We start from the raw sequence: 142,440 nt of genomic DNA, 5'->3' as shown, positions 1-142,440 counted from the left end.
TATGAAAGGAGACTCAAGGAGCTTGGCTTGTTTAGCCTAACCAAAAGAAGGCTGCGGGGAGATAGGATTGCTCTCTGTAAATATATCAGAGGGATACATACCAGGGAGGTAGAGGAATTATTGAAGCTTAGTACCAATGGACACAAGAACAAATGGATATAAACTGGCCATCAGGAAGTTTAGACTTGAAATTAGTCGAAGGTTTCTAACCATCAGAGGAGTGAAGATCTGGAACAGCCTTCCAAGGGAAGCAGGGGGGGCAAAAGACCTATCTGGCTTCAAGATTAAACCCGTTAAGTTTATGGAGGAGATGGTATGATGGGATCACATGATTTTGGCAATTAATTGATCTTTAACCATTCATGGTAAATAGGCCCAATGGCCTGTGATGGGATGTTAGATGGGGTGGGATCTGAGTTACTACAGAGAATTCTTTCCTGGGTATCTGGCTGGTGAACCTTGCCCACATGCTTAGGGTTCAGCTGATCACCATATTTGGGGTCGGGAAAGAATTTTCTTCCAGGTCAGATTGGAAGAGGCCCTGGGGGTTTTCCGCCTTCCTCTGCAGAATGGGGCATAGGTCACTTGCTGGAGGAGTCTCTGCCCTAGAAGTCTTTATACTATGATTTGAGGACTTCAATAGCTCAGACATTGGTGAGAGGTTTATTGTAGGAGTGGGTGAGTGAGATTCTGTGGCCGGCATTGTGCAGGAAGTCAGACTAGATGATCATAATTGTCCCTTCTGACCTTAATATCTATGAGTCTATGAGTCTAGTGAAAGCAGTTGCACAGACTTTACACTAGCTGAAGATTTGGCCCCATGAGGAATTCGCTCCATCCGTTGGGTGTGATACAAACCCCAAGGAGGGCAAGAGGATGAATCCCGTTGTCTCTGATTGGCACTGGATCAATCCCTCAATGTGCTTGTCTCCTTTACACTGACAGGAGGGGTCCTGTGAGTCTGACACAGAGACGGGCCCCAGGAGAGCCAAGGCACCAGGTCTCCAAGGGGAGAGTGATTCAGAACAGGACTCACTCCGGATTGGGGTTCACAGATGAAACGAGGGATCTCTGCACCCAGCAGGGCTCTGGGAAGGAAGGGGAGAGACATTGCCCGGGAACGAAAGGGTTAAAACTGACGGGAGGTTTGTGTTACATTCATCCGGTTGCTGGGATGTGATAACAGTTTGCAAGTACGTAAAAGGAGGAGAAGAAGGAGGAGGGAGACAAATTATTCTCTTTAACCTCTGAGGATAGGACAAGAAGCATTGAGCTTAAATTGCATCAAGGGAGGTTTGACATTAGGAAAAACTTCCTAACTGGCAGGGTGCTTAAGCACTGGAATACATTTCCAGGGAGGTTGTGGAATCTCCATCAGGGAAGATTTTTAAGAGCCGGTTGGACAAACACATGCCAGGGACGGTCTAGATAATACTGAATCCTGCCATGAGTGCAGGGGGCGGGAGGAGATGACCTCTCGAGGTCCCCTCCAGTCCCAGGAGTCTATGGCTCTATAGATGGATATTGAGCTCTGAAACCTGAGCACGGATTTGTTTTTCACTCTGGCTGTAGGTCCCGTTCCTGTGCCCAGGGCTGGGCTGTTTGTGGCAGTGCTGCCCCCGCGCGGCGCAGGGGAGAAGGGCGGTTCTGCCGCTCGGGTTTTTGTGTGAGCCCGGTCGGGATTCCCCTCCCTGTGTCTCTCGCTCAGTGAGACCGGGCGGTGTCCTCGGGCTTCAGGCCGGTCATCTGCAGGAACAACAAGCTATTGGGGTCATCTCTGGAGACGGGGAATCGCCCTTTTACCGAGTCACTGTTGTCTATGCTGGTGCTGTAAATGCTGGCGGTCCCTTCCCGGGAACCTGGCGGACCCAGCTCATCCCGTAGCGGCTGAAGGGGAACCCGGAGGCTTTGCAGGAGAGGCAGAGAGAGTCTCCAGGCTTCTTCACGTCCCCTCCGGACTCCACCAGCTGCAGCTGGGACCGGGAACCTGGGAATAGCAATTAATTATGGGGAACATGAGGACCTCGGGAAATAGCACAATAATCCCCCACCTCCCCAGTAAATGGATAGAGAGAATGGACCTTCCGGAGATGCTACAATGAGAACCAGGTACAACCAAAGCTTCATTTCCCCTGGTGCTGAAGGGGAAAGTTCTCCGGGTGCAGCCTGGGCAGAGAGAGGGACAGATTTAAACAGGAAACTCTCACCCTCATTTGCATATCCCAGTCCTTATAAGAGACACCCGCCATTTCCTAGCCCGAACTCAGTTCCTTTGTGTGGGGCTGAGAGAAGATGCGGCGCTTCGTCTCTGTGGCACCTAACCCTTGTCTCAGTCGGAGCTTCCTACTCGACCATAAAGAGAGAAACTGGCATCTTCTTTATCCGTCCTCTAGCTCCCCCACCTAACCGTGACCCTGAGGATAAACTCCACCTTCATATATGTCTGAACCGGAAAACTACATGAATACCTGACTTAGAGCCCCAAATCCGGACTTTACCCAGGGTGCAGTGCTAACCCTGAATGTAAATTCTAACCTGAGTTTTAATATTAGCCCTCAACCTTCATCCCTACCTCGAAACTAACACTAGGCGAGACTTTGGGGAGTCCTGTGCTGTATCTCACTCAGTGGGAGCTGCGCTCTGTGACCGTAGTGCCCCCCTGGCCCCCACCCACGGGCCTCTGCTTCTCCCTCGGCAGCCGCCTCCCCCTGAGCGACCCCATGAAATCCCACCGTGTTCCTGTCCCCAGCCCTTCGCCACGTGACTGTCCCCAATGCCCTGCGGGCCAGCGCTGGGCTGTGATGTCATCGGGGGCTGAGGGGCGGGGCCTTTTATCTCCATGGTGACTCTGTGACATGGGGGCACTTTATTGTGGGCAGGATCCTGAGCTGCACCGTTTACACCAGGGCTGTGATTTCCAGCTGTCAAATGGATGAAAAGAAAATGCTCGAGTCTGTTTGGAAAGTCCCAGCGGTGCCACATTCCCAGGCTCAGCGGTGTGGGGTTTCTTCCGGCACTGGGTGATCTTTGCCCCCAGGACCAGCTCTAGGCACCAGCAAAGCAAGCTTACGTGCTTGGGGTGGCAAAAAACCTAGAGCCGGCCCTGCCAGCGAGCCACCGCCGCAGAGGCAGAGGGAGGGGCCGGGCCGGAGCCACCCCCGAGAGGAGGAGATGCCACCCGTGGCACGGGCTGAACGGCCTCCTCCGGCCCTGCTGAGCCAGACTTCACTGCAAACAGCTGGCCTGGCGCCCAGAGCTGCCCCCGGACTTGGGACTGACCCGTCCAGAGCCACTTCCCACCCCCCTCCAGGCCGACTCGCCTGGGACTGGTCCAGCATCGGGACCCGGGCGTCTCGACACCAGCCCGCCCCCAGGCTCTGGGCACCATCCCTGCTCCCCGGCTGTTCTGGCACTGCGGGACTCAGCTCCGCCCTCCGAGCCCTGGGGGCTCCACGGGGCTCCATGCTGGTGGAGTTTGGCTGAAGGTGCATGGCCAGGTACCCTTTTGTGGGTCTTAAATGAGCAACTGCAGGGGCCTGGCTTTGGATGCCCCTGGACCAGTTGCTCCGTCCCTCCAGTTAGGTGCCAGAGGACTGGAGAAAGGTTTGACATTTGCCATCTTCAGGAAGAGGTCCAATGAAGCACCAGTCAGCCCAACTTCAATCCTGGAAAGGGACTGGAACAAATGACTAAACAATGCATTTGTAAGCTGCTGGTGGATGATGAGGACTAGCCAGCATGGATTTGCCAAACCAGCTGAATTTCCTTCTTTGGCAGGGTCACTGGCCCAGTGGATGGGGGAAGCAGCAGCTGGGCCATCTCTCCATTTTCGCCAGGCTTTGGTGGCTCCAAGGGGAGGAGTGGAAGCTCCTTTGCTGGGGCGCTGGTGTTAATGAGTACACTAGTAGGAAATTGTTTTCTTTCACTAACTACACATTCTGTTTTCATTTTTTAAAATTTTAAATCTTCAAAAGAAAAAAAAAATTGCAAAGTGCAAACGTGTAAAAGCCAAAAAAAGGGGGAGCAGCTAAAAATTTTTTTCTTGGGGCAGCACAAAACCAAGAGCCGGCCCTGTCTGCCCCACCGCCCCGCCCGGACTCTGAATGGTCCACTGCCATATCCCAGCCTCCATCTCTCTCTGCCTCAGTACCACTTTTTGAACCAGGGGCTGTGATAGTTCCCGGGCCTCACGGTGGCGTTGTGGGGATAAAGGCAATAAACGTTTGTGAAGGGCAGAGATGCCACGGGGAGGGGCCCCACATCGGTTATAATTAACTAATCACCTTCAGCTGCATTAATGCCATAAACATCCCTGGTGTAAATCAGGAGTAACTCGAGTGTAGTGAAAGCAGTTGTGGTGACTTTACACTAGCGGAGGATTTGGCCCCAGGGGCAATTTGCTCCATCACTTGGGTCTGATGCAAACCCCAACACACTTGTCCCCTTTACACTGACAGACGCTGGCCTGTGAGTCTGACACCGAGGTGGGCCCGGGAGAGTCAAGGTGCCAGGTCTGCGAGGGGAGAGTGATTCAGAACAGGACTCACTCCAGATTGGGGTTCACAGACGAAGCGAGGGATCTCTGCACTCAGCGGGGCTCTGGGCAGGAAGGGGAGACACATTGCCCGGGAACGGAAGGGTTAAAACTGGCGGGAGGTTTGTGTTCCGTTCCCCCGGGTGCCGGGTCTCCTGCCCGAGCCCGAAGCGGGGGGTGTCGCTGCTGCCCCCGTGCGGCCGCCGGGAGAAGGGCGATTCCGCCGCCTGGGTTTTTGTACGATCACAAACCGGTTTGGTGTCACTGTGTCTCTCGCACAGTAATAGCGGGCGGTGTCCTCGGGCTTCAGGCCGGTCATTTGCAGATACAGCTCACTCTTGGAGTTCTCCCTGGAGATGGTGAATCGCCCTTTCACTGCATCGAGGTAGTATATAGTACTCCCATCGTATCTTATATAAGCGACCCATTCTAATCCCTTCCCAGGAGCCTGGCGGACCCAGCTCATGTAGTAGCTGCTGAAGGTGAAGCCGGAGGCTTTGCAGGAGAGGCGGAGAGAGTCTCCGGGCTTTTTCACACCCCCTCCGGACTCCACCAGCGTCTGCGACCGGACACCTGGGAATAAAGACAGGCCATGAATATCGGTATAAAAACAGCGAGAACACAATATTCTTCTAACTGTGCCAGGTCTTCAGAGGAGGAAAATACCTTCCAAAGCTGCTACAGCGACAATGACAAGGAGCAAAAATTCCATTTTCCCGGGTGCTGGAGGGGAAAGTTCTCAGGGGACTGGCTGGTGACTGCACAGACCCAGGGGGCTGCGGATTGTGTCTCCGGGTGCAGCCTGGGCAGAGAGAGGCAGAGTTTTAAAGAGGAAACTGTCTCCCTCATTTGCATGCCCCGCTTTATAAGAGACACACACTCCTGCTGTCAGTGATCGGATTGACTCGCCCTCGGGCTCCGGCTGCAGGAGTCAGAGTGTCCCGTCCCGAGTGTCTGTGCAGCGCCAGGCACAGGGCGCTGGGTTCCTCCTGACACTTTCGTACCCTGGGAGGAATGAACAGCTCCCTGCAGGGACTGTATTTCCTCGCATGGGAACTGAGGGTCTGGCTTTTTTCACCTGATATTGGGGATTGGGGGAACTCAGCTCTGGAGCCCGGTTCTACAAGCATAAGGGCCATGCAACGTCCGGTCAGAGGGGCCAGTGTCCGGTGGGGGGAGGCGCGAAGTCTTGTCTCAGGGATCCATTGGGCTGGGCCACCTGCTGGAGATGGAAGATTTCCCATGGCGCTGGGAGGGATTTGGGCGGGAAGCCGCTTTCCCTTCCTGGCAGAGACCTGTTTACATTGAAATGATCCATGACACTAGGAACGTGATCTGAGCAAGCCTGGTTTGTGCTTTGGACCAAGTCTGCGGGCCCGCCTGTGGGTGCAGGTGGGAGAAGCTGGCGGGGGGTGGGGGGGAGTCTGAGGACAGCGTTAAGTTTTGCAGTGAAGCCTCCCTGACATTCGTGTGCCAAGAGCAGCGTCTCTTGGTGTTTTTCTTTAGGGGAGAGTCGAGGAGGATTCAGGCAACAGTGAAGGAAGATTATTAAGCACGGTTGATATTTATATTCCTGTTTATATTTCCATTCCCACTCCACTTCCCATTTACACTCAGATTGTAAACTGGGCAAGGGGGGTCCTGTCCTCTGTGTGAGCTGGAATTGCCTGTGTCCGTCAGAGTGGTGCCGAGCTAAGGGGGTAAAGGTAGTGGGAGGAAGGACTGAAATCCTTTCACTAGCCCATTTCACCGGGGTAGTGTAGAAGCCAGGAAAGTTCCCCACAGTAGCTGGACCATTCCCCCGCTTACATAATTGGCATCACAAACAGGATCCTATCCACAGGGTCCATCCCACTGGTTTATTTGGTTGAGTTCTGACAGCACTGTCCAGGCCTGGTCAAGAACCTGACTATGGCTGGAATTGAAGAACTATGGACCCACTTTGCTGAACTTGTGCGCAGATGATCAGACCAAGCTGAGGCATGAGAACAAGCTAGAACAGAACAGAGAGAAGCCTTATCACTGGCTAAGGCAGTAATGGACCATCAGGCAGCAAAAGCTCAGAAACCCCCTACTATTTATGTCCTACGGGAGCAGAAAGTCACAGAGTTTGGTGGCTTCCCAACAAGACCAGGAGACATTACAGTAGAGGAGTGAGTCAAGTCTGTGAAGGCAACTCTGTGTGTTCAAAGAGTACCTGAAGAAGATCATATGGACTTCACAGAGAAACACCTGAAGGGCCAGGCTCAAGGCCACAGTGAAACTCCTGGCAATGGCAGACAAGAAAGATGTGGAAAAGGTATTTGAACTCCTGCTAGAAGTGAACGGAGACAAGGTGTCACAGTCACAATAAAATAGCCTCATGGGAATGTCCCAGGCACGATAAAATTGCCTCCCATGAGGTCTCCTGGGTAAGCACCAGCATTGTATATCATTGCCGCCTATATAGGCATGTGCATGGGAAAGGATTTTGGGAGGGGTTGAAGGTGTGAGTGTGGAGTGAAAGATTCCTTTGCAAGTTGCGAGAGGCCAAAAGGGGAGGAAGGGAGAAAGGAACTGGTTAACTCGACGATCCAGCTAGGTCCGAAGAAAAGAAGCTGGCTCCAGCCGCTCAAGGCCAATGCACCCAAGCAGACTCTCTGATGCCAAGAAAGACGGGGGGCCTGGATTCCAACCCCAACCAGCTGTGAGAACAGAGCAGTAAACTGAACAGGACTGCAGGGGATTGCAAAAACTAGAGAGAATGCAAAGGTCAGAGAATGGGAACATAACAACCCTGAAGCCAAAGTGTTTTGGTGAAGCCAAGGAAGTCTCGGAAGGCTGGTTTGGACTGATACAAAGAGCAAAGGGGACAATGGTCCCTGGATGAAATGCCCGAAGAAGAACCCAAGACTTAAAACCCTCCCGAGAGCTGAAGCAAGTTGGAGATCAACAGCGGACCCTGGACGACCTGTGCACAGCACAGAATTCCCGTCCACCTCTCCACCCGCTTCTTCGTATGTTACACCCGGGCTTGGACAGCCTCAGGTAGTGGATGTATGAGTATGAAAGTGGATTAGGGCTGGGGCACTAATGCTTTCTTCCTTCCTCTGAGTGATGTGGGAATCCCTCAGCACTCTCCGCTGTTATTTTACTTTATTTTATTAATAAAGCTTTAAACTCAGTTACTTGGTGTCCTCCGTCGTCTCCTTCCCTAATGATCCTGTGGCCTCAGCTTGATCACCTGACACCTCAGGCAGATTGGTAACTTAATCTGTCACAAAGGTACCTATTGGAACCAGACTAAAAGAGTTATTTGAGAGCAAGCAGGAGCCTGGTGAAACTGTCTGGGCATATGCATATGAGCTCCAGGAGAGAATGAGCAAAGTGGAGGGGAGAGACCCTCGATGAGTTCCAGACCCAGTAATGTAAGGTGTAATGATTTCCAGACCAATGAAGAAGTTGGAAGGAGTAAAGGATGTGAAGTCAGGGTGCAGGATTCGCTGCAATCAAAAAGACTAAAATGATGGTAACACTGTAGACAACAAACAGAGGATAGGATCCCGATAGGGCAAATATTGTCAGGGTCAGTCAGACCTAAAGGCAGACATGGATGGTGACACTGTACTGCTACCTTTAAAGATGTTTAGGGCTGAAGAGAAGAAGAAGAAGAAGCTGAAGAAGAAGCCCTATAATCTTACCCTGTAAGTCACTGAATTACCTTAGACCTTAGTCCATCCCGTGCTTTGCTGCACATTGGGCTACCCACATTTGCCACTCTTGCCTAATGGAAGCATGCTGAGAAGGAAAAAGAGAGGAAGCATACCCTGGAGATGGAGAAGGCAAAGGCTCAGCAGAATAGCAATCCTTCTCCAGGTACCACTTCACATCCCAGGAAGTTCCCCACCTACAAGGCAGGCGATGATACCGAGGCCTTCTTAGAAAACTTCGAAAGGGCCTGCCTTGGTACAGCATCTCTACAGACCAATACAAAGCTGAGGTCACAGCTCAGTGGACCCTTAGCTGAGGTGGTGGCTGAAATGCCTAAGGACCACATGAACTAGTATGAACTGTTTAAAACCAAGGCGAGAGTCAGAATGGGGCTAACCCCCAAGCATTCCCGTCGGCGGTTCAGAGCCCTAAGGTGGAAACCAGACGTGTCATTTACCTGACATGCCTACCACACTGTGAAACATTAGGATGCCTGGATATCAGGAGCAAGTGTTAAATCTCCAGAAGATTTGCCCTTCCTAATGCAAATGGAGCAGTTCTTAGAGGATGTTCCTGAGGAAATAGAAAGATACATCCAAGATGGGAAGCCCAAAATTATAATCGAGGTGGGGGAGATTGGAGCCAAATGGCTGGAGGTGGCAGAAAAGAAAAAAACTGGTCTCTGTTGGAGCGGATACTAGAAGGGACAACCTCAGACCACACCCTACTACCGGGGGCAGCCCAAGGCCCCAGTTACCCCCGAGGAACCCTCCAGCCACCTTATCGTCCCGCCACACCATTCTCCAGCAACCCACCTCGCCCCAGTGACCCGTCAGCTGAATGATGTTTTAAATGTAATGAGCCGGGGCATGTGAAGGCCAACTGCCCCAAGAACCCCAACAGATTACAGTTCATTGCACCGAAATCACACCAGAGGTCCTCAGGCCCAGATACAGCGTATGCAGCGACAACAGATCAAGGAGCTGTGCACTAGCTACACACCGACATTCTCAGTCCCCCCAGGACTGACTGAATGGGCATACCACTCCATTGATGCAGGTAATGCTTACCCAATTAAAGTCCAACCTTACCGGGTGTCTCCTCAAGCTAAAACTGCTATAGAACGGCAGATCCAGGATATGCTACAGATGGGGGTAATCCGCCCCTCTGAAAGTGCATGGGCATCTCCAGTGATTCTAGTTCCCAAATCAGATGGGGAGATGTGTTTTTGCATGGACTACCATCAGCTAAATGCTGTAACTCACCCAGACAACTATCCAATGCCACGCACAGATGAACTATTAGAGAAACTGGGATGGGCCCAGTTCATCTCTACCTTGGACTTAACCAAGGGGTACTGGCAGGTACTGCTAGATGAATCCACCAAGGAAAAGTCAGCCTTCACCACACATGTCGGGCTGTATGAATTTAATGTACTCCCTTTCGGGCTGCGGAATGCACCCGCCACCTTCCAAAGACTTGTAGATGGTCTCCTAGCGGGATTAGGAGAATATGCAGTCGCCTACCTTGACGATGTGGCCATATTTTTGGATTCCTGGGCAGAACACCTGGAACATCTACAAAAAGTCTTCGAGCGCATAAGGGAGGCAGGACTAACTGTTAAGACTAAGAAGTGTCAAATAGGCCTAAACAGAGTGACTTACCTTGGACACCAGGTGGGTCAAGGAACTATCAACCCCCTAGAGGCTAAAGTGGATGCTATCCAAAAGTGGCCTGTCCCAAAGTCAAAGAAACAGGTTCAATCCTTCTTAGGCTTGGCCGGATATTACAGGCGATTTGTACCGCAATACAGCCAAATTGCCGCCCCACTGACAGCCCTAACCAAAAAGAAAGAGCCAAATGCCATTCAGCGGACCAAAGAGTGTCAGAAGGCCTTTAACCAGCTTAAAGCGACACTCATGTCTGACCCTGTACTAAGGGCCCCAGACTTTGACAAACGGTTCCTAGTAACCACAGATGCGTCCGAGCGTGGTGTGGGAGCAGTTTTAATGCAGGAAGGACCGGATCAAGAATTCCACCCTGTAGTGTTTCTCAGCAAGAAGCTGTCTGAGAGGGAAAGCAACTGGTCAGTCAGTGAAAAAGAATGTTACGCCATTGTCTACACTCTGGAAAAGCTACGCCCATATGTTTGGGGATGGCGTTTCCACCTGCAAACCGACCATGCTGCACTACAGTGGCTTCATACTGCCACGGGGAATAACCCAAAACTTATTCGGTGGAGTTTAGCTCTCCAAGTTTTTGATTTCGACTTCCAACACATCTCAGGAGCTTCTAACAAAGTGGCTGATGCACTCTCCTGTGAAAGTTTCTCAGAATCAACTGGTTAAAATCGTCCTTGAGATGTGGAAAATATTGTTAGTCTTTATGTACTTGGTAGTATATTTAGAGGTGCATGTGTCTTATTAACTCTGTTTTTTCCTAGAGCTCCAGGAAGAAATCCCAGCCAGCATTTCACCCTAGCTGTGATTTGGGGGGCGTGTCATAAATATAAAGGGAAGGGTAAACCCTTTTAAAATCCCTCCTGGCCAGAGGAAAAATCCTTTCATCTGTAAAGGGTTAAGAAGCTAGGATAACCTCTCTGGCACCTGACCAAAATGGCCAATGAGGAGACAAGATACTTTCAAAGCTGGACGAGGGGAGAAACAAAGGGTCTGTGTCTGTCTGTGTGATGCTTTTGCTGGGAACAGAAAAGGAATGGAGTCTTAGAACTTAGTAAGTAATCTAGCTAGATATGTGTTAGATTCTGCTTTCTTTAAATGGCTGAGAAAATAAGCTGTGCTGAATGGAATGGATATTCCTGTTTTTGTGTCTTTTTGTAACTTAAGGTTTTGCCTAGAGGGATTCTCTATGTTTTGAATCTAATTATCCTGTAAGGTATTTACCATCCTGATTTTACAGAGGTGATTCTTTTTACTGTTTCTTCTATTAAAATGTTTCTTTTCAAGAACTGAATGTTTTTTTTTCATTGTTCTAAGATCCAAGGGTTTGGGTCTGTGGTCACCTATGCAAATTGGTGAGGATTTTTATTAAGCCTTCCCCAGGAAAGGGGGTGTAGGTTTTGGGAGGATTTTGGGGGGAAAGACATTTCCAAGCAGGTTGTTTCCCGGTTATATATTTGTTAGACACTTGGTGGTGGCAGCAATAAAGTTCAAGGGCAAAAGGTAAAATAGTTTGTACCTTGGGGAAGTTTTAACCTAAGCTGGTAAAAATAAGCTTAGGGGGTTTTCATGCAGGTCCCCACATCTGTACCCTAGAGTTCAGAGTGGGGAAGGAACTTTGACACCTGTCAGCTGCCCTTCTCTCCAAATCTTCCCTCTTCATGCTGAGGTGTCATTCAGAGCTGTTCCTTCCCGTGTTACTCGCGTTAGGACATCTTTGAATTGTGATGCACTTCTGACCCCTGCTGTCCATTGGGAAGATTGCACCCGCCTCCAAATCAGTTTTTGTCCGGTTTGCAGGAGCTTTGTGCTCACTGCGGGATTCTCCAACAATAATACAGGGCGGTGTCCTCAGGCTGCTCAGCTGCAAAATCACCAGGTTTTGGGGATTGTCTCTGGAGATGGTGAAGCGGCCCTTGAAGGGCTGTGCATAGTTGCTGGTAGTTGCAGTTGGGTGTATTTCCCCGATCCCCTCCAGTCCCTTCCCAGGGGCCTGTCTGACCCAGCTCATTCTGTAATCGCTGAAGGTGAAGCCGGAGGCTTTGCAGGAGAGGCGGAGAGAGTCTCTGGGCTCTTTCACATCCCCTCCGGACTCCACCGGCTGAGCCTGTGAAAAAGCCCCTGAAAATAGACACAATGAGATTCGTAGAGACCCTGGCTCCCAAGTGAGATTGTAACAAACCCTGGGGGAAATTGATGTACCTGTGAAGGCTGTTTTAATGAGAAGGAAAAATAACCACAGTGCCATGTTCCCGACTGTGGGGAGAGTTCTCGTGGGGTTTTTCAGGTCTCTGGGCAGACACGGGCTGTGGACTCTGAACCCCAGAGCTGCAGGGTCAGGGGAATCGCTGGCTTTAAACAGGAAATGTAAGGGGATAATTTGCATGCACCGCTCTATATAACAGAGACATGAACACCAATCCCAAATAACTGATATTTCCCTGAGTTTTACTCAATAGGTTTCATAGATTCTAAGCCCAAAAGGGACCATTGTGATCATCTTGTCAGACTTTCTGTGTAACACACACCTCAGAACTTCCACCAACAATTCCTAGAGCAGATCTTTTAGAAAAAATCTACCAATGTTGATCTGAAAATTATCAGTGACAGAGAATCCACCACTACCCTGATAAATTGTTCCAATGGTTCATTACTTTCACAATTAAAAACTTATTAACCACTATGATTTTGTGGGTTAAATTTCCTACTGTTCTGAGGGCCCATCGGCAGATCTCTGGACCACTTCAATTCAATATTGAGGAATTAAGTGGTCTATAAGCTTTGTATTGACATATCTGCCTAGGGTTGAATTTAACCTATAGGGAACAAGGATAGATAGGCCTACCTGAGTAAGAAAAGTATGGGATATTCCTTTGATGCCCCACTGCATTTCCCTCTCTCTCCTTCCCTTTACTGTCCCCTCTCCCTCACTTTAAACTCTCTCTCTCTCTCTCTCTCTCTCTCTCTCTCTCATAGATCGACATACAGAAGTATTGACAGATCCTGAAATCCTTCATTTTGCAAGGCAAACAGTTCTGTCCCTGTGCTATGAGTCTGACATATCTTTCCATCACTGGGGGGAATCCCAGTCCCATTGAGCCAATGGGAGTTTTGCCTTTGACTTGAATGGACCAGGGTTGATCACTTCACAGCTGAGTCACTGTGGTGAAGTGTGTAGTGAGGGCAGCTGTGCTGGGAGGGAGCAGTCAGCCTGTATTAGCTCTCTCCACATTTTCTTTTGTGATATTCCAGGCCTGGCCCTTTCAAAGCTTATATGTGAAATGATTCCCTGCACTTTGCCCCTCTTAGTTAATGGTCTGTCTTTCTCAGACGTGGGCCGAAGGAAGGAAGACGATGCAATGCTACATGGTGACACGGCTTGTGGGACAGGTTGTGTTCTGTCCTGTTGTAATCTTGAATTTGATTTCAGTTGGAACAAATGTATCGAAACACAGAGGCGCAGAATGACTGTCTGACACAGGAATTCACCAGACACCAGTGGTGTTAACTTTCAGTGCGCTCAGAAAACCACGAGTACTTTTTTTTAAAGGGAATTCTTAAACTGAGACGCTCTCTGTACACGGGGTGTTTTATTATGAATGGGCAAGTGCAAGAAACTTGGAGTTTGGCTAAAGATGAATCCACTAGAGTCTGTAAAGAGGATTCCCACGCTCTGCCTGTGAATTTAGGACGAGTGACCCCCATTTCCCGCTTCCTGCAGAATGTGGCATTGGTATTCAGGAACCCCAGTCACTTTGGAAATGAAGCAGTGTGTTCAAGAAGTACGATTTGGCCTTTCTTTAGGTGAGTGCAAAGTGTGGTAAGATTCCGGTGTGAAAAATTCTAGTTCACGTCCACCTTTGGCTGCATGGCTCCTGCTTCCTGCCTGTCTTCTCCAGCTCAGTTTTCTGGGAAAGGAGGGTGAAGGACGGAGAGCTAAGTGTGAATCACACTTTGGAGAAGGAATCTATTTCTGCATCACTAGGGAATGTTTAAGGACGGTCTCGGTTCTGACGGAACCGTGGGACTTTCATCATCAAAGTGAATTTTCCGAGGAGTGAAGCCCGGATAAAGGACTGGAGGCTTCACACTCTGGGTTCCTCTCTGTGTGAACGGCTCTGTTCTGGCGGTGACTGTGGGCACGGAGAGGGAGGGGGATTCACGCTGGAGGTTTCTGAGCTCACCGCAGGAGGTTTCTGATCGCTGTGTCTCTCACACAGTGATACCGGGCGGTGTCTTCGGCTCTCAGGCTGCTCATTTGCAGATACACCCTGCTGCTGGACTCGTCTCTGGAGATGGGGAATCGCCCTTTCACCGCATCACTGGAATATGCTGCTGAACTATAACTAGGATTGAGTATCTGTGCGACCCACTCCAGTCCTTTGCCGGGAGCCTGTCGGACCCAGTCCATGAAGTAGCTGCTGAAGGTGAATCCGGAGGCTTTGCAGGAGAGGCGGAGAGATCCCCCAGGGGTTTGAATCCCCCCTCCGGACTCCACCAGCTGGACCTGTGACCGGACACCTGGAAAGAATGAGAATCACATTCACACACGGCCTGGCTCAGAGTCCATTGGAAGCAGCAGGAAGGTTCCCGTTGACTTCACTGCCCTTTGGGTCAGGTTCGGGATGTGCAGCATCCCCCGGTGTCTCCGTCCATGTAGAGAGGAAGGGGATAAAATTACCTGGAAGGGCTGATAGTAAGAAAGCGAGGGTCAGCCACAGTCTCATTTTGCTGACTCTGGAGGGTTTTCTGGTGGGAACTTCACCGACACCCGGACTTGTCCTTCCTCCCTTCTCACCCTGCAGGGTCCCAGAGATCACAGGGTTTCTATAGTGCCCCGAGGCACTGAATTTGCATCTCCTCCTCTGTATAAGACACATCTTGGACCTCAGCCCTCAGCAAATTCAGCCCTCCGGAGGTGGGTGTGGTTATGTGAGTAAAGGAGAAGATTTAGAATTGTAGAGAACACTGCAGAAATTATTCTGTGAGTGGAATTCTTAGAGACAAAATTCCTTAAGAACATAAGAACGGCCAGACTGGGTCAGACCAAAGGTCCATCTAGCCCAGTGTCCTGTCTTCAGACAGTGGCCAATGCCAGGTGCCCCAGAGGGAATGAACAGAACAGGGAATCGTCAAGTGATCCATCCCATCACCCATTCCCAGCTTCTGGCAAACAGAGGTTAGGGACACCATCCCTACCCAACCTGCCATCCTGGCTAATAGAGTTGATCTAGTTCTTTTTTGAACCCTGTTATAATCTTGACCTTCACAACATCCTCTGGCAAGGAGTTCCACCGGTTGACTGTGCATTGTGTGAAAAAAAACCTTCCTTTTGTTTGTTTTAAACCTGCTGCCTATTAATTTCATTTGGTGACCCCTTGTTCTTGTGTTATGAGAAGGAGTAAATAACACTTCCTTATTTACTTTCTCCACATCAGTCATAATTTTATAGACCTCAATCATATCCCCCCTTAGCTGACTCTATTCCAAGATGAAAATTCCCTGTTTTATTCATCTCTCCTTATATGGCAGCTGTTCCATTCCCCTAATCATTTTTGTTGCCCTTTTCTGAACCTTTTCCAATTTTGATATATCTTTTTTGAGATGGGGCAACCACATCCGCACACAGTATTCAAGATGTAGGCATACCATGGATTTATATAGAGGAAATATGATATTTTCTGTCTTATTATCTATCCCTTATGATTCCCCACATTCTGTTCACTTTTTTGCCTGCCGCTGCACATTGCGTGGAGGTTTTCAGAGAACTATCCACAGTGACTCCAGGATCTCTTTCTTGAGTGGGAACAGCTAATTTAGCCCCATCATTTGCTATGCATAGTTGGGATTATGCTTTCCAATGTGCATTACTTCGCATTTATCAACACTGAATTTCATCTGCCATTTTATTGCCCAGTCACCTAGATTTGAGAGATCCTTTTGAACAGGGGTCTCCAGCCTTTTACACCCAGGATCACTTTTTGAATTTAAGGGCAACCCAGGATCTACCTGACCCCTTCCCCAAAGTCCCACCCCACTCACTCCATCCTCCACCCCTTCACTCGCTCTCCCCCACCCTCACTCCCTTTCACAAGGCTGGGGTAGAGGGCTGGGGTTCGACAGCGGGTGCGGGCTCCTGGCTGGGGCTGAAGGGTTCACAGTGTGGGAGAGGGCTCTGGGCTGAGCCTTGGGCATGGTGTTGGGGTACAGGAGGGGGTGAGGGGTGCAAGCTGTGGGAGGGAGTTTGGGTGAAGGAGGGGGTACATGGTGCTGGCTCTGGGAGGGGGTCAGGGCTGGGATTTGGGGTGCAGGAGGGGGTTCAGGGTGTATGAGGGGGTCTGGCAGGGCTGGGCAAAGTTTTTGGCCTGAGGGCCACATCTGGGTATGGAAATTGTATGACGGGCCATGAATGCTCACAAAATAGGGCGTTGGGGTGCAAGAGGGGGTGAGGGGTCTGGCTGGAGGTGCTGGGTTCTGGGGTGGGGCCAGAAATGAGGAGTTCAGAGTGCGGGAGCAGGCTCCGGGCTGGGGCAGGGTGTTGGGGTGCAGGTGGAGGGGTGAGGGCTCCGGCTGCGGGGTGCAGGGTCTGGGGTGCATGAGGGTGTGACTGAGGGGTTCAGAAGGCAGTAGGGGGATCAGGGGTGCAGGCTCCGGGTGGCGCTTACCTCAAGCAGCTCCCGGAAGCAGTGGCATGTCTCCACTCCGGCTTCTACACACTCCCCTGGTTGACGGCCAATAGGAGCTCCAGAGGTGACAGTTGGGGCAGGGGCAGCCTGTGGAACCCCCTGGCTGCCCCAATGCATAGGAGCCGGAGCAGGAACATGCTGCTGCTTCCAGGAGCCACCTGAAGCCATGGCACATGTGGAGAGGGCAAGCCCCAGACCCCGCTCCCCAGCAGGAGCTCGAGGGCTGGCTTAAAATGTCTGAAGGGCCAGATGTGGCCCCCGGGCCATAGTTTGCCCACACCTGGGGCATGGAGTTCTGGCTCTAGGAGGGGGCTCAGGGCTGGGGGTTGGGGTGCGGCCTCCCACCAGGCAGCATTTACCTCCAGAGGCTCACGGTCGGTGGCACAGTGTGGCTGCCACGAAGGCAGGCTCCCTGCTTACCTGTGCACGGTGCCACTTCTGGAAAGGGACAACGCACCCCTCCGGCCCCTGGGGAGGGTCAGGCAGCACATGGCTCTGTGCACTGCCCCTCTCTGCAAGCACCACCCCCGCAGCTCCCATTGGCCACAGCTCCCTATTCCCGGCCAATGCTGCTGGAGATCGTGATCGACCGGGTGGTGACCATTGCTCTTGTAGTTCTTCGCAGTCTGCCTGCGACTTAACTATCTTGAGTAGTTTTGTATCGTCTGCAAATTTTGCCATCTCCCTGTTTACCCCAGCAGGTTCTGGGTGTTGTCTCTGGAGATGGTGAATGGTCCTTTAACCAGGTCTGTGTAGTATGTGGTGCCACCAGCCCCGTTTGTAATTGAAAATCCCCTTTCCAGTCCTTTTCCTGGAGACCTCCGTGCCCAGTGCATACTATGGCTAGTGTATGTGTCTAGACACTTTACAGAAGAGTTTTGCAGAGTCTCCTGGCTTTTTAACTTCTGCTCCTGACTGGCTTAACTGGATTTGTGACCAGACACCTGCAAATAGACAAATATTAAAGATCTAGGACATGATTCAGCAAAGCATCTAAGCAGGTTCTTCAGTGCTCTGGAGAATCAGCGATTCCTTTTGGCTGCATTTGTTTCCTTCTTTTATCCCAGGTGCCTCTGAGTTTCTTACCTGAGAAAGCTGCCAGCAGGGAAATAAAAATGAAACAGATATTTAGTTTTGAATCAGAAATCTACCAGAACAGACGAAGGAATACAGCACAAAGTAAGTTACTTGGGGTGTGTCAGAGAAGGAGAAATTCTCTGGCTCTTAAACAAAGAAGTTGCCCTACTTAATTTGCATGAGGCCTGAGGTAGTTCAAAAAGCCTTTAAAGCCAGGCAGCAAACAAAGGGGCAGGAGAGAGGGAAGAGGAGGTAACAATAGGGGTAGTTTTCCAGATGACTTGGGTTAAGATTTCCCAAACTGCCTTTCTTCCTCATATAAACCGGGCATCTAAATGCCTTTAGGCGGCTTTGAAAATCTCAGCCAGAATTAAACTAAAAAGGGGTGAGGGGGAAGCAAACTGGTTTCAAGACTGATCTTGACAAATTTATGTGGAGGGGGATGGTATGATGAGGTGGTGACATGCCATTGTAGGCACATCAACAATTGCTGGTAGCAAATATCCCCAATGGCCAGTGATGGGAGACTAGGTGGGGAGGGCTCTGAGTAACTACAGAGAACTCTTTCCCAGGTGTCTGGCTGGTGGGTCTTGCCCACATGATCAAGGTCCAACTGACTGATATTTGAGGTTGGGAAGGAATTTAATGCTACTTGCACCTGTCAGAGCCTTTCCTTGCCGGGTTTAGCTACACAGGAAGAGTGTGTGGATGCAGCCTATGTATTTCAGACCATGTCTCCAATTTGTCAAGCTCATTCTGAATTCTAATCCTGGTCTCTAAAGTGCTTGCAACCCCTCCCAGATTGGTATAATCTGAAAACTTTATAAGTGTACCCTCTCTGCCATTATCCAAATAATTTATGGAGCTATTGAATAGAAGTGGACCCAGGACAGATCCTTGAGGGAACCTTCTCCGTATTCCCTTCCAGCTTGACTGTGAATCGTTGATAACTACTATCTGAGTACATTTTCTAACTCACTGTGCACCTACCTTATAATAGGTTCATTAGTTTATATTTCCCTGGTTTGCTGATGAGAAGGCGATCTGAGACTGTATGAAATGTCTTACTAAAGTTGAGATACACCACATCTACTGTTCTTGTCCCTGCCCCCATCCCCTCATCTTGTTACCCTGTCAAAGGAGGGTATTAGGTAGGTTTTGTAGGGGAGACTTTGGCAAACCAGTAAAGTGCCTGAAACCACTATGGCTTATTGCTAAAAGCAGCCAAGTCAGCAGGCTGTAAATTGGCCATTCAGCACTCTCAGTTTGGCCAAGGCAGGAGCCGGGGGGCGGGGAGGGGAGTTTTGGGTGCCACAGAGAGGGTAGCTTGACCCCGTGTCCTTCCTCTCGCCTTTCCATTGAAACTACTTACTTAACAAGTTTGCTTTAAGGGACATGTCATTCTATTACTAATGTATAAATAAGGGAGAAAAGTTTTTATTTACTGACACCACTTCACACAGAGTAAAAGTTACCAAGAGTTTTGGGTTGAAAGAACCCCGGGTAGCAGGCTTGACGTGATTTGTTCTTTACAAATCCATGTTGACTGTTAGTTGTCACCTCCTCTTCCAGGTGCTTGCAAATTGATCATTTGCTCCATTCTTTCCTGGTACAGAAGTTAAGTTTAGTGGTTTATAATTCCTGGGTTGCCCTTATTCTGCTTTTTATTGATAGGTACCACTTGCCCTCTTCCAGTCCTCTGGGATCTCTCCTGTCCTGAGAGAGTTCTCAAAAATAATTGTTAATGGCTAAGATCTCTTTGGCCAGTTTCTTAAATATTCTCTGGTGTATTTCATCTGACCCTGCTGACTTGAGGACGTCTAACTTGTCTACGTAATTCTTAACTTGTTGTTTCCCTATTTTAGCCTCAGATCCTACCCCATTTGCACTGATGTTCACTGTTAGTCCTCTGATAACTGCTAACCTCTTTGGAGAAAACCTAAACAAAAATGGCATTTAATATTTCGGCAATTGCTGCATTTTCTTGTGACTGTGTTTCCCTCCTCATTGAGCAGTGGTCCTTCCCTGTCCTTCATCTTCCTCTTGCTTCTAATGTACATTGAAATGATCCATGACACTCGGAACGTGATCTGAGCAAGCCTGGCTCGTGCTTTGGAGAAGGTCTGGGGGCCCGCCTGTGGGAGCAGGTGGGAGAAGCTGGCGGGGAGTGGGGGGGGGAGTCTGAGGACAGAGTTAAGTTTTGCAGTGAAGCTTCCCTGACATTCGTGTGTCAAGAGCAGCGTGTCTGGGTGTTTTTCTTTAGGGGACAGTCGAGGAGGATTCAGGCCTCAGTGAAGGAAGATTATTATGCACTGTTGATATTTATCTTCCTGTTTATATTTCCATTCCCACTCCACTTCCCATTTACACTCAGATTGTAAACTGGGCAAGGGGATCCCATCCTCTGTGTGAGCTGGAACTGCCTGGGTCAGTCACAGCGGGGCCAAGCTAAGGGGGTAAAGGTAGTGGGAGCGAGGACTCAAATCCTTTCGCTAGCCCATTTCACCGGGGTAGTGTATAAGCCAGGAAAGTTCCCCACAGTAGCTGGATCATTCCACCGCTTACAGAATTGGCATCACGAAGAGGATCCTATCCACAGGGTCCACCCCACTGGTTTCCTGGTTGAGTTCTGACAGCACTGTCCAGGCCTGGTCAAGAACCCTGGTCAAGAATGGCTGGAACTGAAGAACTATGGGCCCACTTTGCTGAACTTGTGCGCAGATGATCAGACCAAGCTGAGGCATGACAACAAGCTAGAACAGAACAGAGAGAAGCCTTATCACTGGCTAAGGCAGTAATAGACCATCAGGCAGCAGAAGCTCAGAAACCCCCTACTATTTATGTCCTACGGGAGCAGAAAGTCACAGAGTTTGGTGGCTTCCCAACAAGACCAGGAGACATTACAGTAGAGGAGTGAGTCAAGTCTGTGAAGGCAACTCTGTGTGTGCTCAGAGTACCTGAAGAGGGTCATATGGACTTCATAGAGGAACACCTGAAGGGCCAGGCCCAAGGCCACAGTTAAGCTCATGGCAATGACAGACAAGAAAGATGCGGAAAAGGTATTTGAACTCCTCCTAGAAGTGTACGGAGACAAGGTGTCACAGTCACAAAAAATAGCCTCATGGGAATGTCCCAGGCACGATAAAATTGCCCCCCATGAGGTCTGCTGGGTAAGCACCAGCATTGTATATTGCAGCATTTAGCTCCGGCGGCTAAGGCAGGCTCCCTGCCTACCTGGGCCCCACACTACTCCTGGAAATGGCCAACGCACTCCTGTGGCCCCTGGGATGGAGGTGAGGAGGGCAGCACATGGCTCCGCATGTTGCCCCTCTCTGCAAGCACTGCCCCTGCAGCTCCCATTGGCCACAGCTCCCCATTCCCAACAAATGGGAGCTGTGGGGGTGGTGCTTGCAGGTAGGAGCAGTGTGGGGAGGGAGATTCCCCCTGCCCCTCTACTGACCTGGGCATATTCCAAATAATTTAATGGACATAGGAGCTCAGTGGATAATTTTCAAGTATTTTTCATCTAGACCCTAGAACAATTTCTTAGGCCTTGCTTCAGGAAAGCACTGAGGCATTTGCTTAACCCCATCTCTGTGCAGGACACCTTTTACATTGAAGCACAATTTTTAGTCCCATTGATTTAACTTTACATTTTATTCTCCGTAGTGTCATTGGCTGTACAAGACCTGAAAGAATATTTTCTCATATTATTAATAAACATAAAAATCCCTAAATATTTACCTGCTGCTTTGTGCACAAACATGCCCTTTAATACTTGTCCTTGAAATAGTTTACTATAAGAGTATTTAATTGTAATTCACTGCTGCCCTCTGCAGTGTGTTGGCAAAGTTTGTGCCATTTCACCTCTTTTTTTCTTCTGAGCTTAATAGCTTTCTGCTCACTGTATTTCAGGCCAGTCATTTGCAGATACAGCAGGTTGTTGGGATTGTCCCTAGAGATGGTGAAGCGTCCCTGTGTGTCATTGATGGTAGTTGAAGTTGGGTGTATTTCCCCTCTGCACTCCACTCCAGTCCCTTCCCAGGAGCCTGTCTGACCCAGGTCATTGAGTAGCTGCTGAGGGTGAACCCAGTGGGTTTGCAGGAAATGCAGACAGAGTCTCTGGGCTTTTGCACATAAACTTGTGACTCTGGGATCAGAGGCTGAGACTGGGCACCCGGAGATAAGAAAGATATTATCAATCAGATTAATCGTAATAGCGATAATAGACTGCTCCTTTTCCCCGCCAATGCTTTCCAGGGGAGAGGATACCTCCCAGAGCTGCTACAATGAACACTAAATGGAGCCAAAGTTTCATTTTCCCTGGAGTTGGTGGGAAAAGCTGTCAGGGGATTGGCTGGGAAGTGCACAGACACGGGGGCTGTGGATTGTCTCTCTGGGTGCAGCCTGGACAGAGAGAGGGACAGATTTAAACAGGAAAGTATCACTCCTATTTGCATATCCTGCTCCTTATAAGAGACACAAACTCCTTCCCTGAGCAATCAAATGTCTTGCCCTCTGATTCTGAGGAATGGGTGAAGAAAGTGTGTAACGTTCAGACCCAAACCTCCCTGAACTGAGAAGGGATGTGGCCTTGACTGCCATTGACCTCGGATCAGCTCCTCCATGGGAAGCAAAGATTTAATCCTGGGCTCTTTGATCTGATAGAGAAAAGGTATAACAGGAACAAAGGGCTGGAAGCTGAAGCTAGACCCATTCAGACTGGAAATATGGTGCAAAAATCTAATGAGAATAACTGGCCATTGGACCAACTCACCAATGGCTGTGGTGTGTTCTCCAGCACTGACCATTTTTAAACCAAGGCTTCACGTTTTTTCCCTAAAAGATCTGCCCACAGGATTGTTTTTGGGGAAGTTCTCTGGCCTGTGGAGGTCTGATTAGATGTTCAGCATGGTCCATTCTGGCCTTGCAATCCATGACTCTATGAGCGACCTGCACCCTGTGGATAATGGGGCTGACCTCCCTGTAAAGCGCTCTGAGGTCTAAGGGGAAGTGGTGATGATGATGACTGTTCCCAGTCACTTGTCTCTGACCGCAATCATTGTCATCTGCTTCAGAAAATGAGGCAATGCATCCCCTGTGGGCAGTTGAGACTTTGCACTCCATATGCTTTACAAAAATATGTTTTAAGGATGAATATGATGTAACTGGAATTTTCTTTATGCCAAAGGTCTCTTGTAAGGTACCATTACAAAGCTTATGATCTACTGAGTGTGGTCATCCCATTTGTATGACTGTATCATTCTTGTCTCTGAAGCTAGAAATATGAAGTCTTACTCTAAAGACCTAGTGTCATTATGCAAGGTGTGGGCCATTAATGGTGGTTTAGAATCTTGATGGCTCCCGTTGACCAGGACAATTGGTTGTAAATGGCTCTGTTTCCTTTTAAACCTTCCTGTGTTCCTGTGAGTCAGGCCGGCCAGCCTTGGAAGAATGGAGAGTAGGGGTCTCACAGAACATGGGACCATGTCATCTGGTCCTGGAATCCATCTTAAACCTGGTGCTTTTCCATTTAGAAGGTGGGGACGGGGACCCAGAGAGAAACAAAAGATTCCCACCTTGCGCCAAAGCTATAAAAGGGGGTGGAGCAGGACAAGGAGGGTCCCAGCCTGGTGTTCGAGGGGGATTAGCTGGTAAGTGCACAGAGTCAGGGGTCTGGGCAGAGAGAGGGACAGATTTAACCAGGAAACTCTCACCCTTATTTGCATATCTCGCTGCTTACAAACTCTTTCCCCAAATGCTCGGAGTTATTTGGCTGTTGGCTCTAAGGGAGGGAGTCGGACTGGTGCTAACTCTGTGTCTGGGCCGGGCCCAGCGAGTGCGGGGCCATCTGACCAGACTGGTGCACAAAGAGCTCCCTTGAATTCTCTCACACCCCTCCAGGTGCAAGGGCTGAGCTACAATCTGTTGAAGGGAATGGAAAGACCCACTCTTGGCTTTAGCGGACTGTGGGTCAGGCCCTTCGAGAGAAGAGTATCCGGCTAGTGACCAGGGCAGCAGCATGTGAAAATCTGTGGTTGTACTGAGGGCAGAGGTGGTTGGAACCTGATGTATCCTTTCAAGAGAACGTTAGAACTATTGTTGCGTTTTGTTATTTTTCAAAGGAAGCTGAGAGCATTTGTACCTATTTCCCAACAAACTGCGATAGGATTTTGACACCTGGCACTTTAAGGGAACTTTGAAGTCCAAGTCCCAGTTATTACACCTTGAACAATCGAGACCCCAAATATTCCTGCTCTGCGCTGTGCATTTTTACTCTATTGTCAGATAAGTTCCACATTCAGACATGTGACTATACAAGACACCCCCGTTTTGAGGGACACATGATCATAGCTGGATATACAGGTCGGGCACCTGCTGACAGATATTTCTTCACTCTCTCTGTCGATCCAGTTCATGTGCCTCGTGCCGGATTGTTTGTGGACGTGCTGCCCCCACGCGGCGCACAAGAGAAGCACAATTCTGCAGCTGGAGTTTTTGTGTTAGCAGTATCGGGATTCCCCTGGCTGTGTCTCTCGCACCGTGATACCGGGCGGTGTCCTCGGGCTTCAGGCCGGTCATTTGCAGGTACAACAGGCTGTTGGGGTCATCTCTGGAGACGGTGAATCGCCCTTCTACCAAGTCACTGTAGTCTGTGCTGGTGCTGTAAATCCCGGCGATCCACTCCAGCCCCTTCCCGGGAGCCTGGCGGACCCAGCTCATCCAGTAGCTGCTGTAGGTGAAGGCGGAGGCTTTGCAGGAGAGGCGGAGAGAGTCTCCGGGCTTCTTCACACCCCCTCCGGACTCCACCAGCTGAACCTGCGACCGGACACCTGAGAAGAAAGATGAATTATGGGAAAAATTAGTATCTAGGGCAACAGAATAACAGTCTCCTGACTCTACAAGATATGGAAAGGGAGAAAATACCTTCACACGCTGCTGCAGTGAGAACGAGAGACAACCAAAGCCTCATTGTCTCTGTGTTTGGAGAGTTTTCAGGGGGGTTGTCTGGCCACTGCCCAGAGACAGGGGGCTGCAGATTGTCAGTCTTACAGCCGTGGAAGTGAGAGAGACACATTTAAACAGGAAACTCTCACCCTATTTGCATATCTCCCTTCTTAAAAGACAGGTTTCAGAGTAACAGCCCTGTTAGTCTGTATTCACAAAAAGAAAAGGAGGACTTGTGGCACCTTAGAGACTAACCAATTTATCTGAGCATAAGCTTTCCTGAGCATCCGATGAAGTGAGCTGTAGCTCACGAAAGCTTATGCTCCAATAAATTGGTTAGTCTCTAAGGTGCCACAAGTACTCCTTTTCTTCTTAAAAGAGACTCCAATTATTTCCTAGCGCGAACTCTGTTTCTTTGTGTGTGGCTGAGAGATGGGCCGGCAGTTTATCTCTTGGGTACCCCCCTCTCCCAGTCGGGGTGCGAGCACCACTGGATTAGAGCTTCCTATGTGTCTATAAGGAGTCCAGTTCGCATCTTCTTTCTCCTCTCCCTAACTCCCACATTTAACCCTAAGCCTTAGGATAAACCCTCACCTTAGCCTTTATATTGATCTCAACCTGAAAGCTCAAGGAATACCTTAGTTCTATCCCTAAATCCTGACTTCTTCCCTGAAGGGAATTCTAACCCTCAGTGTAAATTCTAACCCTGACTTTTAATAGCCGCCCTCCTTCTCCATCACAGCCTTGAAACTAACACTAAAGCCCGACCTAAAACCTAACGATAAAGATAAAACCATACCTGAAATTCAACACTTACCTGAACACAAACCTAAATTTGTACTCTATCCCTATTTCTAAGGGTAACAAATAACCTTAATCTTTACCATTTACCCTAACCTTAACCTTAAATGTATAAACTGACCGTAATACTAAAACTGGCCCTAATATTAATCATGACGTGTTACATTAACCTTTAACTGTAACCTGAACCTCGAATTTATACTCTGTCTCTAAATTCTAACCCTATTTGTAACCATAAACCTGAACTCTAACCCAAAACCAAGAGCTAATCTTAATCCTAAATTTTAATCCTACCCGGAGGCCTGAAGTCTTGCCGTAACCCTAAAGTTTATACCATAAACTGTAGCCTTAATGCATAGGTGGATAGGACTTACATGTTAATGTTAATGGAGATGGGGCAGAATAAATAGAATCACATAATGTTTAGAAGCCTTGGAGGCAGAAGTGTCAATAGTCCATTGTGGTTTATTGAAAACTGCTGTAACATTTGAAGCCATCATTTTGAGTTTGAAAGGAGTTTCCTTCTCCTGCATGCAGGCTGTTGGGCTCCATAGGGAAGCTTGTGATCTGGATTTTTAACAGTCACTTTGCGAAGAGCCATGGTAGATCAAGATGGGGATGGGTTGTGCCACTCTCCCTTCAGGAGCAGCCTGCTTTGTCTCTCTCTGCCTTTGGTTCTGGTGTGTTAGGGGGTCTGGATTGTGAACAATAATAAAGTACTATAAAGTTGCTGCCTTTCAGGAAGAATATTGTATGTGTGTGTGTGTGTGAGAGAGAGAGAGAGAGAGCGAGAGAGAGAGAGAGCTAACTGTTCTGTGTGCATGTCCTTTAGACTGCTGATGTGTAAATAGAGATGGAGCTGTCTTTGGAGCTTGTGAGCCCCTCCCCGCTCCCTCCCCCGGGGTTGTAGGCCAGTAGCTGTTGGTATAGGAAGTATGAGAGTAAAGTGTCCACTCCCACCTCTTCGTGGAAGCCTTTTGGATCCAAGGCATGATGTAGAGGTTCATCTTACATCCATAAACAGCGCATGTCCAACTTTTTCACTGCTGGGTTAGATTGAGTCAGGACAATCGAAGAAAAGACGCCATGGACAGGAAAGCAATTGGTGAAAAGTGATATGAATAGTGAATAATTAAATTAAAAAGGTCTGGGGCCCGACTCTGCCTTGATGTGAACCTCATGAGGCCATTCCCAGCTGTCCAAAGAGGAGGGAGGAATGATTTGCACCCACATTGCTCTTACATTCCTTAGGTGTTAGAGGGGTTGTAGGTGGGTTTCATTTGTGTCAAATCAACTTCCGGGGCCAGTCCCTTGAGTTAGAGCAGGGATGACTCTGTCCTCTAAACTGTAGTTCAACTGTATGTTCAAAAACTCAACGTGAGAGTCCAGTCAGTCAAATGAAGTGTCATAATGCAAAGAGCATGGTGGTGGGGCGGGAAGGGAGTCCCCAGTGAGTCAGGTCTTTTGTCTGAGGTGCTACTGTCAGTATTTAATCAAGAAGTGGGAGCTGTCAGCTTTGTATACACTGGATTGACCTGAAGGGGTTTAAGCCAGGAAGCAGGGAGTGTGTGGGGCCTGGGTAGGTGTATGGAGCCCTGGGTTCGGGTGGGTGGCCAGAAAAATCGAGCAAAGGCTGGGAGGGTCTCTCTTTAGTTTAATACATTGTCTGATACTTGATCAGAGATCACACCCACTATGGAGCGATGGGCAATAAGATGGAATATTGTCTGGGAATTATATAGATAAAACCTGACTTTACTCAGGGCCTGGTGACCCTTCCTACTCCTGTGCCCAGTGGGGTATTGTTTATGATCTGCAGCCCTTTGCAGCCCATGGGATAAGGGGGAATCCACAGCAGGTGTTTCTGTAGTATCATTTGTCGGTTTCGGTTCACTGTGGGCTTTGCACAGCAATACCGGGCGGTGTCCTTGGTATTCAAGTTGCTCATTTGCAAATAAACCATGTTGTTGGGATTGTCTCTGGAGATGGTGAATCGCCCTTTGACGGAATCAGCGTCCTACGTAGAGGTGACTTGAATGTGGGCAACCCACTCCAGGCCCTTTCCAGGAGCCTGACGGACCCAATTCATGTCGTAATCACTGAAGGTGAACCCGGAGGCTTCGCAGGAGAGGCAGAGAGGGTCTTCAGGCTTTTTCACATCCCCTCTGGACTCCAGCAGCTGGACGTGGGACCGGGCACCTGGGAATAAGGACATGTTTAGAAATGGTGCTGAGAACAAGAATACAATATCTCCCCTTTCTCTGCAATGCATTTAAGAGTGGAGACTACCTTCCAAAGCTGCTAGAATGAAAACCGAATGGAGCCAAAGTCTCATTTTCCCCGCTGCTGCTGGGGAAATTTCTCAGGGGATTGGCCGGTCACTGCACAGACCCAGGGGGCTGTGGACTGTGTCTCCAGGTGCTGGATGGGCAGAGAGAGGGACAGATTTAAACAGGAAATTTCTCGACCTATCTGTATATCCCCTTCCTTATAAGACACAAGCTCCTGCTCTTTGCTTTACCCTCAGTCTTGAAGAAGAGGCCTCAGCGGGCCCCTTATCCTGTGTTGTGAGGCGGCTGGGCTGGGGGATCACGTCTGCGCTTTTACCTAAGGGAGAAGTAAAATGATCTCAAATCCCAAGACATCCTTCCCTGGCCAGACACAGTGTGTTCTTGGGTCAGGGAAAAGCTTCCCTTATTCCTCATTGCCTTTGGGTTAGACTGTGGGGGACAAGAGTATTTGGCAGCAGGACCAGAATCTGAGAAACTCTCTGAGGACAAGGGGAAGCAGGTTCAGGGTTTTGTAGCCATGGGAGACCTGACAGTGACAATTGGCTGACAGCTAATGCGGGATGGGAATGTCACACAAGACTTTGGGGAGTCCTCATTCAGTGGGAGCTGCGTTCTGTGACCCTAATGCCCCCCTGATCCCCCACCCACGGGCCTCTGCTTCTCCCTCAGCAGCCGCCTCCCCCTGAATGACCCCATGAAATCCCACCGTGTCCCTGTCCACAACCCATAGCCACGTGACTGTCCCCAATGCCCGGCGGGCCAGCGCTGGGCTGAGTGATGCCATCGGGGGCTGAGGGGCGGGGCCTTTTGTCTCCATGGTGACTCTGTGACATGGTGGCACTTTATTGGGGGTTGGGATGTCTCCGCTCCACCCACTGACACCAGCGGAGGGTCCGGGCTGGGATTTCCACAGGGCAGTTGGTGAAAACAACCCAGGAGCCACTTTGGAAAGTCCCGGTGGCGCCACATCCCCCGGCGCAGCGGAGCGGGGTTTATTCCGGCACCGGGTGATCTCTGCCCCACAGCCCCGCCCGGACCCTGAATGGCCCATTTCCACACCCCGGCCTCCATCTCTCTCTGCCTCAGTCCCCCGCCCCGAACCAGGGGCTGTGATAGTTCCTCGGCCTCGGGGGGGATAAAGGCAATAACCACGTGTGAAGGGCAGAGACACCACGGTGAGGGGCTTCAGGGCCGGTGTAACCACTAGGTGAACTAGGTGGCCACCTAGGGTGCCAAGATTTGGGGGCGCCAAAAAGGGGTGCCCAATTTTTTTTTTACACTATTGCTTAGGGACAGGTACCTGTCAGTCTCCAGCTGTCGGGCCACACCAGGGCCAGCAGCCTCTTCACCTCAGAGTCTCCCCCACTTGCCCAGGGGCCACCCCTCCTGTCAGGCTCCCCAGCCGCTGCCACCGTGGCCGCCTGGAGGACGTGGGCGGGGGACGCCCCCGCGGAGGAGACACAAGGGGCCAGACTCAGCTGGGGCCCCGCATCTGCCGGCCGAGAGCAGTAGGAACCAGGCCCTGCTCAGGGGGAGCCGGGCGGCCCAAGCCCAGGGCAGCAGCAGCCTCCGCAGCAGCAGGGGCAGGCGGGGAGCGTAGGTGCCCTGGGCTCGGGCCACCTGGCTCCCCCCGAGCGGTGCCTGGTTCCTGCTGCTCTCAGCCGGCAGGTGTGGGGCCCCAGCCAAGCCCAGCCCCTTGCGTCTCCTCTGCAGTGGCACCCCCCGCCTGCGTCCTCTCGGGGCGCTGGGGAGCCTGAGAGGAGGGGTGGCCCCCGGACAAGGGAGGAGACTCTGAGGTGAAGAGGCTGCTGGCCCTGGCGCGGCCCGAGCGCTGGAGACTGACAGGTACCTGCCCCAGCCCTATCCCGGCACCGCCTGCCCCCCAGCCCAGTGAGTGTTACCTGCCCCACCAGCCTCAGTGCCCTGCCCCATACTGTCAGCCACCCCAAGCCCACTGTGACACCAGCTCCCCTTGGCAAAGGGCCCCCGATCTTCACAAACAGCTGTCATCGCAGGCCTGACAAACTCACTGCACCCCACACGTGTCTTACAGGGCACTTACCCACAAAGAGGAACGTGGAAGGGATCTACACAAAGCTGGTAACTTGTCAAGAGTGAGAATCTCTGTGAGATGTGTGCATGGGTAATATTGAAGGAATAATGTATTTACCTTAAAAGTCTGCTTTACAGACTTGGAGTAGAAATTAGTCTCCAGGGGATAATGGCCCTTTGGGGCAAGGGGGATTTGTCACCCGGCTAAATTGGCTGGTGATGCAATGCAAGGCTCAGTTGTTTAGCTTTGCACAACAGGAAGACATTGAATGGGACACCATCAGAGGCAATGGTAAACAACTGAAACGCCTTAAAGGGAAAAAAGAAACAATACAAGAGCCGTTACCCGTTCTGAGAGGCTGTTCATAATGCTAAGTTTACTAGTTTTTGGAGGTGGGGGGAGCACAGTGGAGGGGGAGGGGGAGGAGGGTCGCAAGGTGGAAGTTTCGCCTAGGGCGCAAAATATCCTTGCACTGGCCCTGGGGGCCTCACATCCCTTATAACGAGCTAATCACCTTCCGCTGCATTAATGTGATAAACATCCCACTTTGCTGAAAGGGCCAGAGACTCCCCGGTGTAAACCAGGAGTAACTCGTGTCTATTGAAAGCAGTTGCGGTGACTTTACACTAACGGAGGATTTGGCCCCAGGAGCAATTCGCTCCATCCGTTGCGTCTGATGCAAACCCCAATGCGCTTGTCCCCTTTACACTGACAGACGCTGACCTGTGAGTCTGACACCGAGACAGGCCCCGGGCAAGCCAACGTGCCAGGTCTGCAAGGGTAGAGCGACTCAGAACAGGACTCACTCCGGATTGGGGTTCACAGATGAAGCGAGAGATCTCTGCACTCAGCGGGGCTCTGGGCAGGAAGGGGAGACACAGTGCCCGGGAACGGAAGGGTTAAAACTGGCGGGAGGTTTGTGTTCCGTTCCCCCGGGTGCCGGGTCTCCTGCCCGAGCCCGAAGCGGGGGGTGTCGCTGCTGCCCCCGCGCGGCCGCCGGGAGAAGGGCGATTCCGCAGCCTGGGTTTTTGTACAATCACAAACCGGTTTGGTATCACTGTGTCTCTCGCACAGTAATAGCGGGCGGTGTCCTCGGGCTTCAGGCCGGTCATTTGCAGATACAGCTCACTCTTGGAGTCATCCCTGGAGATGGTGAATCGCCCTTTTACCGAGTCACTGTAGTATATGCTAGAGCTGTAAATCCAGGCGATCCATTCCAGTCCCTTCCCGGGAGCCTGGCGGACCCAGCTCATCGCGTAGCTGCTGAAGGTGAACCCTGAGGCTTTGCAGGAGAGGCGGAGAGAGTCTCCGGGCTTTTTCACACCCCCTCCGGACTCCACCAGCGTCTGGGACCGGACACCTGGGAATAAAGACAGGCCATTAATATCGGTATAAAAACAGCGAGAACACAATATTCTTCTAACTCGGCCAGTTAGTTCTTCAGAGGAGGAAAATACCTTCCAAAGCTGCTAGAGCGACAATGACAAGGAGCAAAAATCCCATTTTCCCTGGTGCTGGAGGGGAAAGTTCTCAGGGGACTGGCTGGTGACTGCACAGACCCGGGGGCTGCGGATTGTGTCTCCGGGTGCAGCCTGGGCAGAGAGAGGCACAGATTTAAAGAAGAAACTGTCTCCCTCATTTGCATGCCCTGCTTTGTAAGAGACACACACTCCTGCTGTCAGTGATCGGATTGACTCGCCCTAGGGCTCCCGTGGCAGGAGTCAGAGTGTCCCGTCCTGTGTGTCTGTGCAGCTCTGGGCATAGGGCGCTGGGGTCCTCCTGACACTTTCAGACCCTGGGAGGAATGAACAGCTCCCTGCAGTGACGGTATTTCCTCGCATGGGAACTGAGGGCCTGGCTATTGTGAGGGGATATTGGGGACTGGGGGGACTCAGCTCTGGAGCCCCTTTCCACGTCCGGTCAGGGGAGTCAGTGTCTGGAGAGGGGTCGTGTGCCAGGGATCCATTGGTCTGGGCCACCCGCTGGAGAGGGAAGGTTCCCATCGCATCGGGAGGGAAGCCGCGTTCGCAGCAGTGACCGGCTACACTGAAATGATCCATGTGTAGAGGAGAGTTAGGTGCTTGATGCAGGGATTTGCAAAAGCCAGCACAATGAGTGGAGAGCTGCCTGACCTACCCCTTCGGAAATGCTGAGGAGGGGTTGTTTCCAAGTACCACCTGTTAAAGGGAGTTAGGTGCCTATCTCCAGCTGGGATTCACAGCCCTGTCCTGGAGTTAGTCCCAGGTATTTACATTCAAAAACACGCCCAAACTCCCTTGTGCCAGAGAAGGATTTGTTGGTGCTTCCCTTAGCTTTTAGCCTAGTGGTTAGAGCACTTTCCTAGGACATGGTAGAGCCAGGATCATTTCCTGCCCCTCTGCCTGATCCGGGAGCAGGGACTTGAGCCCACGTCTTCCACTGTCAAGGGCAGGGTGATATTTGGGGTACAGACACCCCCAGCGCATCCCATTCTCTTTCAGACCAAATAAGTATTAATTAAGTCACGGTGGAACAGCATGAACAGGAGAGATTGAAAGACCCCTCCCCAAATACCCCGTAGCCTGGTGCTCAGGGCGTTCACCCAGGACCATTTTGCTGCTGTGACAGGCGACTGTGTCACAGGAGCCTAATTCATATTTTGAAAATTGACTTTGGAGAGGAGAAAAATCTACTGACAGTGACGTTTAAGTAAGATAGGAACCGAAGACGTTTCGGGAGGAATAACCCCCTTCTGTTTAGATGGGCAAATGCTCACTGGAGGGACTAAAGGCTCCTGTGTTATTCAAAGAAGTGTTAATGTTTCTAATTATATTGTGTTTAATTTTTCATAAATTACGCCCAATGTTTTCCTTCCATTGACACACAGCCGGGAACAATGAATTGTGTTCCAGACAAATGCCTCCTCCTTCGCAGTGTTGCGATGCGCATTTCATCTGAAAAAGCTGCCGCTGTCACAGCCATCTGGATGGGGCATCTATGCCAACCGGGGAACGTGTTATGCTACGTTACTAATAAAGCCCAAAGCCACTACTGGCCGCTGGATGCAATTGTTGCCACCATAACAATTGTGTTTGTAATATATTGCTGCTTATGTAAAAACCAACAGTCACCCTCGCCACTGTGTCAGAGGGAGGGTAAAAACCCAGTGGTGACTCCTCACAACACAATGTTAATTCGGGGTCGGAGGGGCGGGGGGGAATGCCACAACCCAATGGCCCCCTCCCTCAGGGGGACCCCTGGAATGGCAAATCAGCATTGTACGTTGCTAACACTGTCGCAGGCATCACAAGGCATTTTGAGAAGGGTTAAAGGTGTAAGGGTAAAGTAACAGGTTCCTTTGCAGTTATGAGAGGCCATAGAGGGAGAAAGGAAAAAAGAAATGGGTTAACTCAACGCTCCAGCTAGGTCCGAAGATAAGATGCTGACTCCAGCCCAAGGCCACAGCACACAACCGACTCTCGGCTGCCTGCCAAGAAAGACAGGGGCCTGAATTCCAACCCCAATGAGCTATAAAAAAAAAAAAAAAAAAAAAAGATCAGCTAAACAAAACTGCAGGGGCTGCAAAAAGAAGTAAAACGGCAAAGGTCAGCAAGTAAAAAATAACCGTCTCTACGTCCCTAAAGCCGGTGTGTTTTAAAAATCCGCGAAAAGCGGGTTTGAACTGGTACAAAAAGCATGGGGGACAGAAGTTCCTGAACCGAAGCCCCCCCCCCCCCAAAACCCAGGTCTTAAAAGTCCTCCCAAAAGCCAGGGCAGGTCAGAGATCAACAGCAAACTGTGGGCAGCCTGTGCACAGAACAAAACTCCCGTCCACCCTTCCCCCTCTTCTTCTTACATTACACTGGGGCTTGGCCAGCCTCAGGTAGTGCGTGTGTAAGTATAAAAGGGGGCTAGGGCTTGGGGCACTAACGCTTTCTTCCTTTTTCTAAGTAACGTAAAAAGCACCCATCACTCTCCACTGTTGTTTTATTTTATTTTATTAATAAAGCTTTAAACCTTAGTCACTTGGTGTGCTCCTTCATCTCCTCTCCTAACGATCCTGGGACCTCAGCCTAATCACCTAATGCTCCAGGCAAATTAATAACATAAATCTGTCACAATGGATGCCTGGTGCTTTCTATAAATCAGTCCCTGTTAAGTCACTTTTTTGTAGGAAACCCCGGTGCTTGTGTTTCACTTTTGGGGTGTGCAGATACATTTCCAGTTACAGGGTGCAATGAGTCGTATAAATAGAATACAGGCTCCTGTTTCCAGCTGCCCCAGGGGCTCCCATGTGCTCAGGAGATTGTGGTTTCCTCTGCAGATAGTTTTTCCATGACTCTGACTGGGTTTCCTTTTGCTGTGCTGCTCTCGTGGTAATACATGGTGGTGTCTTCACTTCTGAGCCCACTGATCCCTACTTAGGCTGTGCTGATGGAGTTGTCTCTGGAGAGGGTGAATCGCCCTTTCTATTTGTAGGCATAGCCAATTCCTCCATTATTTGGGTTAATCCTGTTGAATCCAAGACAGCAAGTGGCTGGTAAAGCTGTACCCAGATGGTTTACAGGACAGCTTCTCTGACTCTCCAGGTTTTTTAATCTCAGCACCAGGCTGGACCCGTTGGATTTGGGACCAGACACCTGCAGATAGGGGACAAGAATGCATGAGTCTGAGTACCCTTCTTGTTGGCTCTCCTTTCTCCTGCACACCCCAGATCTCTCTGAAATTCACTTACCCGGGAAGGCTGCCAGCAAGAACAGAAAATGTAGCAAATATTCAATGTTTGTTTCTACAACACCCTCCACCTGGCAAAGCAAGGCGACTCCTTTCGATGGTGATTTTCTCCCATTGCAAACTTTAAACAGGGAGTATAATTACTTTATTTGCATATTCAACATCAAAGACGCCTCAAAAGCTTCAAGGAGCTGAACGGGAATCAGAACGCATAAACTGTGCTTGGGTCTGGCATCTGCCATTCTTCTGGTTCTCAGAACTCATTCAAATCTATTTTTAATTAAATCTCTTGCAGTAGCACATCAGGAGAAGGCCCCGATTCTATTGTGAGCCGCAGTTTATCTAGGTAAAATATTCAAAATGGGATTCAAGGAAAAGAATTAGCATTTAAAGGGAAACACAAAACAGATGTAGAGGCTGAACTTTCCTGAGCTGTCCAAGGGATTTGGATACCCAGTTCCCTTCCAAATCGATGGGGAATTGAGGTGGCTATTTCAAAGGTAGAAATGCTTGGGCATCAAAATCGCATTGATTTACAACTGAGTTAGTGCCTAGGGGCCATTTGTGCCTTTGAATATTTATCCCTTGGAGTCTAAATCCCCTAGACAGCTTTGAGACTCTCAGCACTTGTCTACACACAAAAGGTGTACCATTGGAACTATAAAGGTATAATTCAGGGGGTACAACACACTCCTCCCCTAATAAGGACACAGACATACAAGTGTTACACAGGAGGGCAAAGTAAATTATGAAGATCTTCCCTTCTGGCCTTGAAATCTGAGTCTATGAATCAGTATAAAGTTCCTTCCGCTCGTGTGGCTGTTCTTGGGTGGGAAAGGAGAATGCAAAATCCCAGTATAAGGCACATTTCAGCAGCTATAACTGTGTCCAGTCTAGGGAGCGTATTGATACAACTATTACAATCACACACACACATATACACACACACACACACTACAGAAACCCTTCCCAAAATCTAATACTTGTACAATATCCATGGGCCAAGGAGGCCTCAGGCATGATCTGTAAACAAGGGATCTAAAGAACAGGCCTGGGTTCTCCTCCCGGCGTTGCAAGTGGACCTGTTGGTTCACCTTGGGGTGTAACATCAACTCTCTGAGCCTCTGCTGGTGTCTGCCTGGTGTATTTGGATTGTGAACTCTTCAGCGCTGGGACTGCCTGTCCCCAGGGCGAAGTGCGGCACCCGGCATAATGGGGCCCTGGACCGCACAGCTGTATAACTGATGTTTAAACAGACCGGGATTTTTGAGAGCTGCTGAGTAGATTAGTGTAGCTGGGTCCCCTTGATCGAAACGGTATTTTGGGTTTCAAATCTCAGCCCCAAAGAGTCATTAGCAGACAGACACTGGCTGTGATTTCCAGAGAGGCAGAGGAAAACAGGGCTTGTACTGCGGAGGCAGCTGGATGTTATGAAAACCCCACACCGAAATCCCCTTTGGTTTCATTGGGATTTTGGCACCTAATTCCCTTCATCTCCATTGACAATTCCGGGCACTGGCTGCTCTGAGAAGTGTGACATTTCAGTGACGGCTCCTGTCTCCTCGCCTCCGATGTCCTTTTACTGGGCTAGATTGTGTATCCTCTCCTCATGGGGAAAACACTTAGGCACTCGGGGACTATTTGTAAAGGGAGTTAGGGACCATTCTCAGGTACTCACTGGTAAAACAAGACGACCTGCCCCCCACAGAAGTGGTGGGGAACATAAAGACGGAGATGGATCAGATCGATTAAAAATGCCCGGGTGTTTATTTCACTCGGATTTCCCTTCAGTGGCTCTGAATCCCACTGACCCCATAAGTTTTCAGAGCTCAGTGAAATCAAAGTTTTTTTCCTCTGAGGTGTCCGTGTTCTCCTGAAGAAGGGAAGCCCCAGCCTGTGAGCCCAAAGTCAGTGCGACCTTTCTCGGGGCTGCCTCTCTTCGCTGGGGCAGGACACAGGGACCTGGCCGTCTTTAAGCACCCCTCTTCTCAGGGGAGGCAGGCGGCAGGTTAGTAGACATTTTGGTGGTGCTCAGAACGCCCAGAGCCTGCCCCCCCCCACTCCGCCCCCAACAAACTCCATCACCCACCTGCCTAAGGATCTGCGAGGGAGTTTGGGTGGGGGGAGGAGGTTTGGGGTGCAGGCCCTGGGCGGGGACAGGGGATTGGGGTGAAGGAAGGGTGCAGGCTCTGGGAGGGAGTTTGGGTGAAGGTTCTGGGCTGTGCTGGGGGTGCAGGCTCTGGGAGGGAGTTTGGAGGTAGGAGGGGTGCAGGATCTCGGAGGGAGTTTGGGGGTGGGAGGGGGTGTGTGGGAAAGGGGTGGGGGTGCAGGATCTGGGAGGGGGTGGGGGGTACTGCGCTTATCTGGTGCTCCTAGGCAGGGCGAGCCGCGTTTCCTATTGGCTGCAGGGGCGCTTGGGGCAGGACCAGCCTGCAAGGACACAGACCCGACCCACCCCACCCAGGGGCCGCAGGGCGGGGCCGGCAGCCACGTGGAGCGAGCAGGCAGGACCCCGCTCAGCTCCGCTGCGCTGCCGGTGGTGGGTGGGGGTCCCGGGGCCATTTTAAATCACCCGCCGGGGAGCACCCGGGGGCAGAAGGCGGGGCCGAGGGAGAAACCCGGCCTCAGACATTGCTGGAGACGGGCCCCGGTCCAGGAATATTCCTGGTCCCAGGCACCACAGGCCCATAGACCTCGCCGCCCACCCATCCCTTCTGCCCTCCCTCCTTCGCACTCCCTGGGTAGCCCCCTCTCCCCAGGGCTCGCTCTCCTCCCACAGAGGGAGTTAAAGGCGCCTGTTTTGGGGGGGTCCTTAGTCTCCTCTCACTCCCAGCGAGTTTCGCTAACAGGGTCTAATAGCCGGGGCTCCCTTCCCTCCCGGGAGCTGTGGGCGAAGGCAGGGGGTCAACACCCCGGTAACGGGTCCAATCCTGTGGCAGACACACGCTTCCTGGCACACCCAGTTTCTCCCAGGGCTGTGATTGTTCTGGTCCCCTTCTCCTCCGGTTACTGTTGACTGTGTCCCGGGAACAGAGTCCTAGCTTGAAAAGTGATTTAGGCACTTAAGGATCTAAATCCCATTAGCTTTCACTGATCCTAAGTCACTAGGGGCTAATTACCCAGAGTCTGTTCACAGGGGTCACCGTTATCCAGGGTGGCTGAGGGCTGCAGTGTTCGCAGGAGACCCGGGTTCTCTCACTGGAGGGTTTTTGAATTGGTCCAGATGTGGTTTGTGTCATTGAGTCCCTAGCACAGTAATACGTGGCTGTGTCATCGGTTCTCAGGCTGCCCAGCTGTAGATAGGCCGTGCTTATGGAGGTGTCCCTGGTGATGGTGAATCGCCCCTGGAAGGCCTGGGCGTAGCTAGTGCCACCGCTACTGGGATTGATATATCCTATCCACTCCAGTCCTTTCCCGGGAGCCTGCCGTGCCCAGTGCATGCCATAGCTGGTAAAGGTGTAGCCGGAGGTTTTACATGTCACCTTCGCAGACTCTCCAGGCTTCTTGATTTCTGCCCCAGACTGGGTCAGCTGGATCTGGGAGCTGACACCTGTAAATAAATAAGAAGAAAAAATACACTTTATTTCCCTCTTTTCCCCACTCCATTTCCTTCATGTTTCCAGGTCCTTCTATTGCCCCTTCCTCTGCCCCTCTCAGAATTATCTGAGTTCCTTGTGTACTTATGAATGTACTGCTGAGGTAGGGATGTGCTGTTACCCCGTTTTACCGATAGGAAACTGAGTCACAGAGATTCAGCCTGGGATTGTCCATGATGCCTAAGAGATTTTGACACCCACTTTGCAGTAAAACCAAGAATTTGGCATCCAGATCCCCTAGGTACATTTTCACTTTAAATGACCGGTTTCAAGGCACATGTGAAAGAAACAGGATTTGAACACAGAATGATTGAGATGCAGTCCTACATCTTAACCAGAAAGCCATCGTGTGCAACCCCAGCCGTCCGAGCTAGCTGCCTGTCAGTTTACTCCACTTACCCGAGAAGGCTGCCAAAAGGACAAGGAACCCCAGACATGCCATTTTAATTCTACCCAACCACCTTGTGTGGTGCAACAACTGTGAACTGTCTGGCTGCCCCGGCAGATTTCCAGTGAGGCTCAGTCGCTCTCCTTTATCAGGAAGTGTTCTTACTTCATTTGCATGTGGTCATTGCTAAGGCATTTGAATAAACCGCAGCGGCACCGACCTTGGCAAATAAACGACTTCAGAACCCGGAGTGACAGACTGAAGGGGAATCAGTAGGTCACTGCAATGGAATTTATGCCCCGATTCAGGAAAGCATAAGTGTGTTGATATCAAGGGGACCAAATTAATATCATTTGGGCCCCAATCCAGGAAACCACTAAATCCACTTTGACTTTGGGGGACTTCAGTGTGAGTTTACAGATAATTGGTAAACTCGTATGTTAAGGCGCCTAATAGTGGGTTACCAAAGTGTAACACCCAATGGATATAAAATTGAAATACCATAGGATCAATGAATGTATAAACACAAGCGCCCTTCACTGGTGAAATACGGATGTGAGCTGTGATTTCCCAAACCTTGGAGGAGCGCTGGATACTCAGTTCCTGCTGATTGGAAAGGGGTTTTTTTGGGCAAACCCTGACGTTGAAAATTCCAGCCTTCGGTGCTGTGGACAGTAATTCCTGGGCATTGTTCCTGGGCTCAGTCTCTGGATAGAAATGTTTCGTAATCGAACATGACACTTTGCTGCCCCCATGTAGGCTTGTTCTTTTGGTAAACATAGAAGCGGTTTCCCCCTCTTCTTCCTTTCGGTTTAATAACTTGGTCATTTTTGTTTCCTGTAAGCCCTGCAGGGGGGTGAGGTGGGAGGATTTTTCTGTGTGTGCTGATTTGGTGTTAGAACTGTTTCCAGGGGTTTTCACTGAACTGCAAGAAGTCCATCCCTCTGCCTATTCACCAGACATCTCTCTCTGAAGAGCCTTTCACTGCTGTTCTCTGGAAGCTGGCTACACTAAGAAGGATGGGTGTGAAGTCAATGAGAAGGTTTGATATGAGCAGTCAGTGAGCAGGTGTTATGATGTTACAGGACCGTGTTATCCACAAACCGGAGGTGAGACTAGATGTTTGTAATGTCCTGATCTGTCCCTAGGTTGTCTGAAGCAAGGGAGTCCTCTTCAATGTACTGAGTACGTAGGAATGTCTGTGTGTGTCCTATGAATTAACAGAAAAACAGTGCAATGTCAAGTGTTCTCAAGAATGTCCACTTGTCTTGTGCTTGGCCACTTCTACACTACGAAATTAGGTCGAATTTATAGAAGTCGAGTTTTAGGAAGCAATTTTATACAGTCGATTGTGTGTGTCCCCACTAAGCGCATTAAGTCAGTGGAGTGCATCCACAGTACCATGGCTAGCATCGACTTTCAGAGCGTTGCACTGTGGGTAGCTATCCCACAGTTCCCACAGTCTCCACTGCCCATTGGAATTCTGGGTTGAGCTCCCAACACCCGGTGGGGCAAAAACATTGTCACAGGTGGTTTGGGGTACATTGTCAGTCTCCCCTCCCTCCATGAAAGGAATGGCAGGCAATCGTTTCTTGCCTTTTTTCTGTGCAGATGCCATACTGCTGTCAGCAGACGATGGAGTAGGACTGCTAACCGTCATCATCCTCCACCGCTTCCGCTGCAACTCTGCTCTGCTGCTTTGTCTCAATAGCGAATTTCTCCGTGTTGTCTGGCATGGGATCCCGGGCATGTGTGTTCTTCCTCAGGAAATGTGCGCCGTGCTAACCATCATCCTCCACCACTTCCACTGCAACTCTGCTCTCCCGCTCTCATGAATCCACCTCGCAGGTCCTCTCATCGTTCTCTATAAATATCTATTCTTCTGGCATCCATCATCAGCCACCGCTTCCACTGCAACTCTGCTCTCCTGCAGATGCCATACCACAGCAAGCATGGAGCCTGCTCAGATCACCACGGCAGTTATGAGCATTGTAAACACCTCTCACATTGTCCTGCGGTATGTACAGAACCAGAACCTGCAAAAGCAGGCGAGGAGGCGATGGTAGCGCGGTGACGAGAGTGACGAGGACATGGACACAGACTTCTCTCAAAGCACTGGCCCCAGCAATTTGGACATCCTGGTGGCAATGGGGCAGGCTCATGCTGTGGAACACCGATTCTGGGCCTGGGAAACAAGCACAGGCTGGTGGGACCGCAAGTGTTGCAGGTCTGGGATGATTCTCAGTGACTGCAAAACTTTTGCATGCGTAAGGGCACTTTCATGGAATTTTGTGACTTGCTTTCCCCTGCCCTGAAGCGCATGAATACCAAGATGAGAGCAGCCCTCACAGTTGAGAAGTGAGTGGCGATAGCCCTGTGGAAGCTTGCAACGCCAGACAGCTACCAGTCAGTCAGGAATCAATTTGGAGTGGGCAAATCTACTGTGGGGACTGCTGTGATGCAAGTAGCCAACGCAATCACTAAGCTGCTGCTATCAAGGGTAGTGACTCTGGGAAATGTGCAGGTCATAGTGGATGGCTTTGCTGCAATGGGATTCCTTAACTGTGGTGGGGCAATAGACGGAACGCATATCCCTATCTTGGGACCGGACCACCTTGGCAGCCAGTACATAAACTACAAGGGGTACTTTTCAATGGTGCTGCAAGCACTGGTGGCTCATAAGGGACATTTCACAAACATCAACGTGGGATGGCTGGGAAAGGTACATGGCACTCGCATCTTCAGGAACTCTGGTGTGTTTGAAAGCTGCAGGAAGGGATTTACTTCCCAGACCAGAAAATAACCATTGGGGATGTTGAAATGTCTATAGTTATCCTTGGGGACCCAGCCTACCCCTTAATGCCATGGCTCATGAAGCCATACACAGGCACCCTGGACAGTAGTAAGGAGCAGTTCAACTAGAGGCTGAGCAAGTGCAGAAAGGTGGTAGAATGTGCATTTGGACGTTTAAAAGTGTGCTGGCGCAGTTTACTGACTCGGTTAGACCTCAGTGAAACCAGTATTCCCACTGTTATTGCTGCTTGCTGTGTGCTCCACAATATCTGTGAGAGTAAGGGGGAGATGTTTATGGCGGGGTGGGAGGTTGAGGCAAATCACCTGGCTGTGATTACGTGCAGCCAGACACCAGGGTGATGAGAAGAGCACAGCAGGGTGCGCTGAGCTTCAGAGAAGCTTTGAAAACCAGTTTCATGACTGGCCAGGCCACACTGTGAAAGTTCTGTTTGTTTCTCCTTGAGGAAAACCCACCCCCTTGGTTCACTCTATTTCTCTGTAAGCCACCTGCCCTCCCCTCCCGCCTTCGATCACCGCTTGCAGAGGCAATAAAGTCATTGTTGTTTCAAAATCATGCATTCTTTATTAATTTGTCACACAAATAGGGGGATAACTACCAAGGTAGCCCGGGAGGGGTGGGGGAGGAGGGAAGGACAAGGCCACACTTCACTTCAAAACTTATTGAATGCCAGCCTTCTGTTGCTTGTGCAGTCCTCTGGGGTGGAGTGGTTGGGTGCCCGGAGGCCCCCCTCCACACCACGTTCTTGGGCATCTGGGTAAGGAGGATATGGACCTTGGGGAGGAGGGTGGGCAGTTACACAGGGGCTGCAGTGGTGTTCTGTGCTTCTGCTGCCTTTCCTGCAGCTCAACCATACGCCGGAGCATATCAGTTTGATCCCCCAGTAGCCTCAGCATTGCATCCTGCCTCCTCTCATCAAGCAGCCGCCACCTCTCCTCTTGCTCCCGCCACATCTCCTCTTGCTCGTCCCTCCTGCCCTCGCATTCATTTTCTGCTTTCCTGGACTCTGACACTGTCTGCCTCCATGCATTGTGCTGGGCTCTTTCAGCGTGGGAGGACTGCATGAGCTCAGAGAACATTTCATTACTAGTGCGTTTTTTTCACCTTCTTATCTGCATTAGCCTCTGGGAAGGAGATGATAGGGGGAGCACTGAAACATTTACAGCTGCGGGAGGAAAAACAGGGAGAATAGTATTTAAAAAGACACGCAAACAGCTCAGCGTGAACTGGCCCGCCCCCTTCCGCGCCCCCCACCACATGGCTAACAGCGGGAATGATTTATTTTCCGCCACAGGCAAACAGCTCAGCAGGAATGGCCACCTCTGAATGTCCCCTTAATAATGTCCCTGGAGGATTTCTGCTCCTTCCCAGACACGTTAACAGACTTTTCCAGTAGCTGTACTGGCCGCGAATGCATCCCAAGTCTTCAGGACAAATTAATCATTAAACACGCTTGCTTTTAAACCGTGTATTATATTTACAAAGGTACACTCATCAGAGGTGCCTTCTCCGGCTTCATGGTCCAGGAGCCCACCTTGGGAGGGTTGGGAGGGTAGTGGCTCCAGGGTGATAAACAGTTCCTGGCTGTTAGGGAGAACAGTTTCATCCTCCTCCTCTTCATCATCCCAAAAATCCTCATCCCTGTTGTGTGAGACTCACCCCTTGCAGGAGTCCATGTAGAGGGGTGGGGTAGCGGTAGGGGCACCCCCTAGAATTGCATGCAGCTCATCATAGAAGTGGGTGGAAGAGAACAAAGGGGGCTGCCAGTCATGAGAACACCCCTGCTTCCCACCTAAGATGTCTTCTGGAACTAACAAGGATTGTACCAGGGGAAAGGATTGGGCCCAGACTAGGAAGGAGTCTGGTCTGTGAAAGGTTTCAGAGTAGCAGCTGTGTTAGTCTGTATTCGCAAAAAGAAAAGAAGTACTTGTGGCACCTTTGTTAGTCTCTAAGGTGCCACAAGTACTCCTTGGTGTGTGAAAGAAGCTTATTGGAAGATCGCTGAGGGTGAGATTTACCTGTATTCAGTTTCTTAATGTTTTAGGCTTAGACTTGCATGTTTTGCTTTATTTTGTTTGGCAACTTACTTTGTTCTGTCCGTTATTACTTGGAACCACTTAAATCCTACTTGTTATACTTAATAAAATCACCTTCGTTTGCCCATGACTTTGCAGCTATTCCTCAGCCTCACTGATGAGCTGGGTACTTAGGAGCTCATTAGTGACCCCAGCTGCATGTAATGGGGCTTCATTAGAAAGACTGAGCCCGGCTGTGGTGATGAGGGAGGGTGAGCATTGCTTCAAGAGAGCTGGGAGCTCAGCAGAGGCCTAGAGGATGGGGATCTAGGCAGAGTTGCTGGAGGAAGGTTTAGTTGGTGTGGGACAGGCTGTGGCCAGAAAGCAGAGCTACGGGAGTGGGGTGAACTCCTGGGGGGCTAGAGTGAGATGGAGCCCTGAGGTAGGGTTTGTGAGGACCAGGAAGTGAGCTAGAAGGCCATGAAGGGTGGAAGGCTAGTTTAAATGGTACTTGGGCTCCCAGTGGGAGTAGCCGAGGGGCCCTCTACACTCATAAGAGGAGGAACTGAAGTGAAGCTCAGAGGGGTGGGGAAGGACCTTTGGTTCAGAGCTGAATTGGGACAGGGATTGGAGCCCATATTTTCCATTGTCAAAAGGAGGGTGATATTAGGGTGCAGACACCCCCTTTCTTTTTCAGGCCTCATGAGTATTAAATTATTCACAGTGGAACAGCTTCAACAGGAGAGATTGAAAGACCCCTCCCTAAAATACCCCATAGCCTGGTGCTTAGGCCATTAGCTCAGGACAGTTTTGCTGCTGTGACAGGTGACTGTGTCACAGGAGCCTAATTCATATTTTGAGAAGTGACTTAGTATCTAGAAAAAAATCTATTTACCATGAGGCTTAAGTGAGTGAGGAGCCTAAGAAGTTTGGGGGAAATTACCCTCAGTCTGTTTACGTGGGTAAAAGCTCTCTGGGGTGACTAAAGGCTCAACCAGTGTTCGCCGGAAACCTGGGTTCTCTCACTGAGGGTTTTAGAATTGCTGTAGATGTGGTTTGTGTCACTGTGTCCCTAGCACAGTAATACGTGGCTGTGTCGTCGGTTCTCAGGCTGCCCAGCTGTAGATAGGCCGTGCTTATGGAGGTGTCCCTGGTGATGATGAATCACCCCTGGAAGGCCTGGGAGTAGACAGTTCCACTGCTACTGGGACTGATATATCCTACTCACTCCAATACTTTCCCAGGAGGCTGCCGTACCCAGTTAATGTAATAGCTGGTAAAGGTGTAGCCGGAGGTTTTACATGTCACCGTCACAGACTCTCCAACAAAGAAAATAACAGAACGCCACTAGCCATCACCTTCAGCCCCCTACTAAAACCTCTCCAACGCATCATCAAAGATCTACAACCTATCCTGAAGGACTACTCATCACTCTCACAGATCTTGGGAGACAGGCCAGTCCTTGCTTACAGACAGCCCCCCAACCTGAAGCAAATACTCACCAGCAACCACACACCACACAACAGAACCACTAACCCAGGAACCTATCCTTGCAACAAAGCCCGTTGCCAACTGTGTCCACATATCTATTCAGGGGACACCAACATAGGGCCTAATAACATCAGCCACACGATCAGAGGCTCGTTCATCTGCACATCCACCAATGTGATATATGCCATCATGTGCCAGCAATGCCCCTCTGCCATGTACATTGGTCAAACTGGACAGTCTCTACGTAAAAGAATAAATGGACACAAATCAGACGTCAAGAATTATAACATTCAAAAACCAGTTCGAGAACACTTCAGTCTCTTTGGTCACTCAATTTCAGACCTAAAAGTTGCAATTCTTCAACAAAAAAACTTCAAAAACAGACTCCAACGAGAGACTGCTGAATTGGAATTAATTTGGAAACTGGATACAATTAACTTAGGCTTGAATAGAGACTAGGAGTGGATGGGTCATTACACAAAGTAAAAATATTTCCCCATGTTTATTCCCCCCCCCTCCACCCACCACTGTTCCTCAGACCTTCTTGTCAACTGCTGGAAATGGCCCACCTTGATTATCACTACAAAAGGTCTTCCCCCCCCCCCCCCCCGCTCTCCTGCTGGTAATAGCTCACCTTAAGTGATCACTGTCATTACAGTGTGTATGGTAACACCCATTGTTTCATGTTCTCTGTATATATAAATCTCCCCACTGTATTTTCCACTGAATGCATCCAATGAAGTGAGCTGTAGCTCACGAAAGCTTATGCTCAAATACCTTGGTTAGTCTCTAAGGTGCCACAAGTCCTCCGGTTCTTTTTGCGAATACAGACTAACATGGCTGCTACTCTGAAATATATCATTTTGCTTTCCCTGTGTAAAGGTGGAGGTGGGTGGGAGGATGGTGTTCCACAGAGGATTTAATATTCATTCAAAAGGGAGAGAATTTAGAATTCAGATTTTCCTTGTACTGTGGGCTTCTCATCTGACACACAAGCAGAGGATCCTGGGAAATGACCAATTGCTTTTCTTTTGCACCCAGAGCACTCCTAGCCAGAGCTTTTCTAGTGCTTTAATCAGTGCAGCTCTAGGCCGTTTCTCTGGGTATTTGCCCACCTCTGCACAGTGCTACAAACCCAGAGAGACGTAGGCTGCTGTACAAACTGCTGGGTAATTCTTGCGCAATCTTCCTCTTTCCCTGCCAGCGGCAGCTTCTGAATGTGGAACAGGAGCTTGGTCAGCACACGACTGAGCCGGGCTGTAGGATAGAAATTTTGAAACACAAGATCAGGCTGAGAAAAGCATTTCAATTGGGGGAAAGTGGCAAGAATCCAGTTCTGCTGATTTACCACTGGACTTCAAAGGAGCTCTGGGGGATGGACACTGGCTGCATGGCCACCCTCTAACGTTAACTGGGCAGTGCTGATTTCGGCTGAATGGGATCTGGCCCATTCACTTCAATGAAGTCACACCTCTTGACATCCTTTGAGCACCTGGCCCGCTGGTTCCAGGAAAGCTGGGCTGATTCACACTAGCTGTGGATCTGGCTTTCTCTGCCCACCGGCACCGGCTGCAGTAGACAGCATTGGGGCAGGTAGGAGCTAAGTGGCTGCAATTGTTTGTCCCACAAGTGCGTTAAAAGGCTCAGTTCTGCAAGGGTCAAAATTCAGTCCGTGTGAATGGGAATGGAGGGGTCTGAACAGCTCCTTTTGAGATGCGTTTCGCAGCATGTGCTCTGCGGGGTGGGTTGCTCAGAGGAGGTTCCTGGTTTTGTCCCAGCCCTCACTGGTTTCTATTCAGTGTGTGTCTCCTACAATAATACGTTGCAGTGTCTTCATTAATCATGGAGACGAGCTGGAGATAGTACGCGTTCTTGGCTGTCTCTGGAGAGGCTGAGCCGGCTTTGGAAGGACTGGGAGTACACTGAACCTCCGTCATTTTTTATAAGCCCCAACCATTCCCATGCTTTCCCTGGACGCTGCCTTATCCAGTGCCACCAGCAGCACCCATCGGTGATGGAGACCCCAGAAACAACACAGGTCAGTTTGAGAGACTCGGAAGGTTTCAGCAGTCCCTGGCTGGATTGAACGAGTGTCACTTGAGAAGAGATGCCAGGAGAGAGAGAGAGAGAGAGAAAGAAATTAATTCAACATCGTGTAGTCCTTTAACTAAATAAACTCAGTATTGCATCGCCTTACTTGTAGGGAAAACCAAAGCGAGAAGAGAGAGGAGTAGCAACTTCAGAGTTGGGTGAGAAGTCCAATCGAGAGTGAACGTCCTCATTGAAGGAACAGAGGAGCAGAGCTCCGTATATGAACAGGGAACCAGGAGTGGAGATTTGCATGAAGCATATTGATGTCTCAAAGGGCACAAAAGGTCCCTTAGGACGAGGATCGCCCCTGAGCTTAAGGTGAGCACAAGGCTTCAGCACTTTAAATGAGCTTTGATTGTGAGGTGCGCAGACACCAAAGGGTGTTGGGAGACATTTGTCCCAGAGCATCCACTGAGGGCCAGTCCCTGCCTTTTAACAGGGTAAAGGGGCTCCCTCTTCATTTGCATAGGGAGGCTGCGCCACCCTCCAATGTATAAAACCAGATACTCAGAAGGAGTAAGGCTGGGCACTTGCATGATAAACTCAGAGAGGTCCATGCACTCCGGCCCAGGGAGCGAGGTCCGCCACAAATTTCTCTCTCCACTACTTGTATGGCCCCATCACTGTAGAATCTGATCATCTCACAGTCTGTGATGCATGCGCGTCTTTGAAATAGGGGGTATTATTCCTGCCTGCCTGCCTCAGTTTCCCCACCTATGCACTGAGCTAAAGTGACCTGCTCAAGGTCACACAGGAACTCGCTACCAGGGAGTTGAAGCAACGTCTCCCAAATTCCAGGTGAGTTCTAACCACTGGACCATCCTTCCTCTCCATCCTGCAGAGATTTAGGAATGTGCTGCACTTTGTGCAAGTGAGTAATCTTATTAATTTAAATGGGACTACTCGTAGGAGTAAATTTAACTAGGAGCTTTGTCTACAGGGTGGAGTAATGTGCTCTGCAGGGGGTTGACTTCTGTCTGAAACAGTAAGAACACAAGTATGGCCACAATGGGTCAGACCAAAGGTCCATCTAGCCCAGTATCCTGTCTTCCAGCAGTGGCCAATGCCAGGTGCCCCAGAGGGAATGAACAGAACAGGGAATCATCAAATGATACATCCCCTGTCGTCCATTCCCAGCTTCTGGCAAACAGAGGCTAGGGACACCATTCCTGCCCATCCTGGCTAATAGCCATTGATGGACCTATCCTCCATGAATTTATCTCTGTCTCTTTTGAACCTTGTTATAGACTTCAAAGAAGAACTAGATAAATGCATGGAGGATAGTACTACGTTAAAGTGCACTACAGAACATTTGTAGACCCTTCTGGTGCACATTACAGACCAATCCATGTGGAATACATTGGTGTTCTTTAGAAATCAAGCCCCATATGCTTAGATCTTTGTATAGTTTAGGTTTAAGAACGGATTTTCAAAAGGCCCCTCTCTCTAAAATTCAAGGCAGTCTGTGTATTGCATTCCCTAAGTCCCTTTGAAGACCCAGTCTAATTCCCTGTTGCCTGGACTTCCTTGTGAACTAAATTTCCACCAGGTGTCTCTGCTGTTCTCATGTGCTGCAGGGAAAATGGAATGATGAAGTACAAAGTCAAGTTACTTGAGGAGTAACAAAAGATTTGGAGGGGGAAGAGCATCAGATTGTTATTTTTACAATAGTGCCCAAAGCCCCACACCAAAACAGACACCCCTTTGTGTAAAGTACCGTGTGCACCCCTCGGAAGAACCTACGGTGAGGAGTTTAGGGAGCCTTGTCAAAGGCATGAATGGGAGCTAATAGGACAGTTCACATGGATTTTTAATTTCAATGCACTTTGGGCCTTTGAAATTCTCCCCCTGAAAATTTAAGGTTATGGTTTGCAAGGAACCCTAAGACAGCTAAGTGCCCAAATCCCGTAATTGGACTGGGTGCCTAACTCCCTTTGGCCCCTTTGAAAAATCCTACCCTAAAGAGACAAGACAGACTAGTACATACCTTTTTAAGCACCAATTTTAGCAGTGGTTGAGATTTTTGAAAGAACAGAAAGGAGATACGCTGGCAAATTCCATTGCACTGAAGATGAAATTAATAAGCAGCGGGTTTCATACTAAAGAAGAGGAAGTACTTTTTCATGCAGTGCACAGCTAACCTGTGGAACTCATTTCCATGGGATGGTTTGATAGCCAAAACTATAACTTGGTGGAAAATGGATAAATTCATGGATAAGTCCATCAATAGCTATTAGCCGAAACACTCAGGGATGCAACCCCATGCTTGGGTTGACCCTAAACCTCTGACTACCTGAAGCTGGGAGAGGAAGACAGGGATGAAGCAGAATTGCCCTGTTACGTACACCCCCCCTGAAGATCTGGTATCGGCCACTGTCAGACAGGATACTGGGCAATGCGGACCGTGGTCTGCACCATAATGGCCGCTCTTATGTTCAATAGGATCTGGGTTTCTCACTCTGTTGGGGTTTGTCTACACAGGGATAAACCCGCTGCTGGCCTGGGTCACCTGGCTGGGGCCAAGCGGTGAAAAATGGCTGTTTAGACATTCAGGCTTGGGATGGGCCTGAGATCTGGGACCCTGTGAGGATGGAGGTTCCTAGAGCTCAGGCTCCAGCTCCAGCCCGAATGTCTACACAGCAATTTTTAGTCCCTTGTCCCAGCCAGCTGACCCAGGCCAGACACAGTCATGCCACAGGGCTTTTATCCCCCTGGATACGGACCTTTAGACTCCTCTGGAAATGCGAAGCAGAAAGGCTTGCTGAATCAGGGCCTTTATCTCAACCCTTCAAGATGCTCCAAATTCTGGAGCCCTGTTGACTTCCACTTGAAGGATCAGGGACTTGGTCAAAGGAAAGGTGCAAGAGGGGAAGGACACAAAGTAAGGGGTAGGTCTTGGGGAGTAGGAAGAAGAAGTAAGAATAATCTAAACATGTCTGTCTGTCCACTCCTTGCCTTACTGAAGTGGAATCCTTCTATTGAAAAAGGGCAAATAATTAGGGCTGGCCCAAAACTTTCAATCCAAACTTTAAGAGAATTGGGGTTTTGGCTAAACCAAGATGTTTGCAGAAAGTGTCTGCTTTCCTCAATATTAAATAAACCTTTTCATTGACGGAAAGTTGAATTTTTCTGCTGAAAATTTCAATAAAAAGAGAGTTGAAATTTTCAGCGGGAGAGAAAAGCATTCTCGCATTAGCCCCACGAATGATGTTTTACCCAGTGCTGTCATTAAGAGATGGCCCTGCATCTAGGACAGGTGTCATTCTGAGCTGTGGTGAGGTCTTTACCTGGCGTCTCCTAATGTGGGCCACTGCTGCCATCTGGTGGAGAGATGACCTGGAATCTCCCACTAAGGAGTTTTTGAGTGAACAAGGGTACGTTCTCCGACACTGTGTTCACCCCGTCTGGCACAATAACGCACAGCTGTGTCCTCCGGCTTCAGCCCATCCATTTGCAAGAACAGCAGGTTCTGGGTCTTGTCTCTGGAGATGGTGAATTGCCCTTTAACCGAGTCTGTGTAGTATGTGGTGTTACCAGCTCCGTTTGTAATTGAAGATGCCCATTCCAGTCCTTTTCCCGGAGATCTCCATGCCCAGTGCATACCGTGGCTAGTGTACGTGTAGCCAGACACTTGACAGGAGAGTTTTGCAGAGTCTCCTGGCTTTTTAACTTCTACTCCGGACTGGCTTCACTGGATTTGTGACCAGACACCTGCAAATAGACAAACATTAAAGATTTCGGCTGTGATTCAGCAAAGCATCTGAGCAAGTTCTTCAGTGCTCTGGAGAATCAACCATTGAACTGAAAGTTGGTTTTGGCTGCATTTATTTCCCTCTTTTATCCCAGCTGCCTCTGAAGTTCTTACCTGAGAGAGCTGCCAGCAGGGAATGAAAAATGAAACACATGGTATTTATTTTTGAATCAGAATCCCAACGGAACAGACGAAGATACACAGCACAAGGTAGGGTGTGTGTCTGAGAAGGAGATGTTCCCTGGCTCTTCAAAAAGCAGTTGCCCTACTTAATTTATATGAGGTAGTTCAAAAAGTCTTTAAAGCCAGGCAGCAAACAAAGGGGTAGGAGAGAGGGAAGAGGAGGTAACAATAGGGGTAGGTTTCCAGTTTACTTAGGTTAAGATTTCCCAAACTGCTTTTCTTCCTAATATAAACCAGGCATCTAAATGCCTTTAGGTGGCTTTTTAAAATTAAATCTCAGTCAGAATTAATACTAAAAAGGGGGGGGGGGGGGAACCCAGCTGGTTTCAAGACTGAGCTTGATAAATTTATGGTGGGTGGTGGTATGACGAGATGGCCACATGCCATTGTAGGCACATCTACAACTCCTGGTAGCAAATATCCCCAATGGCCAGTGATGGGAGACTAGGTGGGGAGGGCTCTGAGTTACTACAGAGAACTTTCCCCAGTGTCTGGCTGGTGGGTCTTGCCCACAGGCTCAGGGTCCAACTGGCTGATATTTGATGTCATGAAGGAATTTACTGCTACTTCCCCCTGCTAGAGCCTTTTCTTGTCGGGTTTAGCTACACAGACAGTGAGTGTGGAGGCAGCCTATGTATTTCAGACCATGTCTCTGGTTTGTCAAGCTCATGTTGAATTCTAATCCTGGTCTCTGAAGTGCTTGCAACCCCTCCCAGATTGGTATAATCTGCAAACTTTATAATGTACTCTCTCTGCCATTATCCAAATCCTTTATGGGGCTATTGCATAGAACTGGACCCAGGAGAGATACCTGTGAGACCCCACTCGATATTCCCTTCCAGCTTGACTGTGAATCATTGATAACTACTCTCTGAGAACATTTTCTAACTCGTTGTGCACCTACTTTATAATAGGTTCAACAGTCTATGTTTCCCTGGTTTGCTTATGAGAAGGCGATCTGAGACTGTATGAAATGTCTTACTAAAGCTGATATATAACACATCCACTGTCCCCATCCCTGCCCCCATCCTCTCATCTTGTTACCCTGTCAAAGGAGGATATGAGGTGGGTTTGACGTGATTTGTTCTTTACAAAGTCATGTTGACTATTTGTTGTCACCTTATCTTCTAGGTGCTTGCAGATTGATTATTTGCTCCTTTCTTTCCAGGTACAGAAGTTAAGTTTAGTGGTTTATAATTCCTGGGTTGCCCTTATTCCACTTTTTATTGATAGGCACCACTTGCCCTCTTCCAGTCCTCTGGGATCTCTCCTGTCCTCCGAGAATTCTCAGAAATAAATTGTTAATGGCTGAGATCTCTTTGGCCAGTTCCTTAAATATTCTCTGATGTATTTCATCTGGCCCTGCTGACTTGAGGACGTCTATCTTGTCTAAGTAATTCTTAACTTGTTGTTTCCCTATTTTAGCCTCAGATCCTACCCCATTTACATGGATGTTCACTGTTAGTCCTCTGATTACTACTAACCTCCTTGGAGAAAACCTAAACAAATTGGCATTTAATACTTGGGCAATTGCTGCATTGTCTTGTGACTGTGTTTCCCTCCTCATTGAGCAGTGGTCCTTCCTTGTCCTTCATCTTCCTCCTGCTTCTAATGTATTTGTAAAATGTTTTCTTGTTACCTTAAATCAGAGGTGGGCAAATTACGGCGTATGGGCTACATCTGGCCCCTGAGCTCCCGGCCAGGGAGGCTAGCCCTCGGCCCCTCCCCGGCTGAACCCCCTCCCCGGCAGCCTCAGTGCACCGCACCTCAAGGGCCCTTGGGCCAAAATGTTTGCCCACCCCTGACATAAATGCTCAAACAGTACAGTAATGGGGACAATATGAATACCTAAGATAGCTTGAGGGCTAGAGCTCAAACATGGCTTATTAAACAAACAAACAAAAAAAGATTTGCAAATGCATATCCTTAATGCCCTGCCTAAGTCATATAATGGCTCTGCACCTGCATGGCTAGGACACAAGGATGGGTCTGAGCAGCTAATGCCTGGACACCATGAGCACTTTATCCAGCATCAACAGCATATTTTGGCTGAATTGTCTCTTTAGTCTAGTGGCCTTTAAAGGAATTATGGTTTCTGACATTTTCTGGAGATATTGGGGAATATTGTGCTCTATGGGCCTGGTGGGAAGGTCACTAAAGGCAAGGGGAGGACTTCCAATGGTCTGAGTGGGGTTTGGAGCAGGGCCTGCTGGAATGTTGATTGACATGTTTGAAGGGGACTGAGGTAATGGGGTATCTAATTCCCCTTGACTTTACCCTTTGAAAATTCCAGATGTGATTCATGATACTTCCCCCCCCCTCCCCCAGGAGCTCTGTCAGGAGCTCTGCCGCCTCCCCCTGAGCGACCCCATTAAATCCCACCGTGTCCCTGTCCACAGCCCTTAGCCACGCGACTGTCCCCAATGCCCGGCGGGCCAGCGCTGGGCTGAGTGATGCCATCGGGGGCTGAGGGGCGGGGCCTTTTATCTGTATGGTGACTCTGTGACATGGGGGCACTTTATTGGGGGCAGTATCCTGAGCTGCACCGTTCACACCAGGGCTGAGATTTCCAGCTGTCGAATGGATGGAAAAAATGCTCGAGTCTCTTTGGAAAGTCCCGGCGGTGCCACATCCCCAGGCGCAGCGGAGCGGGGTTTATTCCGGCGCCGGGTGATCTCTGTCCCCCAGACCCGCCCGGACCCTGCATGGCCCATTTCCACACCCCGGCCTCCATCTCTGGGGTAGGGAAATGGGCCATTCAGAGTCCGGGAACGGAAGGGTTACAACTGACGGGAGGTTTGTGTTCCGTTCCCCCGGGTGCCGGGTCTCCTGCCCAAGCCCGAAGCGGGGGGTGTCACTGCTGCCCCCGCGCGGCCGCCGGGAGAAGGGTGATTCCGCCGCCTGGGTTTTTGTACGATCACAAACCGGTTTGGTGTCACTGTGTCTCTCGCACAGTAATAGCGGGCGGTGTCCTCGGGCTTCAGGCCAGTCATCTGAAGATACAGCTCACTCTTGGAGTTATCCCTGGAGATGGTGAATCGCCCTTTCACTGCATCGAGGTAGTATGTAGTACTCCCACTGGTGTATATAAGAGCAACCCACTCCAGTCCCTTCCCGGGAGCCTGTCGGACCCAGCTCATATCATAGCTGCTGAAGGTGAAGCCGGAGGCTTTGCAGGAGAGGCGAAGAGAGTCTCCGGGCTTTTTCACATCCCCTCCGGACTCCACCAGCGTCTGGGACCGGACACCTGGGAATAAAGACAGGCCAGTAATATCGGTATAAAAACAGCGAGAACACAATATTCTTCGAACTCTGCCAGGTCTTCAGAGGAGGAAAATACCTTCCAAAGCTCCTAGAGCGACAAAGACAAGGAGCAAAAATCCCATTTTCCCTGGTGCTGGAGGGGAAAGTTCTCAGGGGACTGGCTGGTGACTGCACAGACCCAGGGGGCTGCGGATTGTGTCTCCGGGTGCAGCCTGAGCAAAGAGAGGCACAGATTTAAACAGGAAATTGTCTCCCTCATTTGCATGCCCCGCTTTATAAGAGACACACACTCCTGCTGCCAGTGATCGGATTGACTCGCCCTCGGGCTCCGGTGGCAGGAGTCAGACTGTCCCGTCCTGTGTGTCTGCAGCGCCGGGCACAGGGCGCTGGGGTCCTCCTGACATTTTCGGACCCTGGGAGGAATGAACAGCTCCCTGCAGGGACTGTATTTCCTCGCATGGGAACTGAGGGTCTGGCTTTTTTCACCTGATATTGGGAATTAGGGGGACTCAGCTCTGGAGCCCGGTTCCACAAGCATAAGGGCCATGCAACGTCCGGTCAGGGGGGTCAGTGTCCGGTTGGGGGGAGGCGCGAAGTCTTGTCTCAGGGATCCATTGGACTGGGCCCCCTGCTGGAGACGGAAGATTTCCCATGGCGCTGGGAGGGATTTGGGAGGGAAACCCCTTTCCCTTCCCTTCCCGGCAGTGACCGGCTACATTGAAATGATCCATGACACTCGGAGCGTGATCTGACCAACCTGGCTCATGCTTTGGACCAGGTCTGGGGGCCCCCCGGTGGGAGAAGCTGGGGTACCGGAGAGTCTGAGGACAGAGTTAAGTTTTGCAGTGAAGCCTCCCTGACATTAGCGTGCCAAGAGCGGCGTGTCTGGGTGTTTTTGTTTAGGGGAGAGTCGGGGAGGATTCAGGCTACAGTGAAGGAGGATTATTATGAACGGTTGATATTTATATTCCTGTTTATATTTCCATTCCCACTCCACTTCCCATTTACATTCAGATTGTAATCTTGGCAAGGGGGGTCCCGTTCTCTGTGTGAGCTGGAATTGCCTGGGTCAGTCAGAGTGGGGCAGAGCTAAGGGGGTAAAGGTAGTTGGAATGAGGACTCAGATCCTTTCGCTAGCCCATTTCACTGGGTTAGTCTATAAGCCAGAAAAGTTTCCCACAGTAGCTGGACCATTCCCCCATTTACATAATTGGCATCATGAACAGGATCCTATCCACAGGGTCCACCCCATTGGTTTACTGGTTGAGTTCTGACAGCACTGTCCAGGCCTGGTCAAGAACCCAACTATGGCTGGAATTGAAGAACTATGGGCCCACTTTGCTGAACTTGTGCGCAGATGATCCGACCGAGCTGAGGCATTACAACAAGCTAGGACAGAACAGAGAGAAGCCTTATCACTGGCTAAGACAGTAATAGACCATCAGGCAGCAGAAGCTCAGAAACCCCCTACTATTTATGTCCTATGGGAGCAGAAAGTCCCAGAGTTTGATGGCTTCCCAAGAAGACCAGGAGACATTACAGTAGAGGAGTGAGTCAAGTCTGTGAAGGCAACTCTGTGTGTGCTCAAGGTACCTGAAGAGGATCATATGGACTTCATAGAGGAACACCTCAAGGGCCAGGGCCAAGGCCACGGTTAAGCTCATGGCAATGGCAGACAAGAAAGATGTGGAAAAGGTATTTGAACTTCTCCTAGAAGTATACGGAGACAAGGTGTCACAGTCACAAAAAATAGCCTCATGGGAATGTCCCAGGCATGATAAAATTGCCCCCCATGAGGTCTCCTGGGTAAGCACCAGCCTTGTATATTGCAGCATTTACCTCCGGCGGCTAAGGCAGGCTCCCTGCCTACCTGGGCCCCACACTACTCCTGGAAATGGCCAACAAACTCCTGTGGCCCCTGGGGCGGGGTTGAGGGGGGCAGCACATGGCTCCGCATGTTGCCCCTCTCTGCAAGCACTGCCCCTGCAGCTCCCATTGGCTCCCGACAAATGGGAGCTGCGGGGGTGGTGCTTGCAGGTAGGAGCAGTGTGCGGAGGGAGATTCCCCCTGCACCTCTACTGACCTGGGCATATTCCAAATAATTTAATGGACATAGGAGCTCAGTGGATAATTTTCAAGTATTTTTCATCTAGACCCTAGAGCAATTTCTTAGGCCTTGCTTCAGGAAAGCACTGAGGCATTTGCTTAACCCCATCTCTGTGCAGGACACCTTTTACATTGAAGCATAATTCTTAGTCCCATTGATTTAACTTTACGTTTTATTCTCTGTAGTGTCATTGGCTGTACAAGACCTGAAAGAATATTTTCTCATATTATTAATATACATAAAAATCCCTAAATATTTACCTGCTGCTATGTGCACAAACATGCCCTTTAATACTTGTCCTTGAAATAGTTTACTCTAACAGTATTTCATTGTAATTCACTGCTGCCCTCTGCAGTGTGTTGGCAAAGTTTGTACCATTTCACCTCGTTTTTTCTTCTGAGCTTAATAGATTTCTGCTCTCAGTATTTCAGGCCAGTCATTTGCAGATACAGCAGGTTGTTGGGGTTGTCCCTTGAGATGGTGAAGCGTCCTTGTGTGTCATTGATGGTAGTTGAAGTTGGGTGTATTTCCCCTCTGCACTCCACTCCAGTCCCTTCCCAGGAGCCTGTCTGACCCAGCTCATTGAGTAGCTGCTGAGGGTGAACCCGGTGGGTTTGCAGGAAATATAGAGAGAGTCTCTGGGCTTTTGCACATAAGTTTGCGACTCTGGGATCAGAGGCTGAGACTGGGCACCTGGGGATAGAAAGATATTATCAATCAGATCAATCGTAATAGCGATAATAGACTGCTCCTTTGCCCAGCCCATGCTTTCCAGGGGAGAGGATACCTCCCAGAGCTGCTACAATGAACACTAAATGGAGCCAAAGTTTCATTTTCCCTGGAGTTGGAGGGAAAAGCTGTCAGGGGATTGGCTGGTAAGTGCACAGACACGGGGGCCATGGATTGTCTCTCTGGGTGCAGCCTGGGCAGAGAGAGGGACAGATTTAAACAGGAAAGTGTCACTCGTATTTGCATATCCCGCTCCTTATAAGAGACACAAACTCCTTCCCTGAGCAATCAAATGTCTTGCCCTCTGATTCTGAGGGATGGGTGAAGAAAGTGTGTAACGTTCGGACCCAAACCTCCCTGAACTGAGAAGGGATGTGGCCTTGACTGCCATTGACCTCCGATCAGCTCCTACATGGGGAGCAACGATTTAATCCTGGGCTCTTTGATCTGACAGACAAAAGGTCTAATAGGAACCAACGGCTGGAAGTTGAAGCTAGACCCATTCAGACTGGAAATATGGTGCAAAAATCTAAGTGAGAGTAACTGGCCATTGGACCAACTCACCAATGGTTGTGGTTTGTTCTCCAGCACTGACCATTTTTAAACCAAGACTGCACATTTTTTTCCCTAAAAGATCTGCCCACAGGATTGTTTTTGGGGAAGTTCTCCGGCCTGTGGAGGTCTGATTAGATGCTCAGCATGGTCCATTCTGGCCTTGCAATCCATGACTCTATGAGAGACCTGCACCCTATGGATAATGGGGCTGACCTCCCTGTAAAGCGCTCTGAGGCCTAAGGGGAAGTGGTGATGATGATGACTGTTCCCAGTCACTTGTCTCTGACCACAATCATTGTCATCTGCTTCAGAAAGTGAGGCAATGCATCCCCTGTGGGCAGTTGTGACTTTGCACTCCATATGCTTTACAAAAATATGTTTAAAGGATGAATATGATGTAACTGGAATTTTCTTTATGCCAAAGGTCTCTTGTAAGGTACGATTACAAAGCTTATGATCTACCGAGTGTGTTCATCCCATTTGTATGACTGTATCATTCTTGTCTCTGAAGCTAGAAATATGAAGTCTTACTCTAAAGGCCTAGTGTCATTATGCAAGGTGTGGGCCATTAATGGTGGTTTAGAATCTTGATGGCTCCCGTTGACCAGGACAATTGGTTGTAAATGGCTCTGTTTCCTTTTAAACCTTCCTGTGTTCCTGTGAGTAACGCCAGGCAGCCTTGGAAGAATAAAGAGTAGGGGTCTCACAGGACATGGGACCATGTCATCTGGTCCTGGAATCCATCTTAAACCAGGTGCTTTTCCATTTAGAAGGTGGGGACGGGGACCCAGAGAGAAACAGAAGATTCCCACCTTGTGCCAAAGCTGTAAAAGGGGGCGGAGCAGGACAAGGAGGGTCCCAGCCTGGTGTTCGAGGGGGATTAGCTGGTAAGTGCACAGAGTCAGGGGTCTGGGCAGAGAGAGGGACAGATTTAACCAGGAAACTCTCACCCTTATTTGCATATCTCGCTGCTTACAAACCCTTTCCCCAAATGCTCGGAGTGATTTGGCCGTTGGCTCTAAGAGAGGGAGTCGGACTGGTGCTAACTCTGTGTCTGGGCCGGGCCCAGCGAGTGCGGGGCCATCTGACCAGACTGGTGCACAAAGAGCTCCCTTGAATTCTCTCACACCCCTCCAGGTGCAAGGGCTGAGCTACAATCTGTTGAAGGGAATGGAAAGACCCACTCTTGGCTTTAGCGGACTGTGGGTCAGGCCCTTAGAGAGAAGAGTATCCGGCTAGTGACCAGGGCAGCAGCAGGTGAAAATCTGTGTTCGTGTTGAGGGCAGAGGTGGTTGGAACCTGATGTATCCTTTCAAGAGAACGTTATTGTTGCGTTTTGTTATTTTTCAAAGGAAGCTGAGAGCATTTGTACCTATTTCCCAACAAACTGAGATAGGATTTTGACACCCGGCGCTCGGAGGCACCTTTGAAGTCCAAGTCCTAGTTATTACACCTTGAACAACCGAGACCCCAAATATTCCTCCTCTGCGCTGTGCATTTTTACTCTACTGTCAGATACGTTCCACATTCAGACATGTGACTATTCAAGACGCCCCCGTTTTGATGGACACATGATCATAGCTGGGTATACAGGTCGGGCACCTGCTGACAGATATTTCTTCACTCTCTCTGTCGATCCCGTTCCTGTGCCTCGTGCCGGATTGTTTGTGGACGTGCTGCCCCCACGCGGCGCACAAGAAAAGCACAATTCTGCAGCTGGAGTTTTTGTGTTAGCAGCATGGGGATTCCCTCACTGTGTCTCTCGCACAGTGATACCGGGCGGTGTCCTCGGGCTTCAGGCCGGTCATTTGCACTTACAACAGGCTGTTGGGGTCATCTCTGGAGACGGCGAATCACCCTTTTACCGAGTCACTGTAGTCTGTGCTAGTGCTGTAAATCCCGGCGATCCACTCCAGCCCCTTCCCGGGAGCCCGGCGGACCCAGCTCACATAGTAGCTGCTGAGGGTGAAGCCGGAGGCTTTGCAGGAGAGGCGGAGAGAGTCTCCGGGCTTTTTCACATCCCCTCCGAACTCCACCAGCTGAACCTGCGACCGGACACCTGAGAAGAAAGATGAATTATGGGGAAAATTAGTATCTAGGGCAACAGAATAACAATCTCCTGACTCTACAAGATATGGAAAGGGAGAAAATACCTTCACACGCTGCTGCAATGAGAACGAGAGACAACCAAAGCCTCATTGTCCGTGTGTTTGGAGAGGAGAGTTTTCAGGGGGGTTGTCTGGTGACTGCCCAGAGACAGGGGGCTGCAGATTGTCTGTCTCACAGCCATGGAAGTGAGAGAGAGACATTTAAACAGGAAACTCTCCCCCTATTTGCATATCTCCCTTCTTATAAGAGACTCCAATTATTTCCTAGAGCGAACTCGGTTTCTTTGTGTGTGATTGAGAGATGGGCCGGCAGTTTATCTCTGGGGTACCCCCCTCTCCCAGTCGGGGTGCGAGCACCACTAGATTAGAGCTTCCTATGTGTCTATAAGGAGTCCAGCTCGCATCTTCTTTCTCCTCTCCCTAACTCCCACATTTAACCCTAACCCTTAGGATAAACGCTCACCTTAGCCTTTATATTGATCTCAACCTGAAAGCTCAAGGAATACCTTAGTTCTATCCCTAAATCCTGACTTCTTCCCTGAAGGCAATTCTAACCCTCAATGTAAATTCTAACCCTGGCTTTTAATAGCCACCCTCCTTCTCCATCACAGCCTTGAAGCTAACACTAAAGCCGGACCTAAAACCTAATGATAAAGATAAAACCATACCCAAAATTTAACACTTAACTGAACACAAACCTAAATTTGTACTTTATCCCTATTTCTAAGGGTAACAAATAACCTTAATCTTTAACATTTACCCTAACCCTAACCTTAAATGTCTAAACTGACCGTAATGCTAAAACTGGCCCTAATATGACGTGTCACATTAACCTTTAACTGTAACCTGAACTTCAAATTTATAATCTGTCTCTAAATCCTAACCTTATTTGTAACCATAAACCTTAACTCTAACCTGAAACCTAGAGCTAATCTTAACGCTAACTTTTAATCTTACCTGGAGGCCTGAAGTCTTCCCATAACCCTAAAGTACATACCTTAAACTGAAGCCTTAATGCAGGGGGGGACAGGAGTTATGTGATAATGTTAATGGAGATGGGGAAGAATAAATAGAATCACATAATGTTTAGAAGCCTTGGAGGCAGAAGTGTCAATAGTCCATTGCGGTTTATTGAAAACTGCTGTAACGTTTGAAGCCATCACTTTGAGTTTGAAAGGAGTTTCCTTCTCCTGCATGCAGGCTGTTGGACTCCGTAGGGAAGCTTGTGATCTGGATTTTTAACAGTCACTTTGCAAAGAGCCATGGTAGATCAGGATGGGGATGGGTTGTGCCTCTCTCCCTTCGGGAGCAGCCTGCTTTGTCTCTCTCTGCCTTTGGTTCTTCTGTGTTAGCGGGTCTGGATTGTGAACAATAATAAAATACTGTAAAGTTGCTGCCTTTCAGGAAGAATATTGTGTGTGTCTGTGTGTGAGAGAGAGAACTAACTGTTCTGCGTGCTTGTCCTTTAGACGGCTGATGTGTTAATAGAGATGGAGCTGTCTTCGGAGGTTGTGAGCCCCTCCCCCGTCCCTCCCCGGGGGTTGTAGGCCAGTAGCTGTTGGTATAGGAAGTATGACAGCAAAGTGTCCACTCCCACGTCTTCGTGGAAGCCTTTTGGATCCAAGGCATGATGTAGAGGTTCATCTTACATCCATCAACAGCGCATGTCTGACTTTTTCACTGCTGGGTTCGATTGGGTCAAGACAATCGAAGAAAAGACGCCATGGAGAGGAAAGCAATTGGTGAAAAGTGATATGAATAGTGAATAATTAAATTAAAAAGGTCTGGGGCCCGACTCTGCCTTGATGTGAACCTTATGAGGCCATTCCCAGCTGTGCAAAGAGGAGGGAGGAATGATTTGCACCCACTTTGCTCTTACATTCCTTAGGTGTTAGAGGAGTTGTAGGTGGGTTTCATTTGTGTCCAATCAACTTCCTGGGCCAGTCCCTTGAGTTAGAGCAGGGATCATAGAATCATAGAATAACAGAGTTGGAAGGGACCTCTGGAGGCCATCTAGTCCAACCCCCTGCCCAGAGCAGGACCAATCCCAACTAAATCATCCCAGCCAGGGCTTTGTCAAGCCTGACCTTAAAAACTTCTAGGGAAGGAGATTCTACCACCTCCCTAGGTAACGCATTCCAGTGTTTCACCACCCTCCTAGTGAAAAAGTTTTTCCTAATATCCAACCTAAACCTCCCCCACTGCAACTTGAGACCATTCCTCCTTGTCCTGTCATCTGCTATCACTGAGAATAGTCTAGATCCATCCTCTTTGGAACCCCCTTTCAGGTAGTTGAAGGTCCCGGCGGTGCCACATCCCCAGGCGCAGCGGAGCGGGGTTTATTCCGGCGCCCGGTGATCTCTGCCCCCCCAGCCCCACCCGGACCCTGAATGGCCCATTTCCACACCCCGGCCTCCATCTCTCTGCCTCAGTCCCCCTCTGACCCAGGGGCTGTGATAGTTCCCCAGCCTCCCGGCGGCGCTGCGGGGATAAAGGCAATAACCGCGTGCGAAGGGCAGAGATGCCCCAGTGACGGGCCCCACATCGGTGATAATGAACTAATCACCTTCCGCTGCATTCATGCCATAAACACCCCAGTTTTCTGAAAGGGCCAGAGCCTCCCCGGTGTAAATCAGGAGTAACTCGTGTCTATTTTGAAAGCAGTTGTGTGACTTTAAACTAGGGGAGGATTTGGCCCCAGGGGCAATTCGCTCCATCCATTGGGTCTGATGCGAACCCCAATGCGCTTGTCCCCTTTACACTTACAGATGCTGTCCTGTGAGTCTGACACCCAGACGGGCCCCGGAGAGCCAACGTGCCAGGTCTCCGAGGGGAGAGAGACTCAGAACAGGACTCACTCCGGATTGGGGTTCACAGACAAAGTGAGAGATCTCTGCACTCAGCAGGGCTCTGGGCAGGAAGGGGAGACACGTTGCCCGGGAACGGAAGGGTTAAATCTGACGGGAGGTTTGTGTTCCATTCCCCCGGGTGCCGGGTCTCCTGCCCGAACCCGAAGCGGGGGGTGTCGCTGCTGCCCCGCGCGGCCGCCGGGAGAAGGGCGATTCCGCAGCCTGGGTTTTTGTATGATCACAAACCGGTTTCGTTTCACTGTGTCTCTCGCACAGTAATAGCGGGCGGTGTCCTCCGGCTTCAGGCTGGTCATTTGCAGATACAGCTCACTCTTGGAGTTATCCCTGGAGATGGTGAATCGCCCTTTCACTGAGTCGAGGTAGTATGTAGTACTCCCACCGGGGTATATAGCAGCGACCCATTCCAGTCCCTTCCCGGGAGCCTGGCGGACCCAGTTCATGTAGGCGCTGCTGAAGGTGAAGCCGGAGGCTTTGCAGGAGAGGCGGAGAGAGTCTCCGGGCTTTTTCACATCCCCTCCGGACTCCACCAGCGTCTGGGACCGGACACCTGGGAATAAAGACAGGCCAGTAATATCGGTAAAAAAACAGCGAGAACACAATATTCTTCGAACTCTGCCAGGTCTTCAGAGCAGGAAAATACCTTCCAAAGCTGCTAGAGCGACAATGACAAGGAGCAAAAATCCCATTTTCCCGGGTGCTGGAGGGGAAAGTTCTCAGGGGACTGGGTGGTGACTGCACAGACCCAGGGGGCTGCGGATTGTGTCTCCGGGTGCAGCCTGGGCAGAGAGAGGCAGAGATTTAAAGAGGAAACTGTCTCCCTCATTTGCATGCCCCGCTTTATAAGAGACACACACTCCTGCTGTCAGTGATCAGACTGACTCGCCCTCGGGCTCCGGGGGCGGGAGTCGGAGTGTCCCGTCCTGTGTGTCTGTACAGCGCCGGGCACAGGGCGCTGGGATCCTCATTAGACTTTTGGACCCTGGGAGGAATGAACAGCTCCCTGAAGGGACTGTATTTCCTCACACGGGAGCTGAGGGTCTGGCTGTTATGAGGTGATATTGGGGATTGGGGGGACTCAGCTCTGGAGCCCCGTTCCACACGCACAGGGGCCATGCAACGTCCGGTCTGGGGAGTCAGTGTCTGGGGAGGGGTCGTGTCCCAGGGATCCATAGGGCTGGGCCACACGCTGGAGAGGGAAGATTTCCCCTGCGACTGGGAGGGATTTGGGAGGGAAGCCTCTTTCCCTTCCTAGCAGTGACCGGCTACATTGAAATGATCCACCTTGGACCAGGTCTGGGGGCCCGGCTGTGTGTGCGGGTGGGAGAAGCTGGGGGTGGGGGTCTGAAGAGAGAGTTAAGGTTTTGCAGAGGAGCCTCCCTGACATTAGTGTGCCTAGAGCGGCGTGTCTGGGAGTTTTGCTTTGGGGGCGGGGGGCAGTAGAGGGAGGATTCAGTAGATAGTGAAGGAAGATTATTATGCCCGGCTGATATTTATATCCGTGTTCACACTCCCACTCCCATTCACACTCCACTTCCCATTTATGCTCGAATGGTAAACTCTGTGGGGTAGAGAGAGGTGTTATGGTCTGTGTTTGTACCGTGCCTAGGAAGAGGGGATCCTAGACTGTGATTGGAGACCCCAGGCGCTAGGATCACAACCACCACCAACTCCGCCACCGCTAATCATCATCAGCATAATCATCTACTTAGTTAATTATTAATGAGCAATGAAGTGCAGGCAGAAGCGTTCTCCTTTTTATGTTTTTAGATTTTGTATGATGTAATATTCAGACATTCGACTACTGCTACTACTTAATAATAAAATATTTCCGTTCCCACTTACATTCAGACCCCTGTAACCATTCACGCTGAAACAGGTATTTCTTTTCCCATTCCCATGAACACTCCCATTCCTGTTTACATCCCCTTCCTGTTCACTCACACACTCCCATTTCCACTTCCAGTCACACTCACCTTCCTATTCTCTTTCATGCTCACCGTCCCATTTCTGTTCACGTGGATATTCCTCTTCCATTCCGATTCATACTCCCATTCCCATTCCTTTCGCACAAATGCGAGTCGGAGCATTTGGCCCTGACTTCATTCTAAGACCCAACAGAGTCAGGTCTCTCTGTCTGATGTCCCCCAGCGGTGCTGTCAGTCACTGCAAAGGTTACACAAAGGAGGGCGCCGGGTCTGTAGGTCATAGGAGGGAGGATGCTACACAGAGCCAGAACATCACAGGATTTGTCCTTTTTTGGAGAGGAGGGCAAAGACAATGTATTGTGGGGAGGGGGAGGGGAGGTGGAAGGAGTCTTTATAAACCTATTAACATCTGTGATTAAACATCTGGATTCTTATCTGGCCTGCTGGGCAATTCCCCGTGGGAAAGAACATGACACGAACCCCCTGATTTCTTTGTTCACTTCCCTTTGTCCTCGCTGGGCTCATTGTAACTCGCAGACATTGAGCGCCACCAAGAGCAACAGCCTCATGGCATTGCAGGGGGCGGGTTTTTGTCTCAGCTCAGACCGGGTTTCACTCACTGGGACGCTGCACAGTAACCGGGTCGTGTCCTCTGGCTTCAGGCTGCTCATGTCTAAATGGGCCAGGTTTGGGGAGTTGTCCCTGGAGGTGGTGAATCATCCTTTGGCAGAAGCCGCGTGATATTCCTTACTCCCATCGAAGAAAATCACGGAGACCCACTCCAGTCCCTTCCCGGGAGCTTGTCGGACCCAGTGCCTCCCGGCCTGGCTGAAATCAAAGCCGGAGCCTATACAGGTGAGCGCAGAGAGAGCGGGCTTCTTAATGTCTCCTCCGGACTCCACCTGCAGAGCCTGAGCCCCAGCCCCGGAGGATGTAAAAGCACATTGAGAATCCAGATGACGGTGCTGATGCCAACATGATTGATGCTTCTGTTAACATTGCTACTGATCACAGTTCTGATTCCAATATTGCCACACGTTATTCCAAAACAAGGGTATCTCAATTTCCCCCCGAAGAAATACACACCTCGGAAAGCTGCCACAGTGAAAAGGAAATCCAGCCAAAACATCAAGTGTGTTTGCTGGGAAAAGTTCTCTAGAGGGTTGGGCCGATCGCTGCAGACACCGGGAGCTGCAGGTTCCCAACCCAAAGGGCTTTAAGCAGGGAATACAATTACTCGACTTGCATATCCGTGCTCTTAAAATGGAGTCCCAGGGGTTGGCATTGCATTTCTCGCCGAGGTCCCTTGTCCCGGGCTTTGGGAGATGCCATGATACGGTGTGAGACCCTGAGGGGATAGAAGCATGTTCAAAGTAATCTAAAGCACTGAATGTATCCAGTCGGTGAAATACAGCCCAGGAGTGATTACACCCTTGGGTGACAAAAATACTCCGCTCTGTAACGGAGATTTGGGAACGGACGGCGAGCTTTCGTGTCCCCTTTTTTGAGGTGGATAAACTGAGGCAGAGAGAAGGAAACTGATTTGCCCAAGGTCTGTTGGCTGTTAGAAGAAAAGCCAGGTCCCCCGAGGCCCAGCCCACCCAGTGTTCTGGTAACCACACTGGCCTGAAACCTTCTAATCGAGCATTCAAATACCCCTTAGAGCACAGGGACCTGAAGATGGGCCTCCCTTGATCCCAGAAGAGCGTCCTGGTCACCGGGCTATACAGTCATTCTCATTCACACTCTGTCTTGCTCTCTCCTCACAAAGACTCTTTGCATTCTGAAGCAAGTAGAAGAACTTCAGCCGCAGCTCTTTGGAGACGAGTGCCCCAGGAAACCTTCTAGCCCAGTTCCTGGGCCCTCCCCTGGGAGGTAGTAGATGGACCTTGTTGAAGTCCAGTCTCCGGCTCAGGCACAGTGGGGCTGAGAGTCAGGGTGCTAAATTTGAGGCTGTAAATTCCATTGGGAGCCAGGCACCTCTAGGCAGGCGTTATAATAACGAGCCTTAGACCCTTATGTGACTCGAAGCCCCCGGGCTCCCTACTTTATTGAGGCAGCCAGTTCCCCCAATGGGGCGGGTCTGGTGCTTAAATGTCATCTGAGTCTTTCCTCAGAATTCCACAGTTTTGCAAACCCTGAGCGCCCCAACCAGCCAACTCCAGACCGTGGCTACAGGGCTCGGTTTTTGTCCTACGTCCCTGGCTGTGTGTTTCTGACACAGGGATACAGGGCGGTGTCCTCTGCTCTCAGGCTGCTGATTTGCAAATGCACCAGGCTGTTGGCGTTGTCTCTGGAGATGGCGAATCGCCCTGTCATGGAATCAGCGTAGTAGGCGCAGCCCTGGGCAGGAGCTCTGGTAAGCAAGTCCCGCCCCCTGCTGGGGGCCAGACAGATCCAGTCCATGAGATAGCCGCTGAAGGGGAACCCGAAGGCTTTGCACGAAAGGCGGAGAGAGTCCCCAGGCGTTTTCACATCCCCTCCGGATTCCACCAGCTGGACCTGAGGTCTGGCCCCTGCAAATACAGATTTGTTTAGATCCCTGATTCTATCCGGCTCAGGAACCCGGAGGGGAGTACACTTTGTACTTTAATAGTTACCTGGGAGAACTGACAGAGTGAGAATTAAGTTGGGCCAAAATCTCATTTTCCTGGGTTTTGTGTAAGAAATTCCGAGGGGAAGAGTGAAAGTGAGAGTGTGGAAAAACCTTTTGTAGTGATAATCAAGGTGGGCCATTTCCAGCAGTTGACAAGAATGTCTGAGGAACAGTGGAGGGCGGGGGGAGGGAATAAACATGGGGAAATAGTTTTACTTTGTGTAATGACCCATCCACTCCCAGTCTCTAGTCAAGCCTAAGTTAATTGTATCCAGTTTGCAAATTAATTCCAATTCAGCTGTCTCCCCTTGGAGTCTGTTTTTGAAGATTTTGTTGAAGAATTGTCACTTTTAGGTCTGTAATCGAGTGACCAGAGAGAGTGAAGTGTTCTCCGACTGGTTTTTGAATGTTATAATTCTTGATGTCTGATTTGTGTCCATTTATTCTTTTGCATAGAGACTGTCCAGTTTGGCCAATGTACATGGCAGAGGGGCATTGCGGGCACATGATGGCATATATCACATTGGTAGATGCGCAGGTGAACGAGCCTCTGATAGTGTGGCTGATGTGATTAGGCCCTATGATGGTGTCCCCTGAATAGATATGTGGGCACAGTTGGCAACGGGCTTCGTTGCAAGGATAGGTTCCTGGGTTAGTGGTTCTGTTGTGTGGTGTGTGGTTGCTGGTGAGTATTTGCTTCAGGTTGGGGGGCTGTCTGGAAGCAAGGACTGGCCTGTCTCCCAAGATCTGTGAGAGTGATGGGTCAACCTTCAGGATAGGTTGTAGATCCTTGATGATGCATTGGAGAGGTTTTAGTTGGGGGCTGAAGGTGATGGCTAGTGGCTTTCTGTTCTTTTCTTTGTTGGGCCTGTCCTGTAGTAGGTGACTTCTGGGTACTCTTCTGGCTCTGTCATTCTGTTTCTTCACTTCAGCAGGTGGGTATTGTAGTTGTAAGAATGCTTGATAGAGATCTTGTTTGTCTCTGTCTGAGGGGTTGGAGCAAATGCGGTTGTATCATAGAGCTTGTCTGTAGACAATGGATAGTGTGTTGTGACCTGGGTGAAAGCTGGAGGCATGTAAGTGGGAATAGCGGTCAGTAGGTTTCTGGTATAGGGTGGTGTTTATATGACCATTGCTTATTAGCACCATAGTGTCCAGGAAGTGGATCTCTTGTGCAGACTGGTCCAGGCTGAGGTTGACGGTGGGATGGAAATTGTTGAAAGCATGGTGGAATTCCTCCAGGGCCTCTTTTCCATGGGTCCAGATGATGAAGTTGTCATCAATGTAGCACAAGCAGAGTAGGGGCATTAGGGGACGATTTTTTTGCTCCTAGGAAAATGCTCCTTGTGCCAGAAAAAAAACTGCTTTTGCTGAAAAATTATTCAACTAACCAGAAAAGCAAACAAACAAAACAGACAAACTTGATGGGTTCTAGTGCCAAAAGCTGAGATCAGGGCCCTTCTGCTGGAATGTCTCTGTGACAGTGGTGAAAGAAAGTGGAATCACAACATGTTGAAGTAAAGAGGGTGCTAGACTGAACCCCAGTTGATCAGGTTGAGGGTTTATGGCATGTATTATGCAGGAGATCAGACTAGAGTATCATACTGCTCCTTTCCGGCCTTTAATTCTATGAACCTGTAACTATCCAGGAGGTTGTGTGCATTTTTACTTTGGTGTGTGATAAAGCAGTGATTCTCAAACTGGGGGTCGGGACCCCTCAGGGGGTCACAAGGTTATTACATGGGGGGTCACGAGCTGTCAGTCTCCATCCTAAACCCCACTTTGCCTCCAGCATTTATGATGGTATTAAATATATTTAAAAGTGTTTTTAATTTATAAGGAGGGTGGGGTCACGCTCAGAGGCTTGCTATGTGAAGGGGGTCCCCAGCACAGAAGTTTGAAAACCACTGTGATAAAGGCCACATTCAAATATGACCATAAGAACGGCCATATTGTATCAGACCAAAGGTCCATCTCGACCAGTATCCTGTGTTCTGACAACGGCCAATTCCAGGTGCCCCAGAGGGAATGAACAGAACAAGTAATCATTAAGTTATCCATTCTCTGTCTCCCATTCCCATCTTGTGACAAACAGAGGCTAGGGACACCATCCTTGCCCATCCTGACTAATAGCCATTGATGGACCTGTCCTCCATGAACTTATCTAGTTCTCTTTTGAACCCTGTTATAGTCTTGGCCTTCACAACGTCCTCTGGCAAAGAGTTTCACAGGTTGACTGTGCGTTGTGTGAAGAAATACTTCCCTTTGTTTATCTGAAAACTGGTGCCTATTACTTTCATTTGGTGACCCCTAGTTCTTGTGTTATGAGAAGGAGTAAATAACACTTCCTTATTTAAAACAAAACAATGTGGAGTCCTGTGGCACCTTAAAGACTAACAAATGTATTTGGGCATACGCTTTCTTGAGTAGCAATTTAGACCCCATCATCTTCTATGTTTACTTGGGATTTATGTTTTCCCGTGTGCATTACTTTGCTTTTATCAACATTTAATTTCATCTGCCATTTTGTTGCCCAGTCACCCAGTTTTGAGAGATCCTTTTGTAGCTCTTTGCGGTCTGCCTGGGTCTTCACTATCTTAAGTCGTTTTTTATCATCTGCAAATTTCACCACCTCACTGTTTACCCCTTTTTCCAGATCATTTCTGAATATGTTGAATAGGACTGGGCCCAGTACAGACCCCTGGGGGACACCACTATTTACCTCTCTCCATTCTGAAAACTGACCATTTATTCCTGCCCTTTGTTTCCTATCTTTTAACCAGTTACCAGTCCATGAGAGCGCCATTAGAGCACCTTCCTTCTTATCCCATGACAGTTTAATATTCAAGAAGCTCCAGTTTTTACGGACACACGATCATAGATGGATATAGAGATTTGAAACCTGATGACAGATATTTTGTTTTTACTCTGGTTGCAGATCCCGCTTCTGTGCTTAGTGCTGGATTGTATCAGAGGGTAGCCGTGTTAGGCTGGACCTGTAAAAGTGGCAGAGAGTCCTGTGGCACCTTATAGACTAACAGACGTATTGGAGCATAAGCTTTCGTGGGTGAATATCCACTTCGTCAGATGCATGTAGTGGAAATTTCCAGGGGCAGCTATAGATATGCAAGCAAGAATCAGGCTAGGGATAACGAGGTTAGTTCAATCAGGGAGGATGAGGCCCTCTTTTAGTAGTTGAGGTGTGAACACCAAGGGAAGAGAAACTGCTTTTGTCGTTGGCGAGCCATTCACAGTCTTTGTTTAATCCTGAGCTGATGGGGTCAAATTTGCAAATGAACTGAAGCTCAGCAGTTTCCCGTTGAAGTCTGGTCCTGAAGTTTTTTTGCTGCAGGATGGCTTCCTTGAAATCTGCTAGTGTGTGTCCAGGGAGGTCGAAGTGTTCTCCTACAGGTTTTTGTATATTGCCATTCTTAATATCTGATTTGTGTCCATTTATCCTTTTACGTAGGGACTGTCCAGTTTGGCCGATGTACATAGCAGAGGGGCATTGCTGACACATGATGGCATAGATTACATTGGTGGACGTGCAGGTGAATGAACCGGTGATGGTGTGGCTGATCTGGTTAGGTCCTGTGATGGTGTCGCTGGCATAGATATGTGAGCAGAGCTGGCATCGAGGTTTGTTGCATGGATGGGTTCCTGAGTTAGAGCTACTATGGTGCGGTGTGTAGTTGCTGGTGAGAATATGCTTTAGGTTGGTGGGCTGTCTGTGGGCGAGGACTGGCCTGCCTCCCAAGGCCTGTGAAAGTGAGGGATTGTTGTCCAGGATGGGTTGTAGTTTACTGATGATGCGCTGGAGAGGTTTTAGCTGAAGACTGTATGTAATGGCCCATGGAGTTCTGTTGGTTTCTTTCTTGGGCTTGTCTTGCAGCAGGAGGCTTCTGGGTACACGTCTGGCTGTTGATCTGTTTCCTTATTTCCTCGTGCGGGTATCGTAGTTTTGAGAATACGCCTAAAAGATCTTCACCAAGCTAATTATTCATAGGAACTGAGGAGGATTCCATTTCTGCATTGCTAGCCACTAAATAAGATTCTCTCTATTCCAGGGGTGGGCAAACTTTTTGGGCCCAGGGTCACATCTGGGTGGGGAAATTGCATGCAGGGCCATGAATGTAGGGCTGGGGCAGGGGGTTGGGGTGCGGGAGGGAGTGTGGTGTACAGGAAGGGGCTCAGGGCAGGGGGTTGGGTTCAGGAGGGGTGCAGGCTCTGGCCCAGCACTGCTTACCTGGAGCAGCTCCAGGGTGGAAGCGGCGCGCACCAGGACTCTGGCAGGTTCCCTACCTGCCCTGGCCCTGCGCGGCTCCTGGAAGCAGCCTGCACCATGTCCCTGCAGCCCCTGGGGGGGAGGGGCAGAGGGCTCCCCACACTGCCCTTGCCTGCGGGTACCTCCCCCGAAGCACCCATTGGCCACGGTTCCCTGTTCCCAGCAAATGGGAGCTGCAGGGGGTCATGCCTGCAGGCGAGGGCAGGGCACAGAGCCCTCTGCTCCCCCTCCCCCAGGGACCACAGGGACCTAGTGCCGGCCGCTTCCCCCCGTGGCACCATGGGGGTGGCAATCACGCGGGACAAATCTAAAGCCCTGATCGGCCTGATTCGGCCTGCGAGCAGTAGTTTGCCCACCCCTGTGCTAGGCCTATCCACGTGCTTTTTCTCCAGTATTTATTCACTAAAGCCCCAATCCTGCAAACGCCCATGCATGGGAGCCCTCCACAGGCAGACCTGTTTGCAGGATCAGTATCTACGACCGAGTAAATAGCATAAAGCATCTTCTTAAAGTGACACCAATCAAAATAAAACCACAGATCTATTTCTTTAAACCTTGGATTACTCTACTTTTTCCATAAAATCATGCCCAGGTAGCCACAGGCTCCAAAATGCCAGCAACTTGCCAGAAATCTTGGCACCCCCCCACGAAGCCTGATCCCCCCCCAAAGCTCCGCCCCCTGACTTCCTAAGCAGCCTGCTCTCCTCAGCCCCTCCACCTCCTGCAGCCTGCTGTCCCCAGCCCGGCTGGGGCTGGGACACTTCAAACCCCCCACCCCCACCTCACCCCACTGACCCCCCCCATATCTCCTATTTCTCCCACCTACCCCCTATTTCTCCCATCACTTCACCTTCTTCCACCTCTTCTCCAGGGTCCAGGAGGCACCTAATTAGTGGAACCAGCCTATGGGGCTCCATTAATTAGGTGGGAGGGAGGTCCTTCATTCCCTCGTGTGCAGCAGGCACGTCAGACCTCAGACCGGGGCTCCTTCAGGCGAGGGTGGGGATGGGGCTGCGGCTGGCTCCCCTGGCTGTGGGGAGTCTCCAGGACCAGGCTTCAGCCATGGGTTGAGGGCGCAGGCGGAAGGGGTGGAGCTGGGGGCAAGCCTTCCATGCCGGGGTGATTTAAAAGGGTCGTTTTAAATCGCCTGCATCCTGGGACAATTGCCCCCCCACACCCCAGGCCTGGGCCTGGTGACCAAAGAGCTCAGGAGGGATGGAAGGCTGGTTTAAGTGACACATGGACTCTGAGAGGGAGAAGCCCAGGGACCCAGTACCCTCACAAGGGGGGGAACTGAAGTGAAGCCCAGGAGGTGAGGAAGGACCCTTGGTTCAGAGCTGCCCCTGGGAGGGGACTGAGCTGTTGTGTGATGGGCTTGACAGGAGGCCCAGTGGGAGAACCTGGAGAAGACACTGGCTGGGACTGGCCCTTGCGGCTGAGAAGGGGCCAGCAGAGGGGTGTGAGAGGAGCCGTCCCCTGCCACTCCCCATCTGGGCTGGTGGGGCTGCCCTAGAGGTAAGGATGTATGTGTAGAGGTGGGTTAGGTACTTGATAATGAGATCTGCAAAAGCCAGCACACTGAGCGGGGAGCTGCCTCACTTACCTCCTAGGACAGGGGTGGGCAAACTTTTTGGCCTGAGGGCTACATTGGGGTTCTGAAACTGCATGGAGGGCTGGGTAGGGAAGGCTCTGCCTCCCCAAACAGCCTGGCCACCGCCCCCTATCCACCCGCTCCCGCTTCCCACCCCCTGACTGCCCCGGCCCCCGCCCCATCCACAACCCTCCCCCTGACAGGCCCCCCGGGTCTCCCATGCCTATCCAACTGCCCCCTGCTCCCTGTCCCCTGACTGCCCCCAGGACCACCCCTGCCCCCTTACCATACCACTCAGAGGACCTGGACAGGCAGCCGCACCGCCTGGTCGGAGCCAGCCATGCCACCGCTCAGTCTAGAGCCCTGGAGCAGGCTGGCAGCTCTCACAGCCGTGCTGCCTGGCAGGAGCTCACAATCCTGCCACCCAGAGCGCTGGCAGCGTGGCGAGCTGAGGCTGTGCGGGAGGGGGCACAGCAGGGGAGGGGCCGGGGCGGAGCCTCCCCAGCCAGGAGCTCAAGTCCGGGCAGGATGGTCCCACGGGCCGGACGTGGCCCACAGGCCATAGTTTGCCCACCTCTGCCCTAGGAAATGCTGAGGAGAGGATTCAGAGCGGTAGCCGTGTTAGTCTGTATCAGTAAAAACAACGAGGAGTCCTTGTGATACCTTAGAGACTAACACATTTATTTGGGCATAAGCTTTTGTGGGATATAACCCACCTCATCAGATGCATGGAGTGGAAAATACAGTAAGCAGGTATAAATACACAGCACATGAAAAGATGGGAGTTGCCTTACCAAGTGGGGGGTCAGTGCTAAAGAGGCCAATTCAATCAGTGTGGATGTGGCCCATTCCCAACAGTTGACAAGAAGGGGTGAGTATCAACAGAGGGAAAATTACTTTTTATAGTGACCCAGCCACTCCCAGTCTTTATTCAGGCCTAATTTGGTGGTGTCCAGTTTGCAGATTAATTCCAGTTCTGCAGTTTCTCACTGAAGTCTGTTTTTGAAGGTTTTTTGGTTGAAGAACGGTGAATTTTAAGTCTGTTATTGAGTGTCCAGGGAGGTTGAAGTGTTCTCCAACTGGTTTTTGAATGTTACAATTCTTGATGTCTGATTTGTGTCCATTTATTCTTTTGTGTAGAGACTGTCTGGTTTGGCCAATGTACATGGCAGAGGGGCATTGCTGGCACATGATGGCATATATCACATCCCGAGCACAGTAATACGTGGCTGTGTCATTGGTTCTGAGGTTGCCCAGCTGTAGATAGGCCGTGCTTATGGAGGTGTTCCTGGTGATGGTGAATCACCCCTGGAAGGCCTGGGCATAGTGAGTGCCTCCATTGTTGGGATTTATAAGTCCTATCCACTCCAGACCTTTCCCGGGCACCTGCCGTAACCACTCAATGTCATAGCTGGTAAAGGTGCAGCTGGCGGTTTTACATGTCAGCTTCACAGACTCCCCAGGCTTCTTGATTTCTGCCCCAGACTGGGTCAGCTGGATATGGGAGCTGACACCTGTAAATAAACAACAAAAACACAGTTAATTCCATTCTTTTCCTTCTGCTGCCCTCCTCATGACAGAATCTGATCTGCTTGTATGTAATAACTAATTTATCCACACCACACTCCTGGGAAGTACAGTTATCCCCATTTTACAGATGGGAAACTGAGGCACAGAATCAGCCTGAGATTTTTCAAAGTTCCCTAAGGCATTTTGACACCTAGTTCCCATTAAAGATTAATGAAAATTCAGTATCAAAATCCTTTAAAATTCCATCCAGAGTAATTTGTTCAAATCTATAGGATTTAGAATCCAGAATTTCTGAATCCACCTCCTACGTCTTAGTCTTAAAACTATCTTTCCTCTCCAGCCCATCCGTCCTAACCAGACACCTGTTGGTTCATCCACTTACCTGAGAAAGCTGCCAAAAAGAAAAAGAACCCCAGACAGATCGTTTTCATTCTCTGCAACAACTTGGTGGGCTGCAAAGCAGTAACCCTTCCTCTGCTGGCAGCTTTTCAGTGAGGGTTGACTGCTCTCCTTTATCATTCAGTTTCCCTCCTTCATTTGCATGTGGGCATTGCTAAATCATTTGACTAAACCTCAGCTTCCTCCACCTTTACAAATAACTGACCTCAGAGTTTAGAAGGACACAGTCATGGAGGATGTCAGAGTATGTTAATGAAATTTGGGCCCCAGTCCAGGGAAACACTAAAGCCACTTTGACTTCAGTGGGACTTCAGTGTGACTTAAAAGCTCAGATGTTAAGATGCCCAATATTGGGTTATCAAAATGTAACACCCAGTGGATATGAAACTGAAATAACAGAATCAGTGGATGTATAAACACTAGCACCCTTCACTGGTGAAATACGTATGTGAGGTGTGATTTCCAAATTACCCTGGAGCACAGGGTAACCCATTCCCACTGATTGGAAAGGGATTTGTGGGGACAAACCCCGACTTTGAACATTCCAGCCTTCAGTGCTGAGGGTGATAATTCCTTGTGATTGTTCCCAGGTTCGGTTTTTGGGAAGAAATGTTTCATAATGGAACATGACACTTTGCTGCCCCCATGTGGGTCTGATAAACAGAAAATATTTCCCCCTGTTTTTCCTTTAGGTTAATGGAACTTGGTCATTTTTGTCTCCTGTAAACCATGGAACGTGGGGGGGGTTTATTTGAAGGCTGATTTGGTTTTAGAACTGTTTCCAGGGGTTATCACTAAACTTCAAAAAGTCCATCTGTCTGCCTATTCACAAGAAATCTGTCTGCAAAGCACCTTTCACTGCTGTTCTCTGGAAGCTGGCTACACTAAGAAGGATGGGTGTGAAGTCAATGAGAAGGTTTGATAGGGACAGTCAGTGAGCAGGTGTTGTGATGTTATAGGTACGTGTTATCCACAAACCGGAGGTGAGACTAAATGTAATGTCCAGACCTGGCCCTCGCTTGTATGAATCAAGGGAGTCCTGTTCAACGTATTAAGTATGTAGAATGTGAGAATGCATCCTATGAATTAACAGAAAAACAAAGCAATGCTAAGCATTACCGAGAATGCCAACTTGTCTTGTAACTGGCCCCTTAGGCTCAGAATTTCAAAGCCACCAAGCTGAGCTGGAATCCCATATTGTGCATCTAACTCCTTTAGGCAGCTTGAGAAAAAAATGCATTCTTATTGTGAGCAAGTCACTTGACAGCCTTTCTCTGTGCCTCCCTCCAGAGGTTTTTACATGGCTGTGAGTGGATTTCTGATAACACCCATTGTTTCAGGTTCTCTGTGTATATATATATATATATCTTCCTACTGTATCTTCCACTGCATGCATCCGATGAAGTGGGTTTTAGCCCACAAAAGCTTATACTCAAATAAATTTGTTAGTCTCTAAGGTGCCACAAGTACTCCTGTTCTTTTGTCTCATGGTGTGTCTCTCGCACAGTAATACCGGGCGGTGTCTTCAGTCTTCAGGCTGCTCATTTGCAGATACAGCAGGTTGTTGGGATTGTCCCTGGAGATGGTGAATCGCCCTTTCACTGAGCCTGTATAGTAGATTTCTCCTTTTATGTGTCTGTTTGTGTTTATATGTGTTCATGTGAGAGTTAAAAGAAAAGGAGGACTTGTGGCACCTTAGAGACTAACAAATTTATTAGAGCATAAGCTTTCGTGAGCAACAGCTCACTTCATCGGATGCATACAGTGGAAAATACAGTGGGTAGATTTTATATACACAGAGAACATGAAACAATGGGTGCTACCATACAGACTGTAACAAGAGTGACCAGGAAAGGGGAGCTATTTCCAGCAGGAGAGCGGGTTGGGGGGGTGGGGAAGGGGGAACCTTTTGTAGTGATAATCAAGGTGGGCCATTTCCAGCACTTTACAAGAACAGTGGGAGGGGAAATAAACAAGGGGAAATAGTTTTACTTTGTGTAATGACACATCAACTCCCAGTCTCTATTCAAGCCGAAGTTAACTGTATCCAGTTTGCAAATTAATTCCAATTCAGCAGTCTCTCGTTGGAGTCTGTTTTTGAAGTATTTTTTGTTGAAGAATTGCCACTTTTAGGTTCACAGATTGACAGAGCCAGAAGAGTACCCAGAGGTCACCTACTACAGGACAGGCCCAACAAAGAAAATAACAGAACGCCACTAGCCATCACCTTCAGCCCCCAACTAAAACCTCTCCAACGCATCATCAAGGATCTACAACCTATCCTGAAGGTTGACCCATCACTCTCACAGATCTTTGCAGACAGGCCAGTCCTTGCTTACAGACAGCCCCCCAACCTGAAGCAAATACTCACCAGCAACCACACATCACAAAACAAAATCACTAACCCAGGAACCTATCTTTGCAACAAAGCCCGTTGCCAACTGTGTCTACATATCTATTCAGGGGACACCATCACAGGGCCTAATCACATCAGCCACACTATCAGAGGCTCGTTCACCTGCACATCTACCTATGTGATATACGCCATCATGTGCCAGCAGTACCCCTCTGCCATGTACATTGGCCAAACTGGACAGTCTCTATGCAAAAGAATAAATGGACACAAATCAGACATCAAGAATTATAACATTCAAAAACCAGTCGGAGAACACTTCAGTCTCTCCGGTCACTCGATTACAGACCTAAAAGTGCAATTCTTCAAAAACAGACTCCAAGGAGAGACTGCTGAATTGGAATTAATTTGCAAACTGGATACAATTAACTTCGGCTTGAATAGAGACTCGGAGTTGATGTGTCAGTTCACAAAGTAAAACTATTTCCCCTTCTTTATTTCCTCCCCTACTGTTCTTGTCAACTGCTGGAAATGAACCACCTTGATTATCACTACAAAAGGTGTCCCCCCCTCCCCCCGGTAATATCTCACCTCTCCTGGTCACTCTCCTTACAGTGTGTAGGGTAACACCCATTGTTTCATATTCTCTGTGTATATAAATCTCCCCACTGTATTTTCCACTGAATACATCCGATGAAGTGAGCTGTAGCTCACGAAAGCTTATGCTCAAATAAATTCGTTTGTCGCTAAGGTGCCACAAGTCCTCCTTTTCTTTTTATGAATTAACCAGACAGCAGTGGTGATAATTTACTGCACGCTCAGAAAACCAGGATTATTTTTAAAGGCAATTTTTAAAACCAGACGCGCTCTGTACAGGAGGAGTTTTATTAAGAATGGACAAGTGCAAGAAACCTGGAGTCTGGAAAAAGATGAATCCACTGGAGTCTGTACAGGGAATTCCCACGCTCTGCCTGTGACTTTAGGACTAATGGACCGATTTCCCCCTCCTGCAGAACGTGGCATTGGCTATTCAGGATACCCCAGTCGCTTTGCAAAAGAGGCAGCGTGTTCAAGAAACACAGTTCAGCCTTCGTTAGGTGAGTGCAAAGTGTGGCAAGATCCCGGTGTAAAAAAGTCGAGTTCAGTCAGGCTCCACCTTGGCTCACTGGCTCCTGCTTCCTGCCTGTCTTCTCCAGCTCAGTTTGCTGGCAAGGCAGGCTGAAGGGCGGGCAGCTAAATGTTAATCACACTTCTTAGGCGGATTCTATTTCTGCATGACTAGGAAATGTATAAGGCGGTCTCGGTTCTGTCGGAACCGAGGGTCTCTGACAATAAAAGTGAATGTTCCGAGGAGTGAAGCCCGGATAAAGGACTGGAGGCTTCACACTCTGGGTTCCTCTCAGTGTGAACGGCTCTGTTCTGGCGGTGACGGTGGGCACGGAGAGGGAGGGGGATTCGCGCTGGAGGTTTCTGTGCTCACCGCAGGAGGTTTCTGATCGCTGTGTCTCTCGCACAGTGATACCGGGCGGTGTCTTCGGCTCTCAGGCTGCTCATTTGCAGATACACCGTGCTGCTGGGCTCGTCTCTGGAGATGGGGAATCGCCCTTTCACCGCATCACTGGAATATGCTGCTGAACTATAAGCAGGTCTGAGTATCCGTGCGACCCACTCCAGTCCTTTCCCGGGAGCCTGACGGACCCAGTCCATGAAGTAGTTGCTGAAGGTGAATCCGGAGGCTTTGCAGGAGAGGCGGAGAGATCCCCCAGGGCTTTGAATCCCCCCTCCGGACTCCACCAGGTGGACCTGTGACCGGACACCTGGAAAGAAAGAAAGAATGAGAATCACATTCACACAGGGCCTGGCTCAAAGTCTATTGGGAAGCAGCAGAAAAGTTCCCACTGACTCCCTTGTACCCTGGGTCAGGTTAGGAATGTGCAAATCCCCTCTTGTCTGCAGTCCATGTAGCGGGGAAGGGGATAAAAGTACCTTGAAGGGCTGCTAGTAAGAAAGCGAGGGTCAGCCACAGTCTCATGTTGCTGAGGCTGGAAGGTTTTCTGATGGGATCTGCACCGACACTCGGACTGGCCCCTCCTCCCTTCTCACACTGCTGGGTCCCGGAGATCATGGGATTTCTATAGTGAGCAGAGGCACTGAATTTGCATCTCCTCCTCTTTATAAGACACATGTTGGCCCTCAGCCCTCAGCAAAGTCAGCCTCCCGGTAGTTGGGTGTAGCGGGAAAGGGTTATCTGGGTAAAGAGCTCCACCCATAGAATAATTTCTGCAGAATGCTCTACAATTACCCTGGTTGCTTTGGGGAGACAAAATTCCTTAAAGATCCTTCATCTTCCACTCAGTTCTGTCTGCTTGTCCCTCTGCTCTTCTGAGATCCCTGGAGCAGTGTGATCTGTCGGGGGAGCTTAGCCTGGCACTTGAGAACCTGGCGGTTTATTCCTGGCTCTGCTACTCGTGTGATGGGTGACCTTTGGCAAGAAACTTACACCCCTGTGCCTCGATTTGTATGGCAATACAACTGGGTAACCAGATTTTGACCCTCCTTTGACAAGGCTTTGAGGTATATCAATGAAAACCACTCTAGAATAGCTAGGTTTTGTTATTACTAGTAATGTCTGAAATCTTCTTCTTCTAGAAGAAGAATTGGAGACAATACATTAAACTCTTTCTAGCAATGATGGAAGAGAAGACAAAATTATTATGTATTATTATTCTACCAGCACCTTAAAATCAGTGGGAATTTGGGGGTCAGGATCCCCGCTGTGGTTGAGAGTCGCGATCCAAGAGGCGCCGTGATTCGGGACATAGCTGCTCAGTCAGGCAGTGAGTGTTATCTCCCAGGTGAGGGGTCGTGTGCTCAGACAAAGCTCCGTTTCCTTTAGGGGTGGGCGAACCTTTGCAGAGATGATTTTTTTTTTAAATCTGCGAGCTGGGGTTGGGATATTCAAGGGTCCTTAAGGGAGATAGCAGCTCACTGCGTCTCTGAGTTGCGCCACGGGCTATGTAAGGCCGGGAGAAGATTTGTCCCATGTTACTGAATCATATAGAAATACCCAAACACCCGGTAATGTTCACTTCCACCAGAAGGAGGCTTTTTGCCCACAAAAGCTGATGCCCAAAGAAATCGGTTAGTCTTTAAGGTGCCACCCTGACCGGTCTTCTTGTTGGCTTTGTGGATACAGACTAATGAGGTGCTACCCCTCCGATACTTGCCACCAGAAGGGTTATTCAGAGTGTAATGTGCCAGCGTGAACATAAGGGTGTCACTGTCTGTTCCCTTCTTCTGTCTGGAATGATCACTGGAAGCGAAACTCTCAAGGTCAGCTTCATTTATCTCCTTGCAGTCTGCTCTCTCTCTTTCTTTGCCTTTGGTGTATGTTTTCTTGAGGGGTGGGGGTAGTTATTTAAGATGTAATTTTGTGGGCGGGGGTTCTAGGAATTAGGGGGTTAGCTCACAAGCCTGAATCCCAGAGGCTGAGGTTTTCCAAAGCTTCCGTGGGATTATAATAGGAATGAAGTGCCCATATCTGAAGGGAAGGTTGGAAACCCTCAGCCTGGCTATAAGACAGGGGTTTAAATGACATGTTTTCATCCACTTTACCGTTGGGTCTGTCAGCCTGGGATATTGGGAGGTGGAAGGGTGAGGAAAGGCGGGGAGCAGTGGAGTGAGGGGCACAGAGCATGTCAGATGAACAGGGAAAGTTGCGGGCTGGCCTCTTCTAATAGTGCGGTCAGTCAGTGTGTGCGTTTGAGTGGGGGAGAGTCACGGAAAGGCCACTCAGGAGGTATCACGCGCACTGTCTCCCCGCGGCCAGCGGTAGAACTGCAGCGCCCCCAGCGGAGAGTTTGTCCTCAGCCAGCGAGGGCAGGTTTTTGTCTGAGCTCAGACCGGCTTCCCCGCACTGTGTCCAGCACATTGATATTGGGCGGTGTCCTCGGGCTTCAGACCGGTCATTTGCAGATACAGCAGACTCCCGTCCCTTCCCAGGGGCCTGTCTGACCCAGCGCATCCAGTTGCTGCTGAGGGTGAACACGGTGGGTTTGCAGGAAAGGCGGAGAGAGTCTCCGGGCTTTTGCACACCTCCTCTGGACTCTGCCAGCTGGACCTGGGACCGGGCACCTGCAAATAAAGACACAGTGAGATTCCTGCAGACCTGGCTCCTAGTGAGATTGATACAAAGCCTGGAGGCTCCCTGGTGTCTTCGGGAAAACAATGTACTGGAGGAAATCAGACGGAAATGTAGCCAGACTGGCATGTTCCTGAGCTTGGGGTTCTGCCTGGCACTGCACAGACTCTGGGGGCTGTGGATTCTCCACCCCAGACCTGCAGGGTGAGGGGAAGGGCTGGCTTTAAAGAGGAAGCTGAGCGAGGGAATTTGCGTGGTTTACTTTTTATAAGAGGGAAATAAACTGTAGTCCCCAATGCGTTGCCTGGGTGAATTCCTACTGGGAGTGAGCTGAGAATGACCCCTGCAGTGTTACTGGGGCACTGAGGTAGTGAGGCTGTGATGTCTTTCGGCAACACAGATTAGATGTCTAGAATTGGCACAGGAGTCTAAGGGAGTTGGGTTTGGGGTAACTAAATGATTTGGGAACCTAAATCCTCATCACTGTCTCAGGAATTTAGGCTCTGAAATATAAGTCACTATCGAAAGTTGGACTTGGGTTCCCAGCTTACTTAAACTGTTCCCAAATTGTACAATGGGAATTATATTTCTCTACTTTGAGATTCACTGATGAATCCTAAATGCAGCCTTGATGAGGGCCTTAAAATACCTAGATTGAATTAACCAAGTGGAGAACAGAGGATATCACAGGGTCACAGGGTCAAACACTCACGGAAGACCCAGTAGCTGCTCAGGTGAGTGAGGTCCACTCCAGATATCTCCCACCGGAAGCCCCCTCAGCTCCTCCTCCGGGTGGGTGCAGGGGGAAGGGAGGGGAGGGCTGTGAAGCATGTGTGCGCCCACTCCCCCTGGCATTGCTCTTGTGCTGTAGCCTTAGGCAGTGCCGGCCGGCGAGGGGGAGTTGCGCCGCTTTCAGTCAGGCAGGGACGCTCCAGGGCTGGGATGGAGGCGCTGCTCCGGGGCCCAGGTGAGGTGCGCGGGGGCCGGGGGCCACTCCAGGCAGGGCAGGGGGAGAGAACAGCTCCAAACATTGGTGGAGCAGGGCCCCCAGCCCTGAATATTCCGACCTTTATGTCTATGAATCAGTGACTCCCGGGGAGGTTGTGTGCCGGCTCAGAATTTCTTCCCTGGAGAGGAAAGAAAGAGGAAGGGACCCAAATAAGAATATCCTGACCTTTGTGGGAACTTGTATAAATTCCTTCACCTTGCGTAAAATCAAAAATGAGGAATAATAATAATACAAAGGGTTGGTTGTTGCTAGTCCCTTTCCCAGAACTGATCTCATTTTCACTTAGGGTATGTCTACACTACGAAATTAGGTCGAATTTATAGAAGTCGGTTTTTACAAATCGGTTTTATATATTCGAGTGTGTGTGCCCCCACAGAAAATGCTCTAAGTGCATTAAGTGCATTAACTCGGCGGAGTGCTTCTACAGTACCGAGGTAAGTGTTGACTTCCAGAGCGTTGCACTGTGGGTAGCTATCCCACAGTTCCTGCAGTCTCCGCTGCCCATTGGAATTCTGGGTTGAGATTCCAATGGCTGATGGGGCTAAAACATTGTTGCGGGTGGTTCTGGGTACATATCATCAGGCCCCCGTTCCCTCCCTCCCTCCGTGAAAGCAAGGGCAGACAATCGTTTCGCGCCTTTTTTCCTGAGTTACCTGTGCAGACGCCATACCACGGCAAGCGTGGAGCCCGCTCAGGTAACCATCACCCTATGTCTCCTGGGTGCTGGCAGACGTGGTACTGCATTGCTACACAGCAGCAGCAGCCCCTTGCCTTGTGGCAGCAGACGGTGCAATAGGACTGGTAGCCGTCCTCGTCATGTCCGAGGTGCTCCTGGTCGCCTGTGTGAGGTCGATCAGGAGCGCCTGGGCAGACATGGGCACAGGGACTAAATTTGGAGTGACTTGATCAAGTCATTCTCTTTAGTCCTGCAGTCAGTCCTATTGAGCCATCTTATGGTGAGCAGGCAGGCGATATGGATTGCTAGCAGTCGTATTGTTCCATCTTCTGCCAGGCAGGCAAGAGATGAGGATGGCTAGCTGTCGTATTGTACCATCTTCTGCTGAGCAGCCCTGAGATGTGGATGGCATGCAGTCCTTCTGCATCGTCTGCTGCCAGCCAAAGATGTAAAAGATAGATGGAGTGGATCGAAACAAGAAATAGAAAAAAGAAATTTGTTTTGTACTCATTTGCTTTCTGCCCCCTCCCCCGTCTAGGGGACTCATTCCTCTAGGTCACACTGTAGTCACTCACTCACAGAGAAGGTGCAACGAGGTAAATCTAGCCATGTATCAATCAGAGGCCAGACTAACCTCCTTGTTCCAATAAGAACAATAACTTAGGTGCACCATTTCTTATTGGAACCCTCCGTGAAGTCCTGCCTGAAATACTCCTTGATGTAAAGCCACCCCCTTTGTTGATTTTAGCTCCCTGAAGCCAACCCTGTAAGCCGTGTAGTCAGTCGCCCCTCCTTCCGTCAGAGCAACAGCAGACAATCGATCCGTGCCTTTTTTCTGTGCGGACGCCATACCAAGGCAAGCATGGAGGCCGCTCAGCTCACTTTGTCAATTAGGAGCACATTAATCACCACACGCATTATCCAGCAGTATATGCAGCACCAGAACCTGGCAGAGCGATACCGGGCGAGTAGGCGACGTCAGCGCGGTCGCGTGAGTGATCAGGACATGGACACAGATTTCTCTGAAAGCATGGGCCCTGCCAATGCATGCATCATGGTGCTAATGGGGCAGGTTCATGCTGTGGAACGCCGATTATGGGCTCGGGAAACAAGCACAAACTGGTGGGACCGCATAGTGTTGCAGGTCTGGGACGATTCCCAGTGGCTGCGAAACTTTTGCATGCATAAGGGCACTTTCATGGAACTTTGTGACTTGCTTTCCCCTGTCCTGAAGCGCATGAATACTAAGATGAGAGCAGCCCTCACAGTTGAGAAGCGAGTGGCGATAGCCCTGTGGAAGCTTGCAATGCCAGACAGCTACCGGTCAGCTGGGAATCAATTTGGAGTGGGCAAATCTACTGTGGGGGCTGCTGTGATGCAAGTAGCCCACGCAATCAAAGATCTGCTGATATCAAGGGTAGTGACCCTGGGAAATGTGCAGGTCATAGTGGATGGCTTTGCTGCAATGGGATTCCCTAACTGTGGCGGGGCCGTAGACGGAACCCATATCCCTATCTTGGCACCGGAGCACCAAGCCGCCGAGTACATAAACCGCGAGGGGTACTTTTCAATAGTGCTGCAAGCTCTGGTGAATCACAAGGGACGTTTCACCAACATCAACGTGGGATGGCCGGGAAAGGTACATGACGCTCGCATCTTCAGGAACTCTGGTCTGTTTCAAAAGCTGCAAGAAGGGACTTTATTCCCAGACCAGAAAATAACTGTTGGGGATGTTGAAATACCTATAGTTATCCTTGGGGACCCAGCCTACCCCTTAATGCCATGGCTCATGAAGCCGTACACAGGCAGCCTGGACAGTGGTCAGGAGCTGTTCAACTACAGGCTGAGCAAGTGCAGAATGGTGGTAGAATGTGCATTTGGACGTTTAAAGGCGCTGGCGCAGTTTACTGACTTGCTTAGACCTCAGCGAAACCAATATTCCCACTGTTATTACTGCTTGCTGTGTGCTCCACAATATCTGTGAGAGTAAGGGGGAGACGTTTATGGCGGGGTGGGAGGTTGAGGCAAATCGTCTGGCTGCTGGTGACGCGCAGCCAGACACCAGGGCAGTTAGAAGAGCACAGGAGGGTGCGGTACGCATCAGAGAAGCTTTGAAAACCAGTTTCATGACTGGCCAGGCTACGGTGTGAAAGTTCTCTTTGTATCTCCTTGATGAAACCCCCCGCCCCTTGGTTCACTCTACTTCCCTGCAAGCTAACCACCCTCCCCTCCTCCCTTTAATCATTGCTTGCAGAGGCAATAAAGTCATTGTTGCTTCACATTCATGCATTCTTTATTAATTCATCACACAAATAGGGGGATGACTACCAAGGTAGCCCCGGAGGGGTGGTGGAGGAGGGAAGGAAAATGCCACACAGCACTTTAAAAGTTTACAACTTTAAAATTTATTGAATGCCAGCCTTCTTTTTTTGGGGCAATCCTCTGTGGCAGAGTGGCTGGTTGGCCAGTGGCCCCCCCACCGCGTTCTTAGGAGTCTGGGTGTGGAGGCTATGGAACTTGGGGAGGAGGGCGATTGGTTACACAGGGGCTGTAGTGGCAGTCTGTGCTCCAGCTGCCTTTGCTGCAGCTCAACCATACACTGGAGCATACTGGTTTGGTCCTTCAGCAGCCTCAGCATTGAATCCTGCCTCCTCTCATCACGCTGCCACCACATTTGAGCTTCAGCCCTGTCTTCAGCCCATCACTTACTCTCTTCAGCCCGCCACCTCTCCTCCCGGTCATTTTGTGCTTTCCTGCACTCTGACATTATTTGCCTCCACGCATTCGTCTGTGCTCTGTCAGTGTGGGAGGACAGCATGAGCTCAGAGAACATTTCATCACGAGTGTGTTTTTTTTTCTTTCTAATCTTCACTAGCCTCTGGGAAGGAGAAGATCCTGTGATCATTGAAACACATGCAGCTGGTGGAGAAAAAAAAAAGGGACAGCGGTATTTAAAAAGACACATTTTATAAAACAGTGGCTACAGTCTTTCAGGGTAAACCTTGCTGTTAACATTACATACATAGCACATGTGCTTTCGTTACAAGGTCGCATTTTGCCTCCCCCCACGGCGTGGCTACCCCCTCAACCCTCCCCCTTCCCCGTGGCTTACAGCAGGGAACATTTCTGTTCAGCCGCAGGCAAACAGCCCAGCAGGAACGGGCTCCTCTGAGTGTCCCCTGAAGAAAAGCACCCTGTTTCAACCAGGTGACCATGAATGATATCTCACTCTCCTGAGGATAACACAGAGAGATAAAGAACGGATGTTGTTTGAACACCAGCAAACATACACTGCAATGCTTTGTTGTACAATGATTCCTGGGTACGTGTTACTGGCCTGGAGTGGTAAAGTGTCCTACCATGAAGGACGCAATAAGGCTGCCCTCCCCAGAAACCTTTTGCAAAGGCTTTGGGAGTACATCCAGGAAAGCCGCAAATGCCAGGGCAAATTAATCCTTTCACATGCTTGCTTTTAAACCATGTATAGTATTTTAAATGGTACACTCACCGGAGGTCCCTTCTCTGCCTGCCGGGTCCAGGAGGCAGCCTTGGGTGGGTTTGGGGGGTACTGGCTCCAGGTCCAGGGTGAGAAACAGTTCCTGGCTGTCAGGAAAACAGGTTTCTCCGCTTGCTTGCTGTGAGCTATCTACAACCTCATCATCATCATCATCATCTTCTTCGTCCCCAAAACCTGCTTCTATGTTGCCTCCATCTCCATTGAAGGAGTCAAACAACACGGCTGGGGTAGTGGTGGCTGAACCCTCTAAAATGGCATGCAGCTCATCATAGAAGCGGCATGTTTGGGGCTCTGACCCGGAGCGGCCGTTCACCTCTCTGGTTTTCTGGTAGGCTTGCCTCAGCTCCTTAAGTTTCACGTGGCACCGCTTTGGGTCCCTGTTATGGCCTCTGTCCTTCATGCCTTGGGAGATTTTGACAAAGGTTTTGGCATTTTGAAAACTGGAACGGAGTTCTGATAGCACGGATTCCTCTCCCCATACAGCGATCAGATCGCGTACCTCCCGTTCAGTCCATGCTGGAGCTCTTTTGCGATTCTGGGACTCCATCATGGTCACCTCTGCTGATGAGCTCTGCATGGTCACCTGCAGCTTGCCACGCTGGCCAAACAGGAAATGAGATTCAAGAGTTCGCAGTTCTTTTCCTGTCTACCTGGCCAGTGCATCTGAGTTGAGAGTGCTGTCCAGAGAGGTCACAATGGAGCACACAGTGATCATTGTCTCCACAGTACCCCAAATTCAACCCGGCAAGGCCGATTTAAGCGCTAATCCACTTGTCAGGGGTGGAGTAAGGAAATCGATTTTAAGAGCCCTTTAAGTCGAAATAAAGGGCTTCATCGTGTGGATGGGTGCAGGTTTACATCGATTTAATGCTGCTAAATTTGACCTAAAGTCCTAGTGTAGACCAGGGCTTAGAGGCCTTGGGCACCCCCAACATCAAACTGCTTCTCCAGTTACTGCAGGGAGAGGCTTTTGTCTGAGCTCAGACCGGCTTCCCTCACTGTGTCTCTCACACAGTGATACCAGGCGGTGTCCTCGGGCTTCAGGCCGGTCAGCTGCAGATACAGCTCACTCTTGGAATCATCCCTGTAGATGGTGAATCGGCCTTTCACTGAATCAGGGTAATATGTACTGCCCCCACCGGAGTTCATAGCAGCGACCAATTCAAGTCCCTTCCCTGGAGCCTGTCGGACCCAATCCATCCTGTAGTTGCTGAAGGTGAACCGGGAAGCTTTGCAGGAGAGGCGAGAGAGTCTCCAGGCTTTTTCACATCCCCTCCCGACTCCACCAGCACCTGTGACCGGGCACATGAGAATACGGACAGGTTGTAAATATCGATATAAAAAACAGTGATAACATAATATTTTTCTCAGTGACAGTTCTTCAGAAGAGGAAAATACCTTCCAAAGCCGCTACAGCAAAAATTACAAGCAGCAAAAACCGCATTTTCCCTGGTGCTGGAGGGGAAAGTTCTCAGGGGACTGGCTGGTCACTGCACAGACCCAGGGGACTGCGGATTGTGTCTCCGGGTCAGCTCCCAGACTACTGCACTGGGCAGCACAGCATGGGGAGGAGGTGACCAGCCCTCTGTGGAGAAAGAAGTCGTTCAGGACTATTTAGAAAAGCTGGACGAGCACAAGTCCATGGGGCCAGATGTGCTGCATCTGAGAATGCTAAAGGAGTTGGCGGAAGTGATTGCAGAGCCATAGGCCATTATCTTTGAAAACTCATGATAATCGGGGGAAGTCCCGGACGACTGGAAAAAGGCTAAAGTAGTGCCCATCTTTAAAAAAGGGAAGAAGGAGGATCCTGGGAACTACAGGCCAGTCAGCCTCACCTCAATCCCTGGAAAAATCATGGAGCAGGTCCTCAAGGAATCAATTCTGAAGCACTTAGAGGAGAGGAAAGTGATCAGGAACAGTCAGCATGGATTCACCAAAGGCAAGTCATGCCTGACTAATCTAATTGCCTTCTATGACGAGATAACTGGCTTTGTGGATGAGGGAAAAGCGGTGGACGTGTTGTTCGTTGACTTTAGCAAAGCTTTTGACATGGTCTCCCACAGTATTCTTGCCAACAAGTTAAAGAAGTATGGGCTGGATGAATGGACCATAAGGTGGATAGAAAGTTGGCTAGATTGTCGGGCTCAACGGGTAGTGATCAATGGCTCCATGTCTAGTTGGCAGCTGGTGTCAAGTGGAGTGCCCCAAGGGTCGGTCCTCGGGCCGGTTTTGTTCAATATAGAATCATAGAATCGTAGTATATCAGGGTTGGAGGGGGCCTCAGGAGGTCATCTAGTCCAAGCCCCTGCTCAAAGCAGGACCAATCCCCAACTAAATCATCCCAGCCAGGGCTTTGTCAAGCCTGACCTTAAAAATATCTAAGGAAGGAGATTCCACCACCTCCCTAGATAATGCATTCCAGTGTTTCACCACCCTCCTAGTGAAAAAGTTTTTCCTAATATCCAACCTAAACCTCCCCCCCTGCAATTTGAGACCATTACTTCTTGTTCTGTCACCTGCTACCACTGAGAACAGTCTCGATCCATCCTCTTTGGAACCCCCTTTCAGGTAGTTGAAAGCAGCTATCAAATCCCCCCTCATTCTTCTCTTCTGCAGACTAAACAATCCCACTTCCCTCAGCCTCTCCTCATAAGTCATGTGTTCCAGTCCCCTAATCATTTTTGTTGCCCTCCGCTGGACTCTTTCCAATTTTTCCACATCCTTCTTGTCGTGTGGGGCCCAAAACTGGACACAGTACTCCAGATGAGGCCTCACCAATGTCGAATAGAGGGGAACAAACACGTCCCTTGATCTGCTGGCAATGCCCCTACTTATACATCCCAAAATGCCATTGGTCTTCTTGGCAACAAGGGCACACTGTTGACCCATATCCAGCTTCTCATCCACTGTCACCCCTAGGTCCTTTTCTGCAGAACTACTGCCGAGCCATTCTGTCCCTAGTCTGTAGCGGTTCATGGGATTCTTCTGTCCTAAGTGCAGGACTCTGCACTTGTCCTTGTTGAACCTTATCAGATTTCTTTTGACCCAATCCTCCAATTTGTCTAGGTCCCTCTGTATCCTATCCCTACCCTCCAGCATATTGACCTCTCCTCCCAGTTTAGTGTCATCTGCAAACTTGCTGAGGGTGCAATCCACACCATCCTCCAGATCATTTATGAAGTTATTGAACAAAACCGGCCCGAGGACCGACCCTTACCCATATCTTCATAAACGGGCCTCAACTTCTCCCTCAGAGCCGCCTCCCCTTGAGCGACCCCATTAAATCCCACCGTGTTCCTGTCCACAGCCCTTAGCCACGTGACTGTCCCCAATGCCCTGCGGGCCAGGGCTGGGCTGGGCTGAGTGATGCCATCGGGGGCTGAGGGGTGGGGTCTTTTATCTCCATGGTGACTCTGTGACATGGTGGTACTTTATTGTGGGTTGGGATGTTTCAGCTCCACCCACTGACACCAGCGGAGGGTGCGGGCTGGGATTTCCACAGGGCAGTTGGTGAAAATAACCCAGGAGCCGCTTTGGAGAGTCCCGGTGGCGCCACATCCCCCGGCGCAGCGGAGCGGGGTTTATTCCGGCGCCGGGTGATCTCTGCCCCCCAGCCCCGCCTGGACCCTGAATGGCCCATTTCCACACCTGGCCTCCATCTCTCTCTGCCTCAGTCCCCCGCCCCGAACCAGGGGCTGTGATCGTTCCCCGGCCTCCCGGCGGCGTTGTGGGGACAAAGGCAATAACCGCAAGTGAAGGGCGGAGACGCCATGGTGAGGGGCTCCACATCTGTTATAATGCACTAATCACCTTCTGCTGCATTAATGCCAGTTTTCTGAAAGGGCCAGAGCCTCCCTGGTGTAAATCAGGAGTAACTCGTGTCTAGTGAATGCGGTTGCGGTGACTTTACACTGGGGGCGGGGGGGAATTTGTCCCCAGGGGCAATTCGCTCCATCACTTGGGTCTGATTCAAACCGCAACCCCCTTGGGCCATTTACACTGACAGACGCTGTCCTGTGAGTCTGACACCGAGACGGGCCCAGGCAGAGCCAACGTGCCAGGTCTGCGAGGGGAGAGCGACTCAGAACACGACTCACTCCGGATTGGAGTTCACAGATGAAGCGGGAGGTCTCTGTACCTCAGGCGCAGCGGGGCTCTGGGCAGGAAGGGGAGACACATTGCCCTGGAACGGAAGGGTTAAAACTGGCGGGAGGTTTGTGTTCCGTTCCCCCGGGTGCCGGGTCTCCTGCCCGAGCCCGAAGCGGGGGGTGTCGCTGCTGCCCCCGCGCGGCTGCCGGGAGAAGGGCGATTCCGCAGCCTGGGTTTTTGTATGATCACAAACCGGTTTCGTGTCACTGTGTCTCTCGCACAGTAATAGCGGGCAGTGTCCTCGGGCTTCAGGCCGGTCATTTGCAGATACAGCTCACTCTTGGAGTCATCCCTGGAGATGGTGAATCGCCCTTTCACTGAATCGAGGTAGTATACAGGACTCCCACCGGTGTATACAGCAGCGATCCATTCCAGTCCCTTCCCGGGAGCCTGGCGGACCCAGCTCATGTAGTAGCTGCTCAAGTCTAACCCGGAGGCTTTGCAGGAGAGGCGGAGAGAGTCTCCGGGCTTTTTCACATCCCCTCCGGACTCCACCAGCGTCTGGGACCGGACACCTGGGAATAAAGACAGGCCATTAATATCGGTATAAAAACAGCGAGAACACAATATTCTTCGAACTCTGCCAGGTCTTCAGAGGAGGAAAATACCTTCCAAAGCTGCTAGAGCGACAATGACAAGGAGCAAAAATCCCATTTTCTCCAGGTGCTGGAGGGGAAAGTTGTCAGGGGACTGGCTGGTGACTGCACTGACCCAGGGGGCTGCGGATTGTGTCTCCGGGTGCAGCCTGGGCAGAGGGAGGCAGAGATTTAAAGAGGAAACTGTCTCCCTCATTTGCATGCCCCGCTTTATAAGAGACACACACTCCTGCTGCCAGTGATCAGACTGACTCGCCCTCGGGCTCCAGGTGCAGGAGTCAGAGTGTCCCGTCCTGGGTGTCTGTGCAGCGCCGGGCACAGGGCGCTGGGGTCCTCCTGACACTTTCGGACCCTGGGAGGAATGAACAGCTCCCTGCAGGGACTGTATTTCCTCGCATGGGAACTGAGGGTCTGGCTTTTTTCACCTGATATTGGGAATTAGGGGGACTCAGCTCTGGAGCCCGGATCCACAAGCATAAGCGCCATGCAACGTCCGGTCAGGGGGGCCAGTGTCCGGTGGGGGGGAGGGGCGAAGTCTTGTCTCTGGGATACATTGGGCTGGGCCCCCCCTGGAGAGGGAAGATTTCCCATGGCCCTGGGAGGAATTTGGGAGGGAAGCCCCTTTCCCTTCCTTTCCGGCAGTGACCGGCTACACTGAAATGATCCATGACACTGGGAACGTGATCTGAGCAAGCCTGGCTCATGCTTTGACCAGGTCTGGGGCCCGCCTGTGGGTGCAGATGGGAGAAACTGCTGGGGGAGGGGGGAGTCTGAGGACAGAGTTAAGTTTTGCCGTGAAGACTCCCTGACATTAGTGTGCCAAGGGCGGGGTCTCTGGGTGTTTTTCTTTAGGGGAGACTCGAGGAGGATTCAGGCTACAGTGAAGGAAGATTATTATGCATGGTTGAGATTTATATTCCTGTTCATATTTCCATTCCCACTCCACTTCCCATTTACACTCTGTAAACTCGGCAAGAGGGGATCCCATCCTCTGTGTGAGCTGGAATTGCCTGGGTCCGTCAGCGTGGGGCCGAGCTAAGGGGGTAAAGGTAGTTGGGGTGAGGACTCAAATCCTTTCGCTAGCCCATTTCACCGGAGTAGTCTATAAGCCAGGAAAGTTCCCCACAGTAGCTGGACCATTCCCCCGCTTACATAATTGGCATCACGAACAGGATCCTATCCACAGGGTCCACCCCATTGGTTTCCTGGTTGAGTTCTGACAGCATTGTCCAGGCCTGGTCAAGAACCCTGGTCAAGAATGGCTGGAACTGAAGAACTATGGGCCCACTTTGCTGAACTTGTGCACAGATGATCAGACCAAGCTGAGGCATTACAACAAGCTAGAACAGAACAGAGAGAAGCCGTATCACTGGCTAAGTTAGTAATAGACCATCAGGCAGCAGAAGCTAAGAAACCCCCTACTATTTATGTCCTACGGGAGCAGAAAGTCACAGAGTTTGGTGGCTTCCCAACAAGACCAGGAGACATTACAGTAGAGGAGTGAGTCAAGTCTGTGAAGGCAACTCTGTGTGTGCTCAGAGTACCTGAAGAGAATCATATGGACTTCATAGAGGAGCACCTAAGGGCCAGGGCCAAGGCCACAGTTAAGCTCATGGCAATGGCAGACAAGAAAGATGTGGAAAAGGTATTTGAACTCCTCCTGGAAGAGTAGGGAGGCAAGGTGTCACAGTCACAATAAAATAGCCTCATGGGAATGTCCCAGGCACGATAAAATTGCCCCCCATGAGGTCTCCTGGGTAAGCACCAGCCTTCTATATCACTGCCTCCTATATAGGCATATTCATAGGAAAGGATTTTGGGAGGGGTTGAAGGCGTGAGTGTGGAGTGCAAGATTCCTTTGCAGGTAGTGAGAGGCCAAAGGGGGAGGAAGGGAGAAAGGAATGTATTAACTCGATGATCCAGCTAGGTGCGAAGAAAGGAAGCTGACTCCAGCCACTCAAGGCCAATGCACCCAAGCAGACTCTCTGATGCCAAGAAAGACGGGGGCCTGGATTCCAACCCCAACCAGCTGTGAGAACAGAGCAGTAAACTGAACAGGACTGCAGGGGATTGAGAAAACTAGTGAGAAGGCAAAGGTCAGCGAATGGGAACATAACAACCCTGAAGCCGATGTGTTTTGGGGAAGCCAAGGAAGCCTCGGAAGGCCGGTTTGGACTGATACAAAGAGCAAAGGGGACAAAGGTCCCTGGACGAAACGCCCCCAGAAGAACCCAGGACTTAAAACCTTCCCGAGAGCTGAAGTAAGTCGGAGATCAACAGCGGACCCTTGACAACCTGAGTACAGGACAGAATTCCCATCCACCTCTCCCCCGGCTTCTTCGTATGTTACACCCGGGCTTGGCCAGCCTCGGGTAGTGCATGTGTGAGTATGAAAGTGGATTCGGGCTGGGGCATTAACGCTTCCCTCTGTCCTCTGATTGACGTGGGGAATCCCCAGCACTCTCCGCTGTTATTTTACTTTATTTTATAAATAAAGCTTTAAACTCAGTCACTGGGTGTCCTCAGTCATCTCCTCCCCTAACGGTACTGTGGCCTCAGACTGATCACCTGACGCCTCAGGCAGATTGGTAACTTAATCTGTCACAAAGGTACCTATTGGAACCAGACGAAAGCAGTTATTTGAGAGCAAGCAGGAGCCTGGTGAAACTGTCTGTCCATATGCAAATGAGATCCAGGAGAGAATGAGCAAATTGGAGGGGCGAGACCCTCGACGATTTCCAGATCCAGATATGTTTCTGAAACAGCAGTTGGTGCTGGGGCTCCAGGATGATTCCTTCCACCGTGAAATTAAAAGGAGGTTTAAGGAAGAGTCCAGTCAGAAGTTCCATTAACTCAGGCTGGCTGCCATTATGTAGTCGGAAGAAGAGGAAGTTCCTGTGGCAGACATGGCCAAGCTGAAGTCCTGTCCACGAAGTGGGGGCCAAGTGAATGCAAGTGCTGGGGGAAAGATCCTGCCCCAAACACAGTTAACACTGGAAAGATTAAGTGAAGCTGTCCAAAAACTGGCAGTCCAACAGCTGAAAGTGATGACTGAAGTAATGAAAGGAAAAACCTCCACTAAAATGCCAAAGTATCCAAGGACACCAGGATCCTGAAGAAACCCACTGCAGGATGAGCAGGGAAGGTACATTTGTTACACTTGTGAAAGGCCAGGGCATACTAGCCGAGAATGTCCACTGAGAAGAAGAAGAGAGTCCCAGGCACTGGAAACCAATGGGGCACCAGGAGCGAGTGGTCCATCTACAGTAGAAGGCCAAGCAGCGGCAGAAGGATTCCTCGGCCTGTCCTTGGTGGAAAATCACTCTGCATACAGTGTTGAAAGGGACACGGGCAGTGCCAGCATATCTAGTGACTTCCGTAAGTGAGCATTTGGAGACTGTCTAACTGCTGAAGTATGTATAGCAGGAGTGGAAACCAGATGTTTGTTAGATACTGGCTCAGAAGTCACCACCATGACTGAGTCGCATTTTCAAAATAATTTGACAGACAAGGAGCTGACCATGCACAGCACACAGTTTCTATGTCTAACAGTAGTTAATGGACTGGCAATCCCAGTGGTGGGATGCCTTAAAGCAGACATAGACTACATGGGTCAGACTCTGCCAAGGAAATGCATCTTCATCCTGAAAGACAAAGCCTCTGAAGGGAGCCATATGGGAGAAGGAGTCCCAGGGATTCTAGGGATGAACATCATTAGTGAGCTGAAGGAGTTACTGTTGCCGGTAGAAGGAACCAGGAGGATAAATTGCCATGGGCACCCCGAGAAGAATGCTGTGCTGAGTCGAGTACTGGCTCGAGCAGAGAGACAAAACCATTGACTGGGCCCTGCGGGGCAGATTGGAAATGTTAAAGTGGACAGAAAACAGGAGAGTGTTGTTCCTCCTTGGAGAGGGAGCATCCTTGATGAACACTGCTGGGTCCCAGGAAATACCAATAGATATGGAGCTCTTGTAGAGCCTACATATGGGGTAAACCTACCGAATGGGCTCCAGCCAGCCAATATCTGACTAATGCCATCAAAGGAAGAGGACCAGTGAGTCTTCTGAACTCAAGTTTGAAGGCTGTGGAGTTGCCTCCTCAAAACGGAACTGCAGAGGTACATTGTCCTGCGGGAGTGGTTCCTCGGGTGAAGGTAACATTTGAGGAGAATGGAAATGAGCTGCGGGTGAGAAAGAGGGAGAAGGGAGGACGAGCTCCCTTTCCTCGAGAAAGACGTGGTGAGAGACTGCCAGTTTCAGTTCAAGCAGCACGCCAGGGGCTGATGCCTGCACAGATGGCTAACTTAATGGCGTTACCAGAGAAGCATCAAGAAGTCTTTTCTAAGGATGCGATGAACAGTTTGGATGACTGGGTCAAAGGTCACCATGACAGGCTGAAGACAGCCTGTGAAGTTGCTCTCAATACAACTAAAGACAAAGAGCAAAGGAGGAAAAGGACTTAGGGTCGCAAGTCCAGTGGGGCTCTCCTCATGCCTGGTGACCGTGTACTAGTTCATAACCATAGACACCAGGGGCGTAATAAAATACAGGACAAGTGGGAGTCAAGTCCCCACACAGTAGTCGCTCACAACCCCTCCGGACTCCACCACCCCCTGCCTGCCCAACACAAGGAAAGGGGTGACCTTCTCACAGCAGGGCTCCGAGCATGATTGCGTCTGAGATTCCTAGCTGAATTTATGTCGGTCAAATTCACATCTTCTGTATCCCCTTCCCTGACTCCCAAACCTAGTCCTCACCCTAATGATAAATTCACACCCTGACCTGAACACTTATTGTGACATTCTCTGATTAGAATAGGACCATTTGGATCGTTGTTGCAACTACTGTTATATATTTGCAGCTAATATTGTATCAAGGTTGTTGAGTGAGGTGTCTATGAAAAGGTTATGATTTGCTGATGATAATTAGGCTATCCATATACAGGTATCATTTTTGTATGTGAAGTTATCAGTATTGGAATATCCACCTGTTTTATGGGGATTGTCTGCCCCTTTCTTTACAGTTCACCCTAGTGGAGTGACCATACCTATCCCCCGCTGGGATACCAGTCGCAGCCAGATATGCCATGTAAGGTATCTGCAAAAATGTTATAATTTGGCAGGTGTGATGATCTTGTTTATATGTTTGTATTACCTTTGTATTATGAGTTATAGCTATGACTGTAGGTCTGTATTTCAAACTTTATAATTGATTAATTATAATTATAATCTGTAATTGATTCCTTTAACCAATTGTAGCTCTCATCTTTCTTTCTTTCTTTCTTTCTTTCTTTCTTTCTTTCTTTCTTTCTTAATAAACCCTTTATATTTTAGATACCCCAAAATCACGCCGATGCCAATCCCTTAGTAAGATCAAAGTTGTGTATTGACCTGGGTGTGTGGCTGGTCCTTTGGGATGAGAAGAACCTATTATTTGATGAGACTGGTTGTAAAAAACCACTCATCTCTGAACCTAGTGTTTTTGGTGGTGATATAAGAGCTGGAATGCCTGAGGAAACTGCCTTTATGTTTTCTTGTTAGCCGCTGTGGTGAACCAGGAATTTACTTTTGTGGCTGCTTTGGTATATCTTATAAAAAAATAAACACCAGTTTGGGGTTGTGTTTGTCCTATTTCTCAGCAGTTCATCCTGTCTTTGGCATTTTCAGCTGTGACTCATTAAGAAACAGTTGCATTTATCTTCACCTTAAAATGACCAGACATTATCGTGTGACTGGGGAGGCGGGGGTAAAGTGGCATGCCCAAGGTCGCCTAGTAATTCCCTGGTAGAGGTGAGAACAGAACCCAGTTCCCATGAGTCCAGTGCATGACTACAACGGGGCAGCTTCTGCAGCCAGCTGCAAATCTGTGAGGGAATTAAAGTGTACGCAAAGGCAGTGGACCATCTCTCTACACTGAGTTCATTTTTCACTCAGTGCTGGGTAAAACTCTGGTGTCTGTCACTCAGCACAAATTGAGAATAATGATATTTACCCCAGAGAAGTGACTTCATATTTAAAGCAATGTTGCTGGGAGGAGAATTTGGTCCATTCTCTTTATATTCCATGCATACAGGAATTGTATGGATGTGTCTCTTTGTGTGTTTGTGTTTATGTGTTTGTGTGAGTTTTCTGTGTGTTAAAATACTAATCTGATTGTGTGTTTAGGTGTGTATGTTTGTGTAAGGAAGGGTTTGTTTGTGTCTGAGCTTGCTTTTTGTGTTTAGATGTGTATTTGTTTTTTGAGTGATTGTGTATATTTATGTGTTTGTATGTGTGTTTGCATGCTGTCTCTGTTTGTGTTCTTGTGGAGCAGTGATTGCCTGTATGTGTGTTTGTGTATTTTTCTGTGTGCATCAGTGTTTTGTTTGTGTGTCTGGAATAGAAGAAAAAGGGAGCGAGAATAAATCTTTCCAGCACCCTGTCTGATGCTCAGAGGAGTTCCAGGGGGAGTGAGTGGAACCGATTCTGAAACTGCACCAGTCTGCAAGTATTTCTAGCCTGGGAGACTTTCTCCGGGCTGCTCCCATCGCCTGTCCCGGGCAGTCGGGGGCTGGTTCGCGCCCTCAGCAGCGGACACGTCGCGCTGTTACTGCAGGGGGAGGTTTTTGGCTGAGCTCAGACTCGCTTCCCCTCGCTGTGTGTCTGGCGCAGTAATACACGGCGGGGTCCTCCGCTTTCAGGCCGGTCATTTGCAGGGAGAAGCTGGTGCTGTCCTTGGAGGCTGTGAGCCGGCCCTGGACGGAGGAGGCGTAGTACTTGCTTCCCTCACTGTAATACCGCACCAGCCACTCCAGGCCCTGTCCCGGCTCCTGTCTGATCCAGCCCATCCAGGAGCTGCTAAGAGTGAACCCGCTGGTGGCACATTGCAGTTTATGGGACTCTCCGGGCTTCTTCAGGACTGGCCCCAACTGGGTCAGAACCACCTGCGAGCGGGCCCCTGGGGGAGAAGGGAAATGGCAGATTGGAATTAAAGCTCAGTCACCACATGAAACCAGTCATTAGCCCCGGGTTCAATGGAAAGTGAACAGGGAACAGTGGGAGAACCAGCCACACTGGGCACTTTGTACATCAGTCGGTGGGAGACGAGAGAAGAAAGAAGTGTCCCACCCCACATCGATATCAGCCGCAATAGTCCCAGACACCCGACCCCTCCTGTGTATTAATGGGGGATAAATTACCTTCCAGAGCCACTGCAAAGAAAACCAAATGGAGCCAAAGTGTCATTTTCCGCGTTGTTGTTGGGGAAAGTTTTCAGACTTTTGGCCGGTAACCGCAGAGACCCAGGGGCTGTGGATTGTCCCTCTGGCTGCAGCCTGGGCCTAGAGGGGGACAGATTTAAACAGGAACCTGTCACTCCTATTTGCATATCCCCCTCCTTATAAGACGGACGAGCTCCCTAAGAGCGGCCTCTGAAAACCTCGGTTTGGGGATTCAGGGAGGCGCAGTCAGACGTCAGTGGTTAGGGATCCAGGCTGGAGTTAGGGGCATGGGGATCCATCCCCCTTTTCCTCCACAGACTCCCTGGGTTACCCTGGGCAAGCGTGACGTGTCCCCTTGTGTTTCAGGCCCCCACCCTCACCTCGGACACTCCGGCCCTTTCCTGCCCCACAGCGCTGTTGTGAGGACAAACTCGTGAAAGATCAGGAGGTCCCCAGATGCCATGTGATGTGGCCATGAGAGGGCCTAAAACAGAGGAGTGTCTCTTCGCCTGGTCCTGCTCCTAAGAGCATGGCAATGACCGGGGGTATTTTCAGGACCGCACGGGAACATTTCCAGCCACACACCACGTGGATTCTCCTTACCATGGGAAATGTGACTGGTTTCTGAGCTGGGTAACTTGAGTCACGATGCGTTGTTGTGGGCAGTGCGCTGTAAATACTCCAGCACTGCTACAGACTGATGGGAAGCCCATGAAAGTCAGAGAAAGAAACAAACACACCCAGAACCACCGGCTGGTTAGTCCCGTGTTCGCTGGAGGCCGCCCTGTCTGCATGCAACTGAGTCCCGACAATTCTGCAGCGATGGCTTGAAATTTCCGTGCAGGTGTTTCCAAAACAGGGAGGGGAGTTATCATAGAGCCAGAGCTAATGAGGATGATTCCTACAGAGAGTCAGAAATTCTGATTGAATGACACACCCCGGTGAGCAATAAGACTAGCGAAATATTCCCGTGCAGATCCGTATGCGGGCATGAAATAATCAAATCCTGCGGGCTTTATTCCCCGTGTGTGTAACCCCATTGATTTCACTGGGCCCGGTGGTGGGAGTAAAGAATAAAGGGTCTTGCAGAAGATTAGTAAGGACATTGGCTCTTCAAACCACCAATCGTTTGCTATGCATAGTTGGGATTTTGCTTTCCAATGTGCGTTACTTCGCATTTATCAACACTGAATTTCATCTGCCATTTTATTGCCCAGTCACCTAGATTTGAGAGATCCTTTTGGACAGGGGTCTCCAACCTTTTACACCCAGGATCACTTTTTGAATTTAAGGGCAACCCAGGATCTACCTGACCCCTTCCCCAAAGTCCCACCCCACTCACTCCATCCCCCACCCCTTCACTCGCTTCCCCCCACCCCCACTCACTTTCACAAGGCTGGGGTAGGGGGCTGGGGTTCTACAGGGGGTGCGGGCTCCTGGCTGGGGCTGAAGGGTTCACAGTGTGGGAGGGGGCTCTGGGCTAAGCCTGGGGCAGGGGGTTGGGTTGCAGGAGGGGGTGAGGGGTGCAAGCTGTGGGAGGGAGTTTGGCTGCAGGAGTTGGCTCTGGGGTGGGGCAGGGGGTTGGGGTGCAGGAGGGGGTGAGGGGTGCAAGCTGTGGGAGGGAGTTTGGCTGCAGGAGTTGGCTCTGGGGTGGGGCAGGGGGTTGGGGTACAGGAGGGGGTACATGGTGCTGGCTCTGGGAGGGGGTCAGGGCTGGGGTTTGGGGTGCAGGAGGGGGTTCAGGGTGTATGAGGGGGTCTGGCAGGGCTGGGCAAAATTTTTGGCCTGAGGGCCACGTCTGGGTATGGAAAATGTATGACAGGCCATGAATGCTCACAAAATTGGGGGTTGGGGTGCAAGAGGGGGTGAGGGGTCTGGCTGGAGGTGCCGGGCTCTGGGGTGGGGCCAGAAATGAGGAGTTCAGGGTTCGGGAGCGGGCTCCGGGCTGGGGCAGGGTGTTGGGGTGCAGGTGGAGGGGTGAGGGCTCTGGCTGGGGGGTTCAGGCTCTGGGGTGCATGAGGGTGTGACTGAGGGGTTTGGAGGGCAGGAGGGGGATCAGGGGTGCAAACTCCAGGTGGCGCTTACCTCAAGCAGCTCGCAGAAGCAGTGGCATGTCTCCACTCCGGCTTCTACACACTCCCCTGGTTGCCAGCCAATGGGAGCTGCAGAGGTGACAGTTGGGGCAGGGGCAGCCTGTGGAACCCCCTGGCTGCCCCTATGCATAGGAGCCGGAGCGGGAACATGCTGCTGCTTCCAGGAGCCACGTGAAGCCATGGCACATGTGGAGAGGGCAAGCCCAGACCCCGCTCCCCGGCAGGAGCTCAAGGGCCGGATTAAAATGTCTGAAGGGCCGGATGTGGCCCCCGGGCCATAGTTTGCCCACACCTGGCGCATGGGTTGCTGGTTCCAGGAGGGGGCTCAGGGCTGGGGGTTGGGGTGCGGCCTCCCGCCAGGCAACATTTACCTCCAGAGGCTCACGGTCGGTGGCACAGTGTGGCTGCCACTAAGGCAGGCTCCCTGCCTACCTGTGCACGGCGCCACTCCTGGAAAGGGCCAAGGCACCCCTCCGGCCCCTGGGGAGGGTCAGGCAGCACATGGCTCTGTGCACTGCCCCTCTCTGTAAGCACCACCCCCCAGCTCCCATTGGCCACAGCTCCCCATTCCCGGCCAATGGGATCTGTCAGGTTGGTGCTTGCAGATAGGAGCAGCATGCAGAGAGAGAACCCTGTCTCCCCACCCACGGGGCCACGCTGGCCACTTCTGGGAGCGGCGTGGGGCTGGGGCAGGCAGACAGCCTGGCTTAGGGGCAACCCACTGCACTGCCAGAGATCATGATCAGCTGGAAGATCCTCTAGGATCGACCAGTTGATCGCAGTCGACCCGGGGGGGGACCACTGCTTTTGTAGCTCTTCGCAGTCTGCCTGCGACTTAACTATCTTGAGTAGTTTTGTATCATCTGCAAATTTTGCCATCTCCCTGTTTACCCCAGCAAGAACAGCAGGTTCTGGGTGTTGTCTCTGGAGATGGTGAATGGTCCTTTAAGCGGGTCTGTGTAGTATGTGGTGTCACCAGCCCCGTTTGTAACTGAAAATCCCCTTTCCAGTCCTTTTCCTGGAGACCTCTGTGCCCAGTGCATGCCGTGGCTAGTGTATGTGTGTCCAGATACTTTACAGGAGAGTTTTGCAGAGTCTCCTGGCTTTTTAAATTCTGCTCCGGACTGGATTAAATGGATTTGTGACCAGACACCTGCAAATAGACAAATATTAAAGATCTAGGCCATGATTCAGCAAAACACGTTCTTCAGTGCTCTAGAGAATCAACGATTCCTTTTGGCTGCATGTGTTTCCTCCTTTTATCCCAGGTGACTCTGAGGTTCTTACCTGAGAAAGCTGCTAGCAGGGAATGAAGAATGAAACACAAATTTATTTTTGAATCAGAAACCCACCGGAACAGACGAAGGAATACAGCACAAAGTAAGTTACTTGCGGTGTGCCGGAGAAGGAGAAATTCTCTGGCTCTTAAACAAAGAAGTTGCCCTCCTTAATCTGCATGAGGCCTGAGGCAGTTCAAAAGCCTTTAAAGCCAGGCAGCAAACAAAGGGGCAGGAGAGAGGGAAGAGGAGGTAACAATAGGGTAGGTTACCAGATGACTTGGATTAAGATTTCTAAAACTGCCTTTCTTCCTCATATAAACCAGGCATCTAAATGCCTGTAGGTGGCTTTGAAAATCTCAGCCAGAATTAAACTAAAAAGGGTGGTGGTGGGGGGAACAGAACTGGTTTCAAGACTGAGCTTGATAAATTTATGTGGAGGGGGATGGTATGATGAGATGGGCACGTCGACAACTGCTGGTAGCAAATATCCCGAAAGCCCAGTGATGGGAGACTAGATGGGGAGGGCTCTGAGTTACTACAGAGAACTCTTTCCCCAGTGTCTGGCTGGTGGGTCTTGCCCACATGCTCAAGGTCCAACTGACTGATATTTGGGGTTCGGAAGGAATTTACTGCTACTTCCCCCTGTCAGAGCCTTTCCTTGCCGGGTTTAGCTTCACAGAAAGAGTGTGTGGATGCAGCCTATGTAGTTCAGACCATGTCTCTGGTCTCTCAAGGTCATTCTGAATTCTAATCCAGGTCTCTGAAGTGCTTGCAACCCCTCCCAGATTGGTATAATCTGCAAACTTTGTAAGTGTACTTTCTCTGCCATTATCCAAGTCATTTATGGAGCTATTGAATAGAAGTAGACCCAGGACAGATCCTTGTGGGACCCTTCTCCGTATTCCCTCCCAGCTTGACTGTGAATCATTGATAACTACTATCTGAGAACATTTTCTAACTCGTTGTGCACCTACCTTATAATAGGATCATCAGTCTATATTTCCCTGGTTTGCTGATGAGAAGGCGATCTGAGACTGTATGAAATGTCCTACTAAAGTTGAGATATACCACATCTATTGTTCTTGTCCCCACCCCCATCCCCTCATCTTGTTACCCTGTCAAAGGAGGGTATGAGGTAAGTTTTGTACAGGGAGACTTTGGCAAACTAGTAAAGTGCCTGAAACCACTATGGCTTATTGCTAAAAGCAGCCAAGTCAGCAGGCTGTAAATTGGCCATTCAGCACTCTCAGTTTGACCAAGGCAGGAGCGTGGGGGATGGGGGGGAGTTTTGGGTGCCACAGAGAGGGCAACTTGACCCCGTGTCCTTCCTGATAAGAATTGTGTTGAAGTTGCTATATACATGTATCTTAGAAGACCAGAATATGCCTCAGGAATGTCTATTGGGGCCCCAAGGCTGCAAACTCTGGAAAAACCCACACCTGGTTAATTGATAATCAGAAGGAACCTCTCGCTTGACCATTGAAACTGCTTACTTAACAAGTTCGCTTTAAGGGACATGTCATTCTATTACTAAGGTATAAATAAGGGGGGAAAGTTTTTATTTACTGACAGCACCTCACACAGAGTAAAAGTTACCAAGAGTTTTGGGTTGAAAGGGTAACAGGTTTGATGTGATTTGTTTTTATAAATCCATGTTGACTGTTAGTTGTCACCTCATCTTCTAGGTGCTTGCAAATTGATTATTTGCTCCATTCTTTCTGGGTACAGAAGTTAAGTTTAGTGGTTTATAATTCCTGGATTGCCCTTATCTGCTTTTTATTGATAGGTATCACTTGCCCTCTTCCAGGCCTCTGGGATCTCTCCTGTCCTCCGAGAAAAGGAGGACTTGTGGCACCTTAGAGACTAACCAATTTATTTGAGCATGAGCTTTCGTGAGCTACAGCTCACTTCATCGGATGCATGCTGTGGAAATCGCACAAGACATTTGGGGTGGGAGGAGGCATTGTTTCATGGTGTCTGTGTATAAAATGTCTTGTGCGATTTCCACAGCATGCATCCGATGAAGTGAGCTGTAGCTCACGAAAGCTCATGCTCAAATAAATTGGTTAGTCTCTAAGGTGCCACAAGTCCTCCTTTTCTTTTTGCGAATACAGACTAACACGGCTGTTACTCTGAAACCTGTCCTCCGAGAGTTCTCAAAAATATTCTTTAATCGCTAAGATCTCTTTGGCCAGTCACTTAAGTATTCTCTGGTGTATTTCATCTGGCCCTGCTGACTTGAGGACGTCTAACTTGTCTACATAATTCTTAACTTGTTGTTTCCCTATTTTAGCCTCAGACCCTACCCCATTTACACTGATGTTCACTGTTAGTCCTCTGATTAATGCTAACCTCTTTGGAGAAAACCTGAACAAAAATGACATTTAATATTTTGGCAATTGCTGCATTTTCCTGTGACTGTGTTTCCCTCCTCACTGAGCAGTGGTCCTTCCCTGTCCTTCATCTTCCTTTTGCTTCTAAAGTATTTGTAAAATGTTTTCTTGTTACCCTAAATACTTCAATGGTTGTGATGCTCAGACACTACAGTAATGGGGACAATATAAAAACCTAAGATAGCTTGAGGGCTAGAGCTCAAACATGGCTCATAAAGAAAAAAGATATGCAAATGCACATCCTTAATGCCCTGCCTAAGTCATTTAATAGCTCTGCACCTGCATGTCTAGGACACAAGGAGGGGTTCGGGCAGCTAATGCCTGGACACCATGAGCACTTTATCCAGCATCAACAGCATATTTTGGCTGAATTGTCTCTTCAGTCTAGAGGCCTTTAAAGGAATTATCATTTCTGACATTTTCTGGAGATATTGGGGAATATTGTGCTTTATGGGCCTGATGCAAAGTTCACTCAAGGCAAGGGGAGGACTTCCCTTGGTCTGAGTGGGGTTTGGAGCAGGGCCTACTGGAAAGTTGATTGACATTTCTGAAGGGGACTTAGGTAATGGTGTATCTAATTCCCCTTGACTGTACCCTTTGAAAATTCCAGATGTGATTCATGATACTTTCTCCCCGCAGGAGCTCTGTCAGAGGTCCAGCTGGTGGAGTCTGGAGGGGATGAGAAAAAGCCCGGAGACTGTCTCCACCTCTCCTGCAAAGCCTCTGGCTTCTTCATCAGCAGCAACTGGCTGGATTGGATCCATCATGTTCCTGGGAAGGGACTGGAGTGGGTCTCCAGCATAGATAGTGCAGGTACCCCATATTACCTGGACTCAGGGAAAGGGCAATTCACCATCTCCAGAGATGCCTCAGGTAACCTGGTGCATTTGCATATCAGCAGCCTGAAACCTGAAGATGCTGGTGTGTATCCTTGTGCTAGAGATATGGGATCCCACAGTGATTTACTTCGCTACGAATACTCTAATGGGATCCTGCGCTGGACAAAGTCACTAAAGATAGTGAAATACTCTGACTGTCTTCTGCTTCAGTCACAGAGTACAACAAATTCAGAGAATCTTATAAAGGTAGGGCTGGAAAAGGGACTTCAAGAGGTCAATGAGCCAACCCCCCTGCACTGAGGCAGGATTAGATATACCTCGACCACCCCTGGTTCTTCATCTGTTCTTAAAAACCTCCAGTGATGGGGATTTCACAACCTCCCTAGGTAACCGGTTCCAATGCTGATAGTTAAATATGCTTATCCTTAGAAAGTCCTCCCCCCACCCCCCATAGCTAACCTAAATCTCGCTAGATGGATTTTGCATTTCTTTATTTTCTAAAAGACACAGAATCATAGAGACGATAGTTGCTCGTGACGGAGAATCCACCAGGACTCTTGATCAGTTGTTCCAATGGTTAATTCACCTCAATGTCTTTTTTAAAAAAACACCTTATTTCCAGCTGTACTTTGTCTAGCTTCAGCTTCCAGCATCGGATCCTGTTGTACCTTTGTCTGCCAGACTGAAGAGCCCGTTATCAAATTTCTCTTCCCCACCTAGGATCTACAACAGGCACCAGTGTAAAGACTCCTTGTTTATTCCCCCAGCCATGGGACGGAAGAATAATCTAGTGGCTATAGCTTGAGTCTCGATATGAATATTCCTGGGGTCTTTTCCACACACACAAGGATGGGACCCGGGAGAGCCAACGTGCCAGGTCTCCGAGGGGAGAGCGACTCAGAACAGGACTCACTCCGGATTGGAGCTCACAGATGGAACGAGGGATCTCTGCACCGCAGCCCAGCGGGGCTGTGGGCAGGAAGGGGAGACGCATTGCCCGGGAACCAAGAGTGGTACCGGGTGGTGCCCTTGGGCTTCAGGCAGGTCATTTTCAGATGCAGCAGGTTGTTGGGATTGTCTCTGGAGATGGAGAATCTCACTCAGTGGGAGCTGCGCCCTGTAACCCTTGTGCCCCACACGGGCCTCTGCTTCTCCCTCGGCAGCCGCCTCCCCACGAGCGACCCCATGAAATCCCACCGTGTTCCTGTCCACAGCCCTTAGCCCCCTGACTGTCCCAATGCCCTGCGGGCCAGCGCTGGGCTGAGTGATGTCATCGGGGGCTGAGGGGCGGGGTCTCTTATCTCCATGGTGACTCTGTGACATCGGGGCACTTTATTGTGGGCAGGATCCTGAGCTGCACCGTTTACACCAGGGCTGTGATTTCCAGCTGTCAAATGGATGGAAAAAATTCTCGAGTCTCTTTGGAAAGTCCCGGCGGTGCCCCATCCCCAGGCGCAGCGGAGTGGGGTTTATTCCGGGGCCGGTAGATATCTGCCCCCCAGCCCCGCCCGGACCCTGAATGGCCCATTTCCACACCCCGGCCTCCATCTCTGGGATAGGGAAATGAGCCATTCAGAGTCCGGGAACGGAAGGGTTAAACTGGCGGGAGGTTTGTGTTCCATTCCCCCGGGTGCCGGGTCTCCTGCCCGAGCCCGAAGCAGGGGGTGTCGCTGCTGCCCCCGCGTGGCCGCCGGGAGAAGGGCGATTCCGCAGCCTGGGTTTTTGTATGATCACAAACCGGTTTCGTGTCACTGTGTCTCTTGCACAGTAATAGCGGGCGGTGTCCTCGGGTTTCAGGCCGGTCATTTGCAGATACAGCTCACTCTTGGAGTCATCCCTGGAGATGGTGAATCGCCCTTTCACTGCATCGAGGTAGTATGTAGTACTCCCACCGGGGTATATATAAGCGACCCATTCCAGTCCCTTCCCGGGAGCCTGGCGGACCCAGCTCATGTAAGCGCTGCTGAAGGTGAAGCCGGAGGCTTTGCAGGAGAGGCGGAGAGAGTCTCCGGGCTTTTTCACATCCCCTCCGGACTCCACCAGCGTCTGGGACCGGACACCTGAGAATAAAGACAGGCCATTAATATCGGTATAAAAACAGCGAGAACACAATATTCTTCTAACTCTGCCAGGTCTTCAGAGGAGGAAAATACCTTCCAAAGCTGCTAGAGCGACAATGACAAGGAGCAAAACTCCCATTTTGCCGGGTGCTGGAGGGGAAAGTTCTCAGGGGACTGGCTGGTGACTGCACAGAGCCAGGGGGCTGCGGATTGTGTCTCCGGGTGCAGCCTGGGCAGACAGAGGCAGAGATTTAAAGAGGAAACTGTCTCCCTCATTTGCATGCCCCGCTTTATAAGAGACACACACTCCTGCTGTCAGTGATTGGATTGACTCGCCCTCGGGCTCCCGTGGCAGGAGTCAGAGTATCTCGTCCTGTGTGTCTGTGCAGCGCTGGGCACAGGGCGCTGGGGTCCTCCTGACACTTTCGGACCCTGGGAGGAATGAACAGCTCCCTGCAGGGATTGTATTTCCTCGCATGGGAACTGAGGGTCTGGCTTTTTTGACCTGATATTGAGGATCGGGGGGACTCAGCCCTGGAGCCCGGTTCCACAAGCATAAGCGCCATGCAACATCCGGTCAGGGGGGCCAGTGTCCGGTGGGGGGAGGCGCGAAGTCTTGTCTCAGGGATCCATTGAGCTGGGCCCCCCGATTGAGGCAGAAGATTTCCCATGGCGCTGGGAGGGATTTGGGAGGGAAGACCCTTTCTCTTCCCGGCAGTGACCGACTACATTGAATGATCCATGACACTAGGAACATGATCTGAGCAAGCCTGGCTCGTGCTTTGGACCAGGTCTGGGACCCTGCCTGTGGGTGCAGGTGGGAGAAGCTGGCGAGCGGTGGGGGGAGTCTGAGGACAGAGTTAAGTTTTGCAGTGAAGCCTCCCTGACATTAGTGTGCCAAGAGCAGCGTCTCTCGGTGTTTTTCTTTAGGGGAGAGTTGAGGAGGATTAAGGCTACAGTGAAAGAAGATTATTATGCATGGTTGAGATTTATATTCCTGTTTATATTTCCATTCCCACTCCACTTCCCATTTACACTCAGATTGTAAACTGGGCAAGGGGGGGTCCCATCCTCTTTCTGAACTGGAATTGCCTGGGTCCATCAGAGTGGGGCCGAGCTAAGGGGATAAAGGTAGTTGGAGTGAGGACTCAAATCCTTTCGCTAGCCCATTTCACCGGAGTAGTCTATAAGCCAGGAAAGTTCCCCACAGTAGCTGGACCATTGCACCGCTTACATAATTGGCATCACGAACAGGATCCTATCCACAGGGTCCACCCCATTGGTTTCCTGGTTGAGTTCTGATAGCACTGTCCAGGCCTGGTCAAGAACCCTGCTCAAGAATGGCTGGAATTGAGGAACTATGGGCCCACTTTGCTGAACACGTGCGCAGATGATCAGACCAAACTGAGGCATTACAACAAGCTAGAACAGAACAGAGAGAAGCCGTATCACTGGCTAAGGCAGTAATAGACCATCAAGCAGCAGAAGGTAAGAAACCCCCTACTATTTATGTCCTATGGGAGCAGAAAGTCACAGAGTTTGGTGGCTTCCCAACAAGATCAGGAGACATTAAAGTAGAGGAGTGAGTCAAGTCTGTGAAGGAAAGTCCGTGTGTGCTAAGAGTACCTGAAGAGGATCATATGGATGTCATAGAGGAACACCTCAAGGGCCAGGGCCAAGGCCACAGTTAAGCTCATGGCAATGGCAGACAAGAAAGATGTGGAAAAGGTATTTGAATTCCTCCTGGAAGTGTATGGAGACAAGGTGTCACAGTCACAATAAAATAGCCTCATGGGAATGTCCCAGGCATGATAAAATTGCCCCCCATGAGGTCTCCTGGGTAAGCACCAGCCTTCTATATCACTGCCTCCTATATAGGCATATTCATAGGAAAGGATTTTGGGAGGGGTTGAAGGCGTGAGTGTGGAGTGCAAGATACCTTTGCAGGTAGTGAGAGGCCAAAGGGGGAGGAAGGGAGAAAGGAATGTATTAACTAGATGATCCAGCTAGGTGCGAAGAAAGGAAGCTGACTCCAGCCACTCAAGGCCAATGCACCCAAGCAGACTCTCTGATGCCAAGAAAGACGGGGGCCTGGATTCCAACCCCAACCAGCTGTGAGAACAGAGCAGTAAACTGAACAAGACTGCAGGGGATTGCAAAAACTAGTGAGAATGCAAAGATCAGTGAATGGGAACATAACAACCCTGAAGCCGATGTGTTTTGGGGAAGCCAAGGAAGCCTCGGAAGGCTGGTTTGGACTGATACAAAGAGCAAAGGGGACAAAGGTCCCTGGATTAAATGCCCCCAGAAGAACCCAGGACTTAAAACCCTCCCGAGAGCTGAAGCAAGTCGGAGATCAACAGCGGACCCTGGACGACCTGTGCACAGGACAGAATTCTCGTCCACCTCTCCACCTGCTTCTTCGTACGTTACACCCGGGCTTGGACAGCCTCGGGTAGTGTTGTATGAGTATGAAAGTAGATTAGGGCTGCGGCACTAATGCTTTCTTCCTTCCTCTGAGTGATGTGGGAATGCCTCAGCACTCTCCGCTGTTATTTTACTTTATTTTATTAATAAAGCTTTAAACTCAGTTACTTGGTGTCCTCCGTCATCTCCTTCCCTAACGATCCTGTGGCCTCAGCCTGATCACCTTATACCTCAGGCAGATTGGTAACTTCATCCCTCACAAAGGTACCTATTGGAACCAGACTAAAAGAGTTATTTGAGAGCAAGCAGGAGCCTGGTGAAACTGTCTGGGCATATGCATATGAGCTCCAGGAGAGAATGAGCAAAGTGGAGGGGCGAGAACCTCGATGAGTTCCAGACCCAGTAATGTAAGGTGTAATGATTTCCAGACCAATGAAGAAGTTGGAAGGAGTAAAGGATGTGAAGTCAGGGTGTAGGATTCACTGCAATCAAAAAGACTAAAATGATGGTAACACTGTAGACAACAAACAGAGGATAGGATCCCGATAGGGCAAATATTGTCAGGGTCAGTCAGACCTAAAGGCAGACATGGATGGTGACACTGTACTGCTACCTTTAAAGATGTTTAGGGCTGAAGAGACGAAGAAGAAGAAGACGCTGAAGAAGAAGCCCTATAATCTTACCCTGTAAGTCACTGAATTACCTTAGACCTTAGTCCATCTCGTGCTTTCCTGCACGTTGGGCTACCCACATTTGCCACTCTTGCCTAATGGAAGCATGCTGAGAAGGAAAAAGAGAGGAAGCTTACCCTGGAGATGGAGAAGGCAAAGGCTCAGCAGAATAGCAATCCTTCTCCAGGTACCACTTCACAACCCAGGAAGTTCCCCACCTACGAGGCAGGCGATGATACCGAGGCCTTCTTAGAAAACTTCGAAAGGGCCTGCCTTGGGTACAGCATCTCTGCAGACCAATACAAAGCTAAAGTCGCATCTCAGTGGACCCTTAGCTGAGGTGGCGGCTGAAATGCCTAAGGACCACAAGAACGGGTATGAACTGTTTAAAACCAAGGCGAGAGTCAGAATGGGGCTAACCCCCGAGCACTCCCGTCGGTGGTTCAGAGCCCTAAGGTGGAAACCAGACGTGTCATTTACCCGACATGCCTACCACATTGTGAAACATTGGGATGCCTGGATATCAGGAGCAAGTGTTAAATCTCCAGAAGATTTGCCCTTCCTAATGCAAATGGAGCAGTTCTTAGGGGATGTTCCTGAGGAAATAGAAAGATACATCCAAGATGGGAAGCCCAAAATTGTAATCGAGGTGGGGGAGATTGGAGCCAAATGGGTGGAGGTGGCAGAAAAGAAAAAAACTGGTCGCTGTTGGAGCGGATACCAGAAGGGACAACCTCAGACCACATCCTACTACCGGGGGCAGCCCAAGGCCCCATCTACCCCCGAGGAACCCTCCAGCCACCTTATCATCCCGCCACACCGTTCTCCAGCAACCCACCTCGCCCCAGTGATCCGTCAGCTGGACGATGTTTTAAATGTAATGAGCCCCGGCATGTGAAGGCCAGCTGCCCCAAGAACCCGAACAGATTACAGTTCATTGCACCGAAATCACACCAGAGGTCCTCAGGCCCAGATACAGCGTATGCAGCGACAACAGATCAAGGAGCTCTGCACTAGCTACACGCCGACATTCTCAGCCACCCCAGGACTGACTGAATGGGCATACCACTCCGTTGACACAGGTAATGCTCACCCAATTAAAGTCCAACCTTACCGGGTGTCTCCTCAAGCTAAAACTGCTAGAGAACGGCAGATCCAGGATATGCTACAGATGGGGGTAATCCGCCCCTCTGGCAGTGCATGGGCATCTCCAGTGATTCTAGTTCCCAAATCAGATGGGGAGATGTGTTTTTGCATGGACTACCATAAGCTAAATGCTGTAACTCGCCCAGACAACTATCCAATGCCACACACAGATGAACTATTAGAGAAACTGGGACGGGCCCAGTTCATCTCTACCTTGGACTTAACCAAGGGGTACTGGCAGGTGCTGCTAGATGAATCCGCCAAGGAAAAGTCAGCCTTCACCACGCATGTCAGGCTGTATGAATTTAATGTACTCCCTTTCAGGCTGCGGAATGCACCCGCCACCTTCCAAAGACTTGTAGATGGTCTCCTAGCGGGATTAGGAGAATATGCAGTCGCCTACCTTGACGATGTGGCCATATTTTTGGATTCCTGGGCAGAACACCTGGAACATCTACAAAATGTCTTCGAGCGCATAAGGGAGGCAGGACTAACTGTTAAGACTAAGAAGTGTCAAATAGGCCTAAACAGAGTGACTTACCTTGGACACCAGGTGGGTCAAGGAACTATCAACCCCCTAGAGGCCAAAGTGGATGCTATCCAAAAGTGGCCTGTCCCAAAGTCAAAGAAACAGGTTCAATCCTTCTTAGGCTTGGCCCGATACTACAGGCGATTTGTACCGCAATACAGCCAAATCGCCGCCCCACTGACAGACCTAACCAAAAAGAAACAGCCAAATGCCATTCAGTGGACTGAAGAGTGTCAGAAGGCCTTTAACCAGCTTAAAGCGACACTCATGTCTGACCCTGTGCTAAGGGCCCCAGACTTTGACAAACGGTTCCTAGTAACCACAGATGCGTCTGAGCGTGGTGTGCGAGCAGTTTTAATGCAGGAAGGACCAGATCAAGAATTCCACCCTGTAGTGTTTCTCAGCAAGAAGCTGTCTGAGAGGGAAAGCAACTGGTCAGTCAGTGAAAAAGAATGTTACGCCATTGTCTACGCTCTGGAAAAGCTACGCCCATATGTTTGGGGATGGCGTTTCCACCTGTAAACCGACCATGTTGCACTACCGTGGCTTCATACCTCCACGGGAAATAAAAAAAACTTCTTTGGTGGAGTTTAGCTCTCCAAGATTTTGATTTCGACATCCAACACATCTCAGGAGTTTCTAACAAAGTGGCTGATGCACTCTCCCGTGAAAGTTTCCCAGAATCAACTGGTTAAAATCGTCCTTGAGATGTGGAAAATATTCTTAGTCTTTATGTACTTAGTAGTATATTTAGAGGTGCATGTGTCTTATTAACTCTGTTTTTTTCCTAGAGCTCCAGGAAAAAATCCCAGCCAGCGTTTCACCCTAGCTGTGATTTGGGGGGGCGTGTCATAAATATAAAGGGAAGAGTAAACCCCTTTAAAATCCCTCCTGGCCAGAGGAAAAATCCTTTCATCTGTAAAGGGTTAAGAAGCTAGGATAACCTCGCTGGCACCTGACCAAAATGACCAATGAGGAGACAAGATACTTTCAAAACTGGACGAGGGGAGAAACAAAGGGTCTGGCTCTGTCTGGGTGATGCTTTTGCCGGGAACAGAAAAGGAATGGAGTCTTAGAACTTAGTAAGTAATCTAGCTAGATATGTGTTAGATTCTGCTTTCTTTAAATGGCTGAGAAAATAAGCTGTGCTGAATGGAATGTAGATTCCTGTTTTTGTGTCTTTTTGTAACTTAAGGTTTTGCATAGAGGGATTCTCTCTGTTTTGAATCTAATTACCCTGTAAGGTATTTACCATCCTGATTTTACAGAGGTGATTCTTTTGACTGTTTCTTCTATTAAAATGTTTCTTTTCAAGAACTGAGTGTTTTTTTCATTGTTCTGAGATCCAAGGGTTTGGGTCTGTGGTCACCTATGCAAATTGGTGAGGATTTTTATCAAGCCTTTCCCAGGAAAGGGGGTGTAGGGTTTGGGAGGATTTTGGTGGGAAAGATGTTTCCAAGCGGGCTCTTTCCCGGTTATATATTTGTTAGACACTTGGTGGTGGCAGCAATAAAGTCCAAGGGCAAAAGGTAAAATAGTTTGTAGCCTGGGGAAGTTTTAACCTAAGCTGGTAAAAATAAGCTTAGGGGGTTTTCATGCAGGTCCCCACATCTGTACCCTAGAGTTCAGAGTGGGGAAGGAACTTTGACACCTGTCAACTGCCCTTCTCTCCAAATCTTCCCTCTTCATGTTGAGGTGTCATTCAGACCTGTTCCTTCCCATGTTACTCGCGTTAGAACATCTTTGAATTGTGATGCACTACTGACCCTTGCTGTCCATTGGGAAGATTGCACCCGCCTCCAAATCAGTTTTTGTCCGGTCCGCACGAGCTTTGTGCTCACTGCGGGATTCTCCAACAATAATACAGGGCGGTGTCCTCAGGTCTCAGGCTGCTCAGCTGCAAATACACCAGGTTTGGGGGATTGTCTCTGGAGATGGTGAAGCGGCCCTTGAAGGGCTGTGCGTAGTTACTGGTAGTTGCAGTTGGGTGTATTTCCCCGATCCCCTCCAGTCCCTTCCCAGGGGCCTGTCTGCCCCAGCTCATTCAGTAATCGCTGAAGGTGAAGCCGGAGGCTTTGCAGGAGAGGCGGAGAGAGTCTCCGGGATCTTTCACATCCCCTCTGGACTCCACCGGCTGAGCCTGTGAAAAAGCCCCTGAAAATAGACACAATGAGATTCGTAGAGACCCTGGCTCCCAAGTGAGATTGTAACAAACCCTGGGGGAAATCGATGTACCTGTGAAAGCTGTTTCAATGAGAAGGAAAAATAACCACAGTGCCATGTTCCCGACTGTGGGGAGAGTTCTCGTGGGGTTTGTCAGGTCTCTGGGCAGACACGGGCTGCGGACTCTGAACCCCAGAGCTGCAGAGTGAGGGGAATCGCTGGCTTTAAACAGGAAATGTAAGGGGATAATTTGCATGCACCGCTCTATATAACAGAGACATGAACACCAATCCCAAATAACTGATATTTCCCTGAGTTTTACTCCACAGGTTTCATAGATTCTAAGCCCAAAAGGGACCATTGTGATCATCTTGTCAGACTTTCTGTGTAACACACACCTCAGAACTTCCACCAACAATTCCTAGAGCAGATCTTTTAGAAAAAATCTACCAATGTTGATCTAAAAATTATCAGTGACGGAGAATCCACCACTACCTTGATAAATTGTTCCAATGGTTCATTACTTTCACAATTAAAAACTTATTAACCACTATGATTTTGTGGGTTAAATTTCCTACTGTTCCAAGGGCCCATCGGCAAATCTCTGGACCACTTCAATTCAATATTGAGGAATTAAGTGGTCTATAAGCTTTGTATTGACATATCTGCCTAGGGTTGAATTTAACCTATAGAGAACAAGGATGGATAGGCCTACCTGAGTAAGAAAAGTATGGGATATTCCTTTGATGCCCCACTGCATTTCCCTCTCTCTCCTTCCCTTTACTGTCCCCTCTCCCTCACTTTAAACTCTCTCTCTCTCTCTCTCTCTCTCATAGATCGACATACAGAAGTATTGAGAGATCCTGAAATCCTTCATTTTGCAAGGCAAACAGTTCTGTCCCTGTGCTATGAGTCTGACATATCTTTCCATCACTGGGGGGAATCCCAGTCCCATTGAGCCAATGGGAGTTTTGCCTTTGACTTGAATGGACCAGGGTTGATCACTTCACAGCTGAGTCACTGTGGTGAAGTGTGTAGTGAGGGCAGCTGTGCTGGGAGGGAGCAGTCAGCCTGTATTAGCTCTCTCCACATTTTCTTTTGTGATATTCCAGGCCTGGCCCTTTCAAAGCTTATATGTGAAATGATTCCCTGCACTTTGCCCCTCTTAGTTAATGGTCTATCTTTCGCAGACGTGGGCCAAAGGAAGGAAGATGATGAGATGCTACATGGTGACACGGCTTGTGGGACAGGTTGTGTTCTGCCCCGTTGTAATCTTGAATTTGATTTCAGTTGGAACAAATGTATCGAAAGAGAGAGGCGCAGAATGACTGTCTGACACAGGAATTCACCAGACACCAGTGGTGTTAACTTTCAGTGCGCTCAGAAAACCACGATTCCTTCTTTTTTTTAAAAGGCAATTCTTAAACTGAGACACTCTCTGTACACGGGGTGTTTTATTATGAATGGGCAAGTGCAAGAAACTTGGAGTTTGGCTAAAGATGGATCCACTAGAGTCTGTAAAGAGGATTCCCAAGCTCTGCCTGTGAATTTAGGACGAGTGACCCCCATTTCCTGCTTCCTGCAGAATGTGGCATTGGCTATTCAGGAACCCCAGTCACTCTGGAAATGAAGCAGTGTGTTCAAGAAGTACGATTTGTCCTTTCTTTAGGTGAGTGCAAAGTGTGGCAAGATTCCGGTGTGAAAAATTCTAGTTCACGTCCACCTTTGGCTGAATGGCTCCTGCTTCCTGCCTGTCTTCTCCAGCTCAGTTTGCTGGGAAAGGAGGGTGAAGGACGGAGAGCTAAGTGTGAATCACACTTTGGAGAAGGAATCTCTTTCTGCATCACTAGGGAATGTTTAAGGACGGTCTCGGTTCTGACGGAACCGTGGGTCTTTCATCATCAAAGTGAATTTTCCGAGGAGTGAAGCCCGGATAAAGGACTGGAGGCTTCACCCTCTCAGTTCCTGTGTGAACGGCTCTGTTCTGGCAGTGACTGTGGGCACGGAGAGGGAGGGGCATTCACGCTGGAGGTTTCTGTGCTCACCGCAGGTGGTTTCTGATCGCTGTGTCTCTCCCACAGTGATACTGGGCGGTGTCTTCGGCTCTCAGGCTGTTCATTTGCAGATACACCGTGCTGCTGGGCTCGTCTCTGGAGATGGGAAATCGCCCTTTCACCGCATCACTGGAATATGCTGCTGAACTATAAGCAGGATTCACAAAAAGAAAAGGAGGACTTGTGGCACCTTAGAGACTAACCAATTTATTTGAGCATAAGCTTTCGTGAGCTACAGCTCACTTCATTGGATGCATACTGTGGAAAATACAGAAGATGTTTTTATATCTTTAATCCTAATCAGGATTGCGTATCTCTGAGACCCACTTCAGTCCTTTCCCGGGAGCCTGACGGACCCATTCCATCCGGTAGCTGCTGAAGGTGAATCCGGAGGCTTTGCAGGAGGGGCGGAGAGATCCCCCAGGGCTTTGAATCCCACCTCCGGACTCCACCAGCTGGACCTGTGACTGGACACCTGGAAAGAATGAGAATCACATTCACACACGGCCTGGCTCAGAGCCCATTGGAAGCAGCAGGAAGGTTCCCGTTGACTTCACTGCCCTTTGGGTCAGGTTCGGGATGCGCAGCATCCCCCGGTGTCTCCAGTCCATGTAGCGGGGAAGGGGATAAAATTACCTGGAAGGGCTGCTAGTAAGAAAGCGAGCTTCAGCCACAGTCTCATGTTGCTGACTCTGGAGGGTTTATGGTGGGATCTGCACCGACGCCCGGACTTGTCCGTCCTCTCTGCTCACCCTGCAGGGACCTGGATATCACACGATTTTTATCGTGCGCTGAGGCACTGAATTTGCATCTCCTCCTCTTTCGAAGACACAGATCTTGGATCTCAGCCCTCAGCAAACTCAGCCTCCTGGAGGTGGGTGTAGTGGGAAAGGGTTATGTGAGTAAAGGAGAAGATTAAGAATTCCACTCACAGAATAATTTGTGCAGTGTTCTCTACAATTCTTAGAGACAAAATTCCTTAAGAACATAAGAGCGGCCAGACTGGGTCAGACCAAAGGTCCATTTAGCCCAGTGTCCTGTCTTCAGACAGTGGCCAATGCCAGGTGCCCCAGAGGGAATGAACAGAACAGGGAATCGTCAAGTGATCCATCCCATCGCCCATTCCCAGCTTCTGGCAAACAGAGGTTAGGGACACCATCCCTGCCCAACCTCCCATCCTGGCTAATAGAAATGATCTAGTTCTTTTTTGAACCCTGTTATAATCTTGACCTACACAACATCCTCTGGCAAGGAGTTCCACAGGTTGACTGTGCATTGTGTGGAAAAAAAACCTTCCTTTTGTTTGTTTTAAACCTGCTGCCTATTAATTTCATTTGGTGACCCCTTGTTCTTGCGTTATAAGAAGGAGTAAATAACACTTCCTTATTTGCTTTCTCCACATCAGTCATAATTTTATAGACCTCAATCATATCCCTCCTTAGCTGACTCTAATCCAAGATGAAAAGTCCCTGTCTTATTCATCTCTCCTTATATGGCAGTCTTTCCATTCCCCTAATCATTTTTGTTGCCCTTTTCTGAACTTTTTCCAATTTGATATACCTTTTTTGAGATGGGGCAACCACATCCGCACACAGTATTCAAGATGTAGGCGTACCATGGATTTATATAGAGGCAATATGATATTTTTGCTCTTATTATCTGTCCCTTTCCTAATGATTCCCCACATTCTGTTGGCTTTTTTGCCTGCTGCTGCACATTGAGTGGAGGTTTTCAGAGAACTATCCACAGTGACTCCAGGATCTCTTTCTTGAGTGGTCACAGCTAATTTAGCCCCATCATTTGCTGTGCATAGTTGGGATTTTGCTTTCCAAGGTGCGTTACTTCGCATTTATCAACACTGAATTTCATCTGCCATTTTATTGCCCAGTCACCTAGATTTGAGAAATCCTTTTGAACAGGGGTCTCCAACCTTTTACGCCCAGGATCACTTTTTGAATTTAAGGGCAACCCAGGATCTACCTGACCCCTTCCCCAAAGTCCCACCCCACTCACTCCATCCTCCACCCCTTCACTCGCTCGACCCCACCCTCACTCACTTTCACAAGGCTGAGGTAGGGGGCTGGGGTTCGACAGGGGGTGCGGGCTCCTGGCTGGGCCTGAACGGTTCACAGTGTGGGAGGGGTCTCTGGGCTGAACCTGGGGCAGGGGGTTGGGGTGCAGGAGGGGGTGAAGGGTGCAAGCTGTGGGAGGGAGTTTGGGTGCAGGAGTTGGCTCCGGGCTGGGGCAGGGGGTTGGGGTGCAGGAGGGGGTACAAGATGCTGGCTCTGGGAGGGGGTCAGGGCTGAGGTTTGGGGTACAGGAGGGAGTTCAGGGTGTATGAGGGGGTCTGGCAGAGCTGGGCAAAGTTTTTGGCCTGAGGGCCACATCTGGGTATGGAAATTGTATGACGGGCCACGAATGCTCACAAAATTGGGGGTTGGGGTGCAAGAGGGGGTGAGGGGTCTGGCTGGAGGTGCCGGGCTCTGGGGTGGGGCCAGAAATGAGGAGTTCAGGATGCAGGAGCAGGCTCCGGGCTGGGGCAGGGTGTTGGGGTGCAGGTGGAGGGGTGAGGGCTCCGGCTGGGGGGTGCAGGCTCTGGGGTGCATGAGGGTGTGATCGAGGGGTTTGGGGGGCAGAAGGGGGATCGGGGTGCAGGCTCCGGGTGGCACTTACATCAAGCAGCTCCCAGAAGCAGTGGCATGGCTCCACTCCGGCTTCTACACGCTCCCCTGGTTGCCGGCCAATGGGAGCTGCAGAGGTGGCAGTTGGGGCAGGGGCAGCGTGTGGAACCCCCTGGCTGCCCCTGTGCGTAGGAGCCGGAGCAGGAACATGTTGCGGCTTCCAGGAGCCACGTGAAGCCAGGGAACATGTGGAGAGGGCAAGCCCCAGACCCCGCTCCCCGGCAGGAGCTCAAGGTCAGGATTAAAATGTCTGAAGGGCCGGATGTGGCCCCCGGGCCATAGTTTGCAAACACCTGGGGCATGGCGTGCTGGCTCCAGGAGGGGGCTCAGGGCTGGGGGTTGGGGTGTGGCCTCCCGCCAGGCAGCATTTACCTCCAGAGGCTCACGGTCGGTGGCACAGTGTGGCTGCCACTAAGGCTCCCTGCCTACCTGCGCACTGTGCCACTCCTGGAAAGGGCCAACGCACCCCTCCGGCCCCTGGGGAGGGTCAGACAGCACATGGCTCTGTGCACTGCCCCTCTCTGCAAGCACCACCCCCGCAGCTCCCATTGGCCACTGCTCCCCATTCCCAGCCAATGGGAGCTGTGGGGGTGGTGCTTGCAGGTAGGAGCAGCATGCGAAGGGAGAACCCTGTCTCCCCACCCCCGGGGCCATGGGGCCACACTGGCCACTTCTGGGAGGGCTGTGGGGCCGCGGCAGGCAGGCAGCCTGGCTTAGTGGCAACCTGCTGTTCTGCTGGAGATCGTGATCAACCGGGTGGTGACCACTGCTCTTGTAGCTCTTCGCAGTCTGCCTGCGACTTCACTATCTTCAGTAGTTTTGTATCATCTGCAAATTTTGCACCTCCCTGTTTACCCCAGCAGGTTCTGGGTGTTGTCTCTGGAGATGGTGAATGGTCCTTTAACCGGGTCTGTGTAGTATGTGGTGTCACCAGCCCCGTTTGTAATTGAAAATCCCCTTTCCAGTCCTTTTCCTGGAGACCTCCGTGCCCAGTGCATACTATGGCTAGTGTATGTGTCTCTGGACACTTTACAGGAGATTTTTGCAGAGTCTCCTGCCTTTTTAACTTCTGCTCCGGACTGGATTAACTGGATTAGTGAACAGACACCTGCAAATAGACAAATATTAAAGATCGAGGCTGTGATTCGGCAAAGCATCCAAGCCCGTTCTTCAATGCCCTGGAGAATCAATGATTCCTTTTGGCTGCATTTGTTTCCTCCTTTAATCCCAGGTGCCTCTGAGGTTCTTACCTGAGAAAGCTGCCAGCAGGGAAAGAAAAATGAAACACATATTTATTTTTGAATCAGAAACCTACCGGAACAGACGAAGGAATACAGCACAAAGTAAGTTACTTGGGGTGTGCCGGAGAAGGAGAAATTCTCTGGCTCTTAAAAAAACAGTTGCCCTATTTAATTAGCATAAAGTTGTTCAAAAAGCCTTTAAAGCCAGGCAGCAAACAAAGGGGGAGGAGAGAGGGAAGAGGAGGTAACAATAGGGGTAGGTTTCCAGATTACTTAGATTAAGATTTCCAAAACTGCCTTTCTTCCTTATATAAGCCAAGCATCTAAATGCCTTTAGGTGGCTTTGAAAATCTCAGCCAGAATTAAACTAAAAAGGGTGGGAGGGGGGACCGAACTGGTTTCAAGACTGAGCTTGATAAACTTATGTGGAGGGGGATGGTATGATGAGGTGGGCACATCGACAACTGCTGGTAGCAAATATCCGGAAAGGCCAGTGATGGGACACTAGGTGGGGAGGGCTCTGAGTGACTACAGAGAACTCTTTCCCCAGTGTCTGGCTGGTGGGTCTAGCCCACATGCTCAGGGTCCAACTGGCTGATATCTGGGGTCATGAAGGAATTTACTGCTACTTCCCCCTGTCAGAGCCTTTCCTTGCCAGGTTTAGCTACACAGACAGTGAGTGTGGAGGCAGCCTATGTATTTCAGACCATGTCTCCAATTTGTCAAGCTCATTCTGAATTCTAATCCTGGTCTCCAAAGTGCTTGCAACCCCTCCCAGATTGGTATAAGCTGCAAACTTTATAAGTGTACTCTCTCTGCCATTATCCAAGTCATTTATGGAGCTATTGAATAGAACTGGACCCAGGACAGATCCTTGTGGGAACCTTCTCCGTATTCCCTTCCAGCTTGACTGTGAATCATTGATAACTACTATCTGAGAACATTTTCTAACTCGTTGTGCACCTACCTTATAATAGCATCATCAGTCTATATTTCCCTGGTTTGCTGATGAGAAGGTGATCTGAGACTGTATGAAATGTTATCTGAGACTGTATGAAATGTCCGACTAAAGTTGAGATATACCACATCTATTGTTCTTGTCCCCACCCCCATCCCCTCATCTTGTTACCCTGTCAAAGGAGGAGATGAGGTGGGTGTTGTATGGGGAGACTTTGGCAAACCAGTAAAGTGCCTGAAACCACTATGCCTTATTGCTAAAAGCAGCCAAGTCAGCAGGCTGTAAATTGGCCATTCGGCACTCTCAGTTTGACCAAGGCAGGAGCCGGGAGGGCGGGTGGAGGGGAGTTTTGGGTGCCACAGAGAGGGCAGCTTGACCCCATGTCCTTCCTGATAAGAATTGTGTTGAAGTTGCTGATACATGCATCTTAGAAGAGCAGAATGTGCCCCAGGAATGTCTATTGGGGCCTCAAGGCTGCAAACTCTGGAAAAACCCACACCTGGTTAATTGATAATCAGAAGGAACCTCTCGCTTGACCATTGAAACTGCTTACTTAACAAGTTTGCTTTAAGGGACATGTCATTCTATTACTAAGGTATAAATAAGGGGGAAAAGTTTTTATTTACTGACAGCACCTCACACAGAGTAAAAGTTATCAAGAGTTTCGGGTTGGAAGAACCCCGGGTAACAGGTTTGACATGATTTGTTTTTACAAATCCATGTTGACTGTTAGTTGTCACCTCATCTTCCAGGTGCTCACAAATTGATTATTTGTTCCATTCTTTCTGGGTACAGAAGTTAAGTTTAGTGGATTACAATTCCTGGGTTGCCCTTATCTGCTTTTTATTGATAGGTATCACTTGCCCTCTTCCAGTCCTCTGGGATCTCTCCTGTCCTCCGAGAGTTCTCAAAAATATTCTTTAATTGCTAAGATGTCTTTGGCCAGTCCCTTAAGTATTCTCTGGTGTATTTCAGCTGGCCTTGCTGACTTGAGGATGTCTAACTTGTCTAAGTAATTCTTAACTTGTTTCAGAGTAACAGCGGTGTTAGTCTGTATTCGCAAAAAGAAAAGGAGTACTTGTGGCACCTTAGAGACTAACCAATTTATTTGAGCATGAGCTTTCGATGAAGTGAGCTGTAGCTCACGAAAGCTCATGCTCAAATAAATTGGTTAGTCTCTAAGGTGCCACAAGTACTCCTTTTCTTAACTTGTTGTATCCTTATTTTAGCCTCAGATCCTACCCCATTTACACTGATGTTCATTGTTAGTCCTCTGATTACTGCTAACCTTTTTGGTAAAAAGAAAAGGAGTACTTGTGGCACCTTAGAGACTAACCAATTTATTTGAGCATAAGCTTTCGTGAGCTACAGCTCACTGCATCGGAGCTCACGAAAGCTTATGCTCAAATAAATCGGTTAGTCTCTAAGGTGCCACAAATACTCCTTTTCTTTTTGCGAATACAGACTAACACGGCTGTTACTCTGAAACCTTTTTTGGTGAAAACCTAAACAAAAATGGCATTTAATATTTGGGCAACTGCTGCATTTTCTTGTGACTGTGTTTCCCTCCTCATTGAGCAGTGGTCCTTCCCTGTCCTTCATCTTCCTCTTGCTTCTAATGTATTTGTAAAATGTTTTCTTGTTACCCTTAATACTTCAATAGTTGTGATGCTCAGACACTACAGTAATGGGGACAATATAAAAACCTAAGATAGCTTGAGGGCTAGAGTTCAAACATGGCTTACTAAAAAAAGAGAAAAAGGATATGCCAATGCATATCCTTAATGTCCTGCCTAAGTCATTTAAAAGCTCTGTACCTGCATGGCTAGGACACAAGGATGGATCTGTGCAGCTAATGCCGGGACACCATGAGCACTTTATCCAACATCAACAGCATATTTTGGCTGAATTGTCTCTTCAGTTTAAAGGCCTTTAAAGAATTATCATTTCTGACATTTTCTGGAGATACTGGGGAATATTGTGCTTTATGGGCCTGGTGCAAAGGTCACTAAAGGCAAGGGGAGGACTTCCCTTGGTCTGAGTGGGGTTTGGAGCAGGGCCTACTGGAATGTTGATTGACATTTTTGAAGGGGACTGAGGTAATGGGGTATCTAATTCCCCTTGACTTTACCCTTTGAAAATTCCAGATGTGATTCATGATACTTCTCCCCCATCCCCCCCCCCCCTCCCCCCGCCTGGAGATCTGTCAGAGGTCCAGCTGGTGGAGTCTGGAGAGGATGAGAAAAAGCCCGGAGACTCTCTCCGCCTCTCCTGCAAAGCCTCCGGCTTCTTCATCAGTAGCAACTGGCTGGATTGGATCTGTCATGTTCCTGGGAAGGGACTGGAGTGGGTCTCCAGCATAGATAGTGCAGGTACCCCATATTACCTGGACTCAGAAAGAAAGAGAAATTCACCATCTCCAGAGATGCCTCAGGTAACCTGGTGCATTTGCACATCAGCAGCCTGAAACCTGAAGACGCCGGTATGTATCCTTGTGCTAGAGATATGGGATCCCACAGTGATTCACTTCATTACAAATACCCTAATGGGATCCTGCGCTGGAGAAAGTCCCTAAAGAAAGTGAAATACTCTGACTGCCTTCTGCTTCAGTCACAGAGTACAAGAAATTCAGAGAATCCTAGAAAGGTAGGGCTGGAAGAGGGACTTCAAGAGCTCAACTAGCCGACCCCCCTGTACTGAGGCAGGATTCGATATACCTAGACCACCCCTGGTTCTTCATCTGTTCTTAAAAACCTCCAGTGATGGGGATTTCACAACCTCCCTAGGTAACCGGTTCCAATGCTGATAGTTAGATATGCTTATCCTTAGAAAGTCCTCCCCCCACCCCCCCCCATATCTAACCTAAATCTCCCTTGATGGATTTTGCATTTGTTTATTTTCTGAAAGACACAGAATCGTAGAGACGATAGTTGCTAGTGACGGAGAATCCACCATGACTCTTGATCAGTTGTTCCAATGGTTAATTCACCTCAATGTCTTTTTAAAAAATCACCTTCTTTCCAGCTGGACATTGTCTAGCTTCAGCTTCCAGCACTGGATCCTGTTGTACCTTTGTCTGCCAGACTGAAGAGCCCGTTATCAAATTTCTCTTCCCCATCTAGGATCTACAACAGGCACCAGTGTAAAGACTGCTTGTTTATTTCCCCAGCCATGGGACGGAAGTAATCTAGTTGTTGGGGACACTGGGCATGGCCACTAGGTAACTGGAGGGGATGGAAGACCATGAGTGTCGATTAAGGCCCCTCACACTAGGCCCAAGTGACTTTGCCCCCCCCCCCCCCGCCTGAAAGCACTCGCAGCAGTTATGCTAAAAATCTGCAACAATATGTTGCAAAATCAAACTGCCTAAAATTAAACAAGGCCAAACAGGGCAAATATGGCAAAACAATGCTAAACAAAGCAGCTTTATATTAATAATTTAATAAATAATACAAAAAACAAAAAATAAAATAGCTGGTAACTAAATTAGCTGGCTATATAAATACTTAAGGCAGATTGCTATTAAATAAATATACTAAAAAAAAAAATGTATAAAAGCCTGTGTAACTTCCTGCTCTGGGTGCAGGATTTGAGATTCTATTCTCCCTGTACCTTGTTGCAGCTGCAAATAAACTTTTCTGCTTCTCCACCCCGTTGTGATTATTGGGTGACACACACTGGGCAACGAACCCCTGCTGTTGTTCGCCTCTGGCACTGGGTGCCGGCAACAGCTTTTGGCATAACTGGGTGGGCGACGAGGCTGCTATTTAGCCTTGCCCGGACCCCTCCTGGAGGTCGAAGATTGCGGCGAAAACCGACGCCCAGCGCGCACCAATGAGTTCATCAGGGGCCTCGGAGGAGACGCGATTTGATCGACCCCGGAGGGCACAATGGTGCAATGCACTCATATAGTGGAGAAGCAGCTGTGGGTGACGGTGAGGAACCGGTCACTTGGACATAGGGGAGGAGCAGCTGGTACAAAATTTAAAATTCTATTCTCCTTATACCTTCTTTAAAGCTTCAAATAAACTTTTCCACTTCTCCACTCCGTTATAATTATTAAATAACACACACCAGGCAACAAACCCCTGCTATTGCTTCCTCTGGCACTAAGTGCCGGCAACATAGTTGCTATGTCTTGAGTCTAGGTATGAATATTCCTGGGGTCTTTCCCACACACACAGGGATGGGACCCGGGAGAGCCAACGTGCCAGGTCTCCGAGGGGAGAGCGACTCAGAGCTGGACTCACTCCGGATTGGAGTTCACAGATGGAGCGAGGGATCTCTGCACCGCAGCCCAGCGGGGCTCTGGGCAGGAAGGGGAGACACATTGCCCAGGAACCGAGAGTGGTACCGGGCGGTGCCCCTGGACTTCAGGGCCGTCATTTTCAGAGGCAGCAGGTTGTTGGGATTGTCTCTGGAGATGGTGAATCTCACTCAGTGGGAGCTGCGGTCTGTGACCCTCGTGCCACCCACGGGCCTCTGCTTCTCCCTCGGCAGCCGCCTCTCCCCGAGCGACCCCATGAAACCCCACCGTGTTCCTGTCCACAGCCCTTAGCCACGTGACTGTCCCCAATGCCCGGTGGGCCAGCGCTGGGCTGAGTGATGCCATCGGGGGCTGAGGGGCGGGGCCTTTTATCTCCATGGTGACTCTGTGACATGGGGGCACTTTATTGTGGGCAGGATCCTGAGCTGCACCGTTTACACCAGGGCTGTGATTTCCAGCTGTCGAATGGATGGAAAAAATGCTCGAGTCTCTTTGGACAGTCCCAGCGGTGCCACATCCCCAGGCGCAGCGGAGCGGGGTTTATTCCGGCACCGGGTGATCTCTGCCCCCAGCCCCGCCCGGACCCTGCATGGCCCATTTCCACACCCCGGCCTCCATCTCTGGGGTAGGGAAATGGGCCATTCAGAGTCCGGGAACGGAAGGGTTAAAACTGGCGGGAGGTTTGTGTTCCGTTCCCCCGGGTGCCGGGTCTCCTGCCCGAGCCCGAAGCGGGGGGGTATCACTGCTGCCCCCGCGCGGCCGCCGGGAGAAGGGCGATTCCGCCGCCTGGGTTTTTGTACGATCACAAACCGGTTTCGTTTCACTGTGTCTCTCGCACAGTAATAGCGGGCGGTGTCCTCGGGTTTCAGGCCGGTCATTTGCAGATACAGCTCACTCTTGGAGTTATCCCTGGAGATGGTGAATCGCCCTTTCACTGCGTCGAGGTAGTTTTTACTACCCCCAGTGCTGCTGATATCAGCGACCCATTCCAGTCCCTTCCCGGGAGCCTGGCGGACCCAGCCCATCCAGTAGCTGCTGAAGTCTAACCCGGAGGCTTTGCAGGAGAGGCGGAGAGAGTCTCCGGGCTTTTTCACACCCTCTCCGGACTCCACCAGCGTCTGGGACCGGACACCTGAGAATAAAGACAGGCCATTAATATCGGTATAAAAAGAGCCAGAACACAATATTCTTCTAACTCTGCCAGGTCTTCAGAGGAGGAAAATACCTTCCAAAGCTGCTAGAGCGACAATGACAAGGAGCAAAAATCCCATTTTCCCTGGTGCTGGAGGGGAAAGTTCTCAGGGGACTGGCTGGTGACTGCACAGACCCAGGGGGCTGCGGATTGTGTCTCCGGGTGCAGCCTGGGCAGAGGGAGGCAGAGATTTAAAGAGGAAACTGTCTCCCTCATTTGCATGCCCCGCTTTATAAGAGACACACACTCCTGCTGCCAGTGATCGGATTGACTCGCCCTCGGGCTCCGGGTGCGGGAGTCAGAGTGTCCCGTCCTGTGTGTCTGTGCAGCGCCGGGCACAGGGCGCTGGGATCCTCATTAGACTTTCGGACCCTGGGAGCAATGAACAGCTCCCTGCAGGGACTGTATTTCCTCCCATGGGGACTGAGGGTCTGGCTTTTTTGACCTGATATTGGAGATTGGGGGGACTCAGCTCTGGAGCCTGGTTCCACAAGCATAAGGGCCATGCAACGTCCGGTTAGGGGGGTCAGTGTCCGGTAGGGGGGATGAGCGAAGTCTTGTCTCAGGGATCCATTGGGCTGGGCCCCCCGCTGGAGACGGAAGATTTCCCATGGCGCTGGGAGGGATTTGGGAGAGAAGCCCCTTTCCCTTCCCAGCAGTGACCGGCTACATTGAAATTATCCATGACACTAGGAACGTGATCTGAGCAAGCCTGGCTCGTGCTTTGGAGCAGGTCTGGGGGCCCGCCTGTGGGTGCAGGTGGGAGAAGCTGGCGGGGGGGGCGGGGCGAGTCTGAGGACAGAGTTAAGTTTTGCAGTGAAGCCTCCCTGACATTCGTGTGCCAAGAGCGGCATGTCTGGGTGTTGTTCTTCAGAGTCGAGGAGGATTCAGGCCTCAGTGAAGGAAGATTATTATGCATGGTTGATATTTATATTCCTGTTTATATTTCCATTCCCACTCCACTTCCCATTTACACTCAGATTGTAAACTGGGCAAGGGGGGTCCCATCCTCTGTGTGAGCTGGAATTGCCTGGGTCCATCAGAGTGGGGCCGAGCTAAGGGGGTAAAGGTAGTTGGAGTGAGGACTCAGATCCTTTCGCTAGCCCATTTCACCGGGGTAGTGTATAAGCCAGGAAAGTTCCCCACAGTAGCTGGACCATTCCACCATTTACATAATTGACATCACAAACAGGATCCTATCCACAGGGTCCACCCCACTGGTTTCCTGGTTGAGTTCTGATAGCACTGTCCAGGCCTGGTCAAGAACCCTGGTCAAGAATGGCTGGAATTGAAGAACTATGGGCCCACTTTGCTGAACTTGTGCACAGATGATCAGACCAAGCTGAGGCATGACAACAAGCTAGAACAGAACAGAGAGAAGCCTTATCACTGGCTAAGGCAGTAATAGACCATCAGGCAGCAGAAGCTAAGAAACCCCCTATTATTTATGTCCTATGGGAGCAGAAAGTCCCAGAGTTTGATGGCTTCCCAACAAGACCAGGAGACATTACAGTAGAGGAGTGAGTCAAGTCTGTGAAGGCAACTCTGTGTGTGCTCAGAGTACCTGAAGAGAATCACATGGACTTCATAGAGGAGCACCGCAAGGGCCAGGGCCAAGGCCACAGTTAAGCTCATGGCAATGGCAGACAAGAAAGATGTGGAAAAGGTATTTGAACTCCTCCTAGAAGTGTACGGAGACAAGGTGTCACAGTCACAAAAAATAGCCTCATGGGAATGTCCCAGGCACGATAAAATTGCCCCCCCATGAGGTCTCCTGGGTAAGCACCAGCCTTGTATATTGCAGCATTTACCTCCAGCTGCTAAGGCAGGCTCCCTGCCTACCTGGGCCCCACACTACTCCTGGAAATGGCCAACGCACTCCTGTGGCCCCTGGGGTGGGGGTAAGGGGGGCAGCACATGGCTCCGCATGTTGCCTCTCTCGGCAAGCACTGCCCCTGCAGCTCCCATTGGCCACAGCTCCCCATTCCCGACAAATGGGAGCTGCGGGGGTGGAGCTTGCAGGTAGGAGCAGTGTGCAGAGGGAGATTCCCCCTGCCCCTCTACTGAGCTGGGCATATTCCCAATAATTTAATGGACATAGGAGCTCAGTGGATAATTTTCAAGTATTTTTCATCCAGACCCTAGAACAATTTCTTAGGCCTTGCTTCAGGAAAGCACTGAGGCATTTGCTTAACATCATCTTTGTGCAGGACACCTTTTACATTTAAGCACAATTCTTAGTCCCATTGATTTAACTTTACATTTTATTCTCCGTAGTGTCATTGGCTGTACAAGACCTGAAAGAATATTTTCTCATATTATTAATAAACATAAAAATCCCTAAATATTTACCTGCTGCTTTGTGCACAAACATGCCCTTTAATACTTATCCTTGAAATAGTTTACTCTAACAGTATTTCATTGTAATTCACTGCTGCCCTCTGCAGTGTGTTGGCAAAGTTTGTGCCATTTCACCTCGTTTTTTCTTCTGAGCTTAATAGCTTTCTGCTCACTGTATTTCAGGCCGATCATTTGCAGATACAGCAGGTTGTTGGGGTTGTCCCTAGAGATGCTGAAGTGTCCCTGTGTGTCATTGATGGTAGTTGAAGTTGGGTGTATTTCCCCTCTGCACTCCACTCCAGTCCCTTCCCAGGAGCCTGTCTGACCCAGCTCATTGAGTAGCTGCTGAGGGTGAACCCGGTGGGTTTGCAGGAAATGCAGAGAGAGTCTCTGGGCTTTTGCACATAAACTTGTGACTCTGGGATCAGAGACTGAGACTGGGCACCTGGGGATAGAAAGATATTATCAATGAGATTAATCGTAATAGCAATAATAGACTGCTCCTTTGCCCCACCAATGCTTTCCAGGGGAGAGGATACCTCCCAGAGCTGCTACAATGAACACTAAATGGAGCCAAAGTTTCATTTTCCCTGGAGTTGGAGGGAAAAGCTGTCAGGGGATTGGCTGGTAAGTGCACAGACCCAGGGGGCTGTGGATTGTCTCTCTGGGTGCAACCTGGGCAGAGAGAGGGACAGATTTAAACAGGAAAGTGTCACTCCTATTTGCATATCCTGCTCCTTATAAGAGACACAAACTCCTTCCCTGAGCAATCAAATGTCTTGCCCTCTGATTCCGAGGAATGGGTGAAGAAAGTGTGTCACGTTCAGACCCAAACCTCCCTGAACTGAGGAGGGATGTGGCCTTGACTGCCATTGACCTCTGATTACCTCCTACATGGGGAGCAACGATTTAATCCTGGGCTCTTTGATCTGATAAAGAAAAGGTATAACAGGAACAAACGGCTGGAAGTTGAAGCTAGACCCATTCAGAGTGGAAATATGGTGCAAAAATCTAATGAGAGTAACTGGCCACTGGACCAACTCACCAATGGTTGTGGTGTGTTCTCCAGCACTGACAATTTTTAAACCAAGACTGCACGTTTTTTCCCTAAAAGATCTGCCCACAGGATTGTTTTTGGGGACGTTCTCTGGCCTGTGGAGGTCTGATTAGATGTTCAGCATGGTCCATTCTGGCCTTGCAATCCATGACTCTATGAGCGACCTGCACTATGTGGATAATGGTGCTGACCTCCCTGTAAAGCGCTCTGAGGTCTAAGGGGAAGTGGTGATGACAATGACTGTTCCCAGTCACTTGTCTCTGACCGCAATCATTGTCATCTGCTTCAGAAAATGAGGCAATGCATCCCCTGTGGGCAGCTGAGACTTTGCTCTCCATATGCTTTACAAAAATATGTTTTAAGGATGAATGTGATGTAACTGGAATTTTCTTTATGCCAAAGGTCTCTTGTAAGGTACGATTACAAAGCTTATGATCTACTGAGTGTGGTCATCCCATTTGTATGACTGTATCATTCTTGTCTCTGAAGCTAGAAATATGAAGTCTTACTCTAAAGACCTAGTGTCATTATGCAAGGTGTGGGCCATTAATGGTGGTTTAGAATCTTGATGGCTCCCGTTGACCAGGACAATTGGTTGTAAATGGCTCTGTTTCCTTTTAAACCTTCCTGTGTTCCTGTGAGTCAGGCTGGCCAGCCTTGGAAGAATGGAGAGTAGGGGTCTCACAGGACATGGGACCATGTCATCTGGTCCTGGAATCCATCTTAAACCTGGTGCTTTTCCATTTAGAAGGTGGGGACGGGGACCCAGAGAGAAACAAAAGATTCCCACCTTGCGCCAAAGCTATAAAAGGGGGTGGAGCAAGACAAGGAGGGTCCCAGCCTGGTGTTGGAGGGGGATTAGCTGGTAACTGCACAGAGTCAGGGGTCTGGGGAGAGAGGGACAGATTTAACCAGAAAGAAAAGGAGTACTTGTGGCACCTTAGAGACTAACCAATTTATTTGAGCATGAGCTTTCGTGAGCATCCGATGAAGTGAGCTGTAGCTCAGGAAAGCTTATGCTCAAATAAATTGGTTAGTCTCTAAGGTGCCACAAGTACTCGTTTTCTTTTTGCGAATACAGACTAACACGGCTGTTACTCTGAAACCTGAGATTTAACCAGGAAACTCTCACCCTTATTTGCATATCTCGCTGCTTATAGGAGAGACAAACCCTTTCCCCAAATGCTCGGAGTCATTTGGCTGTTGGCTCTAAGGGAGGGAGTCGGACTGGTGCTAACTCTGTGTCTGGGCCGGGCCCAGCGAGTGCGGGGCCATCTGACCAGACTGGTGCACAAAGAGCTCCCTTGAATTCTCTCACACCCCTCCAGGTGCAAGGGCTGAGCTACAATCTGTTGAAGGGAATGGAAAGACCCACCACTGGCTTTAGCGGACTGTGGGTCAGGCCCTTCGAGAGAAGAGTATCCGGCTAGTGACCAGGGCAGCAGCATGTGAAAATCTGTGTTTGTATTGAGGGCAGACGTGGTTGGAACCTGATGTATCCTTTCAAGAGAACGTTAGAACTATTGTTGCGTTTTCTTATTTTTCAAAGGAAGCTGAGAGCATTTGTACCTATTTCCCAACAAACTGCGATAGGATTTTGACACCTGGCACTTTGAGGGACCTTTGAAGTCCAAGTCCCAGTTATTACACCTTGAACAACCAAGACCCCAAATATTCCTCCTCTGCGCTGTGCATTTTTTCTCTATTTTCAGATAAGTTCCACTTTCAGACATGTGACTATTCAAGACTCCCCCGTTTTGATGGACACATGATCATAGCTGGGTATACAGGTCGGGCACCTGCTGACAGATATTTCTTCACTCTCTCTGTCGATCCCGTTCTTGTGCCTCGTGCCGGATTGTTTGTGGACGTGCTGCCCCCACGCGGCGCACAAGAGAAGCACAATTCTGCAGCTGGAGTTTTTGTGTTAACAGTATCGGGATTCCCTCACTGTGTCTCTCGCACAGTGATACCGGGCGGTGTCCTCGGATTTCAGGCCGGTCATCTGCAGGTACAACAGGCTGTTGGGGTCATCTCTGGAGACAGTGAATTGCCCTTTTACCGAGTCACTGTTGTCTATGCTGGTGCTGTAAATCCAGGCGATCCACTCCAGCCCCTTCCCGGGAGCCTGGTGGACCCAGCTCATCCAGTAGCTGCTGTAGGTGAAGCCGGAGGCTTTGCAGGAGAGGCGGAGAGAGTCTCCGGGCTTCTTCACACCCCCTCCGGACTCCACCAGCTGAACCTGCGACCGGACACCTGAGAAGAAAGATGAATTATGGGAAAAATTAGTATCTAGGGCAACAGAATAACAGTCTCCTGACTCTACAAGATATGGAAAGGGAGAAAATACCTTCACACACTGCTGCAATGAGAACGAGACACAACCAAAGCCTCATTGTCCCTGTGTTTGGAGAGGAGAGTTTTCACGGGGGTTGTCTGGCGACTGCCCAGAGACAGGAGGCTGCAGATTGTCAGTCTTACAGCCGTGGAAGTGAGAGAGACACATTTAAACAGGAAACTCTCACCCTATTTGCATATCTCCCTTCTTAAAAGACAGGTTTCAGAGTAACAGCCCTGTTAGTCTGTATTCACAAAAAGAAAAGGAGTACTTGTGGCACCTTAGAGACTAACCAATTTATTGGAGCATAAGCTTTCGTGAGCTACAGCATCCAATGAAGTGAGCTGTAGCTCACGAAAGCTTATGCTCCAATAAATTGGTTAGTCTCTAAGGTGCCACAAGTACTCCTTTTCTTCTTAAAAGAGACTCCAGTTATTTCCTAGAGCGAACTCTGTTTCTTTGTGTGTGGCTGAGAGATGGGCCGGCAGTTTATCTCTTGGGTACACCCCTCTCCCAGTCGGGGTGCGAGCACCACTGGATTAGAGCTTCCTATGTGTCTATAAGGAGTCCAGTTCGCATCTTCTTTCTCCTCTCCCTAACTCCCACATTTAACCCTAACCCTTAGGATAAACCCTCACCTTAGCCTTTATATTGATCTCAACCTGAAAGCTCAAGGAATACCTTAGTTCTATCCCTAAATCCTGACTTCTTCCCTGAAGGGAATTCTAACCCTCAATGTAAATTCTAACCCTGGCTTTTAATAGCCGCCCTCCTTCTCCATCACAGCCTTGAAACTAACACTAAAGCCCAACCTAAACCTAACGATAAAGATAAAACCATACCCGAAATTCAACACTTAACTGAACACAAACCTAAATTTGTACTCTATCCCTATTTCTAAGGGTAACAAATAACCTTAATCTTTAACGTTTACCCTAACCCTAACCTTAAATGTATAAACTGACCGTAATACTAAAACTGGCCCTAATATTAATCATGACGTGTTACATTAACCTTTAACTGTAACCTGAACCTCCAATTTATAATCTGTCTCTAAATCCTAACCCTATTTGTAACCATAAACCTGAACTCTAACCCAAAACCTAAGAGCTAATCTTAATCCTACATTTTAATCCTACCCGGAGGCCTGAAGTCTTGCCGTAACCCTAAAGTTTATACCATAAACTGTAGCCTTAATGCATAGGTGGATAGGACTTACATGTTAATGTTAATGGAGATGGGGCAGAATAAATAGAATCACATAATGTTTAGAAGCCTTGGAGGCAGAAGTGTCAATAGTCCATTGTGGTTTATTGAAAACTGCTGTAACGTTTGAAGCCATCATTTTGAGTTTGAAAGGAGTTTCCTTCTCCTGCATGCAGGCTGTTGGGCTCCATAGGGAAGCTTGTGATCTGGATTTTTAACAGTCACTTTGCGAAGAGCCATGGTAGATCAGGATGGGGATGGGTTGTGCCACTCTCCCTTCAGGAGCAGCCTACTTTGTCTCTCTCTGCCTTTGGTTCTGGTGTGTTAGGGGGTCTGGATTGTGAACAATAATAAAGTAGTATAAAGTTGCTGCCTTTCAGGAAGAATATTGTATGTGTGTGTGTGTGTGAGAGAGAGAGAGAGAGAGAGAGAGAGAGAGCTAACTGTTCTGTGTGCATGTCCTTTAGACTGCTGATGTGTAAATAGAGATGGAGCTGTCTTTGGAGCTTGTGAGCCCCTCCCCGCTCCCTCCCCCGGGGTTGTAGGCCAGTAGCTGTTGGTATAGGAAGTATGACAGTAAAGTGTCCACTCCCACCTCTTCGTGGAAGCCTTTTGGATCCAAGGCATGATGTAGAGGTTCATCTTACATCCATCAACAGCGCATGTCCGACTTTTTCACTGCTGGATCCGATTGGGTCAGGACAATCGAAGAAAAGACGCCATGGACAGGAAAGCAATTGGTGAAAAGTGATATGAATAGTGAATAATTAAATTAAAAAGGTCTGGGGCCCGATTCTGCCTTGATGAGAACCTTATGAGGCCATTCCCAGCTGTGCAAAGAGGAGGGAGGAATGATTTGCACCCACTTTGCTCTTACATTCCTTAGGTGTTAGAAGGGTTGTAGGTGGGTTTCATTTGTGTCAAATCAGCTTCCCGGGCCAGTCCCTTGAGTTAGAGCAGGGATGACTCTGTCCTCTAAACTGTAGTTCAATTGTATGTTCAAAAACTCGACGTGAGAGTCCAGTCACTCAAATGAAGTGTCATAATGCGAAGAGCATGGTGGTGGGGCGGGAAGGGAGTCCCCAGTGAGTCAGCTCTTTTGTCTGAGGTGCTACTGTCAGTATTTAACCAGGAAGTGGGAGCTGTCAGCTTTGTATACACTGGATTGACCTGAAGGGGTTTAAGCCAGGAAGCAGGGAGTGTGTGGGGCCTGGGGAGGTGTGTGGAGCGCTGGGTTCGGGTGGGTGGCCAGAAAAATCGAGCAAAGGCTGGGAGGGTCTCTCTTTAGTTTAATACATTGTCTGATACTTGATCAGAGATCACACCCACTATGGAGCGATGGGCAACAAGATGGAATATTGTCTGGGAATTATATAGATAAAACCTGACTTTACTCATGCCGGGTGACCCTTCCTATTCCTGTGCCCAGTGGGGTATTGTTTATCATCTGCAGCCCTCTGCAGCCCATGGGATAAGGGGGAATCCACAGCTGGTGTTTCTGTATGATCATTTGTAGGTTTTGGTTCACTGTGCGCCTTGCACAGCAATACCGGGCGGTGTCCTCAGTCTTCAAATTGCTCATTTGCAAATAAACCATGTTGCTGGGATTGTCTCTGGAGATGGTGAATCAACCTTTGACGGAATCAGCGTCCTACGTAGAGGTGACTTGAATGTGGGCAACCCACTCCAGGCCCTTTCCAGGAGCCTGACGGACCCAATTCATTTCATAATCACTGAAGGTGAACCCGGAGGCTTTGCAGGAGAGGCAGAGAGGGTCTTCAAACTTTTTCACATCCCCTCTGGACTCCAGCAGCTGGACGTGGGACCGGGCACCTGGGAATAAGGACACGTTTAGAAATGGTGCTGAGAACAAGGATACAATATCTCCCCTTTCTCTGCAATGTATTTAAGAGCGGAGACTACCTTCCAAAGCTGCTAGAATGAAAACCGAATGGAGCCAAAGTCTCATTTTCCCCGCTGCTGGAGGGGAAATTTCTCAGGGGATTGGCCGGTCACTGCACAGACCCAGTGGGCTGTGGACTGTGTCTCCAGGTGCTGGATGGGCAGAGAGAGGGACAGATTTAAACAGGAAATTTCTCGACCTATCTGTATATCCCCTTCCTTATAAGACACAAGCTCCTGCCCTTTGCTTTACCCTCAGTCTTGAAGAAGAGGCCTCAGCGGGCCCCTTATCCTGTGTTGTGAGGCACCTGGGCTGGGGGATCACGTCTGCGCTTTTACCTAAGGGAGAAGTAAAATGATCTCAAATCCCAAGACATCCTTCCCTGGCCAGACACAGTGTGTTCTTGGGTCAGGGAAAAGCTTCCCTTATTCCTCATTGCCTTTGGGTTAGACTGTGGGGGACAAGAGTATTTGGCAGCAGGACCAGAATCTGAGAAACTCTCTGAGGACAAGGGGAAGCAGGTTCAGCATTTTGTAGCCATGGGAGACCTGACAGTGACAATTGGCTGACAGCTAATGCGGGATGGGAATGTCACACAAGACTTTGGGGAGGCCGGAGCCAAATCTCATTCAGTGGCAGCTGCGTTCTGTGACCCTAGTGCCCCCCGGCCCCCACCCTCTGGCCTCTGCTTCTCCCTCAGCAGCCGCCTCCCCCTGAATGACCCCATGAAATCCCACCGTGTTCCTGTCCCCAGCCCTTGGCCACGTGACTGTCCCCAATGCCCTGCGGGCCAGCGCTGGGCTGAGTGATGTCATCAAGGGTGGAGGGTCTGGGTCTTTTATCTCCATGGTGACTCTGTGACATGGTGGCACTTTACTGGGGGTTGGGATGTCTCAGCTCCACCCACTGACACCAGCGCAGGGTCCAGGCTGGGATTTCCACAGGGCAGTTGGTGAAAACAACCCAGGAGCCGCTTTAGAAAGTCCCAGTGGCGCCACATCCCCCGGCGCAGCGGAGCGGGGTTTATTCCGGCGCCGGGTGATCTCTGCCCCCCAGCCCCGCCCGGACCCTGAATGGCCCATTTCCACACCCCGGCCTCCATCTCTCTGCCTCAGTCCCCCGCCCCGAACCAGGGGCTGTGATCGTTCCCCTGCCTCCCGGCAGCATTGGGGGGATAAAGGCAATAACCGTGTGTGAAGGGCGGAGACGCCCCGGTGAGGGGCCTCCAGGGCTGGTGTAACCACTCGGTGAACTAGGCGGCCGCCTAGGGTGCCCAGATTTGGGGACCCCAAAAAGGGGTGCCCCAATTTTTTTTTTTTACACTATTGCTTAGGGGCAGGTACCTGTCAGTCTCCGGCGCTCGGGCCACGCCAGGGCCAGCAGCCTCTTCACCTCAGAGTCTCCCCCACTTGCCCAGGGGCCACCCCTCCTCTCAGGCTCCCCAGCCGCTGCCACCACGGCCGCCTGGAGGACACGGGAGAGGGGCACTGCCTCAGAGGAGACGCAAGGGGCCGGGCTCGGGTGGGGCCCCACATCTGCATGCCGAGAGTAGCAGGAACCGGGCACCGCTCGGTGGGAGCCAGGCGGCCCAAGCCCAGGGCACCAGCAGCCTCCGCAGCAGCAGGGGCAGGCGGGGAGCGTAGGTGCCCTGGGCTCGGGCCACCTGGCTCCTCCTGAGTGGTGCCTGGTTCCTGCTTCTCTCAGCCGGCAGGTGCGGGGCCCCAGCCAAGCCCAGCCCCTTGCGTCTCCTCCGCGGCAGCACCCCCCGCCTGCGTCCTCCTGGGCGGCTGTGGCCGGGGAGCCTGAGAGGAGGAGTGGCGCCCGGGCAAGCGGAGGAGACTCCGAGGTGAAGAGGCTGCTGGCCCTGGCGCGGTCCGAGTGCTGGAGACTGACAGGTACCTGCCCCTGCCCTATCCCGGCACCGCGTGCCCCCCAGCCCAGTGAGTGTTACCTGCCCCACCAGCCTCAGTGCCCTGCCCCATACTGTCAGCCACCCCAAGCCCACTGTGACACCAGCTCCCCTTGGCAAAGGGCCCCCAATCTTCACAAACAGCTGTCATCGCAGGCCTGACAAACTCACTGCATCCCACAAGTGTCTTACAGGGCACTGACCCACAAAGAGGAACGTAGAAGGGATCTACACAAGGCTGGTAAGTTGCCAAGAGTGAGAATCTCTGTGAGATGTGTGCATGGGTAATATTGTGTATTTACCTTAAAAGTCTGCTTTACAGACTTGAAGTAGAAATTAGTCTCCAGGGGATAATGGCCCTTTGGGGCAAGGGGGATTTGTCACCCGGCTAACTTGGCTGGTGATGCAATGCAAGGCTCAGTTGTTTAGCTTTGCACAGTAGTAAAACTTTGAATGGGACACCATCAGAGGCAATGGCAAAGAACTGAAAAGCCTTAAAGGTAAAAAAGAAGGATTACAAGAGCCGTTACCCATTCTGACAGGCTGTTTATAATGCTACGTTTACTAGTTTTTAGAGGTTGGGGCGGGGGGGGGGGCAGCACAGTGGAGGGGGAGGAGGGTCGCAATGTGGAAGTTTCGCCCAGGGCGCAAAATATCCTTGCACTGGCCCTGGGGGCCTCACTTCTGTTATAACGAGCTAATGACCTTCCGCTGCATTAATGGGATAAACATCCCAGTTTGCTGAAAGGGCCAGAGCCTCCCTGGTGTAAATCAGGAGTAACTTGAGTCGAGTGAAAGCAGTTGCGGTGTCTTTACACTGGCGGAGGATTTGGCCCCTAGAGCAATTCTCTCCACCCGTTGGGTCCGATGCAAACCCCAACGCGCTTGTCCCCTTTACACTGACAGACGCTGACCTATGAGTCTGACACCGAGACTGGCCCCGCGGGAGCCAAAGTACCGGGTCTGCGAGGGGAGAGCGACTCAGAACAGGACTCACTCCGGATTGGAGTTCACAGATGAAGTGGGGGATCTGTGCACCCAGAGGTGCTCTGGGCAGGAAGGGGAGACACAGTGCTCGGGAACGGAAGGGTTAAAACTGACGGGAGGTTTGTGCTCCGTTTCCCCGGGTGCCGGGTCTCCTGCCCGAGCCCGAAGCGGGGAGGAGGGGTGTCACTGCTGCCCCCGCGCGGCCGCCGGGAGAAGGGCGATTCCGCAGCCTGGGTTTTTGTATGATCACAAACCGGTTTGGTGTCACTGTGTGTCTCGCACAGTAATAGCGGGCGGTGTCCTCGGGCTTCAGGTCGGTCATTTGCAGATACAGCTCACTCTTGGAGTCATCCCTGGAGATGGTGAATCGCCCTTTTACCGAGTCACTGTAGTATATGCTAGAGCTGTAAATCCTGGCGATCCACTCCAGTCCCTTCCCGGGAGCCTGGCGGACCCAGCTCATAGCGTAGATGCTCAAGGTGAAGCCGGAGGCTTTGCAGGAGAGGCGGAGAGAGTCTCCGGGCTTTTTCACACCCCCTCCGGACTCCACCAGCATCTGGGACCGGACACCTGGGAATAAAGACAGGCCATTAATGTCGGTATAAAAACAGCGAGAACACAATATTCTTCTAACTCTGCCAGGTCTTCAGAGGAGGAAAATACCTTCCAAAGCTGCTACAGCAACAATGACAAGGAGCAAAAATCCCATTTTCCCGGGTGCTGGAGGGGAAAGTTCTCAGGGGACTGGCTGGTGACTGCACAGACCCAGGGGGCTGCGGATTGTGTCTCCGGGTGGATCCTGGGCAGAGGGAGGCAGAGATTTAAAGAGGAAACTGTCTCCCTCATTTGCATGCCCCGCTTTATAAGAGACACACGCTCCTGCTGTCAGTGATCGGATTGACTCGCCCTCGGGCTCCGGGTGCGGGAGTCAGAGTGTCCCGTCCTGTGTGTCTGTGCAGCGCCGGGCACAGGGCGCTGGGGTCCTCCTGACACTTTCGGACCCTGGGAGGAATGAACAGCTCCCTGCAGTGACTGTATTTCCTCGCATGGGAACTGAGGGCCTGGCTATTGTGAGGGGATACTGGGGACTGGGGGGACTCAGCTCTGGAGCCCCTTTCCACCTCTGGTCAGGGGAGTCAGTGTCTGGAGAGGGGTCGTGTGCCAGGGATCCATTGGTCTGGGCCATCCGCTGGAGAGGGAAGGTTCCCATCGCATCGGGAGGGAAGCCGCGTTCGCAGCAGTGACCGGCTACACTGAAATGATCTATGTGTAGAGGAGCGTTAGGTGCTTGATACAGGGATTTGCAAAAGCCAGCACAATGAGTGGAGAGCTGCCAGTCCTACCCCTTCGGAAATGCTGAGGAGGGGTTGGGTCCTAAGTACCACCTGTTAAAGGGAGTTAGGTGCCTATCTCCAGCTGGGTTCACAGCCCTGTCCTGGAGTTAGTCCCAGGTATTTACATTCAAAAACACGCCCAAACTCCCTAGTGCCGGAGAAGGATTTGTTGGTGCTTCCCTTAGCCTTTAGCCTAGTGGTTAGAGCACTTGCCTCGGACATGGCAGAGCCAGGATCATTTCCTGCCCCTCTGCCTGATCCGGGAGCAGGGACTTGAGCCCCGGTCTTGCACTGTCAAGGGCAGGGTGACATTTGGGGTACAGACACCCCCAGCACATCCCTTTCTCTTTCAGACCACATAAGTATTAATTAAGTCACGGTGGAACAGCACGAACAGGAGAGATTGAAAGACCCCTCCCCAAATACCCCGTAGCCTTGTGCTCAGGGCGTTCACCCAGGACCGTTTTGCTGCTGTGACAGGCGATTGTGTCACAGGAGCCTAATTCATATTTTGAGAATTGACTTTGGAGAGGAGAAAAATCTACTGACAGTGACGTTTAAGTAAGATAGGAGCCGAAGACGTTTGGGGAGGAATAACCGCCTGTCTGTTTAGATGGGCAAACGCTCGCTGGAGGGACTAAAGGCTCCTGTGTTATTCAAAGCAGTGTTAATGTTTCTAATTATATTGTGTTTAATTTTTCATAAATTACGCCCAGTGTTTTCCTTCCCTTGACGCACAGCCGGGAACAATGAATTGTGTTCCAGACAAATGCCTCCTCCTTCGCAGTGTTGCGATGCGCATTTCATCTGAAAAAGCTGCCATTGTCACAGCCACCTGGATGGGGCATCTATGCCACCCGGAGAAAGTGTTATGCTATGTTACTAATAAAGCCCAAAGCCACTACTGGCCGCTGGATGCAATTGTTGCCACCATAACAATTGTGTTTGTAATATATTGCTTCTTATGTAAAAAAACAACAGTCACCCTCGCCACTGTGTCAGAGGGAGGGTAAAAACCTTAGTGGCGACTCCTCACAACACAATGTTAATTCGTGGTTCGGGGGGGGGAATGCCACAACCCAATGGCCCCCTCCCTCAGGGGGACCCCTGGAACAGCAAATCAGCATTGTACGTCGCTAACGCTGTCGCAGGCATCACAAGGCATTTTGAGAAGGATTAAAGGTGTAAGGGTAAAGTAACAGGTTCCTTTGCAGTTATGAGAGGCTGTAGAGGGAGAAAGGAAAAAAGAAATGGGTTAACTCAACGCTCCAGCTAGGTCCAAAGATAAGACGCTGACTCCAGCTCAAGGCCACAGCACACAACCGCCTCTCGGCTGCCTGCCAAGAAAGACGGGGGCCTGAATTCAAGCCCCATCGAGCTGTAAAAAAAAAAAAAAAAAATCATCTAAACAAAACTGTAGGGGCTCCAAAAAGAAGTAAAACAGCAAAGGTCAGCAAGGAAAAAATAACCGTCTCGCATCCCTAAAGCCGGTGTGTTTTTAAAAAGTGGCGAAAAGCGGGTTTGAACTGGTACAAAAAGCATGGGGGACAGAAGTCCCTCAACAGAAGGCCCCCCCAAAAACCCAGGTCTTAAAAATCCTCCCAAAAGCCAGGGCGGGTCACAGATCAACAGCGAACTCTGGGCAGCCTGTGCACAGAACAAAACTCCCGTCCACCCTTCCCCCTCTTCTTCTTACATTTCACCCGGGCTTGGCCAGCCTCAGGTAGTGCGTGTGTAAGTATAAAAGGGGGCTAGGGCTTGGGGCACTAACACTTTCTTCCTTTTTCTAAGTAACATAAAAAGCACCCATCACTCTCCGCTGTTGTTTTACTTTATTTTATTAATAAAGCTTTAAAACGTAGTCACTTGGTGTGCTCCTTCATTTCCTCTCCTAACGATCCTGGGGCCTCAGCCTAATCACCTAATGCTCCAGGCAAATTAATAACATAAATCTGTCACAATGGATGCCTGGTGCGTTCTATAAATCAGTCCCTGTTAAGTCACTTTTTTGTAGGACACCCCGGTGCTTGTGTTTCACTTTTGGGGTGTGCAGATACATTTCCAGTTACAGGGTGCAATGAGTCGTATAAATAGAATACAGACTCCAGTTTCCAGCTGCCCCAAGGGCTCCCATGTGCTCAGGAGATTGTGGTTTCCTCTGCAGACCGTTTTTCCATGACTCTGACTGGGTTTCCTTTTGCTGTGCTGCTCTCATGGTAATACATGGTGGTGTCTTCACTTCTGAGCCCACTGATCTCTACATAGGCTGTGCTGATGGAGTTGTCTCTGGAGAGGGTGAATCGCCCTTTATATTTGTAGGCATAGCCAATTCCTCCATTATTTGGGTTAATCCTGTTGAATCCAAGACAGCAAGTGGCTAGTGAAACTGTACCCAGATGGTTTACAGGACAGCTTCTCTGACGCTCCAGGCTTTTTAATCTCAGCACCAAACTGGACCCGTTGGATCTGGGACCAGACACCTGCAGATAAGGGAGAAGAACGCATGAGTCTGAGTACCCTTCTTGTTGACTCTTCTTTCTCCTGCACACCCCAGATCTCTCTGAAATTCACTTACCCGGGAAGGCTGCCAGCAGGAACAGAAAATGTAGCAAATATTTAATGGTTCTTTCTACAACACCCTCCACCTGGCAAAGCAAGGTGACTCCTTTCGATGGTAATTTTCTCCCATTGCAAACTTTAAACAGGGAGTATAATTACTTTATTTGCATATTCAACATCAAAGACGCCTCAAAGGCTCCAAGGAGCTGAACGGGAATCAGAATGCATGAACTGTGCTTGGATCTGGCATCTGCCATTCTTCTGGTTCTCAGAACTCATCCGAATCTATTTTTAATTAAATCTCTTGCAGTAGCACATCAGGAGAAGGCCCCGATTCTATTGTGAGCTGCAGTTTATTTAGGTAAAATATTCAAAATGGGATTCAAGGAAAAGAATTAGCATTTAAAGGGAAACACA

The 142,440-nt window shown here is 50.0% G+C and overlaps 2 pseudogenes and 10 gene segments (V, D, J or C); all 12 read right to left on the bottom strand.

The window, feature by feature from the left end:
- Positions 1-4,625: 4,625 nt before the first annotated feature.
- On the bottom strand, positions 4,626-5,349 carry LOC119567972. The segment is given in 2 exon segments: positions 4,626-5,107; positions 5,201-5,349. Coding segments are annotated over 2 exon segments (513 nt in total).
- An 18,710-nt stretch (positions 5,350-24,059) lies between these two features.
- LOC122462630 lies at positions 24,060-24,701 on the bottom strand. The segment is given in 2 exon segments: positions 24,060-24,499; positions 24,594-24,701. Coding segments are annotated over 2 exon segments (486 nt in total).
- A 12,860-nt stretch (positions 24,702-37,561) lies between these two features.
- LOC119567975 lies at positions 37,562-38,573 on the bottom strand. The segment is given in 2 exon segments: positions 37,562-38,022; positions 38,468-38,573. Coding segments are annotated over 2 exon segments (489 nt in total).
- A 15,006-nt stretch (positions 38,574-53,579) lies between these two features.
- Positions 53,580-54,286, bottom strand: LOC119567976. The segment is given in 2 exon segments: positions 53,580-54,046; positions 54,140-54,286. Coding segments are annotated over 2 exon segments (513 nt in total).
- Positions 54,287-58,971: 4,685 nt separating this feature from the next.
- Positions 58,972-59,709, bottom strand: LOC122462684. The segment is given in 2 exon segments: positions 58,972-59,513; positions 59,608-59,709. Coding segments are annotated over 2 exon segments (252 nt in total).
- Positions 59,710-60,144: 435 nt separating this feature from the next.
- LOC119567977 lies at positions 60,145-63,219 on the bottom strand. The segment is given in 4 exon segments: positions 60,145-60,206; positions 60,520-60,572; positions 62,658-62,979; positions 63,073-63,219. Coding segments are annotated over 4 exon segments (483 nt in total).
- A 3,331-nt stretch (positions 63,220-66,550) lies between these two features.
- Positions 66,551-74,827, bottom strand: LOC122462629 (annotated as a pseudogene).
- A 3,760-nt stretch (positions 74,828-78,587) lies between these two features.
- On the bottom strand, positions 78,588-79,232 carry LOC119567829. The segment is given in 2 exon segments: positions 78,588-78,928; positions 79,098-79,232. Coding segments are annotated over 2 exon segments (387 nt in total).
- A 2,712-nt stretch (positions 79,233-81,944) lies between these two features.
- Positions 81,945-91,335, bottom strand: LOC102934221. The segment is given in 3 exon segments: positions 81,945-82,010; positions 90,811-91,118; positions 91,212-91,335. Coding segments are annotated over 3 exon segments (420 nt in total).
- A 5,999-nt stretch (positions 91,336-97,334) lies between these two features.
- On the bottom strand, positions 97,335-98,500 carry LOC122462682. The segment is given in 2 exon segments: positions 97,335-98,134; positions 98,376-98,500. Coding segments are annotated over 2 exon segments (420 nt in total).
- Positions 98,501-106,573: 8,073 nt separating this feature from the next.
- LOC119567978 lies at positions 106,574-107,300 on the bottom strand. The segment is given in 2 exon segments: positions 106,574-107,061; positions 107,155-107,300. Coding segments are annotated over 2 exon segments (534 nt in total).
- Positions 107,301-140,236: 32,936 nt separating this feature from the next.
- The window catches only part of LOC122462628, a 2,810-nt pseudogene continuing 606 nt past the window's right edge, over positions 140,237-142,440 (bottom strand).

This window comes from Chelonia mydas, chromosome 13 (genome assembly GCF_015237465.2).
Source record: "Chelonia mydas isolate rCheMyd1 chromosome 13, rCheMyd1.pri.v2, whole genome shotgun sequence".
NCBI lineage: Eukaryota > Metazoa > Chordata > Testudines > Cheloniidae > Chelonia > Chelonia mydas.
This window is presented reverse-complemented; position numbering and strand designations above follow the sequence as displayed.